Source organism: Coffea arabica, chromosome 6e (genome assembly GCF_036785885.1).
Source record: "Coffea arabica cultivar ET-39 chromosome 6e, Coffea Arabica ET-39 HiFi, whole genome shotgun sequence".
In the NCBI taxonomy this organism is placed as follows: domain Eukaryota; kingdom Viridiplantae; phylum Streptophyta; class Magnoliopsida; order Gentianales; family Rubiaceae; genus Coffea; species Coffea arabica.
The window spans coordinates 31,142,121-31,286,299 of NC_092321.1; the positions used below are offsets into that span (position 1 = coordinate 31,142,121).

General features: G+C 37.8%; 1 pseudogene; it reads right to left on the reverse strand.

The window, feature by feature from the left end:
• Positions 1-23,306: 23,306 nt before the first annotated feature.
• On the reverse strand, positions 23,307-108,808 carry LOC140009854 (protein FAR1-RELATED SEQUENCE 5-like; annotated as a pseudogene).
• Between the last annotated feature and the right edge of the window lie 35,371 nt (positions 108,809-144,179).

Genomic DNA, 144,179 nt, shown 5'->3' on the forward strand with positions numbered 1-144,179 from the left:
AAATTGACATCCCAATCCCCATTCGTGATGAAGTTCTTGAAGGTAAGGGCTAGATTCACCATAGCTTTGAGGAATAGGGCGCCACTCCCCAACTAGTTGTTTTACCAAAAATGACAGGACCCCTCATGGACCAACCATACCATAGATAACTCCACTTCTCAGTTTATATTTAACATTCTCCTCCATATCGCCGAATCATATCGGCTCAGTTCCACTTGGCACGGGTGTAGGACCCTACAATATTTTGCTCACATAAATTCTATCCAGAGTGAAGCCCCCGTCCGAAAACTCCACCATAATTTGTAAGAGAAAGCCGTATATATGTCACTAAACCTCCTAAACCCACTTCTCCCTTCTCAATCGGATAACACAAGTAAGACCATCTAATCTAATGGAATCTCATCCCTTCACCTGATGACCCCCATAGGAAGTTCGTACAAATCTTCTCTAAACTTTTAAACACATAGGTGGGAAACACAGCAACTGAAAGTAAGTGCATTGGAATGGACGATAGAATGTGCTTAATCAAAATTATCTTCCTTCCCGGAGAGAGAAACTTTGACTTCCAGGACATGATTCTACCCAGAATAGATTGACATACTTTCCCAAAATATGATGATTTACATCTTCCAAAGTACAATGGAAAACCCAGATAGTGAAATGGAAAAAACTGTCTAGAGAATTGCGTGACTCGCTCAATCGCCCTTCTCCGAGCTGAAGGTAACGATGGGTGTACCAAGTAGCCACTTTGTTGTGAATTCACCAGTTATCCCGAAGACTCTTGATACGCATTGAGCACCTGCATAATATTCTTTAACGCAGTAATAGAACCATTAGCAAAGATCAGCACATCATCCACAAATGCTAGATACGTTACAACAGGATAGTCCGTTAGGACTTTAAATCCCAAAAAACCCAATTGCAATGCCATATTATTTAACCCTCGCGAAAGCACCTCTGTCCCAATAACAAATAACACTGGGGATAACGGATCTCCTTGACGTAGGCCCCTACTAGATTTGAAGAAACCATACAACGCCCCATTAATTATAACCAAGAACCAAACATTAGATAATAGTCTCCATACCGTGTCTACGAATTGCTCTCCAAACTCAAACTTTCGCAACCTGTTAATAACATGCAACCATGACATCTGATCATACGCCTTAACCATATCTAGTTTTAAAGGTACATTCCCCCCTTGACTTCTTTACAATATCTTACACCATCTCCTGGGTTAAAAAGTAATTATCTGTTATGTTCCGTCCCTTGACAAACCCCGTCTGTTGAGGAGAGATAATTCTTGACAAAATAGAGGCCACTCGCTCCACTAGTATTCTGGATAGTAGTTTATTAAAAAAATTATAGAGGTTAATCGGCCTGAATTTAGAGAAATCCTGGGGATTCGGAACTTTAGGTATCAACACAAGAGAAGTAGAAGTAATAAACCTAGACAGCTCACTCTCACAGAAAAAACTCACTACCGCCCTATGTACATCATGAGCAAAGAAAGAACTTACCCGTAAAACCATCAGGGCCAGCAGCACTCTTCCCGTCCATTACAAATACCACTCGCCGAACTTCCTCCATGTTAGGTACACCTTCTAAGCATCTATTATCCTCCCCTATGATCATCGACGGAATTAGGTGCAGCAGCACATCCAGGCTAGAATTCGTAGGCCCCGAAAGGTCAGAAAAATACTCAATTGCCTAATTTGCTATAGCATCATCCTTCTCCACCCAAACCCCATTTGAATTTTTAACTCTGTGTATTGCTTCTTGTACTCTTCTCTACTTAACTACTGCATAGAAATACCTGAAATTCCGATCCCCACTACAAATCCACTTCACTCTAGCTTTCTGACACCAGAATTGTTCTTCGATTGCCAATGCCCTACGTAGCTCCGCTTGAGCCATATGAAGTTTGGCTTGAGCCTTCTCGGAGTCATCATTCTCCACGCCTTCCTCAGCCCTCAATACCCCAGCCTTAGCCTCCCGAATAGCATTAAAAACATTCCCAAAGGTCTGCTTGTTCCACTGTTGAATTGCCCTTCTGGTCGCCAACAGCTTAGAGCACAAAGCCCGTAAGGGAGAACCATGTGTTTATATGTTCCAAGCCCTTCTAATTACTTCGAATAAATCTGGTTTGGATGTCCATACATTCAAGAACCTGAATGGTCTTGGTTTGTTATCCAATCTCGAAACAAAAGAATTATCAACGGAGCATGATCAGACGGATGTCTCGCTAAGTGAACTACACAGATTGCCGAAGTTGTGACAGCCCCACCTTCCCCTAGGGCGAACCAAAGGGGTTAGCGGATTGCCTGCCCAACTCTCACCAGGACTACGAAACTTATCACACTCAGAATACATATTTGCATCGATATAATAGCGTTCGAACACTGTAACGGTGCGAAAATTGGAAAATGAAAACGAAGCAACGGATGAATAGTATCGGCCACGTCACTATCCGGCCGGAATCTGGCCGGATTGCCGGCCGGATTCCAGGCCGGATAGGGGCCAGTAACCCAAAAACAAAGAGGTCAAGAACCCCTGTCAATCAGGCCGGTAATCCGGCCAAGAACTGGCCGGATTTTCTCTGGCCGGATTCTGGCCAGAGGCCAAAACCTCAAATTTTTTCCATTTCCCCTACATATCCGGCCTCATATCCGGTCAGACCTTGGCTGGATTCTTGGCTGGATTTGGTGAACAGTGACTTCGCCAAAACTTTTCTTTCCTCGCTCGATTCCCGTACTCGCACAAGTCCATACTAAACACAAGTAACATGAATCCACCAATATACCAAGTACGTACCAAAGCAATATATAACATATACGAGTAAGGAAACACTTTTATATATCCCTGAATTCCAAGTTTTACAACTCAAAAGGGATCATAGAATCCAAATACACTTAGGGTTTTTCATAATCGAGGAGCTATACAAACAAAAGAATGCCTAACTAGCTCAACTCGTCTCAAAACATTGTTCCAAAAGTTGTTCCTATAAGGAAAACAAAAGTAACGCGGGTGAGCTTACGCTCGTGAGGTACCACGAAGACACACAAGTATAAACATACTTCACTATAATTAACCAAGGCACATAAGAAAGTAAACCAATATGAAAGGATACAATTGGCTCTCAAGAGCCACTTTCCACTTGCCGCACTTGATTTCATATTCGTTGACACTCCGACAACCTTTGAAGAAAGGGTCAAGACCGTAGATCCCACTTTACACCACATTCCTTCCACCAAACATTCCCCTTGCCGGGTCCGAACACCTCACAGTAATAGAGGGGCGATACTCGAGTATACCACAGGGTCGAGGGAACAACTTTCCACTCGACTAACAGTAACCCCACAGTTGGTTATCGAATCGCCCAGGCCCTTGCCGGCTCGACTCGAATAACAACCAATGGGGTATGAGCTCAGATATCACAGTTAAGTCGTTGGTCATAGTCCCAAACGACGCTAAATCATGCACAAATACAGTTTCATAGATAAACAGTAACAGTCGTACAGATACGAGAACGAGAGCGATGAAGTACACTCTCGTCCCAGTCAGGTCAACCAAGTTCACATAACAAGGACAAACAATCATTTAAGCAATAAACCATATAAGGGTACACTCACCGAGTCAAATAAGCAAGTTCACAAGTTTGCTTTAGACATAGGCCCCGGATCACCGGCACGACCTATAATAAGCAAGAAACCACCATTGAGACTCGAACACAAGTCAAACTACTATAATGAGTTACTAGTGTAATATAACTAAAAGTAAAATGGAATGACAGTGGGTGTTAGGTATGAACAACCTCAAAACCTCTTCAATTCTACCCAAAAATCACTCCCAACTCAAGATTACTAAATCTCCCTAACATTGGACAGCATTTCCCCTTTAATTTCACATGTCCAACCTATCATTCATCACCAATGTTCACACAAAACGATCATGAGAGCAAACACAGTTGATAGGCTAGTCAATACACCTTACTAGGGTCACAATACCCTTATTTCAACCAATTACAAACTTATGAGCAAACCATAGAAAAGCCCCAAATATATAAAACCCTAAAACTGAAAATTTCCGCTAAAAGCTGAAATTTGCGCAACAAACCACCATTGACATATAGAGGCCCTATATTACTCAATTTAAGGCTATCATTCCATGGCTAACTATAATATACTATATAAAATAGAAAAATCCTCAATAAATAGGAAAATTGGGCAACTCAATCATAATTCATGAAATAATCCACAAGATGACATACTTCACCACTAGAATCCCTTAATTGATCATTGTTATCATCAAAGAGGAGATGTCATGACAACTCACCTTATCAACTACAAGAAGCAGTGATTCTTCTTCACAAATGGCTCCACCAAGGATCTTAAACTAGCTTATCAACTTACTTTTGTGGAGAAATTTGGAATTTGAATGGTAGGTTTGCAAGATTGGAGCAAGAAATGAAGAACAAAAGTTGGGAGCTCTTCTCTCTTTCTCTCTATGATGCACGGCTAAGATGAGAAAAATGGAGATGATTTTGTGGGTCAAAATTGATTTAGGAAAGGTAATATAACTCTAGTCAAAGTCCAATATCTAATGGGAGAGCGACAAGTGGCAATTCTTGTATTTATCTCATCCTACTACTTACCAAGGGTTACTTATCTAGATAACCTCCAATTAGCTCAATACCATGTAATATAATCTCTATATACAAAGCTTCTCCAAATTACCCACATTTACCGCACTTATCGCACTAGTGGGTCTCACATCCACAGTACACCACCAGCGCCACAGAAAATAACTTATTTTGGAAAACTGATTTAAAAATCATATTTTCCCATAAAAAGCCCTAGAAAATTTATATAGTAGAGAAAATATAGAAAATGTATGCAAAAGAATAAAATAAATGGCAAAAAAAATAATAAAATTTTCGGGATCTCACACTCTCTCCCCTTAAAGAATTTCGTCCTCGAAATTTCTCACTTAAATTATTGAATAGCTCAGGGTACTTCTTTTGCATCTCCTCCTCCATCTCCCAGGTCGTCTCCTCTATTCCATGATTTTTCCATAGGATTTTCACCAATGAAATTTGTTTATTCCTCAGCTCTTTAACCTTTCGATCCAATAAACGTACAGGCTTCTCCTCATAGGTAAGGGCTTCATCTACCTCAATCTCTTCCGGTTGCACAATGTGTGTTGGGTCAGGATAATACTTTTTAAGCATCGACACATGAAAAACGTCATAAATTCGGGATAAACTTGGCGGCAACTCAAGTCGGTACGCTACTTTCCCAACTCGTTGGAGGATCGTATAAGGTCCTACGAATCGTGGTTATAGTTTCTTTCCTCTACCCGCAGTGACACTTCGTAGGGGTGTGATCTTAAGAAAAACACGATCCCCAACTTCAAATTCTAAATATTTTCTTCGGTTGTCCGCGTAGCTTTTTTGGCGACTTTGAGCTGTTTGGAGTTTTTGACGGATTTACTTAACCTTTTCTTGGGCATCCTCCATCCAAGGAATGGTTGTAGAGTCCAAAACCTTCTTTTCTCCTACCTCATCCCAGTATATCGGTGATCGGCACTTCCGTCCATAAAGAGCCTCATACGGCGCCATTTGAATCGATGAATGGTAACTGTTGTTGTAGGCGAATTCCACTAAAGTCATATGTTGGCCCCAACTACCCCCGAAGTCTAAATACAAGTCCTTAACATATTTTCAAGGGTTTGAATCATTCGCTCCGACTGTCCATCCGTCTGAGGGTGATAAGTGGTACTTAGGTTCAGTTTAGTTCCCAAGGTCTCCTGAAACTTTTGCCAAAATCTCGACGCAAAACGAGGATCTCGGTCGAAAATTATACTCACTGGGACCCCATGTAACCTTACTATCTCCTCCATATACAATCGAGCTAACTTGTCCATGGAATACTTCATATTCACAGGCAGGAAATGAGCCGATTTGGTTAACCGATCAACGATCATCCAAACGGCATCATGTCCCTTTTGTGTCCTTGGCAATCCGGAGACAAAATCAATCGTAATATTTTTCCATTTCCATTCCGGTATCTCAAGAGGTTGCAGTAAACGGGAAGGTTTCTGATATTCTGCCTTAACCTGTTGGCAAACGAGGCAAGTCTGTACATATTGAGCTATCTCCCTCTTCATCTTATCCCACCAGTACAACCGTCGTAAGTCCTGATACATCTTAGTACTACCAGGATGGATTGTGTATTTCGATCGATGGGCTTCATCCAGAATCTCCCTCCTCAAATTCTCATCCTCAGGCACTATTACTCTGCTTCTAAATCTCAAAATTTCTTCAGGACTTAAATTGAAATCAGGAATTTCTCCTTTCTCCACCTTTTTCACCCACTTCTGCACCATTGGATCCTCAGTTTGGGCTTCTTTGATTCGAGTGAATAGCGTGGATGTCACACGGATATTCCCAAAGGTTATCTTTTTAAGTTCCAACCTGGGATCCCACTCACCAACGGCTCCCAACATTTCCCACTCCTTAACCATTATCCCAGCTATCTGGGCCTTCCGACTTAGGGCATCAACTACAACCTTAGCCTTACCCGGGTGGTAGTTGATTGTACAGTCATAGTCTTCTAAGAATTCCATCCACCGGCGTTGCCTCACATTCAAATCCTTTTGAGAAAAGAGGTACTTAAAACTCTTATGATCGGAATAAACCTCAAAAGTTACCCCATACAGATAGTGTCTCTACTTTTTCAGAGCAAAGACAACTGCGACTAGTTCCAAGTCATAGGTGGGATAGTTTTTCTCGTGGGTCTTCAGTTTCCTAGAGGCAAAGGCTATCACATTCTGATTTTGCATCAACACACACCCCAAACCTTCCCTTGAGGCATCAGTATAAACAGAGAAATTGTTCTTACCATTAGGCAAGGCCAGAATAGGAGCTATGGTTAATCTTCGCTTCAATTCCTGGAAACTATCCTCACACTCAGCGTTCCACAGAAATCGACCACTCTTTTTTGACAAATCCTGGTAAGTTTCGAGAAATCTTTAATAAACCGACGATAGTAGCCTGCCAACCCTAAGAAGTTTCGCACTTCGGTCGGACTTTCAGGTCTCTTCCACTCGGTCACTGCCTCTACCTTTGCCGGGTCTACAGCAATTCCTTCTTTCGAGATCACATGCCCCAAGAAAGAAATCTTTTCTAGCCAAAACTCACACTTACTAAATTTGGCATATAATTGGTGATCTCTTAGGGTTTGCAAGACTAACTTCAGGTGTTGCACATGCTCCTCCCGAGTTTTCGAGTAGACCAAAATGTCATCGATAAACACAACGACAAATCGGTCCAAATAGGGCTTGAAAACTCGATGCATCAAGTCCATAAAGGCGGCAGGAGCATTAGTCAAACCAAAGGGCATAACAGCAAATTCAAAATGCCCTTACCTAGAATTAAAGGCAGTTTTAGGCACATCTTCCTTTCGGATTAACAATTGGTAGTACCCCTGTCGGAGATCTAGCTTGGAAAAGACCACTGCACCTTGCAACTGGTCAAACAACTCATCAATGTGGGGTAGTGGATATTTATTCTTAATGGTCATGTTATTCAATCCCCGGTAGTCTATATACAACCTCAAGGTCCCGTCCTTCTTTTTGACAAAGAGTACGGGTGCCCCCCAAGGAGATCCACTCTCACGGATAAACCCTCACTCCAACAGGTCTTGTAACTGTAATTTCAACTCCTTGAGTTCAGCAGGTGCCATTCGATATGGGGTCTTAGAGATAGGTGACGTCCCCGGTAATAGGTTAATCTCAAATGCTATATCTCTTTCCGGAGGTAAATCTACTAATTCGTCAGGAAACACATCCGGATATTCAGCCATTACTGGCACATCTTCTATCTTCAACTTATCGGTGGGAGTGTTAATAAGGAAAGCTAGGAACCCTTGTGCCCCTTTACTTAGTAGTTTCCTAACTCGAATACTTGAAATCAACGCGGAGGAGGCTAAACTACCCCTCATATCTAACCTTAAGGTCGCCTCCCCCGGTATACGAAACTCCACTACTTTCCTTTTACAGTCAAGTTGGGCATCATGCCTAACTAACCAGTTCATGCCCAATATCACATCATATCTCTTAATAGCCAAACTTATCAAATTCCCCAATAAATTTCTCTCTCCTACCCAGATTTCACAGTTTGCATACATTTTACTAGCAATCAAACACTGGTTCCCCGTAGGAGTACTCACTTCCAATTCATAGGGCAGGTGAATAGGGGTTATATCAATTCCACACATGAATTCAGGGTTAACAAAGGAATGGGTGGCACCGGAGTCTATCAAAATCCTAACTAGACGGTGGAAGACAGGAATCGTACCTTCCACCAACTCCGCAGAGTCTGGGACCGGACGTTGCTCGAGTGAGTACACCCGAGAAGGCACCTTCGATTTTGTCCCTTCCGCCCTCGACTGCCCCGAATTAGCCTTCGACGATTGTGTAGTTCCTCTCGCCTCTCGAAGTTAGAGAGGACAGTTGGCTATCTGATGCTCCACACTCCCACAGCGTAAGCATTTTCTCTCCTTTCTCCAACAATTTTCCTCCGTGTGGTTGGACTTGCGACAGAATCCACACGGCCCACGAGATACAGTAGCGGAACTCTCCTGTGAGGCACTCTTCTGTTGGCCTCGTCCAGTTTGACCACCTCTTGGTGGAGTCCCTCTTGTCGTTCCTGGTAGCCTTCCTCCTCCGGCTCCCCTTCCAAACTTGGGAGGGGTACTCCTATCTCCCTGGGTAGAGCTACTTCTGGGGAATCCCCGTTTCCTCACTTGAAGCCTTGCGTTCTCAGCTCGCAAAGTTTTATCCACTACGTCACTGAAAGTGTTAATCTGGGTCACGGCTAAATCTTTTTGGATTTCCACATTTAACCCTTGAATAAATCGTCGCACCCTTCTTTGTTCAGTCATAATGAGTTCAGGGGCAAATTTGGCTAAGCGGGTAAACTGGCTCTCGTATTCAGCCACAGATTGGGTTCCTTGACGAAGTCGAATAAACTCGTCCTCCTTCTTTTCCTGGATCAAAGGCGGAAATACTTTGCGTTGAACTCCCTCATGAAGTTCACCCATGTTCTCGGCGTTTGTTCTCTTTCCCACTTGGTTCGAATCACACTCCACCAAGAACGGGCGGCCCCTTGTAATTGAAAGACGACAAAAGTAACCTGTTTCTCCTCTAAGTAGTGTAAGGCTGCAAAGATATCCACCATTTTCTCTAACCATCTCTCATCTACATCTGGATCGGGCCCTCCTAGAAATTTCGGTGGGGAGAACTTTTCGAACCTTTCGAGGGCTCGATCCTCACTCTCTACATGATCCCCAGGGTTTCCCACTGGCGGATTAGGGTTGTGGCCCTGGTGTTGCACCACGTGGGCCAGCAAGTCAGTCATTTGCTGCATAGTAGCAGCTATTTGGACATTGAGATCAATCTTAGGTTCAGGGTTTGGTCCAGACGAGATTTCTCCAGTGCCCCTTTCTGACGTAGGTTGCCTACTCATGCGTCCACGGTCTCGTCCACTACGAGTGCCCTCCATGGTTTTAGGTCAATCTAGGGTCGAGACACACATAAAAGTTAAAAAGGCATATGGGCATAAGCATAGAAACATGAACAAATAACCAAAAATAACACCACACAAGACATGTATACACATAGAACATTTATACATAGAACACATAACTGTTTCAAATAGTCATACAGAGGCAGTCAGTCAAGTACATACAAAAGTAAACCCATGAAACAAAAAGGGGTCATCCAAAAGACAATATAGAAAGTTAGGCCAAAAACAGCTAACTAAGAGCTTTTCCTAACTATTCCCCGCATGGGATCAAAAGTTAGTTCAAAAGATTTCTAGCCTAGTTCCCTACTGAGCCCATAGACTCTCCCCCTTGGCTAGAACTAGGGGTACTCCCCTCTCCAGAAGTTCCATCCTCAGAAGCCTCCACTTGCACATTGGCGCCAATCACCCCTTGGATTAGCGTCTCACACTCATTAATAATACCGTCGGAACGGTCCCTAACCACCCTGATCACGTTTGTATGATGATTATTAACCCCTTGCAACTGCTCTCTAAGAGCATTCGTTCGCTCCTGCTCCAGGGCTATGTCCTCTCGAAGCTCCCCAATCCTATCCGCTTGCATCCTCATGATGCCTCTTAGCCTGAGTATCTCAGTGTGATCCCTGGCGGCGGCACGTCTAAGCCTCCTTCGCTCGCCTAGCACTGCCACGACCACATGGTCGACGTAAGAGTGGTTCCGACAACGGTTACAACGACGGGCCCGACTGGCTGTATACCAAATCCGGATCGGACCTCCCGGTCTTTCTTGACAAACGATCACACGAGGGCGTCTCTGAGATGGTTCACCCCCGCCCTCTCTACTTGCTCCAGCCATAGCCTACAAGAATAGCAAAAGTGTTCATGTCTTAGACAATGTAATCACACTTAACGGCACTTTAACACATTCCTCACAGGTCCTAAGGAACGACATTCAAACTTGCCTAAGGTATTTCTAACCTAGACTCTGATACCAACTGTGACAGCCCCACCTTTCCCTAGGGCAAACCAAAGGGGTTAGCGGACTGCCTGCCCAACTCTCGTCAGGACTACGAAACTTATCACACTCAGAATACATATTCGCATCGATATAATAGCGTTCGAAAACTGTAACGGTCGCGAAAATCGGAAAATGAAAACGAAGTCGCGGATGAATAGTGTCGGCCACGTCACTATCCGGCCGGAATCTGGACGGATTGCCAGCAGGATTCCAGGCCGGATAGGGGCCAGTAGCCCAAAAACAAAGGGGTCAAGAACTCCTGTCAATCCGGCCGGTAATCTGGCCAAGAACTGGCCGGATTTCTCTGGCCGGATTCTGGCCAGAGGCCAAAACCTCAAATTTTTTTCATTTTCCCTGCATATCCGACCAGACCTTGGCGGGATTCTTGGCCGGATTTGGTGAACAGTGACTTTACCAAAACTTTTCTTTCATCGCTCGATTCCCGTACTCGCACAAGTCCATACTAAACACAAGTAACATGAATCCACCAATATAGCAAGTACGTACCAAAGCAATATATAACATATACGAGTAAGGAAACACTTTTATACATCCCTGAATTCCAAGTTTTACAACTCAAAAGGGATCATAGAATCCAAATACAATTAGGATTTTTCATAATCGAGGAGCTATACAAACAAATGAATGCCTAACTAGCTCAACTCGCCTCAAAACATTGTTCTAAAAGTTGTTCCTGGAAGGAAAACAAAAGTAACGTGGGTGAACTTACGCTCGTGAGGTACCACGAAGACACACAAGTATAAACATACTTCACTATAATTAACCAAGGAACATAAGAAAGTAAACCAATATGAAAGGATACAATTGGCTCTTAAGAGCCACTTTCCACTTGCCGCACTTGATCTCATATTCGTTGATACTCCGTCAACCTTTGAAGAAAGGGTCAAGACCGTAGATCCCACTTTACACCACATTCCTTCCACCAAACATTCCCCTTGCCGGGCCGGAACACCTCACAGTAATAGAGGGGCGATACTCGAGTATACCACAGGGTCGAGGGAACAACATTCCACTCGACTAACAGTAACCCCATAGTTGGTTATCAAATCGCCCAGGCCCTTGCCGGCTCGACTCGAATAACAACCAATGGGGTATGAGCTCAGATATCACAGTTAAGTCATTGGTCATAGTCCCAAACGACGCTAAATCATACACAAATACAGTTTCACAGATAAATAGTAACAGTCCTACAGATAAGAGAACGAGAGCGATGAAGTACACTCTCGTCCCAGTCAGGTCAACCAAGTTCACATAACAAGGACCAACAATCATTTAAGCAATAAACCATATAAGGGTACACTCACCGAGTCAAATAAGCAAGTTCACAAGTTGGCTTCAGACATAGGCCCCGGATCACCGGCACGACCTATAATAAGCAAGAAACCACCATTGAGACTCGAACACAAGTCAAACTACTATAATGAGTTACTAGTGTAATATAACTAAAAGTAAAATGGAGTGACAGTGGGTGTTAGGAATGAACAACCTCAAAACCTCTTCAATTCTACCCAAAAATCACTCCCAACTCAAGATTACTAAATCTCCCTAACATTGGACAGCATTTCCCCTTTAATTTCACATGTCCAACCTATCATTCATCACCAATGTTTACACAAAACGATCATGAGAGCAAACACAGTTGATAGGCTAGTCAATACACCTTACTAGGGTCACAATACTCTTAAATTTCAACCAATTACAAACTTATGAGGAAACCGTAGAAAAGCCCCAAATATATAAAACGCTAAAACTGAAATTTTCCGCTAAAAGCTGAAATTTTCGCAACAAACCACCATTGACATATAGAGGCCCTATATTACTCAATATAAGGCTATCATTCCATGGCTAACTATAATATACTATATAAAACAGAAAAATCCTCAATAAATAGGAAAATTGGACAACTCAACCATAATTCATTAAATAATCCACAAGATGACGTGCTTCACCACTAGAATCCCTTAATTGATCATTATTATCATCAAAGAGGAGATGTCATGAAAACTCACCTTATCAACTTCAAGAAGCAAGGTAGTTAGTGATTCTTCTTCACAAATGGCTCCACCAAGGACCTTAAACTAGCTTATCAACTTACTTTTGTGGAGGAATTTGGAATTTGAATGGTAGGTTTGCAAGATTGGAGCAAGAAATGAAGAACAAAAGTTGGAAGCTCTTCTCTCTTTTCTCTCTATGATGCACGGCTAAGAGGAGAAAAATGGAGATGATTTTGTGGGTTAAAATTGATTTAGGAAAGGTAATATAACTCTAGTCAAAGTCCAACATCTAATGGGAGAGCGACAAGTGGCAATTTTTGTGTTTATCTCATCCTACTACTTACCAAGGGTTACTTATCTAGATAACCTCCAATTAGCTCATAATACCATGTAATATAATCTCTATATACAAAACTCCTCCAAATTACCCACATTTACCCCACTTATCGCACTAGTGGGTCCCACATCCACAGTACAGCACCAGCGCCACAGAAAATAACTTATTTTGGAAAATTGATTTAAAAATCATATTTTCCCATAAAAATCCCTAGAAAATTTATATAGTAAAGAAAATATAGAAAATGTATGCAAAAGAATAAAATAAATGCCGAAAAAAATAATAAAATTTTCGGGATCTCACAGAAGTGAAGTCCAAACATTCTTCATTAATTAATAATCTGTCCAACCTCTTCCAAATTCTAGCTCTTCCTCCCCAGTTGTTGCAGCATGTAAAACTCGAACTCGAGAAACCAACATCAAACACCTCAGCCTCATCCATAAAAGACAAAAACTCCACTCCTTTCGACACAGAAAAGGGTCGCCCGTCTCATTTTTCATGAGGGGCCACTGTGATGTTAAAGTCTCCCCCAATACACTATGGATGGGAACTAGGTTTATCCACCTATAAATTCTGCAATAATTCTGGATGCCCCTCCATTGAGCATTTAGCATTGAACAAAAGAAAATATCATAGGACCCCGTAACCACGGGTGTTGGACAGACAACAAAATATGTTGACTAGAATTACCCACTACCAAAAACACAAATGGACAACTATAAAATATCCAATGATCCTTCGACAAGTTAACAACTATGAAATCAAATGACAACTGCAAGTGAATGTAATTGACTCGAGACATATCAAGTTTTGGCTCAGATATAGGTACGAACTTAACATCATGCAAATGTACTAATTTAATCAGTCTTCTCAAATTGGGTGCTTTAGACACCCTTCTATTCCACAGAATTGCATTAATCATGAAGCAATACCTGGAATGAGTTATTGATAGAAGTTGCAGACCGAAACTGTTTGTCAGATGGAAATCGAGCACGTACACCCTTTCCTCTTACTAACTTGAATCCCTTCTTTGTTTCACCAGGTTGATCAATGTTTAGCGCCAGCAGCTGATAGTCCAAATTTGCCTCTTGCACAGTCACCGTCCTTGGTGACAAGTTACCGGCAACTTGAGGCAATTCAACCTCTCTTCTCACCGTTATCATCACTATCCTCCTGACCTATCATCTCTTCTCTGGATCGTTGCACCCCCATGTTCGCTGCGCCTCCAATCAACTCACTTTCAACAAGCATACGTTATTGCTGGCTACCTGTCGCAACTCCTCTTCAAGTTGGGAAGCCTCCTCAGGTCGTATTTCGATCCGATCCGCTGCTGCCTTCCCGTCTGTATTCTGCTGTTCTTGAGAAGCCGAAGCAATAGCCTCGATGGTCTCTACCACCGGTTCCATGGCTGATGGCTTTCCATCACTTCTGTATTCGGACTCAACCTGATGCGAATTCTTCCACGTTGGTGAAGTTCATCCTTACGATTCCCACGATCTTGATGGAGAATTTTCCAGGCTTGGTTGGCGGAATTCCTTTCGACCCAATCTAATTCTCTAAGTTGCGAACACTCTTGATACAATCTCAACCCGTGACCTAACGAAGTAGCGAACCAAGAAATTTGGTAGAACGGCGCCACAAACAAGTGGGTTTCTTGTTTGATAAGCCAATTGAACTCTCTTAAGAGATTTCTAAGATGTTCAAGGGGTGCTTGCAAGAAGCCAAGAGAATACTCCCAATTTTATTAACAATCAAAATCTGATTATTGTTGTTAGTTTGAAGCTTATTTATAGCTTCTAACAACTCAAATCCTAATGCGACTAGAAACTAGGAATGATCTCAAATCCTAATGGGCCTAGAAACTTGGGCTCATGGTCAGCCCTCACATTGGCCCATTATGGCCTAGTGGACTAAGGGAATGTGACAAAAAATAATAGCTAAAAATTTAAGACAAACTAACGACTAAAAATGGCAAGGACTAAAACACTTAAGTCACTTGTTTTATTCTATTAATTGAAAACAAAACTTGCTAAACTTGTCACTCGTGATCTTGGATTCCTCTTGTGACTGACATGCTTTGTTTCACATGTCTTGATCCTCTAGTTAGAGTAAAGTCACGTACTCCGATCCACCTTCAAACATCGAACTACCTTCCTTAACTTCTTGTATCGCGTGTACCAAGATATTCAATTGCTCCTTCATTCGTTTGGCACGAGCTCTAGTGATTGGTTTGGATGGTATCATCACGTCCTTGGTAGTTGCTTGGATGACCACATCAATCCCCTCCTCTTGAGAAGGATTTGCCTTAAAATCAAGTGTGTCACCTACATCAAACGGGCTCAAGTCAGATACGTTAAACGTAGCACTAACACCATACTCACTAGGTAGGTCTAGTTTATAGGCGTTGTCATTGATGCGTTCAAGGACTTGGAATGGTCCATCGCCACGGGGTGAGAGCTTGCTGCGCCGTTGGATGGGGAATCGTTCTTTGAGCAAGTGTAGCCAAACCCAATCACCTGGTTCGAACACGAGGTTGCGTCTACCTTTGTTGGCTTGTTGAACAATCTGAGCCATGCGCTTCTCGATGTTCAAGTGAACTTTCTCATGCAACCTTTTCACAAAATCAGCCTTTTGTTGCCCATTAAGCTTAGCTCTTTCACTCAAAGGTAATGGGGTCAAATCCAAAGGCGGCAATGGGTTAAATCCATAAACAATTTCAAATGGAGAGTATTGAGTGGTGGAATGTACAACCCTATTATATGCAAACTCTACACGTGGTAGACACTTCTCCCAATTTTTCAAGTTAGATTTGATGATAGTGCGTAAAAGAGTAGAAAGAGTGCGATTGACAACCTCGATTTGTCCACCGATTTGTGGATGACTAGTAGTTGAAAACAGTAATTTAGTGCCCAACTTAGACCACAAAGTCTTCCAAAAATAAGAGAAAAATTTGGCATCTCTATTTGATACTATGGTTCTAGGGATACCATGCAACTTAACAATTTCTCTGAAAAATAAATCTGCTACATGAGATGCATCATTCTTCTTATGGCAAGCAATAAAGTGTGCCATTTTAGAAAACCAGTCAACAACCACATAAATAGAGTCATGCCCTTTTTTAGACCTAGGTAAGCCAAGAACGAAATCCATTGAAAGATCTACCCAGGGTGCATCAGGAATTGGTAAAGGCAAGTATAAATTTTGAGGTTGTACCTTAGACTTTGCCTTCTTGCATACTATGCATCGACTCACAACCCTCTCCACATCACGCCGCATCCGTGGCCAGTGGAAATGCTCCTGCAAGATAGATAAAGTCTTAGCAATTCTGAAATGTCCCATTAAACAATCTCCATGTGCTTCTTTTACCAGTAAAAGTCGAATGGAACAGTCAGGTATACAAAGGCGATTTAGGTAGAATAGATAACCATCAAAAATTGAGTAATTTTCTTGAGTAGCTCGAGAGCAACTCTGGAACGTTTCACCAAAGTCTGTATCGCTTGCATACATATCTTTGAGCAACTCAAATCCGAGTAACTTAGCATCAAGAGTAGTGAGTAGAGAATACCTGCGAGATAGTGCATCGGCCACTATATTACTCTTACCACTTTTATACTTGATAACGAATGGGAATGTCTCAATGAAGGCAACCCATCGCGCATGCCTCTTGTTAAGATTGTGTTGTGCCTTTAAGTACTTGAGAGACTCATGATCGGTGTGAACCATGAACTCTTTAGGTCTCAAGTAGTGCTGCCATACCCGTAGTGCTCAAACTAATGCATATAATTCCTTGTTGTAGGTCGAGCAGTTCAATGCTGCCCCGTTGAGTTTCTCACTGAATTATGCAACGGGCCTACCCTCCTGCATCAACACAGCTCCAACTCCTATCCCTGAAGCATCACATTCAATTACAAAAGTTTTAGCAAAGTCAGGTAAAGTTAAAACGGGTGCATGTGTTAACTTATCCTTTAGTACTTGGAAGGCTTGCTCTTGTTCCTCCCCCCAGGTGAACTTCTCATTTTTCTTGATAAGCGCAGTGAGTAGGGCTGCCAGGGTGCTAAAATCCTTCACAAATCGCCTGTAGAAGCCTGCATGTCCATGGAAGCTACGCACGTCCCCAATGGACTTGGGGGTCGACTACTCTTGGATAACCTGTACCTTAGACTCGTCCACTTGTATCCCCTGTGAACTAATCACAAACCCTAAAAACACAAGACGGTCAGTACAAAAATTGCACTTCTTGAGATTAGCGTATAGCTTCTCCCTTTGAAGTACATCCAAAACAGTTTTTAAATGCTCAAGATGCTCTTCCATGCTACGGCTATAGATAAGGATATCGTCAAAATAAACTACTACAAATTTCCCTAAGAATGGTCTCAAGACATGGTGCATAAGCCTCATAAATGTGCTAGGTGCATTGATTAATCCGAAAGGTATTACTAACCATTCATACAAGCCATACTTAGTTTTGAAAGCAGTTTTTCACTCATCACCTTCCTTAATTTGGATTTGATGATACCCACTTTTTAAATCAATTTTGGTAAAAATGACTGCACCATGTAATTCGTCAAGCATATCATCTAACCTAGGCATAGGGTGACGATACTTTACCATAATCGCGTTCACAACTCGGTAGTCGGTACACATGCGCCATGCTCCATCCTTCTTAGGTACTAGAATCACCGGCACCGCGCAAGGACTCAAACTCTCTCTCGCCCATCCCTTGTCTAGCAACTCATCCACTTGTCGTTGTAGCTCCTTTGTTTCCTCAGGGTTGCTCTTGTAGGATAGATGGTTAGGTATGGTTGCTCCAGGCACAAAGTCGATTTGGTGTTCAATCCCACGAAGAGGCGGCAAACCACTTGGAATATCCTCGGAGAAAATGTCCTTGTAATCCTACAAAATCGGAGCAACAATAGATGGAAAGTTAGGAAATGGATCATCATCGGACAGCGCTACTTCGTTGCATATAAGTACAAGAAGCGGTTGTCGTTCACTCAAAACTCGCTTCTCTTGTTTGGCTTTTACTAGCATCAAGTGCTTTCCCTCATTTTTCCCCTCTTTTCTTTTTCTTTCCTTACTAGCCGAATGTGTAGTTGCCTTTTTCTTTTCATTTTTCTCAGCTTTAAGTTCATTCTTCTTTCTCGTATTTTCTAGTTCGAATTCCCTTTGAAGACCTTCTTGGTCCGCTCGAACTTGCTTAGGAGATAAGGGAGCAAGAGTGATCTTGTGGTCCTTGTACATGAATGAGTATTTGTTGCTCACTCCTTCGAAGTTCACTCGCCTATCATATTGTCATGGTCGCCCAAGAATGATGTGACTTGCATGCATGGGTACAACATCACATAGAATCTCGTCTTTGTAGCGACCAATCTTGAAGGATACCAGGACTTGCTTGGCTACTCGAACCTCCCCACTGTTATTAAGCCATTGAATTTTGTAGGGTCGGGGGTGCTCCATAGTTGGCAATCCGAACTTCTCCACCATCGTAGCACTAGCAACATTTGTGCAACTGTCGCCATCGATAACAAGGCTGCACAACTTTTCCTTGACTAGGTAGCGTGTATAGAAGATGTTCTCACGTTGTATATCATTCTCTTGAGGTCATGCGGTGAAGACTTGTCGTGCAACAAGACCAAACCCCACTTCACCCTCAAGCGCACGTTCTTCCCCCTCATCTGATTCATCTTCATCTTTGACTAATGGTGGCATATCGATGTATTCGGCTTCATCATCTATCACAATTTCCCCATTAGGCAGGACTAGCATGATCCGTTGGTTCGGCAATGCTTGGCAATGTGCCCCCACCCTTGACATTTGAAGCATCGATTATCTCTTCCTCTCATTTGGGCTTGGTTGGTCACCAATTTTCCTTTGTTGTCCCCCTTAGATGGTTCGACCTTTGCCTTGGAAGGAAAATCAGATTTGATTTGTTTGAAGCCTTCTCGGTCCTCGCTCCTTCGCTTATTCCTGGAGTAAATTGTCTCGAGTTTGAGGTAGAGTAGGAGTAACCAGTCCGTGTGTTACCTCTCCTCTTGAGACGGTGCTCCACATTTTCAGCCTTCACCACCAACTCATGTAGCTCCAAATAATGCTCCAACTCGACCTTCTCGGCAATTTCAGGTCGAAGTCCATTTAAGAATCTCGCCATGGTCGCTTCCTTGTCTTCTTGAATATCGGCCCTAAGCAGGCCCTAAGCATGAGGATCTCCATTCCTTGTGATACTCATCGACACTCCTAGTGTCTTGCGTAAGAGTTTGTAACCGTTGGTACAAATCTCTATAGTAATGGCTCGGCACAAATTGGGTCCTCATCATCCCCTTCAACTCGGTCCAAGACCCAATCTCCGATAGTCTACTCCTTCATCGAGATGTGGTAAGTTGATCCCACCATACTACCGCGTACTCACTAAATTCGATCACAACCAACTTCACCTTTTGTTCATCCGTATAATCTTGACAAGCAAAAATCATCTCGACCTTGGACTCCCATGCCAAATATGTTTCCGGATCTGACCGTCCTTTAAATTCTGGAATTTTCATTTTAATTCCCTTAAAGATGTCGGAGGACTTATTTGGTCCCCTTGACTTGGATTTGGAACGCTTGAAGGGTTCCTCCTCTTCATCATTGGAACTCGCAGACTCCTCCGCGTATCGCCGCCTATGAGTGGTTTTGGAAGGATTAGGAGTGCCTTGGGAGTTACTAGCTGCCAACTTCTCATGAATAGGGTCTAAAGCATCAGCAAACATTTGTCCTCATATTCCTTTGAATCTTGTTTCCAACATATCAGCAAGCATTTTGATATCAACGGTTTGAGGCATTCCTTCAATTTCACGTGACATGCTTTCTTTCACTTGCAAAACAATGTTAGTGAAATAAAATATTCTTCACTTCACTCCCTTACGTGTTTACTCTCGCACTCGTGTTTCACTCAAAGTTTCTTCTAATATTCCTCACCAATATGTTCTCGAGGCCCTGCTTGCTTCCCTTGAAGAAATTAGAAGAATTCCCTCAAAAGCCAACCAACTTCGCACAAGAGCCCACTCAATTGTAGCTTGATCAGATTTGGAGCGAAATAAAATGAGGCTAGAAAATAGAACAAATAAGGCTGGAAATTGCTGGAAAAGTGATGAAGTGAACGACTCAAGAAGCACTAGTTGTTTACCACAAAATTGAACAATTGACCGACACTTAAAATCTGGAAATGTGAGACACGAAACCTGGTCCTTAGGACGAGCTTTTATGGCTGAAATTTCTGGAAAATTTAGGCTAACAACTAACTCAAAGAAACTATAGAGGCTAAACTCAAGAACAATCGCCTAAAGAGCTTGTCGCCTACCCGTTTTTATTGTTGCAATTTGGAAATGGTGATCAGCGGACTAATCTGGTGTTAACCCCCTTTTCCTATCCCAATAAGGATTTGTAAGCTGTCAAAAATGAAATTGCAAAGAAACTTGGACAGCTTGTCCAATTCGGATCAAACTAGTCAATCCTACTTGGACTTGGCTTAGGTTGAAGGCTGTTTTGTGGTTTCAGCTGTTTGGGTGTTTTGGTTTCACCCAATGCTCAATTCTGGAGTTTTACAAGACAATTTTGTGGCTGATGGTTCCTCTTTTTTTTCTTTTTTTTTTGTAATCAGCCAAGAACTTGAAAAAAAAGACTAGGGTTTGCGGCTGGAATTTCTTTTGGCAGCTTTGTTTTGTTCAAGATTTGGTTCCCAAACCCCAATAAACTTCAAGATTTGTTCAAGAATTCAAGGAGTTAATTTCCAGATTTCAAGAACACAATTTGAAAGATGTTTTCACACCCAACAGTCCAAGATCCCACGGGTTTTGGTTCAAGACAGATTTTAGGGTTCCAAGGTTTCAAGAATCTCAACCAAAGCTTCAAGAATTTCAAGATTGTTGTGTAAACAATCAAGAATTCCAAGAAACTCAAGTTTTGATCTAAATTTCCAAGAATTTAATGAGGTTAGCTGCTATCTTCTTCCCCTTCATTTTTTTTTGAATGCAACAACAAGAACAAGTTGACGGCTAGACACACTACAACAAAAATGGCCTTTCCTGACATGCCTATAAGGACACTTGCTGGTTTGTGTCATTATAACACTCCTATCATGACACTTATTATCAACTCAATAATATATACTTTAATTTTTTTTATTTTATCAGATATAAAAATAATAATGTGCCTTTAGACTACCTAACATGACACTTGAGAAGATGTGAGATGTACCAAAAAAAAAAGACACCAAACGGCATCGTTTGATTTTGGCGGAAGATTCATTTGCTGTAAAATACTCAAAATTTTCATTTTGCCAGCCAAAACACTTCCTCAAAATTTTTATTTTTTGGCTCCGCCATTTCCAGCCCCCCTCCCCCTCTTTCTGTCTCTCTGTTGTCAGATTCTGATGTAGTTGGTGGGAAAAATGGGTAGCAGCCAAGCAGCAGTTTCATTCTTGACCAACATAGTGATGGTTTCCTTTGAAAGTGTAGATGTTGAAGGGGATCCGCTACCAGTCGCTGAACTTAAGGCCAATAAAGCCTTCGTCTTGTTAATAGGAGAAAACAATGAGTTGGTGAAATCAACTGTATCCAGAGAAGAAGCGAAACGCAGAGGAATCAATAAAGGATTCTTTGGGAGTCTTGAGAAGATGGCAAGCCAAATAATCTCACTTGTGGTAATTGAACTTTCTCCTTTCTAGATTCCTATCTCGTGCTTGTGTGTCCGTCAAATTATGCCGGTACCATTTCATCTATTTGATCGATACAAACTGGATTTGGTTTCAATTCTTTTGTGTTTGCTTAATTGCTTTTAGCTAATGATGTGTGGTGGGTATACGGTGGACTGTAGGAGTTTTGTGCATTAGTGCTTGATTCAGCAGACAATCTTTACTAGAGTGCTTTTCGTGAGATGAAAAATCTGGTACTAGATTCATGTGACTATTTTGTTATGGATTTGTTGTCCATAACCTGTTCGATAAAATGTCAAATAGATGAATAGGAACGATTAGGCATTCATTTTCTGTCTATCCAAATTTGCTTCATACTTGTGTGCATAATTTGGCACAGAAACTCATATTACAAGATAAGAGGTGAATCTACTTGAAAGGAAAAGTGAAGCGAAAAGTGGAAGATAAGTGTGTGACTTTAAATAGGATTGGTGCAGTTTTGAAATGCATATCTCACAAGGTTTCTATCAGGTCAGATGGGTTCTTACAGTTTGGCTACAGATACTAGTCTGATTGTAAGAGTTCTACAAATCTATAGCTGCTACACTATTCACTTTTAGCTTGTAAGTTTTCATCCAGCAAATGTGACAGGAAACACTGATGTCTCTTTCTTTATTCTAATCTTTTTATACGTGAGAGACAACAAATGTTTTATTACCTCGAAATGTCATAAAAAAGTTTTCCGATTAATGCATTTAGTCCAGCTAAATGCAGTACTATCAATGTCTAATAATCTTTAAGTCTGATTTGTAATTTCAGAAAATAAACAAGCGAAACAAGTAGGCTCGAAAGAAGAAGAACATGAACCACACAACCGGGAAGAAACCATTTGCTATGCTTCGAAGCAAAATGGTACTAATATATTTGTGCTATGACTTTCAGAATTTTATGTTGAACTATCACTTGTATATGCTGGACTAAACAAAATTATATAACTACTTCTAGACAAAGGAGTTGGGGTGCTCTACTACAAGAGTTGAAATGTTTGATAAATTTTATAGCCATGCTGATGGGACTCCATCGAGTAGTGTGGTGGTTGAGAATTTGATAAGTGAACGAAGAGCATTTGTATGTTACTTAAGTCATACTGAAACTGATAATAACTACATTTTGCTTTTCTTTTAAAGTAAAATGAAAAAAAGCAAGCTAAACTTCCATCAGAAACTGACGACTCAGTTGGCTGAAATGACATATTTGCTTAAGTCATTGGACAAGACAAACCTGGCCACGTCCGGTTGCAAAAGATGACCCCAAAAGAGAAATCTGCGGAGTCCAAACTCATTACTGCAAGGGAGAAGACACCTGCTAGATTGACAACGGATATGCTTCGTGGACAGGCTCTTAAAAGCCTGGAACATACGGATTCCTTAAAGTTGCAGCAGGGCAATGAAGATAACCATAAGTTGGAGGATTGGTCCCAGAGCAATTCATTTTGTGTTCCTGCTCCTGCAAAAAAGGAGAGAAAAGAAGTAAATGGCTCTAAAAAATTAGATTTGCATTTATTTCTTATTCTTCTGCGCCTGATTATGGGATTGTATCTTGCAGGATTCCCTGGAGTTGGAGGATGACATTAGCTTAAGATGTGCATCTGAACCTTTGCATGAAAGGAGAGAAAATCAAGAAACATCTGCTACAAATAAAAGTTAATCTTCTGCTGAAAAACTGGCACCAGTGAGCGCTGGAGCTTTGCCTGAAATAAGGACATCTCCAGAACTTATATCTGGTAAAAGAAGTGACTTGGAAATTGGCAATGCTATGGATGTTGGTAAAGAAAAAACTGGTGTCACCATACCTAATTCAATTGCATCTGGAACAACTTCCCAGCTAGTTACACCTTCATCACCCTTGGGATCAGAGAACCCAAAGCAAGGAATTCAGGAAGTTACAACATTCCAGAGTTCTTCCTCGTTAGTTACTGAAATTTCGGGCCCAAAAGCATTCCCTTGGACCAAGCAAAAAGCAGAAATTCCCTCGGACAACTCTTACTGCAAGTTCTTATAGACTTAATGTTGATTCTCTCATTTAGTTTCTTTTGTTTATTAGATGGCAATGCTTTTCATGTTAGTTTGCAATTCTTTTGAACCCTTTTACTTGGTTACTTTTGTTGTTGAAGGATATTTGAACATTGACTTTTGTTTTTAAATTACTACATGCATTCTGTTCTTTGGGATAATTTTACAAGTCCTTTGGGTATTTGATTGACGGAATGTACAGCAGGGAGCACAACCAGGTTTCTTCTTTATTTTAAAAAAAAGAAAAAAATACTCCTAGCAGTTAAAAGTGTCAGCATAGCTCAACAGCATCGACAATATCTTGACACATTCGATTGTCAAGAAAAAAGATTTTTGTTGGCAGATGGGATGCTATAATAGCATAGTTTTCTTGACACATTTGAATGCTACGAGCCTATCTCCACATTGGAAGGGACAACACTCATCCGAGGTGTGAGGAAAAGTAAAGTGTCAGCTTAAATTATCTATACTGACACTTGTAAATGCCGTTAAAGGTCATTTTTGTTGTAGTGACACTTCTAACGACCAAACAGATTTCTGTTTTGTTTTTTTTTGACTCAGATTTCAACTTAACCACGAGAACAACAATATAACAAATTGCTGGAAGAAAAAAAAAACCACAAACAAGAAAGAAACAATTCAGATAGATTGTATCACTTGACCAACGAAAGACATGACGGCAAGACCAACAAGAAACCCTAACGACTCAAGATATATATATATTTTTGGACTAGACACAGAACACAAAAGATAACACACAAATATTTTTTTTTGTCGGATGAACAGTACCCACAGATGAACAGTACATGAATAGTGATGGTGAATAGTAATCGGTGAACAATACCCATTTTTTTTGGCTAGATTAGAACCAAATAAGAACAAGACACAAACATGACTAGGAATAAAAAAATATGACACGAAAAGGCTGGAATTAAGAGGATATAACCTGGAAAACCATCAACTAGCTCTGATGCCAACTGATGCGAACTGATGCGAATTCCTCCACATTGGTGAAGTTCATCCTTGCGATTCCCACGATCTTGATGGAGAATTTTCTAGGCTTGGTTGGCGGAATTCCTTTCGACCCAATCTAATCCTCTAAGTTGAGAACACTCTTGAATCTCAACCCGCGACCTAACGAATTAGCGAACCAAGGAATTTGGTAGAACGGTGCCACAAACAAGTGGGTTTCTTGTTTGATAAGCCAATTGAACTCTCTTAGGAGATTTCTAAGATGTTCAAGGGGTGCTAGCAAGAAGCCAAGAGAATACTCTCAATTTCATTAACAGTCAAAATCTGATTATTGTTGTTGGTTTGAAGCTTATTTATAGCTTCTTACAACTCAAATCCTAATACGACTAGAAACTAGGAATGATCTCAAATCCTAATGGGCCTAGAAACTAGGGCTGATGGTCAGCCCTTACATTGGCCCATTATGGCCGAATGGACTAAGGGAATGTGACCGAAAATAATAGCTAAAAATTTAAGACAAACTAACGACTAAAAATGGCAAGGACTAAAATAATTAAGTCATTTGTTTTATTCTACTAATTGAAAACAAAACTTGCTAAACTTGTCACTTGTGATCCTGGATTCCTCTTGTGACTTGACATGCTTTGTTTCACGGGTCTTAATCCTCTAGTTGGAGTAAAGTCACGTAGTCTGAGCCACCTTCAAACATCGAACTACCTTCCTTTGCTTCTTATATCGCGCATACCAAGATATTCAATTGCTCCTTCATTCGTTTGGCACGAGCTCTAGTGATTGGTCTGGATGGTATCACCACGTCCTTGGTAGTTGCTTGGATGACCACATCACAACCTCTTGTTCCTCCCCCTCCATAATCATTCCCTTACCCTTATTTATTTCCCCCTCCTCATCTATCCTGTCAATCATTGGTTGGATATTTGGCACTTGGTTCATCCCGACTCCACTATTTTTTTTCGTAGCTAGTTCCTTTCCAACTTTCCTCACCTCCGCATACGTTTTGTTCATCGCCCCTGTAACAATTTGTGATTCATGCTGCACCCTCCAATCCCTTCTATTATTATGCAAAGAAGCTAGCTCCGATGAATTCTTTCTACACTCCTCCATAGCATGTCCCAACCTCCAACAGGTAGAACAATAGGACAGCAGCGCTTCAGGCACGATTTTTTGCCAAAAGCCTGATCTCCTTCCATTGCCACCCACATCCTGGTGCAGATTGGCTTCCACAACTCCACTTCCACACACATCCGAACTACACTCGGGCGCATTCCAGCAGCCATTGCCGAATCTAGGAATAATGATTTCCCAACTGGAGAAATAATAGAGAACAACGTCTGTTTGTCGAAATAATAAATTGGCAGATCTAGTAACGAAACCCAAACTAGAACCAGGGAGGACTCGTTGTGTACGTGAAAATCCCTAGTCCAACGAAAGACACGCATTGGAAATTTCCCCAATTGCCAAATTCCTCGTGTCCAAATTCTGTTGAAGTCCACCTTCGACGAACACCTCAACAAACACATGACGGTAATGTAACAACCCAATAGAAATTTGGTCTCTTAGATTCAATGTATTGAAAAATTTCTGAATTTCCTCAAATGGTGGCCGTCTTTGAGAAAATATTTCCACTAAAGCCAATCATATGGAGCTGCCAATTTATCCGCATCTTGTTTAGAAAAGACTACCACAACTTCTCCTTTGTATGTTGCCACCGGCCCAATTTGAATACGTGAAGTAGCAGGTTGCGAAAATAGTTGGGAGAATGATTTCCTCGCTGATGGAGACCCTCCTTGTCCCTCAGCCGAAGGCTGAAGGGTAGCCATGAATTGAGATACTCACCCTAGAGGTTGTCGGCAGCTTGAGAGAACACTCACCAGGAAACCCTAAAACCTGTTAGATCAGGCCGTACCAAATATGCTTTTACACATTACCATTAATTTTGACTACCGCCAAAACTATATTGTCACTATCAAGATTAACATACTCTTGGTATGTTATGCTTGCTTTATCTTGTTTTATTTTTTTCTTAATAAAAAAGTTATTAACAAATCTGTCATTAAATACAATCATTGAAATTCAACAAATTTATCTTACCTCTACTTCTATTTTTTCTTTGCTAATGTGCCATTTAGTGCTATTGTAAATGTTCAAGCATGTTATCATGTACTTCTAATTAACAAATCGGTGTATGTTTCATCACATTCAATTATTAAAGAACATGTTAGACATTTCTTTTATTTTTTTACTTTTATTGTAAATTAAAATAGGTAAAACCAGAAGTTACAATAAGTCAAGACATTTAACATATATTTAGAAGATATTATAGTAATCCAAAAGTTACAACACCACCTTACATCTGAATTAATATCCCTACCCTCGACCAAAATCCCAATAACTATCAACATCAAACCCCAACAACATCTAAAAAATCAAATCGAAATCACTGACCACTCCAATACTAAGAATCCTTCTTGTTTTATATAATATCTCCACTTCCTCATACTTCTTATAGCATCCAAAAGAATAATGCTTTATACTGTGTGTTCATTTATTTTCTACAAATGCCTTTATGGCCGAAGAAAACTCTATTGCCATCAAATATATTGTTGTAATCTTTACATAGAACACTCTTTATTGCTCCAAGTGTGTTGAATCGTAATGATTTTTTAATACATTAGTCATTAAATATTCAAGTTTCAATCAAGTAGCGCCAATTATAAATCTCTACGTTTGTCATACCATATTCTTTCTGTAATAAAATAATTTGCTTAACTATCAAGACTCATATTAGTTCCTATTTAGATGTGTTGAAAAAACATAAAATCTTTACTGATAATCAAATCTAATCTATTAACTGGCTAACATGGTAGTTATTATGTAAGGCACCATCAAGGAATTTAACCAAACATGCTAATATGCTTTATTTGGCTAGATTTTTTTATTAGTATAAGCCTTCATAGTTATAATATTGTATTTGGCTCAGTAATTGGTCTCCAAAGTTTCTCTATTTTTATTGGTTTTTTTTTATATTGTTGATTGAGTGTTTAAAGATTTTACATCAAAAGAAAAGAATAAAATTTAAAAATTAACCCAAAATTTCTCTCTATCCACTGGAACAACTATATGCATCAAGATACACATAATTTAGTTTCATAATCTAATAGTCTCTTTTAACAATTTTGACTTTTATTAATTCCTTTCAAAGAGGTAAGATCTGGATTGAACATGATCCATATAAAAGAAAACAAAGAAGGAAGAGACAGAGGATGAAATGATACCTCACGTTCTATTTTTCTTCTTTTCTTCTGCTTTTGTATAGTGTTTGTTACCTTTTTCTTTATTTGGATAGACAGCGTGTGAGGACCCGAATTTTTATTTTACTTATTTTATTTTATTTTACTGTCTTATTTAATTACTTATTTATTCGTTTACTCCAACTAATTCATTTTATCCATTTTAATTTCATTTGCATGGGACAATGTCTCATTTTATATTTTAAAACGTTTCGCTAGTAAATTTAATTTTTCTGCAGCTTGTTTAGTAAGAAATAGCGAATACACATTTTTCGAGACAAAATTCGGTCCGAAAGTACAATGATCTTGGAGAATTAAGGATGATCAATAGTAGACTAAGAAAAGTTAATTGAGGGATTAGAGATGAGTGAGTTAAATTAAACTCAATTAGGAGCACAAATGGCCTCCTATTCATTTGTTGACTTTTGGGGTACTAAATCACCTTTATGTCATTTCTTTCCTTCACCCCATCACTTCACCACCTAACCACACAATCCCTTTCTTCTCCTTCCCTCTTGGCCGACTCTCCCTCCACCATTTCTCAACAAAATTGCAGCTCCATTCTCTTCCATTTTTGCTCCAAAAAGACACTCCAAACTTGCTTCTTTTCTTGGTTCATCACACAAGCTTGAAGGGTGACTTGAAGGAGGAAGGAACTTTGATGGTTTAAGAGTTTATACACTAGTGGTTAATCTTCATTCTTGGAAGCAAGGTAAAACTCCTAAAGCTCTCATCTTTTCCTCTCAAATCACAGTAGTTAGTTAGTTCTATCTAGTTAGTTTTGGGTTGTTGATGGGTTCACAAGAACCATGACACTAGGTAGAGGACTTGAGGTGGTTTCATAGGTAGAGGTCTTGAGGATTATTATGTGTTTACTTGCTTGTTTGATGCTTGTTTTGATGGATTATGGCTTTGTTTTAGCTAGAAAGTTGAAAAGAAAAGTTGAAGATTGGAGGATGCTTGTTGTCCGAAAATTTGCTGATTGAATCCCTCATGTTAATTTTGAATTTTGATGTTATTTTGGTGCTATAATGCTTGATATATGTTGGTGTTTATGTGTGTTAAATATCTCCCAAAAAGCTTTAGAATTGGTTGAGTTCAAGTAGGGGAAGTGAGGTTGCAAATCTGGAAAATTTTCTGATCAGGAGACCTAGCCAGTGCTAACGTTTTGGCCCATGACTTTTTGTTTGGGAGTTGAAATCAAGTGCCATTTGTGGCATTTGAAACTAGACTCCGAGGGCTTTCCAACGGTATAAAATTTCCCTACTAATTCATTTTGAGTGAGCCGTACCAAACTGGCAAAGTGGACTGATTTGCTTCACCTGTTTAAACGAGAAAATTACATAGCTGCATCTTGTGACGCAATTTCGTCCCTCTTGTGAAAAGAATTTGAACACGATTTCTTCTGATGATTTATATAATTTTGAATTTAGTTTTCAACGCCATAAACCGTTTCCAATTTGGACTTGTGTAACGTTAGTTATGGCCTGAGTTTGAAACTGCGCTGAAGCTTTATGACTGAAAATCTGCGGAACAGGTTGCAAAAATCAGTTTTCTTAAAACCGTTGTATCTTGGTTTTGGAAATTCCAAATTGAGTTCTGCTTGTTGTGCTTGGAACTTGACTTGAAGTTCATTCTGTGTTATAAATTTCAGAGGCTAATTCAATTCCTATGAATTTTGCCGCATTTTCAAACTTTACTGAAAATCAAGACTGTTTCTGCCCTGTTTTAATAAAATAGCAAGTTTGACTGATTTCGGATTCTAATCTAGGAAAAGTGTCTTCTAGAGAGTTTTAGTACATTGAATCTAGTTTCTAATGGTATAAAGTTTCTAAATTTTGGACTTACCAAACTCGAGATATTATTTTTTCAAGTGGTGTCACACAAAGCTGGAATTTTCTGGTTTCAAACAAAATGTTCCTTTTAAGAACTTCCAGCTTTCTTTTGTGATTGATTGTCCGTTTCAAACTTGATTTCATGGATGATACAAGTTCTCTTGTGACTTTAAACCTTCATTTTTGGATCTCGATTTTCGATGGATTAAAACTCTTTTGAGGCGTTGTCCTAAGTTCTAAGCAAATGCATTTTCTTCCTTGAATGCTAAGTGGCCTAGGGTATCCATGAGTGATGGTTGGTTAATATTTTTTCAGGTGCTCAAGAGGATTTCGAAAGGAATTCCGGTGTGGACAACTAAAGGACTTAATTGCTTGCTTGCTTGCTTTTAGAAATTGGTGAGTGTCAAGTGCATGACTTATTACATAATACTGGGATCACTTCTTGTTGATTATGTGGATTAAACTAGTCGAGGCGAGTGTGTATTTTATCTCACTCATCCTCTCTTGCTTGACTTGATAATTGACTTGCTCGTACTTGACAATTATATTTGGTGCTCGTGCTTGACTTGATGTCGATTTAAGAGCAATCTCATTGACTTGTACTTGAACTTGTAGGGACGCCCAAAACCCAATGGCTAGCCATTCAACTCAAGCCAGCAAGGGCTTGGTGGAGGAGTTTGGTGAACCTTGGGATCATATACTTTACTTGCCTCGATATATTTGAGTAATGTCAAAACTTTTGACATTCGGGCCCGGTAGGAGGTGTAACGGTGGACGAAAATTGGTGAAAAGTGGGGTTCTACGGACTTGTTACTTGCTCGGTTGACTGAGTGTCAACACTGGAAAATTATGGATCAAGATTATCGATGAAGCAGTGTGGATTTAGCTCCTGAGAGCTCCCGTATCCTTCATTGATTGTGTTTTTAATTCCATTCGTGATTTTACATGAATATTATGGCTGCCTTTTTATTTATATGTTATTATTGCTAGATGTACCTGCTTGCTGCCTGCTTTTCTTGGCCTCATCGAGCGTTAGCTCATCCCTTTAAGTTTGTTTTTCTTAACAGGCTTTGGAGGTGGAAATTGGAGGTTCTAAGCTAGCGACTTTTGGTGGAAACTAGTATACTTTTTGTATGTTATTGGAGATTCTTAAAGTGTAAATTTTGTTATTTTTGGATCTGGTGGATTGTAATTGTAATTGCTAGCCTTAGAAGTTGTGGCTTGTATATTCGAAGTACTCTTAATTAAGTTGATGGTTGACTTGTGGTTCTTTATTAAGCTTGAATGAGTGCATGAGTCCTGACAAGAGTTAGGCAGGCGTTCCGCTGATACCCTAGGGTTCGCCCTAGGGAGAGATGGGGGCGTCATAGTTGGTATCAGAGCCTAGGTTTGAATTTGTCTGGACAATTAGGAGTTTTGATCTTGTGAAAGTATATGTGATAGTATAAAGTAATAGGACCTAGTTTATTAAGTGTACCTGGATCTGTCTCAGTTTCTAATTGTAATTGTAAGTCATGGAAGGAAATGGTGGGAATGGATCGTCTCTGAGACGCCTTCCAGTGATTCGTTATTGAGAGAGGCTTAGGGCCCTTTTTGGCAGTGGAATCTAGCTTGTCGAGTTAGACCCTCATGCAATTGTTAGAAGACTTACTTATACTCTAACTATGTGGTGCTATCGGTAATCAATGATTGGAGACAATTATCTAATGTGAATAGGATAGCTCAAGAGGATAATCGAGAATTGAGGGTAACTGTGGACGCACAGACCATTAGAATTCATGAGTTGGAGACGAATGTACTCGAAGAGCAAAATAGAGCAGAGGCTCTTCGTGAGCAGCTTCAGGAGGTTAAGCGCCGACTTGTTAGGGTAGTGCATGAAATAAGGGGCCGGACGGAAGGAATGATGGCTGAGTGTATGACCTTGGTTGAACAAATGGTTGATAGCAAAATACTCGATAAGGGACAGGAAAGCTCAACCCGTCGTGCTGAAGACGAGGTTGAACCTACTGAAGTAGTCGACATTTTTGGCTCTACCAACCACTAAGCTAGTAGTTTTCTATTTTGGTAGTTTTGTCAAGGATAGTTGAGGTCTACTAGCTCGGTTCACTTATATTAGTGATCTCCTGATCTTTTGACTTTTGCTAAGGACTTAGAAAGGGTGATCCTCGCCTTGAGGCCTTTTGTATTTTGTTGCATGTACCCGTATATTTTGAAACACTTGAATACCTATATCCTGTACTTCATCTTCTTGACTTGTTTTGTGAACTTTTGATTTGTAGCATGATTTCTAGTTTATGTAAAGAATTACGCTTTTATTTTAAGTGTTTTTGCAACTTGCATATGTTTTAAATTTCTATATTTATTTTCTCTCTTTTAATTATATGTTTATATTCTTACTAAATGGATCGATGAGGACGTGGACGGGGTCGTGGGTGTAGGTTTCGGCAACCCGCACTTCTGAGAGAGATAAGGGATCAGTGATTGATCTATACCAAACCCTACGATTAAGGGGAATGACCAAGTGGCTTCGGCCCTTAACCGCATAATTGATGTTCTTGAACCTCTATCTAGGGTTTTAATTAATTCCGAGACAACCTATTCGTTCGTGGACTTTAACTTCATAAATGGTATAGATGAAAAGTGTGATTTCTTACCCTTTTGATTTGGAAGTTAAGACTCCTACAAGGAACCAGTGCCTAATTATTAATAAGGTTTATAGAAATTGTGAGATTTGGGTTGGTGAGAGGAAATTTTTGACAGATTTAATGAGCCTAACAATTAAGGGTTATGATGTGACCACTAAGAACACATACCATTTGCCTCTCATAGATGAATTATTTGATCAGTTGCTAGTGGGTCGAGGTATTTTCAAGTTAGATTTGAGGTAAGGCTATTACCAGTTGAGGATTCTAGAAGCGGATGTGCCTAGGACCGCATTTAATTTGAAATATGGGCACCTTGAATTTGCAGTTATGCCTTTTGGGTTACCAAATGCACCAGTAGCATTTGTGGACTTGATGCATCGGATTTTTAAGCCGTGTCTGGACCAATTTGTGATAGTATTTATAGAAGACATATTGGTATACTCTAAGTCTCGAGAAGATCATGAAAGACATCTGAGGATAATTTTGCAAACCGTGAGAGAGAGCACCAACTTTTACTAAGTTCAATAAATGCGAGTTTTGGTTGGAAGAAATGTTTGACTGAGGCACCTGTATTAGCATTATCGAGCGGCAGATATGGGTTCTATTCTTATATACGAATTTTGACAGAATTAGGATAGACGTCTTGACAGAGGATGATACCAGGCACAAGTGAGACTAAGAAGTTATAATTTCTTCTTCAACGAATTTTTAAATGAGTGTATTGTGACAGCCCCACCTCTCCCTAAGGCGGACCAGAGGGTTCGGCGGACCGCCTGCCCAACTCTCGCCGGGACTCAGTCGTTCACTACAGTCCCCAATTAAAATACAATATAAAATCTCAAATATTACATTCAAATTCCACTAATTCAATTGCACTTCAAACTAAAGCCTCAAGATATACAAGAAATACTAGTTTCCGAATAAGACAAAGTCCTCGAGTCCTGTGGAGGGGAATAAAATAGTTTTGGGGTGAGTTAGAAGCTCAGCGACTAACCAGTAAAATCCAGAAATCAAATAAGCTTTCCAATCGTTCATTTCAATGATGTCATGCTTCAGTAGTCAAATATACGTTTATTGCTCTCGTGAGCCAGTGAAATCATTGTACCCGAACACCCAACGCTCAAATTGATCACTTAACGTTTAACAGTAAGAGGGAGCCCGTTGGTGCTCCAGATGAACATGAACAGTAAGACATGGTGGAGACGTTGGTGTTCAGCACAAGACTCCCCAAGAACTCATTGAAGCCAAATCATGTCATGAAGGCACATGCAAGCATGCATGATATGCAATCGAGTAAATAATGCAAGAAACGGTTCATAAATAGCTTTCGAAATAGTTTGAGGTCACTCACCTCCGTGGCTCAAAAACCATCCATCATATATCATTACCTTGCCCGAGTCCAAGCCCTAAATCACAAACTCAAAGCAATCATACATTCTCAAAGTTCGGACAGCATTTCCCCATAAATGCTTCATTTCCAACCTACAATATATTACCAATCACACATACGGTTAATAAGCAATAAAATATATCCAATTAGGCCACAATATCCCTCAATCAAAGCTAATTAGAAGCTTAAGAGCCACCATTAGAAAAACCCCCAATTAAACCCTAGAAACCGGAATTCATTCCCTCAAGTGTAAATTTCGCAATGATCGCAATTAACGTATAAAAGTTCCGTTTAACACCTTTCGGTACAATATCCATAACTGAAGCTACCCTTATCGGATTGGAATTTAATTTATACCATTTCGAAGCTAAGACAAGGACCTACAACTTTCATGAAGACCACTGAATCCAGTTCTCACCCTAACTAGGTCAAATTTACCAAAACAACTCCAGATTTTCCAGTTCGAAACTCACTGTGAAATTTAACTAGCAGTCCTGATTCATTCACTCATATCTCAGCACACACAACTCCAATTCAGGTAATTCCAAATCCATTTCAAATCTAAGATACAAGTCTATAATTCTTAAGAAGACATCATCAACCAATTCGGTAATATTCCTGATCAAACTAACCACTTACAGAGGCTGATTTTCATTTTCGGACAGAAACAGGGCAGCAGGGGTATTTCGGTCTTTTCACAGGCTACGTTGCTCCGATTGAGCTGAAATTTTGCAGGAAACTATAAAACATCATTCGTTACAACTTTCATGTTTTGTGATAAGGCTAGTTCGGCCTCTAACAAGGTGAAATAGAACCGGACAGAAGCAGGGCAGGTTATCATCCAAGCTGGAATTCATGTATGCAAGTACTAATCCTCCACAAAACAACATCTAAAACAACTAAAAACCACTAATAAGCAATGAATTGAAGTAAAGAGGATGTTATTGGCAAAATACCTTAAAACCACAAGAAAGGTAGGAGCTTAATCTTTCCTCCTCCAAAACAACTCCACCAACACCTTTAACCTTCCCTAATGATCACTTGTATGGTGTAGTTTGTGATTTGGTTGGTTGAAACTCAAGATTTGGACAAGAATTGAAGTAACAAGATGAAGGTTTTTCCTCTCTTTTCTCTCTACATGTCTCAGCCAAGAAGGGTAAAGAAATGAGAAAATGTTGGTCAAAATTGGAGTTTAGGAAAGTTAAATAAAAGTTAGGCAAGTCAACTTCCAATCGGATCGCGACACTTGGTCCTTCTTAAGTTTATTCTTATCCCTTTGTCTCTCCAAGATTAACCATCTACGTAACCTCTAATTATCTCTTAGCACCTTGTAAAATAATATCACTTAATACGAAATTCCAACAAGTTGTCAACAATATATCGCATTTACCGTACTAGCGGGTCCCACGTCCATAGTACACTTCAAACTTAACGTGGATTAACTTGTATCAAGAAAATGATTTGAAAACTATATTCCCTTATAAAAATGTATAGGAAATTAATATATTGAAAAAAGGCATAAAATTATAGACAAGGAAACAAAATAATGTCTAGAAAATATATAAAAATTTTCGGGTTCTCAAACTCATTCTTTCGGGGCGTCACAAACTCCCTTCCTTAAAAGAATGTCGTCCTCGACATTCCATCTTGTACTAATCAAGTCAAGACATCCCGCAAGAGTCACTTAAGCATTCCAAGCAAGCACTAAGAGTCAAACCACACCTACTTGTCCGCTTTTCAGTCCTACAAGAAATCACTTATATTTCAAACCAAACCCACAGTCCGGCATCCTAAACTCTAAGCCTAGGATACACTACAGAGATCTGAAACTTAAGCTCTGATACCATCTGTGACAGCCCCACCTCCCCCTAAGGCGGACCAGAGGGTTCGGCGGACCGCCTGCCCAGCTCTCGCCGGGACTCAGTCGTTCACTACAGTCCCCAATTAAAATACAATATAAAATCTCAAATATTACATTCAAATTCCACTAATTCAATTGCACTTCAAACTAAAGACTCAAGATATACAAGAAATACTAATTTCCGAATAAGACAAAGTCCTCGAGTCCTGTGGAGGGGAATAAAATAGTTTTGGGGTGAGATAGAAGCTCAGCGAGTAACCAATAAAATCCAGAAATCAAATAAGCTTTGCAATCGTTCATTTCAATGATATCATGCTTCAGTAGTCAAATATACGTTTATTGCTCTCGTGAGCCAGTGAAATCATTGTACCCGAACACCCAACGCTCAAATTGATCACATAACGTTTAACAGTAAGAGGGAGCCCGTTGGTGCTCCAGATGAACATGAACAGTAAGACGTGGTGGAGACATTGGTGTTCAGCACAAGACTCCCCAAGAGCTCATTGAAGCCAAATCATGTCATGAAGGCACATGCAAGCACGCATGATATGCAATCGAGTAAATAATGCAAGAAACGGTTCATAAATAGTTTGAGATCACTCACCTCCGTGGTTCAGAAACCATCCATCATATATCATTACCTTGCCCGAGTCCAAGCCCTAAATCACAAACTCAAAGCAATCATACATTCTCAAAGTTCGGACAGTATTTCCTCATAAATGCTTCATTTCCAACCTACAATATATTACCAATCACATATACGGTTAATAAGCAATAAAATATATCCAATTAGGCCACAATATCCCTCAATCAAAGCTAATTAGAAGCTTAAGAGCCACCATTAGAAAAACCCCCAATTAAACCCTAGAAACCGGAATTCATTCCCTCAAGTGTAAATTTCGCAACGATCGCAATTAACGTATAAAAGTTCCGTTTAACACCTTTTGGTACAATATTCATAACTGAAGCTACCCTTATCAGATTGGAATACAATTTATACCATTTCGAAGCTAAGACAAGGACCTACAACTTTCATGAAGACCACTCAGTCCAGTTCTCACCCTAACTAGGTCAAATTTACCAAAATAACTCCAGATTTTCCAGTTCGAAACTCACTGTGAAATTCAACTAGCAGTCCTGATTCATTCACTCATATCTCAGCACACACAACTCCAATTCAGGTAATTCCAAAGCCATTTCAAAGCTAAGATACAAGGCTATAATTCTTAAGAAGACATTATCAACCAATTCGGTAATATTCCTGATCAAACTAACCACTTACAGAGGCTGATTTTCATTTTCGGATAGAAACAGGGCAGCAGGGGTATTTTGGTCTTTTCACAGGTTAAGTTGCTCCCATTGAGCTGAAATTTTGCAGGAAACTATAAAACATCATTCGTTACAACTTTCATGTTTTGTGATAAGGCTAGTTCGGCCTCTAACAAGGTGAAATAGAACCGGGCAGAAGCAGGGCAGGTTATCATCCAAGCTGGAATTCATGTATTCAAGTGCTAATCCTCCACAAAACAACATCTAAAACAACTAAAAACCACTAATAAGCAATGAATTGAAGTAAAGAGGATGTTCTTGGCAAAATACCTTAAAACCACAAGAAAGGTAGGAGCTTAATCTTTCCTCCTCCAAAACAACTCCACCAACACCTTTAACCTTCCCTAATGATCACTTGTATGGTGTAGTTTGTGATTTGGTTGGTTGAAACTCAAGATTTGGACAAGAATTGAAGTAACAAGATGAAGGTTTTTCCTCTCTTTTCTCTCTACATGTCTCAGACAAGAGGGGTAAAGAAATGAGAAAATGTTGGTCAAAATTGGAGTTTAGGAAAGTTAAATAAAAGTTAGGCAAGTCAACTTCCAATCGGATCGCGACACTTGGCCCTTCTTAAGTTTATTCTTATCCCTTTGTCTCTCCAAGATTAACCATCTACGTAACTCTAATTATCTCTTAGCACCTTGTAAAATAATATCACTTAATACGAAACTCCAACAAGTTGTCAAAAATATATCGCATTTACCGTACTAGCGGGTCCCACGTCCATAATACACTTCAAACTTAACGTGGACTAACTTGTATCAAGAAAATGATTTGAAAACTATATTCCCTTATAAAAATGTATAGGAAATTAATATATTGAAGAAAGGCTTAAAATTATAGACAACGAAACAAAATAATGTCGAGAAAATATATAAAAATTTTCGGGTTCTCAAACTCATTCTTTCGGGACGTCACATGTATAATGAAAAATGAGTTAGGATCCGAAACTTCTACTTTGAGGAATATGATTCTATATTTTGTTATATGTGTAAGGGATGATAGTAATCTTTATGGGAGGACCCAAAAATAGGAGTAAGTACTCTGTGTTTAGATTTCTTGTTTATCCCGACAGGAAATAACTAGGATTTATGTTTTAGGTGACCTGTATGCAAAAGGATGGAAGGGTTATATGGCTATAGTTTTCAAGTGTGATTAGTTACTTATTTTGATCATATGATTTTCTTGACAGGACATCATTTGACCTTAAGGAGATTGGTGATATGACAAATTTAGGAGAGATGCATAAGGAAATAGACATCCTTCGAATGGAGGTAGAATTTCAAAATAAATTGGCTGACTATTGGGAAAGACGATGAAAATAGGAATATGCGGAGAAAATTGAGCTGCTACACAAGAACATGGAATTGGAAAAGAAATACAAAGAGATCTCAGACGAGGTGCAGGATAAGTTTGAATTGGGGCAGTCACCTAGTCAAGTAGCAACTCAAGACCTTCCTAGTAATCAAGTTAGAAGGGCTGAAGGAAGTTCTCACGATGCTGAAAGGAAGCGTAGAGCAATTAGTGAAAATGAACTCTCTATGAAGGATAAAGAGAAGGGGAAAAGAAAGAATGGACCCTTCAAGAAAAAATGCGTAGCTGCTAAGTGTGAATTTTGTAATAAAATTCATACGGGATAATGTCTTTCAAAAACTGGTGCTTGTTTCAAATGCGGCCAACTTGGACATCAAGTGAGGAACTGCTCAAGATAAATGAATTTCTTAAGGATAAAACTGCAACAATAGTTAAAGTTAGCAACTAATGATGTTTTATTTGATATAGTTGTATTTATTAGACTATGTGTAGTGAAAGATTTATTTATAAGTTGTATTTCCGTTAGAAACAGTGAACTTGATGCCTAATGTTTTGATTAGTGATATTAAGCATCTGTGGTTGTTTGGAATTAAATTCCTATCCGTGATTCAATTTTTGCACCTTGTTCTTGGATTTGGACAAAAATTCTTTATTTGTGGTTAATAATGAAGGATGACAGTTCGATTAGAGAAGATAGTATGTGGCCAGTGTACTGTGTTGATTTCAAGAACCAGCAGAGGTAGTAACCAAGTTTCATAGTTACCGTTTTTATTTTTCATTAGGTCTTTAAGCTTATATTACCCTGCACCTTTTGATATCTTTGTTAAACTTCCTTAGCATGTTAGCTTAACCTTTACGTGGTAAGATTTTTCCTCTAGGTAAGTTTGTGGTACTACTATGAGTAAGGAAAGACTATTTTAGAATTGGAGAAAATCTTGTAGTATCAAGTTTGTGCGAGCAAAGGTGAGAATTTCGAGGACAAAATTCTTTTAAGGGGGGAAGGATGTGAGGACCCGAATTTTTATTTTACTTATTTTATTGGCTTATTTAATTATTTGTTTACTCCAATTAATTCATTTTATCCATTTTAATTTCATTTGCATGGGACAATGTCTCATTTTATATTTTAAAATGTTTCGCTAGTAAATTTAATTTTTTTGCGGCTTATTTAGTAAGAAAAAGCGAATACATGTTTTTCGAGGTAAAATTCGATTCGAGAGTGCAATGATCTTGGAGAATTAAGGATGATCAATAGTAGACTAAGAAAAATTAATTGAGGGATTAGAGATGAGTGAGTTAAATTAAGCTCAATTAGGAGCACTAATGGCCTCCTATTAATTTGTTGACTTTTGGGGTACCAAATCACCTTTATGTCATTTCTTTCCGTCACCCCATCACTTCACCACCTAAACCACACAAACCCTTTCTTCTCCTTCCCTCTTGGCCGACTCTCCCTCCACCATTTCTCAACAAATTTGCAGCTCCATTCTCTTCCATTTTTGCTCCAAGAAGACACTCCAAACTTACTTTTTTTCTTGGTTCATCACACAAGCTTGAAGGGTGACTTGAAGAAGGAAGGAACTTTGGTGGTTTAAGAACTTATACACTAGTGGTTGGTCTTCAATCTTGGAAGCAAGGTAAAACTCCTAAAGCTCTCATCTTTTCCTTTCAAATCATAGTAGTTAGTTAGTTCTATCTAGTTAGTTTTGGGTTGTTGATGGGTTCACAAGAACCTTGACACTAGGTAGAGGACTTGAGGTGGCTTCATAGGTAGAGGCCTTGAGGATTATTGTGTGTTTACTTGCTTGTTTGATGCTTGTTTTGATCGATTATGACTTAGTTTTAGTTAGGAAGTTGAAAAGAAAACTTGAATATTGGAGGATGCTTGCTGTCCGAAAATTTGCTAATTGAATCCCTCATGTTAATTTCGAATTTTGGTGCTATAATTCTTGATATACGTTGGTGTTTATGTGTGTTAAATATCTCCCAAAAAACTTTACAATTGGTTGAGTTAAAGTTGGGGAAGTGAGGTTGCAAATCTGGAAAATTTTTTGATCAGGAGACCCAACCAGTGCTAACGTTTTGGCCCATAACCTTTTGTCTGGGAGTTGAAATCAAGTTCCATTTGTGGCATTTGAAACTGGACTCCGATGGCTTTCCAACGGTATAAAATTCCCCTACTAATTCGTTTTGAGTGAGCTGTAGCGAACCGGCAAAGTGGATTGATTTGCTTCACCTGTTTACCCAAGAAAATTACATTGCTGCATCTTGTGGCTCAATTTTGTCCCTCTTGTGAACAGAATTTGAACACAATTTCTTCTGATGATTTATAGAATTTTGAATCTAGTTTTCAACGCCATAAACCATTCCCAATTTGGACTTCTGTAACGTTAGTTATGGCTTGATTTCGAAACTATGCTGAAGCTTTATGACTGAAAATCTACGGAATAGGTTGCGAAAACCAGTTTTCTTAAAACTGTTGTATCTTAGTTTTGGAAAATCCGAATTCAGTTCCACTTGTTGCGTTTGAAACTTGACTTGAAGTTCTTTGTGTGTATAAATTTCCCAAGATAATTGAATTTCTGTGAATTTTGCCGCATTTTCAAACTTTACTGAAAATCAAGATTGTTTCTGCCCTGTTTTAATAAAACAGCAAGTTTGAGCTAAAATTTGACTGATTTCGGATTCTAATCTGGGAAAAGTGTCTGCTAGAGAGTTTTAGTACATTGAATCTAGTTTCTAACGGTATAAAGTTTCCAAATTTTGGACTTACCAAACTCGAGATATTTTTTTTTCAAGTGGTGTCGCACAAAGCTGGAATTTTCTGGTTTCAAACAAAATGTTCCTTTTAAGAACTTCTAGCTTTCTTTTGTGATTGATTGTCCATTTCAAACTTGATTTCATGGATGATACAAGTTCTCTTGTGACTTTAAACCTTCATTTTTGGATCTCGATTTTCGATGGATTAAAACTCTTTTGAGGCATTGTCCTAAGTTCTAAGCAAATACATTTTCTTCCTTGAATGCTAAGTGGCCTAGGGTATCCGTGTGTGATGGTTGGTTAATATTTCTTCATGTGTTCAAGAGGATTTCGAAAGGAATCCCGGTGCGGACAACTAAAGGACTTAATTGCTTGCTTGCTTTTGGAAATTTGTGAGTGTTAAGTGCATGACTTATTGCATAATACTAGGATCACTTCTTGTTGATTATGTGAATTAAACTAGTCGAGGCGAGTGTGTACTTTATCTCACTCGTCCTCTCTTGCTTGACTTGATAATTGACTTGCTCGTACTTGATAATTATATATGGTGCTTGTGCTTGACTTAATGTTGATTTGAGAGCAATCTCATCGACTTGTATTTGAACTTGTGGGGACGCCCAAAATCCAATGGCTAGCCATTCAACTCAAACCAGCAAGGGCTTAGTTGAGGAGTTTGGTGAACCTTGGACTCATATACTTTACTTGCCTCGATATACTCGAGTAATATCAAAACTTTTGATGTTCGGGCCTGGTAGGGAGTGTAACGGTGGACGAAAATTGATGAAAAGTGGGGTTCTACGGATTTGTTACTTGCTCGGTTGACGGAGTGTCAACACTAGAAAATTATGGATCAAGATTATCGATGAAGCAGTGCGGATTTAGCTCCTGAGAGCTCCTGTATCCTTCATTGATTGTGTTTTTAATTCCTTTCGTGATTTTACATGAATATTATGGCTGCCTTTGTATTTATATGTTATTATTGCTAGATGTACCTGCTTGCTGCTTGCCTTTCTTGGCCTCACTGAGCGTTAGCTCATCCTTTTAAGTTTGTTTTCCTTAACAGGCTTTGGAGGTGGAAATTGGAGGTTCTAAACTAGCGACTTTTGGTGGAAGCTAGTATATTTTTTTGTATGTTATTGGAGATTTTTAAATTATAAATTATATTATTTTTGGGTATGGTGGAATGTAATTGTAATTGCTAGCCTTAGAAGTTGTGACTTGTATATTCGAAGTACTCTTAATTAAGTTGATGGTTGACTTGTGGTTCTTTATTAAGCTTGAATGAGTGCGTGTGTGACAGCCCCACCTCCCCCTAAGGCGAACCAGAGGGTTCGGCGGGCCGCCTGTCCAGCTCTCGCCGGGACTCAGTCGTTCACTACATTCCTCAAACAGATTACAAGATAAAACTCAAATATTACAATATAAATCTCCAATATACATCAAATTCTCCAAAAATTACATGTCATAAGCGAAGCGGAAACAATTCCCAACTATACATAAAATGATTCCAAATCCAAACTGTACAAGATATAGGCCATGCAGACACATGAATAAGCACAACAAGTCCTTCCTTCGCTTTGAGCCCTGTGGAGGGGAATAAAATATTTTTGGGGTGAGCTAGAAGCTCAGCGAGTAACCAGTAAAATCAGTAATCAAATCGGTTTAACAATAGTTCATTTCAATGATGTCATAAATCAAATGATAAGGCCAGAAACAATTACAACATTTACAAAACATTAAATATGGAGTATCAATAATTCAAGAAACATGTACAATGGAAAGCGATAGTAACATTCATGAAAAGGATACGTTCGTTCTCCTGCCATTTCCTTGTTTTTTTTTTCATTTGAAATTGCATTTTTTTCATTCAACCTTTCCCGGACATCGTCCAGGCTCCACCAACCTCCACCAACCTACAAAGGTAATACTCGAGTATACTAAACGTTCACCCAGGTCCCTAATCGCCCGACCGAGTCCGCTTCTGGCTCGAGACGACCGGTAACAAGGGGCAATGGCCAGTTCAGCCCAAAAGGCTTACATTCATGCGCAAGTAGCATTTAATCATTAAGCATGAAAATTTCACATTTATTTAGGTCGAGTGCGATAAAGTACACACTCGCCCAGAAAACTCGTTTTAACAATCATTGAAAGCACTTAACACATTATCAATCCATAATAACAAGCCAATAAGTCAAGGAAATATATCAAACAAGGAACACTCTCATATAAGCACGCATGATATGCAAGAAAACAGTTCAAAAATAACTTTGGAAACAGTTCAAAAGTAAATAATGCAGGAAACGGTTTATAAATAACTTTAGAAATAGTTTGAGGTCACTCACCTCCATGGCTCAGGAATCATCCATCATATAACATTGCCTTGCTCAAATCCAAGTCTTAGATCACAAGCTCAATGCAAACAAATCCCTTCAAAGTTCGGACAGCACTTCCCCTGAATTTGCTAACTTTTCCAGCCATCATGGCTTCATTATTTCCTCATTCCAACCCAAAGGTACACACACAACAACAAGTTCATCCAATAGCCATTCAGCAAGCTCCAAGTAGTACTAGTACAAGTCAAGCTAGGGAAAAGTCCGGAAATGAAAGTTAAGCTCAAAACCAGAAAAACAGTTTTGACGTCATTTTGCGGTAATGGTACCAAAGGCGCTACGATTGTCGGATAAAGGTGCAAGATACACCGTTTCGAAGCTAAAAGACAGGGCTACAACATTACAGAAGGTCACTCAACCCAGTTTCGAGTTTAACCAGGTCAAAAATGCAAGATACTATACCAGAATCACAAAAATAGATTCACAGAACGCATTCTAGCGGAAACATCATAAATCAAGTTATCCAAGTCCAAATCCAGAAATTCCAAAACCAGCTGAAAGCTAAGAAACAGGGCTACATTTTATCAGAAGACCTCAACAACCAATTTGGAAGCAATTCCAGCCAAAACAACCAATTACAGGCGCAATTCTTACATTCGGGTAAAACCAGAACAGCAATAGTAATTTCGACTTTTCTCCTTCTACGCTACTCCGATTGACCTGAAATTTTGTAGGAACCTCTAAAATGTCATTACCTACAACTTTAATGTTTTAAGACAAGGCCAATTCGGCCTCTAACTAGGAGCTATAAATTCGGGCAGAATGTATTCATCATAACCCTAACTTTCCAAAATTTCTTCCAAAACAGAAATTGGTTGCAATTAACCACCAAATACACCTTCTAGCTTCATTCTATATCATTTCCAATCATCATAGATAGCCACACCATCACAATCATATGAAATCAGAAAAATTCATGAACAAAAGAAAAATCCATCAATCTCACCCATAGATCATGAAATCATCCATAAAATGACATGCTCTACCATTAGAAATCCTTAATTGATCATTATTAGCATGAGAGGGAAGAGATTTAACACCTCACCTTTGCAACTCCAAGAAACAAGACAACTAGAGCTTGTTCTTCACAAATGGCTCCACTCAACACCTTAAACTAACTTAGCAACTCACTTTTGTGGAGAAATTTGGAATTTAATCGGTTGAATCACAAGATTGAGCAAGAAATTGAAGTAGACAAGAAAGGCTTCTCTTGTATTTTTGCTCCAAGAGGTTCGGCCAAGACAAGTTTAAAATGGAGAGAAATTGGTCAATTTTTGAGGTTTAGTAAAGGTGATGGAAATTAGTCAAAGTCCAACTTTGAATAAGAAGGTGACACATGTCACCTTTTGGTTTTAAAACTTATCTTTTTGTCTCTCCAATACAAATATCTTAACACCTTGTAAAATAATATCACTTAATACAAAATCCCAACAAGTTGTCAAAAATATAATGCATTTACCGCACTTGCGGGTCCCACGTTCAAAATACGCTCTTAATTTCTCAAAAACTAACCGATACTAGAAAAATCATTTTAAAACTATCTTTGCTCATAAACTTTATCTGGGGAATTTTTCTAATAAAGAAAATGTAGAAAAGGCGGGCGATTAAATAAAATAAACCCTAGAAAATTAGAAAATTTCCGGGTTCTCACACTCGTTCTTTCGGGGCATCACAGCGTGAGTCCTGACGAGAGTTGGACAAGCGTTCCGCTGATACCCTAGGGTTCGCCCTAGGGAGATGTGGTGGCGTCACACAGTGGGTCAAAAGAAAAGGGAAGAGAAAATGAAGAGAAAAGAAGTTATCTAGCCGACATAAAGTTAGACAAACTAAATTCTAGAAACTAGACAAACATCAAATCAATGAATTAGACAAAAGTTTACTTATTTATTTTGTTGTAAATTAAAATAGATAAATCTAGAGGTTATAGTAAGTCAAAATATTTATTACAAAGTGACGAGTCAACATATTAATATATCCAAAAGATACTGTAGTAATTCAAAAGTAATAATGCAATATCATATCCTATTTAACACCTTTACCCCTTCCCAATATCAATCCCAACAATATCAATAAAATCCAATCAAATTCACTCATCATTTCAATACTTAGAATGTTCCTTCAAAAAACTAGGAAAACCTTCACTTTTTTCTTTAAAAGGAGTTGCTTCAATATTTTTAGTCACTCAACATGGATCATCCAAATTTGATGGTAATTATAGAACTTAAAAGTCCAACATTCCTTCAAATAATAGACAAAAGGTTTTTTGTTCTTCATCTATTATGTCTCCCAACAAAAGGAAATACTAAGCAAACTATTTTTCATCTAATGTTCTAATAAAGTAAAATTCTTCATCATCTTTAATTGTAGCTAAATAAATTACATAAACCAATAAATCTTAACCATGCTCTTTTAGAAAAATAAAGGTGAAATAAACCTTCACTTTTGCTTTAGCATAATATATCTCCACTTTCTTATATTTCTTATAGCATTTAAAAGAATAATATCTTGCACCATGTTTCACGTGTTTTGTAAAAATACCTTTGTGTCAAAAAAAAAATTCAATTACCATCGAATACATTGCTACATTTGTTTTATGCAAAACACCTTTTTCTACTCGATGTCGGTTGAATCATACTGATTTTTCAACACATTAGTTATCAAATATGCAAATTTTAATTAAATAATGTCAATCATAAATCTCCACCTGTTTCAAACCATTTTCTTCTTCTAATGAAAATAATTTATTTAATCGTCAAGGCTCACAGCAGTTGGTACGAATCCAGTTGCCTACCTTTGCATTGTCAAGGGTACCGTGCTAAGCGTTCAATCAAATTATTTGAAAAGACCTTTTAAATGTGCATAATGTGACGACCCCACCTCTCCTAAGGGTATACTCTAAGGTATCAGCGGGTCGCCTGCCTAACTCTTGTCGGGACTCGTTAACAAACCACAAAATCAAACTAAATATCCAATCTTGCCACAAAATATGCTAAATACTGTGAGGACTCATGTTTTTATTCCTAAAATAATTATTTTTATAATTATTTACCCTAGTATTAGTTAATTATAGTATCGTTACATGAATTTCTTTTAAATTTTGCCTTATCGCGCGCGAATCGGAAGTTCGTGTATTTCGCTCCAAAATGACTAAGTGGAGATTTGAGAAACTTATACTAGACTACTAAGAGTGAATAATTATAGTGTTAAAGGAATTACATTGGAGATTTAGTGCACAAGTGTAACAAACAAGAGAGAAAACGGTGGTGCGATACTCGCGCGTGACACTATTCCTAGTTGACTTTTGCACAAATTTTGGCCACAAATTCCTTAAGCTTCCAAAGGAAGCTTCACAACACAAAACACTCTCTCTCCTCACTCCATAGTTTGGCCGAAAACAGCAAGGGAAAGAAGAGAAAAGCTCCACTCCATCTCACTTCATCATGCTTCCATTTCCTTCACAAATCACCACCCAACTCACATATCACTTGGAGATTAACTTGAGCTTGGAGGAAGGCTTCATCTTGGGGAATTTCTTGGAAGTTTAGTGGTGAAAAATTCTGGTTTCTACAAGAGTTAGAGGTAAACCCATCAACTCTTCTAATCTCTCCATTTAATACAACATTTATGGTTGGTTGTGCAAGGGTTTGAAACCCTAAGCTTGAAATAGGTAGAGGACTTGAGAAAATCTATTTTATCTTGTTTTAACACTAGGCTAGAGGACTTGGTGATGCATTTAGGTAGCTGGCTTGAGGTGTAATTAGTTGATTGTGGTTGTTTATGTGTTATTTGAGGTGAATACGGTTAGAAAGTGAAGGAAAAATCGAAGGAAGTTGGTGCATGAAGATGGCCCAATCTGCCCTGTTGTTATCTTGCATGCATTTCGAATTTTTGTTGGCTGTTTGCCTGTGAAATTGGTTGATATATGTTGTATATTGTGTGTAGAAAGTGTCTACCAAAAATTATTTGATTTGGTTGAGCAAAACTTGAATTTTTGAAATTTGAAGAAATCTGGAAATGGGTTCTGGCTGTCCGAACAGTAACTATTTGATCGAACATATCTCTTTGTACAAAAGTCAAAATCGAGTGTCGTTTGTGGCATTTGAAACTAGACACTTGTAGATTTCTAAAGGTATAAAAATAACTTTCTAGTTCGAACTGAGTGAATCGTAGTGATTCATCAAAGTTTACTGTCCTGTTCTGACTGTATATCTGAGAGAAAGGTAGAAGCTGCATCTTGTGGCTCTATTTTCTCTCACTTGTGAACTAATTTTGAAAATGAATTGTTCTGACTAAATGTAGATTTTTGAATCTAGTTTCCAATGCCACCAACCATTCTCAATTTCAAGTTGTATTGACTGAGATATGGTTCAATTTCCAAACTGTGACAAAGCCGAATGGTTAGGTTTGATTTGGGACGTTTTGTGTCAAACATTTTGGTGTCAATTACCTACCAATTGCTTATTACATGTTCATAGGACCTTGGTTTCAAAAATGAACCGAATTGGGACTGATTTCATGGTGCAAAATGTTTGAAAATGGAAAGAAAAAGCAAGAGGACAGATTTACTTTGAGAATTTCCTAAATTTTGGTAGTTTTGTTAACTGTCTTCCCAAGTGATTTTTTGTGTGAAATTTGACATAGAAGTAGTACTCATATGGAAGTTTAAGTGTACCAAATTTGGTGTTATTCTAAGACCGTTTCGATACCCAAATGATGTCCCGAAGTTTGCTTTTCAAATCTGGAAAATTCTTGATCAGTGTTCAAATTTCAGCCGACTTTAAGCTACAATATCTTTAAGCTCAAAACTCTAAATTTAGTTCCGTTTGTCCTTTTTGAAATTTTGTTTAGAATTCATATTGTGTTACAAATTTCAAAGGCTAGTTCACGTTCTGTGAATTTTGCCGAATTTTCAAAGATTGCCGAAAAACATGACTGGAACTGCCTTGCTTGCTTAGATCAGCAATTTTGAGCTAAAAATTGAGCCTTCCGTTTAGAATCTTGGAAAAGTATCTTCTAGGAACTTTTTGTGCTTTGAACCTAGTTTCCAACGGTGTAAATTTTTCCATTTTTGGATAAGCCAAACTCAAGATTCGATTTTCCAAAGATTGTCGTGCAAAGCTGAAATTTTCCGATTTCTTATGAAAATGAGTTTTTGAGAACTCGTTATTCTTTCTTGATATTGATTGATCATTTTAAACTCGATTTCATGAAGGAAATCAGTTTCTCTTGCATTATTAAACCCTTACTTTTGAATCTCGATTTTCGAGATATTGAGGCTTTTCGAGACATTGTTTTAATTTGAAAACGAACGTACATTCTTTCTTGTCTGATGAGGAGCTTGTAAATATTTATGGGTAATTGTTAATTGTTATGTTTCCAAGTGCTCAAGCGGATCTTGAAGAGAATCCCGGAGCTGACCATTAAAGATCTTTTGCACCTACTCCCGTATTGTGATTTGGTGAGTGTCAAGTGCATGACTTATTGCAATTATATGAATTGCTTCTTATGGATTGAATAATTGATAATTGTTGAGTCGAGTGTGTACGTTATCGTACTCGTTCTCTTTTAACTGATTGTATAACTGAATTACTTATGACTGAATTATAATTGATTGACTGGATGTCGTTTGGAGTGAATCTCCTCGACCTATAATTGAACTGGGGGACACCCAAATCTCAATTGGCCGACCTTGCAACTCGATCCAGCAAGGGCTTGGTGTGAGGACTCAAAAAATTTACTTATTTTAAATTCCTATTACTGGTTTATTTAAATATTTAATTGTCCGTTTACTCTGAATATTTTATTTCAACCTTTTTAGACCCAATTACATGGAATTATGACTTACTTATATTTTTAAAATGACTTGTGACGACCCCACTTCTCCCAAGGGCGAACCCAAGGGTATCGGCGGGCCGCCTGCCTAGCTCGCGCCAGGACTCAAAACTTAAAGCAATAAAACTAGATAAAACGAAAGAGCACTATATACAATATATCTACAATCCCAAAAGTTACATTTACATCCTCAAAAGTCTCGAGTCAAACCACTCTAATACACTATAACCACAACCAGCAGAAGATAGACCCTAAGAAGGGTCCTTATACAAACCACCAAAACAAAAACAAACATGCTAACTGTTCAACTATTACAAGCCAATCTAACTATACTAGTATACGAACCAAAAGTCCCCGCGTCGGCCCCTGCTAAGGAAAACAAATGGAACGGGGTAAACTAAATGCTTAGTAAGTAAACAGGGGCAAAAGCGTAAATTCACGTAGCAACAGTTACACAGTAAGAGTAAAGCAAAAGCAGAAAAGTAACATCACATAATAAGGATACAGGTGGCTCCAAAGCCAATTCATGTGCCATGTATGACCTCCTGCCGACACTCTGTCGACCACACATAATGGTCCGTAGAACTTCACTTGTACACCCACCGACACCTTATCACCCTCACTGGCCAGTCACCTCACAAACTTGCCCGGGCGAACGAAATCACAAACTTGAGCTTGAGTCACAAGCTCGGGTCACAAACTTGGTCACCTTCTCGGTGAACCGGATTCACAAAATTGGTTCATAACATGAACCTACAAACTTGGTGACCTCAGACTAAGTTGGACTGACTTCGACCAAGCCCTAACCGGCTCGAATAGTCCATACAGGTCTTAGATCGGGCCCACGAACTCACAAACTTTGCAAACTTCACAAACTTTACTCGAAAGTCGCCCCGAGCCACAAGCTCAAGGGTTTTGGTTCCAAAAGGTTCATATACATGTGCCAAGTACAATTAAACATTCAAATTAGGGTTTGGGTCGAGTGCGATAAAGTACACCCTCGCCTAAGTACCCTTTTCACATATCTCAAACACATAGCAAAGAAATCACACCAAACTGGCCTGAATACTTACTCAAAACGGAAATAGCAAAAGTACGAAGTCGGATCGAAACGAACAGCTAGTAGTGGACCCCACCAGATCCGCCCAGCTCACCACCGTCTGAAATAGGAGATTGTGTCACATAATATCGCAAACGGCTACTATCGTGCCTAAAACAAGCAAAACGGCAAAAACGACACGCGCGCACGTAAATATGACGGACGGAAACGGAAACGGCCGTTAGCGGAAACGGCAGATTTGACACTCGTTTCTATTTTAATCATAAGTTGAGCTATGAATATCGGATTAAGGCGTATGAGATGCCATATCGAAGCTTAAAGGATGAACAACAATTGTTATGAAGACATCCAGAACTGAAACTGGAGGCTTCAGCCCCAAATGAACCAAACACAATCACATACGAAATCTGGCCAATGCACAAATGGTCAGTTTTGAGTGCAAACTGTTTTCTATGCTACACATGGGCAAAAGAGCTGAAAATTGGCAGTTAGATAGTTCATTCCAAATGGAACAACTTTCATGAAGGTCGGCAATCCAAATTTGGAACGGAAATTGGTCATCAGGACCAAAACAGATCTGACCAGAAAATGGTCATTTTCACGGGCAGGCCTTATTTGCTCGGCTATATCTCAGGTTCTATAAATCCGATTCATGAAATTCCAAGGGCGTTAGAAAGCTCTGATATAGAGCTATAAGTTTGGTGTTTTGGTCGCAAGCCCAAACAGCTTGTAACCTAGTCAAACGTGAAGCCAAAGTTCCTGTCGTAAACTGTCCGGATATAAGAACAGAACAGAATTTGACGGTCAAAACAGGTCTGAGTATTTCGTTTATAACTCAGGTTATACCACTCCGTTAATCCTGAAGATTTACAGGGATATCCAGGACTTACGGAGCTACAACAATGTAGAAGGCCTCTCAATCCAAATCCTAGCACAACTAAGTCAAAATGCAGAAAACCAACCCAGAACCGTAATTACAGGTTCCCAAATCACACAAAACTGTAATCAGTCCAAGTCAGTCTATACAGGTCCAAAAGCATTGATTCCAAAGGAATATGAAAGCTAAGACATCAAGTTACATTTCATCAGAAGACACCAACAACAAAATCCAAACCAATTCCAGTCAAAACAGACAATTACTATCGCAGTTCGGACATTCTGTTCACCAAAAACAGCAACAGTAAAAACGGCATTACTCACTCTATACTACTCCAAATGCCCTGAAATTTTGCAGGCACTACAAACTCATCAATACCTACAACTTTAATGTTTTGAGAAAAGTCCAATTCGGCCTCTATCTATGACCTAAAATTTCGGACAGATTAGGGGTTCATGAACCCTAACTTTTCACATTTCATTCCAAATCCAAAATTGATTGCATTTATCATCAATTCACACCTACTAGAGTCAAAGCCCCTTATTACCAACCATCAAAAACAACCACACCATCAAGATCATATGAAACCAGAAAATTCATCATAAAATTAAAAACTTCACCAAATCAAGCCAAACCAAGAAATAAATCATATAATCCATCACTTTAGCCACTTCTAAGCCAAACATAAGCATCATTAGATGTAGTAGGGTGTTCAAGCATCACTTACCAAGAAATCAAGAGAGATAGGGCTTGTGGACACCTTAGCTCTTCAAATCAACTTCACTAATACACTTATTAGCACTAGAAGAAAGGTTTTTATGGAGTGAAATCTAGTCTAAGCTCTTGTTTGTGGAAGATTGAGTGAGATGGAAGCTTGAAATTTGATGAACTTTCTTCCTTCTTGCAAGAGAGAGGGCCGGCCAACACAAGGTAAGAAAATGGTGAATTTTGTGAATTTTTGGAGATATTAACTAATTTTGGTCAAAAGTCAAAAATGTGAATAGTAAACCATAAAGTCCAACCAATCATATTGTGACACTTGTCACACCATAAATGTATTCCTATCCTTTCTTTTCTCTCTCACATCAATCAAATCTCACTCTCTACTTATCTCTTAACACCCGATAAATTTTGCACCGTATCCGAAACTTAACCTTATTGGCCGAATTTTCCAAACTTTTCGCACTCGTGGGTCCCACGTCCGAAATCCGTTCTTATTTTCTCAAAATATAACCGATACTAGAACAATCATCTAAAAACTATATTTACTCATAAAAATTATCTGGGGAACTTTTCTAATAAGAAAATGTGGAAAAGCGGCGATAAATAATCTCCACTGAAACTTTCTCATATTGCAACACTAGAGGTTTGCTAATCATTCAAACTTACTAACCTATGTCAAAGCACACACTAGAATACCGAATATAAATTATAGCTTGAACCTTATAATCATAATACGTAAACTAGGATTTTCCAACTTAACCGAATTAGGGTTTCCTTCCTAGCCATAAAACCCTATTTTTTCCAAACCAAATATCAAATAACCCTAATATCGACTTACGATCGGACTGGGGCCTCACATGACTCATCTCAAAATTTAATTTTTGAAAGCTCGTTAAGTGAGAATAGTGAATACGCGTTTGGAGACAATAAACGATTTGAGGATATAGTGAGTTTGGAGAGTGAAGACTCGTACATTAGTCTCAAAATAGTTATTTTTATGTTTAAGTACTCAAGTATTAGTTAGTAATACTATCGTTACAAGAATTCCTTAGAAATTTCGCTCTATCGCGCACAAATCGGAAGTGCTCGTTTTCGCACGCGCGATTAATCAAGGGACTTTAGACCTTTATTTTTAGACTATTTAGAGTGAATAATAATAGTATGGATGGAAGTGCATTAGAGGTTTAGTGCACAAGTGAAACAAACTCGAGAGGAAACGAGCACGAAACGCGCGCGAACGCGCACTATTCCTAGTTGAATTTTGGAGCACTTTTTGGCCACACACTTAAGCTTCTCAAGGAAGCTTCATGATCAGCCAAACACACTCTCTCTCTTTGTTCTTGTTGGCTGGCCACCCCAAGGAAGAAACAAGACCAAAAGCTCTTCATTTTCTTGCTTCATTTCTTGTCCAAATCACTCCAAAATTTTACTACGCCTTGCAAACCACTTGGAGATCAACTCAAGTTAGGAAAGGAGCTTCATTTGCACGGTTTTCTTGAGCTTCAAAGGACCAAAAATTTCTGCTTTAGTCATCTAAGGAGGTAACAAATGATCAACCTCTTGAATCTTGGCTTATATAAGTTATATTGCACTTGTAAGCTTGTAGATGCATGTGGGTAGCTCTATATTGTTGGAAATCTTGTGAGTGGGCTCTATGAAATCCCACAATGGACTTGATGAGCTGGTTTGATGATATTGGGTGTTATTTATGTTAGATTAGTGCTTAATCTAGTGGATATAAGTTGTATTGTGGAAGAAAACTCAAAGGGAGTGAAATGAGAAAAAGGGACGGTTCTAACCCTGTTTTGCCGTACCCCTTTAGTGCAATTTTTGGGGTCCAATTGACTTGATTTTGATGTAAATGTGTAATATAGGTTGTGTAGAAAGTTTTCTCAAAAAATTACATGATTTGGTTGGGTAAAAGTTGAGATTTCAAAATTTCACCAAAACTGGAAAACGTGATCAGAGTCTCTCTGGCAGTGATTTTGTATCGACCATAACTTTTTGCTCCAACATCAAAATCGAGTGCCGTTTGTGGAATTAGAAACTAGACATTTCCAGTTTTCCATTGGTATAAAATGCATCCCCTGATTCCACCTGAGTGAACCGTACCAATCGTTTGAAGATGCCTGTCCTGTTTCACGGATTTACTGGAGTGCATGTTATGAGCTGCAACTTGATGCTCGAATATGAGCTGGTTGTGGACAGAATTTTAAAACGATTCCTTCTTTGAAATTGTATCTTTATGAATGTAGTTTTTAACACCAACAACCACGCTTAATTCCAAGTTGAATGGAGTGAGTTATGGCCGAATTTCAAACCTGCCTTGTTGCTTGAAAACCCTAAATTTGGGCTAGTCAATGGCTAATCTTGATTGGGAGTTGTTATTTCGAAACTCTTGGTGTTAATCACCTATCAAACACATTTTTTGATGTCTCTTAGACATTGTCTTCATAAATGGACCATGTTTGAAAAGATTTCATTGGCCAAATGATTGAGAAAAGAAAAACGAAAGTGCAAGGCAGATTTGCCTTAGGAAATCGTGGAACTTTAGCGACTTTGTTACCCAACTTTCCGTACAAATTTTTACATGAAAATTGACAGAGGAATAGACCTCATATGGTAGGGTAATACTATCAAATTTGATGCCCTTCCAGGTCCATTTCGATGCTCAACCAAAGTCTTAAAGTTCCCATTTTAAATCTGGAAAACCCTTGTTTGGTGAGGAAATTTCAGTAACTTTGAGCCACTATATCATGGTTCTCGAAACTCTAATTCTTGTTTTGCTTGTTGTGTTTTAAACTTTGATTGTAACTCTAATTGAGTTCCAAATTTCAGAGGCTAGTTCGCATTGTGTGAATTTTGCCAAATTTCCAAACTTTGCCGAAAATCAACCCAAATCTGTCTTGGTATTCCAAAACAGCATCTTGGACCCAAAATTTGAATGTCTTCCATTTGGAATCAAAAGTACCTTCTAGGAACTTTTAGTACTTTGGAAGTAGTTTCCAACGGTACCAAGTTTTCCAATTTTGGACTTACCAAGTGTGAGTTACAATTTTTCAAAGATTGTGTGTCGAATCTGAAATTTTCAAACTTAAAGGAAATTGAGTTTTTAGAACTCTCCATTTTTCCTTCGATACCACTTGACCGTTTTACACTCGATTTCAAAGATAAAAATCAGATTTCTCTTGTGTTTTAAAACCCCACTTTTGAGCCTCGATTTACAAGTAATTAAGCCTCATTTTCGTGATATCTTCTTAGATTGTACACTAGTACAATCTTCTTCGATAATTAGGGGTCTTAAGCGATAATGTGTAATAGTTATTATCATTTGCTCAGGCACTCAAGAGGACCTTCAAGAGGATCCCATGGTGGACGCCTGAACCCTCAAGCGTACTTTACTTCTTGAGTTACTTGGTGAGTGTCAAGTGCATGAATAGTTGAAATTATGGGAACGTGATACATGTTCAATTGTTATTATCGATTGGAAATTTTGAAAATGGAGTCGAATATGTACTTTACCGCACTCGTTCTCATTTGAAATGAATAACTCATGAATGACTTGTTTGAAATGAAATGAATGATTGAATGCTTGAATGACATGAAATAGTATGCTATGGCTGCATACGTCGTGGAGTGAATCTCCTCGACTCACAAATGATACATGGGGGACGCCCAAACTCATAAGCCGACCTTGGGACTTGAACCCTCATGGGCTTGGTCGGGAATCTCGGTGAGCCATGAGAATAACATGATAAACTTGATCTATTGGAGAGATCTTGCTTGGCCTACTCGTGCAGTAGTACCTTTATCGTCGTTCGGACCCGGTGAGGGGTTGTAAGGTGGAAGGACATGTGAAGTAAAGTGGAGTCTACAGATTGGAAATATCGACCCGGCTGACGGAGAGTCACCACGGGAAGGTATACGATGGAGATCTGGCAAAGCAAGTGGAACTTAACTCCTGAGAGCTACCATATCCTTGAATTGTTTCTATTTATATTTCACTTGAATTGTTAGTTACTCGATTATTATCGTTTTTCTTGTGAATTGAGATTGTTATTTGGACAACGTGCTTGCATGCGTGTTTCGTGGCCTCACGAGCGATCGCTCACCCCATAGATTTGTTTTCCTTAACAGGAATAGACGCGGAGTGAGACTCGAAGAAACCTTTTTGTTGTACTTTTGTGTTAAGGTTCCAAATGTAATTGACTAGATATTGTGGCTGTTGTATATTTTGGGAATTTATGTATCTTTTGGGAACCAATGTAAGAATTGGATGATTGATGTATTTTTGGAACTAGTGGTGTAAGTTTTAATGTTATTTATGGAGGCGACTTATCTTTCTTACTTTGTCTTGCCGTGATAGCTAGTATTATAATAAGCTTGAACGGGAGTTGTACCGAGTCTTGGCGAGAGTTGGACAGGCGTCCCGCGGATACCCTTTGGTTCGCCTTAGGGAGAAGTGGCGGCGTCACACTTGGTCGAGAAGTTTGGTGAACCATGAGATGATTGTAAGCTTGATCTATTAAGAGATCTCGCTTGGCCTACTCGAGTAGTAGTGCCTTTTATAGAAGTGCAGGCCCGGGACAAGGGGTTGAAATGGTGAACGGGAATTATGAAGAAAGTGGAGTTCTATGGATTTAATGCCGACCCGATTGACGGAGTGTCATCGCGGAGAGGTATTTGATCGAGCCTTGGCAAAGCAAGTGGAACCTAACTCCTGAGAGCTCATGTTTCCTCATTGAATGTGTTTAATTAAAAATTGTGAATTGCTTGAATGTTACAGGTTTATTTCTCGCTTAAATGCTATGTTTACTTGAACTATGTGTTTGCATGTTTTCTTGGCCTCACTGAGCGTTAGTTCATCCCATTAGATTTATTTTCCTTAGCAGGGGCTGAGATGGAAAGAGTTATGGAGAAGCCGACTTGAGGCACTTTTGATTAGGATTTTGAATGTATTTGATAAAATATCTTTTGGAAGTTGTATATTTTGGAAAAGTGGTTGTATTTTGAAACTTGTGATGTGAGATTGAATATTCATGTATGAAAATGACATCTTGTCTTTATTTCGACTTTCGTTATTAGTCGTTATCCTTTAAATTTGAACTGAAATTGTACTGAGTCCTGGCGAGAGTTGGGCAGGCGTCCCGCCGATACTCTTTGGTTTGCCTTAGGGAGAAGTGGGGGCGTCACAGTTGGTATCAGACCACTAGGTTAGAGATCTATATGGGAGATATTAGAGACTTTACTCTGAAAATTAGGAATAAGATAACTTAGTTATACCTTAAGTGATATTCGAGCGGGTTAGTGACTTTAAATTTCTAACCTGGAAATTGTGGTTGTTTTGCAGGGATGGAGAATGGTAATGGAGGACATGCCGCTAATGGTAATGGTCATGCTAATGGCCACGTGGAGCCTCTTAGGCCTATTTACTGTTGAGCCCTTGGTGGAGGAGTCGTGTGCGTTACTCGCCTTTTACTAGATTTCCTCCATGTCCCTGTGTGACGTCCCCACTTCTCCCAAGGGCGAACCCAAGGGTATCCACGGAACGCCTGCCCAACTCTCACCAGGACTCGGTACGATTCCCGTTCAAGCTTAATACAATAATAACTATTAATACCATACGACGTAAGAAAAGAAGTCACTTCCATACATAGATATTCAATCTTACATTACAAGTTTCAAAATACATCCACTTTCCCAAAATAGACAACTTCCATAAGACGTCTAATCAAGTACATTCCCAAAATTCTAGTCAAAAGAGCCATCAAATAGGCTTCTCCAAAATTCCTTCCATTTTAGTTCCTGTTAAGAAAAATAAATCTAACGGGGTGAGCGGATGCTCGTGAGCCCAAGAAAAAAAAAATAAAACATGCACATGCGAACACATAGTTCAAGTAACAAGTAACAATAACATATGTACAAGAATTAAAGCCAGAAAGTTCAAGTAATTCACAATTTATAATATAACACACTTGTTAAGGATACGGGAGCTCTCAGGAGCTAATTTCCACTTGCTTCGCCAAGGCTCGATCCGATACCCCCTCGTGATGACACTCCGTCATCCGGGTAGGTATTAAGTCCGTAGAAACTTCACTTACTACTTCCTTCATCCACCATTCCACCCTCTCGGATCTGTAACCAAACACGCACGAAAAGGGCGATACTACACGAGTATGCCGAACAAGATCTCAAAAGATCAAGTTTTGTCTTTAAGAACACGCACGAAAAGGGCGATATTCCACGAGTATGCCGAACAAGATTTCAAAAGATCAAGTTTTGTTTTGTAATATTGTCATGGTTCATCAAACTTCTCGACCAAGCCTATGCCGGCTCGAGTCGAAAGATAGGCCAATGAGATTCGGGCATTCCCTACGAGTACACGTATAATAGTCAACGAGATTCACTCCGATCGACATACAAGTCATGTTCACGTATAATACACGTATAAGTCAAATAAAGGAGAATGAGTGCGATGAAGTACACACTCGCCTCATCAAGTTATGCTCACGTATACAAGTAAAATCAATCAAGTAAACACAATGAATCATGCACTTGACACTCATCGATTCAAAATAAGTAAGCAAACAAAGCTTTAAGTGTCCACACTTAGATTCCCTTCGAAATCTCCTTAAGTTCCTGAACAATTAACAAGTATTTCTCACTCACAATCACATATTAATCAAGAAAGAAGGTACACTCATTTAGACTAGTCAATACCTCAAACAAAGAACCTTAGCCACTCAAAATAAAGGTTCAAAAGTGAGGTTTTATTAATACAAGAAAAACTGATTTCCTCCATGAAATCGAGTTTAAAACGATCAATCATTATCAAAGGATAGAGAAAAGTTTTCAAAAACTCATTTCTCATCAAGTTGGAAAATTTCAGTTTTTGCACGTCAAATTTAGAAAAATCAGAACTTGCACTTAGTAGGTCCAAAATTGAAAAAATTTATACCGTTAGAATCTTGGTTCAAAGTACTAAAAATTCCTGGAAGACACTTTTCAAAGATTCTAAACGGAAGACAATCATTTTTCAGCTCAAAGTAGCTGATCTTGTAAACAAGACAGTTATGATCATGTTTTTCGACAAATTTTGGAAATTCGGTAAAATTGACAAAAAGTGAACTAGCCTCTGAAATTCGTAACACAATAGGAATTCCAATCAAGGTTTCAAACACAATAAATGGAACTAGATTCGGAGTTTTGAGCATCAAGATATAGCAGCTAAAATTTGGCCAAAATTGAAGACTGTTTTGTGAATTTTCCAGATTTGAAAACAAAATTTGGGACTTCAGTTGGGTATCGAAATGGTATTAGAATAACACCAAATTTGGTACACACAATCTTCCATCTGAGAACTACTCCTCTATCAAATTTCACGTAAAAATTCATACGAGAAGGTAGTTTACAAAACTACCAAAGTTCAAGAAATTTCCAAGACAAATCTGTCTTCTTGCTTTCTTTTCCTTTTCAAACATTTTGCACCACAAAGTCAGTCCCATTTTGGTTCATTTGTGAAACCAAGGTCCAAGAAACATTTCATAAGTAGTTCATAGTTGGTTGATGTGACGACCCCACCTTCCCCTAGAGCGTACCCCAGGGTTTAGCGGACCACGTGCCCAATTCTCGTCAGGACTCATTCACTCATAGCTCAAGAAAAATAACGTACATCCATAGAAAATAAATAAATAACACATCCACTTCAACTTAATATATACCTTGATGTTCAAATCCAGCTACAAGGTTTATACACGCCCAAAACGTTAAAGTATTACAACCCAAGTAAAATCAACCCTAGTCGGGTGTTAGCGCAAGTACAAAAGCAAAATAAAAAAACTAGACTACGCTAGACTGTACAAGTCTCACGCCTCGGTCGTATCCCCTGTAAGGAAAACAAATGGAGTGGAATGAGCTAAAAGCCCAATGAGGTTCCAAATAGCAAGTCAACCATTATTTAAAAGTACAAGTATCAACGTATCAAAAAATAGCGAGCATAACAAGTTCATAAAAATGAACAATAACACTTCAAGTAGCAAATCTCAAAATGAACGAGTGTAGAGTGCTTTTGTTTTTCAAAAGAAACAATAAGCCAATAAGCAATAATCATTTCCAAGTATAAGGATACGGATGGCTCTCAGGAGCCAAGTTCCCATTGCTTCACCAGAGTTTGATCAAATATTAGTTGACACTCCGTCAACTTTCAAGTAAGTAACCAATCCAGTAGAGCACCACTTAAACTACTCTCCGTCCACCATCCAAACCCCCTACTGGGCCCAAAATCCTCAATAAGCACTGGTGGTAATACTCGAGTATACCGATTAGTCGAGGAGATAACACTCCACTTGACATCACTAACTACCCATGGTTCGTTATCTGATCGACTAAGCTCTTGTCGGCTCGACTCGATTAACTAGCCAGTGGGGTTTGGGTTCCCAAGATTTTGATGAGATAGCATCTCCAATCGACTGAATGAAGATAAAAGTACGGAGACGGGAATGAGAGGTACCTCCCACTCGGATTGAGTGTGGTACATACTGCCGCTCAGTACTTACAAGTCACACACAAATATATCAAGTCAATTGCAATAATAACGAGTACACATCACATTAGGGCAAGTACGATAAAGTACACCCTTGCCCGATCATACCAATCACATATCATTCAATCACATTGGTCAAGTATGGAAAACAAGTGTCCAGTTCAATCAGGTATTTGGAAGCACTCACCAAAGGTCTAGTGCCTCTCAAAAGTCACGTTCAGGGCCAACTCCTTGGTTGGAGTCCAAATCTGCGATAAAATATCATTTACGAATGTAAAACTCTCTAGAGTTCGAAACATAGGAGTTTCGCTTCAAGAAAATCAAGTAAATGTAACTCGTTTAAATAGTATTCAAGATACTTATCAAATCTCGAAAAATTTATGCTCGCTCGTTTAGTTTCGGTAAGGAAGCGGTTAAAACTTTAGAACTCCCATTGGAGTCGAAAGAACGAGGAAAACGTATTTCTAGTAGTCGTTAGTTCATTTCCCAAGGGTAAAAGTTCGGCCAAGTTCTAACTTATATACCTCAATAAAAGAAGATGCGATAGCCTAGATGTTTCAAGTGGCATTCACTCTCAAGCCTTACTCGAGTCGCAAGTATATCTACCTAGCCCTCGAGCGTAAATTTGGGCAGCACGCCCCTTGTATTTACCTATTTTCCAGCCATTTATGGCTTCATTCTTTTCCTCAATCAGTCCCAAAGTAACACACAAAATAATCTCATTTCAATAGCCGTTCAATAGGCTCAAAGTCATACAAGTACAACTCAAGCTAGGAAAATGTCCGGAAATGAAGTTTAAGGCATAAAACAAAAGACAGATTTGCCGTCGCTTAGCGTAACGGGCACAACCGCAGATACACTTATCAGATTGGGGTACAAAGGCCTACAACTTTGATGAAGACCACTCAGTCCAGTTTGTAGTGTATCTAAGTCAAAAATGTCAAATTACAAAACCAGAATCTCACATTCGGGCTAGTTAACCGCACTATGCGTAAATGACAATAACTCAGGCTACCGAAATCTGATTAAGGCGTTTTTAGGGGCGTTGGAAATCTAAGACATAGCACTACAACTTCTATGTTTTAGCCAAAGGCTAGTTTAGTACGGATCAGGGTGAACAAACGTGGTCAGATTGGTGAAATGTCGAAACTGGCCACAGAGCTCTACCTATGGCAGTCAGGGGTATTTTTGTCTTTTCACATTCTATAGTGTTCGGTGTGAGAACCCATAAAAACCCTAATCTTTTCCGAGGGTTTTATTTCCTTTAATGGCATGTTTTCTGCGTTTTCTGGCTTAGGAAATTTTCCTGATGAATTTTTATGAGTAATTATAGTTTTTAGATGATTTTTCTAGCATTGGGTAGTTTTTGAAAAATTAAGAATATATATTGGACGTGGGACCCACTAGTGCGAAAAGTTTGGAAAAATTCGGCCAATTAGGTTAAATTCCGGATACTGTGTAAAATTTATCGGGTGTTAAGAGATAAGTAGAGTGTGTGAAATGATTGATGTGAGAGAGAAAAGAAAGGATAGGAATGCATTAATGAGGTGCCAAGTGTCATGGTATCATTGGATAGGATTTAAGAGTTACTATTCCAATTTTTGACTTTTTTTGACCAATTGGTTAAATATCTAAAAATTTCACAAAAAAATCACCATTTTCTTTCACCTTGTGGCCGGCCCTCTCTAGCTCAAGAAGGAAGAAAACTTCTTCAATCTTCAAGCTTTCCACTAGCTCAAATCATCCAAATCAATCACACAAACTAGTTTCCACTCCATACAATCTCTCCATTAGGTGTTAGTGGTTAGTTTGGTGAAGTTTTTGGAGAAGCTAAGGTGCTAAGTTGGGTCTTTCCTTGGGTTTGCATGGTAAGTGACTAAGGAACCTTTCCTTTGATCTTGATAATGTTCAATTAGTGATTGGTGGTGGTTGAATAAGTGATTTTATGGATGATTTCATGATTTTGGTTGAATAAGTTTTATATTTATATTTAATTAGGTTGAATTATATTCCAAAGTACTTGTGAAATGTTTCTTGCATTATGTACTCGATTGCATCTCATGCGTGCTTGCATGTGAATTCATGACATGATTTGGCTTCAATGAGTTCTGGGAAAGTCTTGTGCTGGACACCAACGTCTCCACCATTTTCGTGAGTTCGTGATTTTGGTTGAAAATTTTGGCTACTCTCGGCCTAGTATTTGGATTCTGACGTGTCCAGCACTGTTCATCTTCGGCTTCGAATTTCGTTTTTTTTATTTTATTTTGTGATTTTGACTTCTTTGCGCGCAATGGTATGTTCCGGAACGTAATAGATCGACGTAAACTGATCCGTTAGTCCTGGCGAGAGCTGGGCAGGCAGTCCGCTAACCCCTTTGGTTCGCCTTAGGGGAAAGTGGGGCTATCACAAGTGGTATCAGAGCCACTTCGCGTGGTCTCTGCGCGGAGTGAGACTGGGCCAAGTGGTGTTGTGGTCCTAATTTCATGAATATGTCTAAGTGCTCGTTTGAGCGTAAGTTATGAACCGGGCATGTGATAAGTGTACGAATCATTATCATGGGACTCGAGGAAGCTAGGTCTGTATGTCGGGTAGGAATCTTTAATAAGGATGGTTTACTCTTGGGACCGGCCGGCTCGAGATGTGAATTATCTTAGACGAGATTCTTGCGCCCGGATACGAAAGATATGAAGGCCTAGGTTAGAAAGGATTTGGTGAACTAGAAAGGCGATTCTATGGAATTTCGTGTGGTTTGTTCGGGTGGTTAAGCGTGATCGACCTTGATTAAGATATAAAAATTTGGACGAAGCCCTAGAAGGGGAAAAGCTTTTCGTGAGTTCTTTTGCACTTGTGACCTAGTTGTTCATAGTACTTTTTGAGGACCCTATTGTTTCATGCAATGACTTCGTATGTACTTGACTGACTGTTCCGTATGATTGCTTAACCTGGTTATGTGATCTATGTATACGTGTTATGTGTTTAAATGCTCTTCGCAGTAAATGTTTGAGTTGCTTATTCTTGTTTCATTGTTCCTGTCTGGTGCTACGGAAAGGAGGGTTAGGTGCCCTTTAACAGTATATTGATTTGATGACCTAGATTGACTTAGATTGATGGAAGGCATTCGGAGTGGTCGAGGCCGTGGACGCAGAATTAGACAACCTACACCGGTTAGGGGTACGGGGGAAACCTCTACTGGACCCAATCTGGAACCGCAAGTAAACCCTAATGTGCAAATAGCTGCTGCTATGCAGCAAATGACAGACCTGCTAGCACAAGTAGTGCAGCAACAAGCCCAGAACCCAAACCCTAACCCTGAAAACCCTGGTAACCATATCGAGAGCGAAGACAGAGCTCTCGAACGATTTCAAAAGTTCGCTCCGCCAAAGTTTGTTGGGGGACCCGACCCAGACGTTGCCGAAAGATGGCTTGAAAAGATGGTGGATATATTTGCAGCCCTACACTACTCTGACGAACGGCAGGTGACTTTTGCCGTGTTCCAGCTTGAGGGGGCAGCCCGTTCCTGGTGGAACGTAATTCGGCAGAAGTGGGAACGAGAACAGACACCTAGGACTTGGGTGAACTTCATCAGAGAGGTCAATGCGAAGTTTTTCCCTCCTCTAGTTCAGGAGAGGAAGGAAGACGAGTTCATTCGACTCCGCCAAGGGGCTCAAACTGTGGCGGAATATGAGAGCCAATTCACCCACCTATCCAAATTCGCGCCCGAACTCATCATGACCGAGCAACGAAGAATACGGCGATTTGTCCAGGGGCTGAACGTAGAAATCCAGAAGGACCTCGCGGCAGCCCAAATTAACGCCTTCAGCGAAGCAGTGGAGAAGGCACAACGAGTAGAGAATGCTAGGCTCCAGGTGAAAACCTTTCAGGCCAAAAAGAGAGGATTTTCTGGAAGTAGTTCGGGGCAGGAGGATGAAAGTACCCCTCCCAAGTTTGGACGAGGAACGGGAGGAGTAAGGATGCCGGGAGTGTCACAAGAGAGCCCGTCAAGAGGAGGCTCGGTTTCTGTAGCACGCGGACCCTGCGGGTATTGCGGAAAATTAAACCACTCGGAGGACAATTGCTGGAGGAAAGGAGGAAAATGCTTGCTCTGTGGGAGTGCCGAACATCAAATTGCTAACTGTCCAGCTCGCCTGCGTGAGCGGCAAGGGACTCTGCCACCAACTACTACCAACCCTGCCCAGCCGAAGGGGGACAAGGATGGATCGAAAGTGTCCTCTCGGGTGTACTCCTTAGAACAACGTCAAGTCTTTGATCCATTAGAGGACGTGGAAGGTAATGATTTACTGAACCTGGCCAGTGAAGGGGTACAGATCTATTAGCTAAGTATAATGCTCAATTTAATCCCGGCGTAGTCAATGATAAGGAATTTCGAGGACGAAATTCTTTTAAGGGGGAGAGAGTGTGAGAACCCATAAAAACCCTAATCTTTTCCGAGGGTTTTATTTCCTTTAATGGCATATTTTCTGCGTTTTCTGGCTTAGTAAATTTTCCTGATGAATTTTTATGAGTAATTATAGTTTTTAGATGATTTTTCTAGCATTGGGTAGTTTTTGAAAAATTAAGAATATATATTGGACGTGGGACCCACTAGTGCGAAAAGTTTGGAAAAATTCGGCCAATTAGGTTAAATTCCGGATACTGTGTAAAATTTATCGGGTGTTAAGAGATAAGTAGAGTGTGTGAAATGATTGATGTGAGAGAGAAAAGAAAGGATAGGAATACATTAATGAGGTGCCAAGTGTCATGGTATCATTGGATAGGATTTAAGAGTTACTATTCCAATTTTTGACTTTTTTTGACCAAAAGGTTAAATATCTTAAAAATTGCTCAAAATTCACTCATTTTTACTCCTCCATGGCCGGCTCTCTTAAGCTCAAGAAGGAAGAGGATTTCTTCAATTTTCAAGCTCTCAACTAGCACAAATCATCCAAACCACTTACCTAAATTAGTTTCTACTCCATATTATCCTTCCATTAGGTGCTAGTAAGTTGATTAGTGAAGTTTTCTTGGAGAGCTAAGGTGTCCTACAACTCCCTCTCTCTTGTTTACTTGGTAAGTAGTGATTGACTATCCTCTTACACCTAATGATGTTGAATTTATGCCTAATGGTGGCTATTGTGTTAGAAATTGTGGTTTATTTCTTGGTTTGGATTTTGTTGTTGGTGTCTTCTGATGAAATGTAGCTTGATATCTTAGCTATCATATGGCTTTGGAATCAATGCATTTGGACTTGTATAGATTGAATTGGACTGATTACAGTTTTGTGTGATTTGGGAACCTGCAATTACGGTTCTGGGTTGGTTTTCTGCATTTTTGACCTAGTTGTGCTAGGATTTGGACTGAGTGGCCTTCTACATTGTTGTAGCCCTGTCTCTTAGCTTCGCGATGGTGGGTCTTACACCCTCATCCGATAATTGTAGTGAAATTGGTGCCATTACCGCATTAGGAGGCCAAAACTGTTTTTGTTGTTGGGTCAAATGAGTTACATTTCCTGATTTTCTGGTTTGCTATAATGCTTGTATATGTTTGCAAAACCCTATTGGGGTTGTGATTGGCATTGTTTTGTGACTCGTTATCGAGTCTCATTGCATTTTTTTACGTGTTCTAGGGCGTGACGGTGGTTCACGACATTCTCCTGACGGAAGTGCATGAAATAGCACTGAATTGATTAGTGAGTATACTACTCACTTAAATGTTACAATGTGGCTTTGGTATATGTGAATTTGATGCCTTGACGGCTAATATGGCTATTGAAAATGATTGAGGTGAGGGTGTACTTGACCGCCCTCACCCCCTTGTGATTCCATTCAGGATTGTTTACCGTTTTACTGAAATACTGCACTTGCTATATGAGATATTGAATTCCATTCATGGAAAACTGATTTGGTGTCGTTTGGACGAATGTCCAATGGCCTTACTGTATTACTGAGCTCAACCCCGTAGGTAGTCAATTGGATCGAGCCGGCGAGGGCTTGGTCGTGAATATTGACGTGCCACGGGGACTGTACTGGGGAATCTTGTAGTAATGTGACTCTTGGTTCCGGTATACTCGAGTATTACCAAAATGACTGATTGGAGTGCGGGCCCGGTTGGGGTATGTTCGGTGGAAGGAATGGAGTGAAGTGAGGTCTACGGTCGGGTATTCTTAAACATTGACGGAGGGTCAATGAGATTGGATCAAGAATGTAAGCGTGGAAATGGGCTCTTGAGAGCCATCCGTATCCTTTTACCGACTTGTTTTAATTCTTAATTGTGTACTCGAAATGAAAGATTATGCTTATATGATCCTTGTGCTTATGTGGTAGTAACTCACTGGGCTTAAGCTCATTCCGTTCCATTTGTTTTCCTTACAGGAAAATGACTATTTTGGGAAAGGTTGTGCTAGTTGGTTGCCAAGTTGAGCATGTAAATGTATTTTTGAATAGCTCCTTGCGAGTGAAAACCCTAAGTGTTTTGTTTCCCACCAATGGTTGGTTTGTAATTGGCTATTTGCACATGTATGGACTAGTTGGATATTTTGGTATGCCGTTTGACTTGTAAACGTTGTATTTCAATGTACATATGTTTGGATGATGTTTGGTTGAATTTCGGATCAACTCGTATTTCAAACGGCAAAAGAAAATTTTGGCTACTCTCGGCCTAGTATCTGGATTCTGACGTGTCCAGCACTGTTCATCTTCGGCTTCGAATTTCATTTTTTTTATTTTATTTTGTGATTTTGACTTCTTTGCGCGCAATGGTATGTTCCGGAACGTAATAGATCGACGTAAACTGATCCGTTAGTCCTGGCGAGAGCTGGGCAGGCAGTCCGCTAACCCTTTTGGTTCGCCTTAGGGGAAAGTGGGGCTGTTACATTCGGATTGAGCTGAACTTTTACATGCAGATATAAAACATCATTCTCTACAACTTTCATGTTTTGTGATAAGCCTAATTCGACCTCTATCATGGTCAAATAGAACCAGGAAGAACAGGGTATCTTCAAAACCGAAAACTGGAATTCATGCAGTCCAATGCTAATTTTCTTATTTCTGGCTTGATTCACTACCTCAACTTCCTATACAAACCCACAAAAGTGATATATAAACCATCATTAACCCTTATTAGCATCTTACAACATCACAATCACCATTTCTACTCAATTGCTATAAGTTTTTACAAGAGTTCAAGGCTGCTTTACCTTCCAACGGTTGGTTCACAAGGTTGCACTTCAAGAACCAAGTTCCTTAACTTTCTTTTGCTCTAACTCCCAAACTTGTTGGATGAGTTGCCCACAACCAGAATTTTTCTTGTTCTTCCTCTTATGTTCTCTCGATTTTTTCTTCCTTCTTTTCTCCCAATAGCTGGCCGAATGTTCCTTGTTTTTGTTTGGCTTTGGTCTTTGTGAGGCCCCAGTTCGTTCTACGTTGAGATATTCATTATTTGGGCGGTAACGTTTGGTTTGGGAGTATTTCGAAAACCCTAAGTTCCGGTTAAGATTGAAAACCCGTTTTTCTACATTTTCTTTATTAGAAAATTCCCCAGATAATTTTTTTTTTTAGTAAATAGAGGTTTTTGATGATTTTTCTAGTATTAGTTAGTTTTTGAGAATTAAGAACGTATATCGGATGTGGGACCCACTAGTACGAAAAATTCGGAAAAATTCGGCCAATAAGGTTAAGTTTCGGATACTGTGTAAAATTTATCGGGTGTTAAGAGATAAGTAGAGTGTGTGAAGTGATTGATGTGAGAGAGAAAAGAAAGATAAGAAGGCATTAATGGAGGTGACAAGTGTCACTTTCCTATTGGTTGGACTTTAAGAATTACTATTTACTTTCTTGACTTTTTTGACCAAAGGATTAAATATCAAAAAAATGCCCAAAATTCACCATTTTTCTCTTCCTTGTGGCCGGCTCTCTCCTTGCAAAGAAGAAGGAAATTCCACCAACTTTCAAGCTTCCATAAGCTTCAATCTTCTATAAACAAAAGCTTAGACTAGATTTCACTCCATAAAATCCTATCTTCTAGTGCTAGTAAGGGTTGTAATGAAGTTTGTTTGAAGAGCTAAGTGTCCAACACCTCTCTACATCTCTTGTTCTTAGGTAAGTGATGTTTTACTACTTCCTTATACTTAATGATGGTTATTTTGTGCTTAATGGTGGCATAAGTGTTAGAATATATGATTTATTTCTTGATTTGAAGAGTTTTGGTGAAGTTTTCCATTTTATGATGAATTTTCTGGTTTAATATGAATGGGATGTTGTGGTCTTGTATGATGAATGGTAATGGTTTCAAATGACTCTTGTAGGTGTGAATTGTTGATAAATGCAATCAATTTTGAATTTGGAAGAATTTCTGGAAAATTAGGGTTCTTGGTTGAACATTCTGTCCGAAATTTTAGGTCATAGCTAGAGGCCGAATTGGACTTTGCTCAAAATATGAAAGTTGTAGGTATTGATGAGGTTGAAGTGCCTGCAAAAGTTCAGGGCATTTGGAGTAGTATAGAGTGAGTTATGACGTTTTTACTGTTGCTGTTTTTGGTGAACAGAATGTCCGAACTGCGATAGTAATTATCTGTTTTGACTGGAATTGGTTTGGATTTTGAAGTTGGTGTCTTCTGATGAAATGTAACTGGATGTCTTAGCTAACATATGCCTTTGGAATTTCGGCATTTGGACTTGTATGGACTGAGTTATATCGATTACAGTTTTCTGCATTTTGCAAACCTGTTTTGGTGAATCTGGTTTAGTATTTGGCACATTTGACCTAGTTGTGCTAGGAACTGGATTGAGTGGCCTTCTTCAATATTGTAACCCTGTTTCTTAGCTTCGAAACGGTGGGTCTTACACCCCCATCCGATAACCGTAGTGAATTTGGTGCCATTACCGCATATTAAGGTCAAATACGGTTTGTGATCCTGTTTTGCAATTCTGGTATAGTGTCTTGCATTTTTGACCTTGTTACATTCAAAATTGGACAAAGTTTCCTTCTTCAACATTGTAGCCCCTTAAGTCCCGGATATCCCTGTAAATTTTCAGGTTAAACGGATTAGTATATCCTGAGCTACAAACGAAATACTCAGACCTGTTTTGACCGTCAAATTCTGTTACGTTTTTGGACAGTTTATGACTGGAACTTTGGCTTCACATTTGACTGGGTTACAAGCTGTTTGGGCTTGCGACCAAAACACCAAACTTATAGCCTTATATCAGAGCTTTCTAATGCCCTTGGAATTTCATGAATCGGATTTATAAAACCTGAGATATAGCCGAGCAAATAAGGCCTGGCCGTGAAGATGACCATTTTCTGGTCAGATCTGTTTTGGTCTTGATGACCAATTTCCGTTCCGAATTTGGATTGCCGACCTTCATGAAAGTTGTTCCATTTGGAATGAACTATCTAACTGCCAATTTTCAGCTCTTTTGACCATGTGTAGCATAGAAAACAGTTCGCACTCAAAACTGACCATTTGTGCATTGGCCAGATTTCGTAAGTGATTGTGTTTGGTCATTTGGGACTGAAGCCTCCAGTTTCAGTTCTGGATGTCTTCATAACAGTTGTTGTTCATCCTTTAAGCTTCGATTTGGCATCTCATACGCCTTAATCCGATATTCGATATTCGTAGCTCAACTTATGGGTAAACTAGAAATGAGTATCAAATCTGCCGTTTCCGTTTCCGTCCGTCATATTTACGTGCGCGCGTGTCGTTTTGCCGTTTTGCTTGTTTTGGGCATGTTAGTGGCCGTTTGTGATAAAATCTTCTATTTCAGACAGCGGTGAGCTAGGCGGAGCCGGTGGGGCCCACTACTAGCGAACGCGCGAAGCGATTTTGCTTTCGTACTACTTTTGGTATTTTGAGTAAGTATTCAGGCCAGTTTGATGTGTTTTCTTGGCTATGTGTTTGAGATATGTGAAAAGGGTACTTAGGCGAGGGTGTACTTTATCGCACTCGACCTAAACCCTAATTTGAATGTATAATTGTACTTGGCATATGTATATGAACCTTTTGGAACCAAAACCCTTGAGCTTGTGGCTCGGGGCGACTTTCGAGTAAAGTTTGTGAAGTTTGCAAAGTTTGTGAGTTCGTGGGCCCGATCTAAGACCTGTTTGGACTATTCGAGCCGGTTAGGGCTTGGTCGAAGTCAGTCCAACCTAGTCTGAGGTCACCAAGTTTGTAGGTTCATGTTATGAACCAATTTTGTGAATTCGGTTCACCGAGAAGGTGACCAAGTTTGTGACCCGAGCTTGTGACTCAAGCTCAAGTTTGTGATTTCGTTCGCCCGGGCAAGTTTGTGAGGTGACTGGCCAGTGAGGGTGATAAGGCGTCGGTGGGTGTACAAGTGAAGTTCTACGGACCATTGAGTGTGGTCGACGGAGTGTCGGCAGGAGATCACGCATGGCATATGAATTGGCTTTGGAGCCACCTGTATCCTTATTATGTGATGTTACTTTTCTGCTTTTGCTTTACTCTTACTGTGTAACTGTTGCTACGTGAATTTATGCTTTCGGCCCTGTTTACTTACTAAGCATTTAGCTTACCCCATTCCTTTTGTTTTCCTTAGCAGGGGCCGACGCGGGGATTTTGGCTTACACTAGTGTAGTTAAGTTTGTTTGTAATAGTTGAACAGTTAGGATGGTTGTTTTTGTTTTAGTGGTTTGTATAAGGACCCTTCTTAGGGTCTATCTTCTGCTGGTTGTGGTTGTAGTATATTAGAGTGGTTTGACTCGAGACTTTTGAAGATGTAAATATAACTTTTGGGATTGTATATATTGTATATAGTGCTCTTTCGAGTTATCTCGTTTGATTGCTTTAAGTTTTGAGTCCTGGCGCGAGCTAGGCAGGCGGCCCGGCGATACCCTTGGGTTCGCCCTTGGGAGAAGTGGGGTCGTCACAGTTGGTATCAGAGCGCCTAGGTTAGCGGACTTGGGCAAGTGGGACATACGCGATAGACACTAGGCATATTTGACCATCTTAAGTTGAATGATATCTTTTAAGCTGAAATGCCGGTTGACTGACGATTTAATGTTTTGTAGGTATGTATCCGGGCGGTTCGAGTGATGCGGGACCTAGTGGTGTGGGACCGAGACCTCCGAGTAGGAGGGGCCCAGAGGATCGAGCGCTGCGTAAGCGGGCGATCCGTTATAGGCAGAGGCTGGGAGAGCCTTACACTTTGTACTCCCCTTTCAGCCAGGTGTCGTGCCGACCCTGCGCGTGTTGGTATACGTATGGCTATCCCGACGAGGTAGTCATAGCATTGGACGACGAGCGTTATTACCTCGACAGGACGGTCGACTCTTTGAGAGCGCAGCTGGAGGAGGCCAGAGAGGTTGGCCAGGGGCGGGCGTCACGCATTAGGCACTTGGAGCGGAGTCTCCGAGAGGAGAGGGAGAGGACGGATGCTTTGCACCGTCAGCTCCAGGACACACACCAGCACCTCTTCGCTATGAAGAGGCAGCTGAGGGACAGGGCTCGGAGTATGTCTGTTGACTGCGAGCTCTTACTAGATTTAGCCGCAGAGGCACTGCCACGGGCCACCGGTCCAGAGGGGATGGATGAGGTGGATACGTTAGGTTCCGTTGGGAACCTGGGTCCTAGGGGAGATGCATAGGGCCGCTTTTGTAATTTTGACTGTTAGGCGGGTTACTTTTGGTAGAACTAGTTCGGCTAATTCCTTTTATAACGTGGCCGACTAACTCGATTTTTGGAGCCGGAGCGCTCGTGTATATTGGGTTTTGTACCGACTGGAGGTCGGGTAATGTGTAAATCTTTTGGTGTGACTTTGTAAATACGTGTATATATTTGAATAGAATGTTGAACTTATCTTTTGTGTGCCTTTTGTGCGTAAATTTTATGACTCTTCTTTTGCTCATGGTCTGGATGATAAGCATACATATTATTCCGAATTATAGACTTGTACACTAGATGGCCTCCGGTACTCGAGGTGGAGGTAGAGGGTGTGGACGAGGCCCTGAAATGGAACATGAACAAGAGCCAGACCAAGTAGCTACAGCCATCCAGCGAATGGCTGACTTGATGGAGCGTATGATTGACCAACAGGCTCAGGGCCATGGGAATGCTGTTGGAAACCTTGGACATAATCCGGGACATAATCATGAGGGCGAGGACCGTGCCTTAGAACGGTTCCAAAAGTTTGCACCTCCTAAGTTCATAGGAGGACCTAATCCTGATTTAGCAGAAACCTGGATGGACCGTATGCTCGATATATTTGCCGCGCTTAGGTATTCGGAAGAGCGGCAGATATCTTTTGCTGTGTTCCAGTTTGAAGGAGCCGCTCGAGCCTGGTGGAACGTGATTAAAACTAAATGGGAGCGCGAACAAACCCCCTGGACCTGGATCAATTTTACTCGAGAATTTAATGAGAAGTATTTGCCGCCCATCGTGCAAGAGAAACGGGAAGATGATTTCATCCGCCTGCGTCAAGGTGCATCTAGCGTGGCGGAGTACGAAACCCAGTTCACTAAACTTTCTCGCTTTGCCCCAGAGCTGGTGTTAACGGAGCAGAAACGAATCCGTCGATTCGTTCAAGGTTTAAATGTGGAAATCCAGGAATCGCTAGCAGCTGCTCAGTTGAACACGTTTAGCCAAGCGCTAGAAAAAGCACAGCGGATTGAGACTGCGAGGGGACAGGTTAAAGCCTTCCATGATCGGAAAAGGAGGCAACCTAGCTCGAATGATTCCATGGTCGGACAAAGCTCGCTAAACGAGCCACCTGCCAAGATAAATAAAGGTACGGATGGTCCACGACCTGCAGGGACCCCGAATAACCTTGTGCGGGGTCGGGTAGTGCAAGAGGGGCCGAGGAGTGTCCAGCGTGGAGGGGCAAGTACAGCCGCCAAGTCAACCTGTGGTTTCTGTGGGGGCAATCACATCGATGAAAATTGCTGGAAGAATAGTTCGGTACGCAAATGCTTCAAATGTGGTAGCACCGAACACCTGATTGCCCAGTGCCCTAAGATGAAAAAGGAAGGATTTAAGCCACCGACTGAAGGGACCACAGCTAAGCCGTCAAATGCAGGGGACAATCGACCTAAAGGGCCAGCAAGAGTGTATGCAATGGGTCAACAGGAGGCGATTGACCCTTCGGCAGGTTTTGAAAGTACGCTTTGACCAACGAATTAATTTCGAGGACGAAATTGTCCTAAGTGGGGGAGATTGTGAGGCCCCAGTTCGTTCTACGTTGAGATATTCATTATTTGGGCGGTAACGTTTGGTTTGGGAGTATTTCGAAAACCCTAAGTTCCGGTTAAGATTGAAAACCCGTTTTTCTACATTTTCTTTATTAGAAAATTCCCCAGATAATTTTTTTTTTTAGTAAATAGAGGTTTTTGATGATTTTTCTAGTATTAGTTAGTTTTTGAGAATTAAGAACGTATATCGGATGTGGGACCCACTAGTACGAAAAGTTCGGAAAAATTCGGCCAATAAGGTTAAGTTTCGGATACTGTGTAAAATTTATCGGGTGTTAAGAGATAAGTAGAGTGTGTGAAGTGATTGATGTGAGAGAGAAAAGAAAGATAAGAAGGCATTAATGGAGGTGACAAGTGTCACTTTCCTATTGGTTGGACTTTAAGAATTACTATTTACTTTCTTGACTTTTTTGACCAAAGGATTAAATATCAAAAAAATGCCCAAAATTCACCATTTTTCTCTTCCTTGTGGCCGGCTCTCTCCTTGCAAAGAAGAAGGAAATTCCACCAACTTTCAAGCTTCCATAAGCTTCAATCTTCTATAAACAAAAGCTTAGACTAGATTTCACTCCATAAAATCCTATCTTCTAGTGCTAGTAAGGGTTGTAATGAAGTTTGTTTGAAGAGCTAAGTGTCCAACACCTCTCTACATCTCTTGTTCTTAGGTAAGTGATGTTTTACTACTTCCTTATACTTAATGATGGTTATTTTGTGCTTAATGGTGGCATAAGTGTTAGAATATATGATTTATTTCTTGATTTGAAGAGTTTTGGTGAAGTTTTCCATTTTATGATGAATTTTCTGGTTTAATATGAATGGGATGTTGTGGTCTTGTATGATGAATGGTAATGGTTTCAAATGACTCTTGTAGGTGTGAATTGTTGATAAATGCAATCAATTTTGAATTTGGAAGAATTTCTGGAAAATTAGGGTTCTTGGTTGAACATTCTGTCCGAAATTTTAGGTCATAGCTAGAGGCCGAATTGGACTTTGCTCAAAATATGAAAGTTGTAGGTATTGATGAGGTTGAAGTGCCTGCAAAAGTTCAGGGCATTTGGAGTAGTATAGAGTGAGTTATGACGTTTTTACTGTTGCTATTTTTGGTGAACAGAATGTCCGAACTGCGATAGTAATTGTCTGTTTTGACTGGAATTGGTTTGGATTTTGAAGTTTGTGTCTTCTGATGAAATGTAACTGGATGTCTTAGCTAACATATGCCTTTGGAATTTCGGCATTTGGACTTGTATGGACTGAGTTATATCGATTACAGTTTTCTGCATTTTGCAAACCTGTTTTGGTGAATCTGGTTTAGTATTTGGCACATTTGACCTAGTTGTGCTAGGAACTGGATTGAGTGGCCTTCTTCAATATTGTAACCCTGTTTCTTAGCTTCGAAACGGTGGGTCTTACACCCCCATCCGATAACCGTAGTGAATTTGGTGCCATTACCGCATATTAAGGTCAAATACGGTTTGTGATCCTGTTTTGCAATTCTGGTATAGTGTCTTGCATTTTTGACCTTGTTACATTCAAAATTGGACAAAGTTTCCTTCTTCAACATTGTAGCCCCTTAAGTCCCGGATATCCCTGTAAATTTTCAGGTTAAACGGATTAGTATATCCTGAGCTACAAACGAAATACTCAGACCTGTTTTGACCGTCAAATTCTGTTACGTTTTTGGACAGTTTATGACTGGAACTTTGGCTTCACATTTGACTGGGTTACAAGCTGTTTGGGCTTGCGACCAAAACACCAAACTTATAGCCTTATATCAGAGCTTTCTAATGCCCTTGGAATTTCATGAATCGGATTTATAAAACCTGAGATATAGCCGAGCAAATAAGGCCTGGCCGTGAAGATGACCATTTTCTGGTCAGATCTGTTTTGGTCTTGATGACCAATTTCCGTTCCGAATTTGGATTGCCGACCTTCATGAAAGTTGTTCCATTTGGAATGAACTATCTAACTGCCAATTTTCAGCTCTTTTGACCATGTGTAGCATAGAAAACAGTTCGCACTCAAAACTGACCATTTGTGCATTGGCCAGATTTCGTAAGTGATTGTGTTTGGTCATTTGGGACTGAAGCCTCCAGTTTCAGTTCTGGATGTCTTCATAACAGTTGTTGTTCATCCTTTAAGCTTCGATTTGGCATCTCATACGCCTTAATCCGATATTCGATATTCGTAGCTCAACTTATGGGTAAACTAGAAATGAGTATCAAATCTGCCGTTTCCGTTTCCGTCCGTCATATTTACGTGCGCGCGTGTCGTTTTGCCGTTTTGCTTGTTTTGGGCATGTTAGTGGCCGTTTGTGATAAAATCTTCTATTTCAGACAGCGGTGAGCTAGGCGGAGCCGGTGGGGCCCACTACTAGCGAACGCGCGAAGCGATTTTGCTTTCGTACTACTTTTGGTATTTTGAGTAAGTATTCAGGCCAGTTTGATGTGTTTTCTTGGCTATGTGTTTGAGATATGTGAAAAGGGTACTTAGGCGAGGGTGTACTTTATCGCACTCGACCTAAACCCTAATTTGAATGTATAATTGTACTTGGCATATGTATATGAACCTTTTGGAACCAAAACCCTTGAGCTTGTGGCTCGGGGCGACTTTCGAGTAAAGTTTGTGAAGTTTGCAAAGTTTGTGAGTTCGTGGGCCCGATCTAAGACCTGTTTGGACTATTCGAGCCGGTTAGGGCTTGGTCGAAGTCAGTCCAACCTAGTCTGAGGTCACCAAGTTTGTAGGTTCATGTTATGAACCAATTTTGTGAATTTGGTTCACCGAGAAGGTGACCAAGTTTGTGACCCGAGCTTGTGACTCAAGCTCAAGTTTGTGATTTCGTTCGCCCGGGCAAGTTTGTGAGGTGACTGGCCAGTGAGGGTGATAAGGCGTCGGTGGGTGTACAAGTGAAGTTCTACGGACCATTGAGTGTGGTCGACGGAGTGTCGGCAGGAGATCACGCATGGCATATGAATTGGCTTTGGAGCCACCTGTATCCTTATTATGTGATGTTACTTTTCTGCTTTTGCTTTACTCTTACTGTGTAACTGTTGCTACGTGAATTTATGCTTTCGGCCCTGTTTACTTACTAAGCATTTAGCTTACCCCATTCCTTTTGTTTTCCTTAGCAGGGGCCGACGCGGGGATTTTGGCTTACACTAGTGTAGTTAAGTTTGTTTGTAATAGTTGAACAGTTAGGATGGTTGTTTTTGTTTTAGTGGTTTGTATAAGGACCCTTCTTAGGGTCTATCTTCTGCTGGTTGTGGTTGTAGTATATTAGAGTGGTTTGACTCGAGACTTTTGAAGATGTAAATATAACTTTTGGGATTGTATATATTGTATATAGTGCTCTTTCGAGCTATCTCGTTTGATTGCTTTAAGTTTTGAGTCCTGGCGCGAGCTAGGCAGGCGGCCCGGCGATACCCTTGGGTTCGCCCTTGGGAGAAGTGGGGTCGTCACAGTTGGTATCAGAGCGCCTAGGTTAGCGGACTTGGGCAAGTGGGACATACGCGATAGACACTAGGCATATTTGACCATCTTAAGTTGAATGATATCTTTTAAGCTGAAATGCCGGTTGACTGACGATTTAATGTTTTATAGGTATGTATCCGGGCGGTTCGAGTGATGCGGGACCTAGTGGTGTGGGACCGAGACCTCCGAGTAGGAGGGGCCCAGAGGATCGAGCGCTGCGTAAGCGGGCGATCCGTTATAGGCAGAGGCTGGGAGAGCCTTACACTTTGTACTCCCCTTTCAGCCAGGTGTCGTGCCGACCCTGCGCGTGTTGGTATACGTATGGCTATCCCGACGAGGTAGTCATAGCATTGGACGACGAGCGTTATTACCTCGACAGGACGGTCGACTCTTTGAGAGCGCAGCTGGAGGAGGCCAGAGAGGTTGGCCAGGGGCGGGCGTCACGCATTAGGCACTTGGAGCGGAGTCTCCGAGAGGAGAGGGAGAGGACGGATGCTTTGCACCGTCAGCTCCAGGACACACACCAGCACCTCTTCGCTATGAAGAGGCAGCTGAGGGACAGGGCTCGGAGTATGTCTGTTGACTGCGAGCTCTTACTAGATTTAGCCGCAGAGGCACTGCCACGGGCCACCGGTCCAGAGGGGATGGATGAGGTGGATACGTTAGGTTCCGTTGGGAACCTGGGTCCTAGGGGAGACGCATAGGGCCGCTTTTGTACTTTTGACTGTTAGGCGGGTTACTTTTGGTAGAACTAGTTCGGCTAATTCCTTTTGTTACGTGGCCGACTAACTCGATTTTTGGAGCCGGAGCGCTCGTGTATATTGGGTTTTGTACCGACTGGAGGTCGGGTAATGTGTAAATCTTTTGGTGTGACTTTGTAAATACGTGTATATATTTGAATAGAATGTTGAACTTATCTTTTGTGTGCCTTTTGTGCGTAAATTTTATGACTCTTCTTTTGCTCATGGTCTGGATGATAAGCATACGTATTATTCCGAATTATAGACTTGTACACTAGATGGCCTCCGTTACTCGAGGTGGAGGTAGAGGGTGTGGACGAGGCCCTGAAATGGAACATGAACAAGAGCCAGACCAAGTAGCTATAGCCATCCAGCGAATGGCTGACTTGATGGAGCGTATGATTGACCAACAGGCTCAGGGCCATGGGAATGCTGTTGGAAACCTTGGACATAATCCGGGACATAATCATGAGGGCGAGGACCGTGCCTTAGAACGGTTCCAAAAGTTTGCACCTCCTAAGTTCATAAGAGGACCTAATCCTGATTTAGCAGAAACCTGGATGGACCGTATGCTCGATATATTTGCCGCGCTTAGGTATTCGGAAGAGCGGCAGATATCTTTTGCTGTGTTCCAGTTTGAAGGAGCCGCTCGAGCCTGGTGGAACGTGATTAAAACTAAATGGGAGCGCGAACAAACCCCCTGGACCTGGATCAATTTTACTCGAGAATTTAATGAGAAGTATTTGCCGCCCATCGTGCAAGAGAAACGGGAAGATGATTTCATCCGCCTGCGTCAAGGTGCATCTAGCGTGGCGGAGTACGAAACCCAGTTCACTAAACTTTCTCGCTTTGCCCCAGAGCTGGTGTTAACGGAGCAGAAACGAATCCGTCGATTCGTTCAAGGTTTAAATGTGGAAATCCAGGAATCGCTAGCAGCTGCTCAGTTGAACACGTTTAGCCAAGCGCTAGAAAAAGCACAGCGGATTGAGACTGCGAGGGGACAGGTTAAAGCCTTCCATGATCGGAAAAGGAGGCAACCTAGCTCGAATGATTCCATGGTCGGACAAAGCTCGCTAAACGAGCCACCTGCCAAGATAAATAAAGGTACGGATGGTCCACGACCTGCAGGGACCCCGAATAACCTTGTGCGGGGTCGGGTAGTGCAAGAGGGGCCGAGGAGTGTCCAGCGTGGAGGGGCAAGTACAGCCGCCAAGTCAACCTGTGGTTTCTGTGGGGGCAATCACATCGATGAAAATTGCTGGAAGAATAGTTCGGTACGCAAATGCTTCAAATGTGGTAGCACCGAACACCTGATTGCCCAGTGCCCTAAGATGAAAAAGGAAGGATTTAAGCCACCGACTGAAGGGACCACAGCTAAGCCGTCAAATGCAGGGGACAATCGACCTAAAGGGCCAGCAAGAGTGTATGCAATGGGTCAACAGGAGGCGATTGACCCTTCGGCAGGTTTTGAAAGTACGCTTTGACCAACGAATTAATTTCGAGGACGAAATTGTCCTAAGTGGGGGAGATTGTGAGGCCCCAGTTCGTTCTACGTTGAGATATTCATTATTTGGGCGGTAACGTTTGGTTTGGGAGTATTTCGAAAACCCTAAGTTCCGGTTAAGATTGAAAACCCGTTTTTCTACATTTTCTTTATTAGAAAATTCCCCAGATAATTTTTTTTTTTAGTAAATAGAGGTTTTTGATGATTTTTCTAGTATTAGTTAGTTTTTGAGAATTAAGAACGTATATCGGATGTGGGACCCACTAGTACGAAAAGTTCGGAAAAATTCGGCCAATAAGGTTAAGTTTCGGATACTGTGTAAAATTTATCGGGTGTTAAGAGATAAGTAGAGTGTGTGAAGTGATTGATGTGAGAGAGAAAAGAAAGATAAGAAGGCATTAATGGAGGTGACAAGTGTCACTTTCCTATTGGTTGGACTTTAAGAATTACTATTTACTTTCTTGACTTTTTTGACCAAAGGATTAAATATCAAAAAAATGCCCAAAATTCACCATTTTTCTCTTCCTTGTGGCCGGCTCTCTCCTTGCAAAGAAGAAGGAAATTCCACCAACTTTCAAGCTTCCATAAGCTTCAATCTTCTATAAACAAAAGCTTAGACTAGATTTCACTCCATAAAATCCTATCTTCTAGTGCTAGTAAGGGTTGTAATGAAGTTTGTTTGAAGAGCTAAGTGTCCAACACCTCTCTACATCTCTTGTTCTTAGGTAAGTGATGTTTTACTACTTCCTTATACTTAATGATGGTTATTTTGTGTTTAATGGTGGCATAAGTGTTAGAATATATGATTTATTTCTTGATTTGAAGAGTTTTGGTGAAGTTTTCCATTTTATGATGAATTTTCTGGTTTAATATGAATGGGATGTTGTGGTCTTGTATGATGAATGGTAATGGTTTCAAATGACTCTTGTAGGTGTGAATTGTTGATAAATGCAATCAATTTTGAATTTGGAAGAATTTCTGGAAAATTAGGGTTCTTGGTTGAACATTCTGTCCGAAATTTTAGGTCATAGCTAGAGGCCGAATTGGACTTTGCTCAAAATATGAAAGTTGTAGGTATTGATGAGGTTGAAGTGCCTGCAAAAGTTCAGGGCATTTGGAGTAGTATAGAGTGAGTTATGACGTTTTTACTGTTGCTATTTTTGGTGAACAGAATGTCCGAACTGCGATAGTAATTGTCTGTTTTGACTGGAATTGGTTTGGATTTTGAAGTTTGTGTCTTCTGATGAAATGTAACTGGATGTCTTAGCTAACATATGCCTTTGGAATTTCGGCATTTGGACTTGTATGGACTGAGTTATATCGATTACAGTTTTCTGCATTTTGCAAACCTGTTTTGGTGAATCTGGTTTAGTATTTGGCACATTTGACCTAGTTGTGCTAGGAACTGGATTGAGTGGCCTTCTTCAATATTGTAACCCTGTTTCTTAGCTTCGAAACGGTGGGTCTTACACCCCCATCCGATAACCGTAGTGAATTTGGTGCCATTACCGCATATTAAGGTCAAATACGGTTTGTGATCCTGTTTTGCAATTCTGGTATAGTGTCTTGCATTTTTGACCTTGTTACATTCAAAATTGGACAAAGTTTCCTTCTTCAACATTGTAGCCCCTTAAGTCCCGGATATCCCTGTAAATTTTCAGGTTAAACGGATTAGTATATCCTGAGCTACAAACGAAATACTCAGACCTGTTTTGACCGTCAAATTCTGTTACGTTTTTGGACAGTTTATGACTGGAACTTTGGCTTCACATTTGACTGGGTTACAAGCTGTTTGGGCTTGCGACCAAAACACCAAACTTATAGCCTTATATCAGAGCTTTCTAATGCCCTTGGAATTTCATGAATCGGATTTATAAAACCTGAGATATAGCCGAGCAAATAAGGCCTGGCCGTGAAGATGACCATTTTCTGGTCAGATCTGTTTTGGTCTTGATGACCAATTTCCGTTCCGAATTTGGATTGCCGACCTTCATGAAAGTTGTTCCATTTGGAATGAACTATCTAACTGCCAATTTTCAGCTCTTTTGACCATGTGTAGCATAGAAAACAGTTCGCACTCAAAACTGACCATTTGTGCATTGGCCAGATTTCGTAAGTGATTGTGTTTGGTCATTTGGGACTGAAGCCTCCAGTTTCAGTTCTGGATGTCTTCATAACAGTTGTTGTTCATCCTTTAAGCTTCGATTTGGCATCTCATACGCCTTAATCCGATATTCGATATTCGTAGCTCAACTTATGGGTAAACTAGAAATGAGTATCAAATCTGCCGTTTCCGTTTCCGTCCGTCATATTTACGTGCGCGCGTGTCGTTTTGCCGTTTTGCTTGTTTTGGGCATGTTAGTGGCCGTTTGTGATAAAATCTTCTATTTCAGACAGCGGTGAGCTAGGCGGAGCCGGTGGGGCCCACTACTAGCGAACGCGCGAAGCGATTTTGCTTTCGTACTACTTTTGGTATTTTGAGTAAGTATTCAGGCCAGTTTGATGTGTTTTCTTGGCTATGTGTTTGAGATATGTGAAAAGGGTACTTAGGCGAGGGTGTACTTTATCGCACTCGACCTAAACCCTAATTTGAATGTATAATTGTACTTGGCATATGTATATGAACCTTTTGGAACCAAAACCCTTGAGCTTGTGGCTCGGGGCGACTTTCGAGTAAAGTTTGTGAAGTTTGCAAAGTTTGTGAGTTCGTGGGCCCGATCTAAGACCTGTTTGGACTATTCGAGCCGGTTAGGGCTTGGTCGAAGTCAGTCCAACCTAGTCTGAGGTCACCAAGTTTGTAGGTTCATGTTATGAACCAATTTTGTGAATCCGGTTCACCGAGAAGGTGACCAAGTTTGTGACCCGAGCTTGTGACTCAAGCTCAAGTTTGTGATTTCGTTCGCCCGGGCAAGTTTGTGAGGTGACTGGCCAGTGAGGGTGATAAGGCGTCGGTGGGTGTACAAGTGAAGTTCTACGGACCATTGAGTGTGGTCGACGGAGTGTCGGCAGGAGATCACGCATGGCATATGAATTGGCTTTGGAGCCACCTGTATCCTTATTATGTGATGTTACTTTTCTGCTTTTGCTTTACTCTTACTGTGTAACTGTTGCTACGTGAATTTATGCTTTCGGCCCTGTTTACTTACTAAGCATTTAGCTTACCCCATTCCTTTTGTTTTCCTTAGCAGGGGCCGACGCGGGGATTTTGGCTTACACTAGTGTAGTTAAGTTTGTTTGTAATAGTTGAACAGTTAGGATGGTTGTTTTTGTTTTAGTGGTTTGTATAAGGACCCTTCTTAGGGTCTATCTTCTGCTGGTTGTGGTTGTAGTATATTAGAGTGGTTTGACTCGAGACTTTTGAAGATGTAAATATAACTTTTGGGATTGTATATATTGTATATAGTGCTCTTTCGAGCTATCTCGTTTGATTGCTTTAAGTTTTGAGTCCTGGCGCGAGCTAGGCAGGCGGCCCGCAGATACCCTTGGATTCGCCCTTGGGAGAAGTGGGGTCGTCACAGTCTTGCTAAGTTAACTTAATACTAAGTCACTTGGTCAAAGTCCACTACCTTTTTTATTAGCCAATCAAAATTGAGCTTAGGAATCTCATGGAACCTTTAGGAAGTCTTGCAACTTGTGATTAACCAAAAGTCACACTATGGCCCAATTAAATTCACAATCCTACCAATTTACTCCACAATTTACATTCTTGATATATTTCAAAAACCTAATTACACCTCAATTACTCCACTAATCACCCAATCACTATAATTACCTATAATAAAATATGCATTATCATACATAAACTCAATTACATAATAACCTTTTAGTCACAAGTAAAACTAGGCTTTTGATTGAAATTTAAAGTGTCCAATAAAAAAATAATGTTTTTAAACAAAACAAAAGAAATAAATCAAAATTTTTAAAAGAACGAGGAAAAAACATTGTCCTAAAATTCGGGGTATTACAGTTGACATCAAAATTTTCAAAGCAAAGTATCTCACAAACAACCAAATCAGTTGGCCAGCAAAAAGTTGGGTTTTCCAGCTCTACTGCAGTTTACAAATTGCACCATATCTCACTCAATACAACTTGGAATTGAGAATGGTCGGTGGCGTTGAAAACTAGATTCAAAAGGATACATTTTATCAGAACAAGTCCTTTTGAAAATCAGTTCATAGGTAGTTTGAATTAAGGTGACAAGTTGCAGCTTCCCATTGCTATACGAACAGAACAGCAGAACAGAACAGACAACTTTGGTGAACCACTACGGATCACTCAGTTCGAACTAGATGGTGAATTTTATACCGTCGGAAAGCTACAACTGTCTAGTTTCAAATGCTGCAAATGGCACTCGATTTCAACTTTTGTACATAGACATATGTTCAATTAAAGAGACATTGTTCATCAGCCCAGAACACGTTTTCCAGGTTTCTATAAATTTCAAAAATTCAACTTTTGCTCAACCAATTCAAATGATTTTTGGTAGAAACTTTCTACACATAATATATAACATATATCTATCAGTTTCACAATCATTTGATCCCCCAAAATTTGAAATACTAGTACGGTAAAAATAGGACAGATTTGTCTAGCATTCCTGCGAAATTTTTCCTTCGATTCCTCTCTTCCTTTCAAATCTTAACACTCATCTACACACTAACACACATATTATCATCATATCAGCCCATACAACCAAGGTGGGAATTCATAGAGCCCCCTTCAACCAATCCAATCCAAGTAACAACAACAATAATGAAGCTACAAGCTTCAAAACCAAAAATAAACCCACTAAAGCCAAGAATAAAAGATTGGATGGTGTTGGATGATTACCTCCTAACCTTGAGAGAAACCAGATTTTTTTGCACCACTAAAGCTCCAAGAAACCCCAAGGATGATGTCTTTCTTCTAGCTTAAGTGAATCTCCAAGTAATTTATGAATTGGATGCAAAGTTTGAGATGAAATGGAGGAATATTTGAAGTAAAAATGGAGTGAGCTTCTTCCCTTCTTTTTTCTTGTTGTTCAGTCGGCACTAATGGAGTGAGGAGAAGGGTTTTGATGTTATGTGAAGCTTCCTTGAGAAGCTTAAGGTTTTGGGCAAAATTCTAACAAAGTCAACTCGTAATAGTGCTTCGCGCGTGCGTTTCGTATCCAATTTCTCTCGGGTTTGTTTCAATTGTGCACTAAACCTCTATTGTAACTCCTTTAATACTATAATTATTCACTCTTAGTAGTCTAGTATTAGTTTTTTAAATCTCCACTTAGCCGTTCCGGCTCGATTTACCCGAACTTCCAATTCGCGCGCGTTAAAGCGAAATTGAAAAGAAATTCTTATAACCATAATATAATTAACTAATACTAAGGTAAATAATTATAAAAATAACTATTTTTAAAAATAAAACATGAGTCCTCAAATCTCCAAGATCATTGCACTCTTAGATCGAATATTGTCTCGAAAACGTGTATTCGCTATTTCTTACTAAACGAGCCTCCGAAAAATAAATTTTGCTAACGAAACATTTTAAAAACGTAAGTGAGACATGTTTGGTGTAAATGGGTTTAAAGTGGTTGAAATAAATTATTTGAAGAAAACGGATGAATAAATATTTAAATAAACCAGTAATATACGATAAAAATAAGAAATTTTTTTTCGAGTCCTCAAATCCTCCCCTCCTTAAAAAGAATTTTGTCCTCGAAATTCATACTTAGGATAATATCATACCCCTTAATAGTCATGCTTATCAGATCAATCAATAACTTACACTCTCCAACCCATATCTCACAATTTCTATTCACCCAATTAGCAGTCAAACTTTGATTCTATCTCATGAATCTAGGGTTTTGCAAAAGAGTATGTCATACTAGGGTCACTTAGAACCTTAGATAAACAATGAAAAGTAAGAATTATACCTTCAATGACCTTAGCGGGATCGAAAACCTGTTGATAGCCTAATGTATAAATCCTAGCCGGCGCTTTCGGTCGACTGCCTCCAGCACTAGATTGTTTAGATACTGACTTGTCTGGCCGTTGGGCACTACCTCCTTCCTTCGGTATACTCGGATAGTTCACGATCTGATGTTCAGTGCTGCCACAATACAAACACTTTCCCGATTTCTTCCAGCACTCATTCTCTGTATGGTTAGGCTTATGACAATAACCACAAATAACTTGAGGAGCTACAGCCTGACCACTTGGAGGTGCCTCCTCTTGATTGAGTCCTTTTTGGTGTACTAGATGTCTCTACTCCTCCCATTCCTTTTTCCTTTTTAGAAGATGGGGCACCCTTATCTACTTGTTCAGGAGGATGAATAGGGATGCCCCTTTTCTTGGCATGAAAATCCTTAATTTGCAGCCTTGCACTTTCGACTCTCTGCGCCTTCTCTAGGGTTTCGGTGAAAGTAGAGATTTGGGCTACTGCTAACCCCTCTTGAATCTCCAAGTTAAGTCCCTGTACAAATCGCCTTATCCTTCTCCTTTCAGTGGCTACCAATTCTGGGGCATATCTAGAAAGTTTAGTGAATTTTCCCTTATACTTAGCCATGCTAGACGTGTGAGAACCCGTAAATTGCATTTTCTAGGTTTTCGCATTTTTCATGACTTGTTTTCTGCACTTTCTGTATCCGGAACATTTTCTAGATAATTTTTATGAGTAAATATAGTTTTTAGATGATTTTTCTAGTATCGAATAGATTTTGAGAAATTAAGAGCGTATACCGGACGTGGGACCCACTAGTGTGAGAAGTTCGGAAAAATTCGGCCAATTAGGTTAAGTTTCGGATACTGGTTGAAATTTATCGGGTGTTAAGAGATAAGTAGAGGTTGAGATGTGATTGATGTGAGAGGGACTTAAAGGATAGAGATGTTTTAAAGGAAGTGACAAGTGTCACCTTAAGAGTGGTTGTAACTTATGACAACTATTCACCTTTTTGACTTATTTGACCAATTGATTAAATATCTCAAAAATTACCACAAAAATCACCATTTCTTACCTCCATTGTGGCCGGCCACCTTGAGCAAGGAAGAAAGAAAAACTCTTCAAAGTTTGGCATCCATCTAGTGCAAATCATCCAAAGCAATCACTTAGACTTGTTTCTACTCCATAAAATCTCTTCTTTAGGTGTTAGTAAGTGGTTTGGTGAAGTGTTTTGGGAAGCTAAGGTGACAAACAACTCTTCCTCTCTTGTTTATTAGGTGAGTGGTGATTGAACTTTCTCCTTCACTTAATGAAGCTTAATTAGTGCCTAGTGGTAGTTAAAGTGATGAATTTTGTGGTTTACTTCTTGGTTTTGGATGAATTGATGAAGTTTCAATTTATTGATGAATTTTCTGGTTTAATATGAATGTGATGTTGTGGCTATCCTTGATGATGGGAACTGATGTTTAATGACTCTAAGAGGTGGAAAAAGTGGAAGATTGCAATTAATTTCTGTTTTGGAAGAAATCTGGAAAATTAGGGTTCTTGGTTCTTCATTCTGTCCGAAATTTTTGGTCCTAGATAGAGGCCGAATTGGCCTTAACTCAAAACATGAAAGTTGTAGGGAATGACATTTTAGAGGTGCCTACAACATTTCAGGTCAATCGGAGTAGTGTAGAGTGAGAAAAGTCGAAATTACTATTGCTGTTCTGGTTTACCCGAAATTGGGATTTGCGACTGTAATTGGTTGTTTTGGCTGGAATTGCTTCCGAATTGGTTGTTGAGGCCTTCTGATGAAATTTATCCCTATTTATTAGCTTTCAACTGGTTTTGGAATTTCTGGATTTGGACTTGTAGAGCCTGAGTTATGATGTTTCCGCTAGAATGCGTTTTGGTGAATCTGTTTTACGTTGTTGATGAAGTATCTTGCATTTTTGACCTGTTTTCACTCAAAACTGGGTTGAGTGGCCTTCTCTGATGTTGTAGCCCTGTCTTTTAGCTTCGAAATGGTGGGTCTTTCACCCTCATCCGATAATCGTAGTGCATTTGGTGCTATTACCGCAAAGTAAAGTCAAAACCTGTTTTTTTCAGGGCCAAAGTTAATTGCATGTCCGAAATTTCTGGTTTTCTTTAATGTTTGTATATGTTTATGGAACCCTATTGGGGTCATACTTGGCATTGGTTTATGACTCGTTATCGAGTCTCCTTGTACTTGTTTGCATGTTTTAGGGCTTGCTTTCATTCCGGTCATTTCCTAGCTAACTTTTGTACTTGTACTACTTTGAGCCTCGTGAACGGCTTTTGGGAAATGAGATGACTTTTGTGTGAGATGTTGGGACTGATTTGAGGAAATAATGAAGCCTTAATGGCTGGAAAAGTAAGAAATTTAGGGGAAGTTCTGCCCGATTTTCTAGGCCGTTTGGTTCTTTTAAGTTGGATTTGCCTTTTGGTAGAAATGAAAGGGCTTTTGGGTTGTTGAACCTAGGTCTTCATGTTATCTTTTTATTCCCAAAAATCATGTTTTGTACCCTTGCATTTGTAATTATTTGGCGAGGCATACGACTAGTAGTCGAGCCTCATGTGCATTTTGTTTACTCGATTATGGATGTGAAACCTTCAATTGGTTTATTTTGATTATTTTAGGGTTTCTTGGCTATTAAGGCCAATCTGAAGTAAAAACTTTTGAAGTTGAATCGGTGAGTGTATCACTCCCCTCCATTGCTGTTTAACTTGATTTCTGCTCTGCAATCTGTTTATTTGTTCGAGACGAGGGTGTACTTTATCACACTCGTTCTCTTGTCTGTTTATATGCCAATTTACTATGCAAAATTTGAATCTGTTATCTGTGTCTGCATCTGTTCGGATTTCTATGACCTATGAGCTCAATCCTGTGGCTAAGTTATTCGAGTCGGGCCAGCAAGGGCTTGGACGATTAGATAACGAACCACGGTAGTCTGTTCAGGGATTTTGGGTATTGAGACCCTTGATTCCGGGTATACTCGAGTATTACCATTTATGTTCGAATACGGTGAGCGGGCCCGGTAAAGGGGTGTTTGGTGGACGGAATTCGGTGCGAAGTGAGGTCTACGGACGCGTTGGTTCTATATACGTTGACGGAGAGTCAACCGGCTTGGATCAAGTATTGCGCTGGAAATTTGGCTCCTGAGAGCCACCCGTATCCTTCTGATTTGAATCATTAGTTACTTTACTTTACATCTGGCATGTGTATCTGATTTGTTAAATGTGAAATGCCATGATTTTCTGCTATATGTTTGGTACCTCATTGAGCGCAAGCTCACCCCTTTCTGTTCCTTTTTGTTTTCCTTACAGGAAAATAAATACTTTTGGACTGGATTTGACAAATGGTTGCCGAATTGAGGTAGTTAGACATATCTTTTGTATAGCTCATTGATTTAAACCCTAAATATACTTTTGGGTCCGTTTCTCTTTTGGATTTGGCAAACCGTACATGTATCCACTTTTGAATCACTTTGGTATGCCCTTTGGGTTGTATATGCTAACTTTTGAGATGTAAATATTTGCTTGACGTTTGGTTGGGTTTTGCCATGTCGGTTCCTATTCATGGCCGACTCCGATTTCGTTTTGTTTTATTCTGGGATTTTGACTTGTCTATGCGCGTTGTACGGTCCGGAACGTATTCGATCGCTCTAATCTTAACCGTTAGTCCTGGCGAGAGCTGGGCAGGCGGTCCACCGAACCCTTTGGTTCGCCTTAGGGTGAGGTGGGGCTGTCACAGTTGGTATCAGAGCCTACTTCGCGTGGTCTCTGCGCGGAGTGAGCCTGGACTAAGTGGTGGATAGGTATGAAGGATTAAGTCCTCGTTTGAGCCTAAGCTCTGAATTGTGAATGTTATAGGCTTTAAATTTTCTTGTGGTATGTGAGGACCATAGATAGGTACGTCTGGTAGGAATTTCGATTTTTGATGATTTACTCTTGGGACTGGCCAGCTCGAGAGGTTAATTGTCTTATTTCGGATTCTTGTGCCTGAGTACTCCAGAGTTGAGGCGGTGTTCGTAGGTGAGAGTTGCATTTTGGGAACATGAATGGGCTTTGTTTGACTGGAATGAGTACAAGAGGTTATTGGATATATAGTTTGCATAGTAAGTGACGTGAGGGATCGGACGGGGTTATTTTAATTGGGTCTGGGACTATATCGCCTTTACTCTTGATTTGCTTTGATACCGCTATGACATAGCAGTGGTTTGAGTATTGTGCATAGGATTATCTGTCTATTTTGGCATGTATTGGTGTATTTGATTAACCGTTTTCTTGATACATGATGTGTTATATGTGTATATGTCATTGGTGTAATTGGTGTGCTAGAATATAATTACTTTTGTCACTTTACTGTATTTATGCGTTGAATTACCTTGGGGAAAGGGGAAAAAAAATGGGAGGAAAAAAAAAAAATATATATATATATATATATATGAGGAAGAGGTAGTCGTGGACGTGGTCATGGCCGTGGAACTAAGCGAGGCCAAGAATCAAGAGAAGAAAAGGGAAACAATAGCTGGACAAGGACCGAGAGTGCCACTTGTACTTAGGAATGTATTATGACCCATTGTTTTGCCCGACAGGCTAGCATCCGAGTTCCAGCGCTTCCGTAAGATGACACCTTGGGTTGATCCGTATCAGGAAATTTCGGTTCTCCGAGATGAAATAGAGGTTCAAAGGAGGCTGACCGAGTACTGGGAAGGGCGATGGAAGCAAGAATATTCAGAGAAACTTGAGCTCTTACACCAAAACATGGAGTTAAAGAGGAAATACGAAGAGATTTCCAAGGAGACCGTAGCAATGGCACAAGGTAATACTTCTAGGGGGACTCCAGAGGAAGCTCAAAGGACGGGAATTGCAAGGCCACAACTGAAGATCTTTCATGCAAAGAAAAAGGGTAAAGCTGGTAGATCAATTGCTAAGAAGGGCCGTGGAGCGGGTGGTGTGACAATTTGTGGTTATTGTAGAAAATCCAATCATATTGAAGTGGATTGTTGGAAAAAGGGAAGGAGATGTCTGCGCTGTGGGAGCGCCGAGCATCGAATTGCTCATTGCACGATTAAAGCGCGTGAAAAGAAAGGAACCCAACAACCAATCAAGACCGACCCTGGACCGTCAAGTGGAGAAGGGACTGGAATAAAGAACCTCGTTTCTTCTGACTCTGAAGACGGAGAAGGTACAGGCCAATGGTTACTTTAAATTTTGAAGAGAAAATTTCGAGGGCGAAATTTCTTTAAGGGGGAGAGAGTGTGAGAACCCGTAAATTGCATTTTCTAGGTTTTCGCATTTTTCAAGACTTGTTTTCTGCACTTTCTGTATCCGGAACATTTTCTAGATAATTTTTATGAGTAAATATAGTTTTTAGATGATTTTTCTAGTATCGAATAGATTTTGAGAAATTAAGAGCGTATACCGGACGTGGGACCCACTAGTGTGAGAAGTTCGGAAAAATTCGGCCAATTAGGTTAAGTTTCGGATACTGGTTGAAATTTATCGAGCTTATTGTATCCTCGAATCGATTATTGACTCCAATCGCGTATTCACTATTTTCACTTAACGAGCTTCCAAAAATTAAATTTTGAAACAAGTCATTTTAAAAATATAACTAAGCTATAAATCCATATAATTAGGTCTAAAAAGGTTAGAAAATAATATTCAGGGCAATTGACCAAATAAATAATTAAATGAGCTTGAATTATGAGTTTAAAATAAATGAATTTTGTGAGTCTTCACATGACTCTTGTATTACTTTCTCAAATCTCCAATAAATTTGTATCAGCGCGTCTTTCGGAAAATTATCGACGCGCAAGTGGTATACCCTTACTTAGAACTCATTCACCTTTAATTTCTCAATTAACTTTTCTTTATCTACTATTGATCATTCTTAATTCTCCAATATTAATACACTCCCGATTCAAGTATAGCCTTGAAAAACGTGTACTCGTTATTCCGAACTAAACGAATTTTTGAAAATTGAATTTTCCAACAAAACGCTTTAAAATATAAAAGAGGCGTTGTTCCATATAAATGGATCTGTAAATGGTCGAAATAAATAATTCGGAGAAAATGAGTAAATAAATATTTAAGTAAACTTGTAATATTCGATAAATAAGAAAATTTTCGGGTCCTCACAAATGTTACTTTTCAATTAGCGGATAGGTCCATAAAGCATTCGGTTAGTATAATGGAAAACGTCATCATTAAGGTGAAATTATTCTTTATACCGGTTAACTTTATTGTACTTGATATGAAAGAAGACATGCATTTGCCTATTATTTTAGGCAAAACTTTCTTAGCCATCGCCGAAACTTTAATTGATATTTAAGAAGGTAAATTGACCTTTAGCGTTAATGATGAAAAGTTAAAGTTTAATCTTAATGAAAGTAAGGATCTTGATTTATTGCATGGAAAAACATATAAGCCAAAAGAGATTAATGTTAAACAGGAGTTGTGTAAAGAAGGTTATCATATTGAAACTCTTGATTCTCATACTTATACATGCCTAATACGAAGAATAAAGGAAAAGAGATCCTTAATCCTAAAGTTCAAGTGGATAAAGACAAGAAATCAAGTAGAGTTTAGGATTGTTTAAAATGTTTCTCAAGAAATCGTCATAGATATTGTGATCATGTTAATTCTTCTTTGTTTGATGATGAGAATGATTTGAAAATAGGGCAAACTCAAAATACGGCGAATAGAAAGAGAGGTTTTAGCCCTTGGGAAGGAACTAGTTCCTTTTCACCTCCAAAGTGAATTTCAAGAAAAAACACTTTTGATTCAAGCCAACGTGTGACGCCCCCACTTCTCCCTAAGGCGAACAAAAGGGTATCCGCGGGACGCCTGTCCAACTCTCACCAGGACTCAAGCAATTTCCGTCCAAGCTTAATACAATACTAGACGTTACGATTAAATATCATAAATACAATCAGTGCGTAAGCATTCAAGCTTATCAATATTCAACATCTGCCCAATCATTACATCGGGACCTCGAAATACATCAATATTCAAAATATACATCAATCACAAGTCTAGCCCCAAAGTGCAACGGAAACCCTAAAACAAGAGTACGCCAAGAGGGGTTTCTCCAACATTTCTCCAAGTCCAATCCTGTTAAGGAAAACAAATCTACAGGGTGAGCAAAATGCTCATGAGGCCAAGAACACACATGCAAGCACGTTGTTCAGGTAACAAGCCCAAATAACAGTTCAAGTGATAAATTACAAGTAATTCATAAAGACAACGAAATGTAAACAGAAACAATTCAAGGATATGGTAGCTCTCAAGAGCTAAGTTCCACTTGCTTTGCCAGTTCATTCGTATATCTTCCCGCGATGACTCTTCGTCAACCGGGTTGATATTTCCAAACCGTAGATCACCACTTACTTCTCATCCGTCCACCCTACACCGCTTCGGGCCCGCACGACATTTATAAGGCTATACTCCACGAGTATGCCAAGCAAGATCTCTCAAATAGATCAAGCTTATCATGTGATTCTCATGGTTCCCCAAGATTCCCGACCAAGCCCATGCCGGCTCGAGTCCAAAGGTCGGCCTGAGTTTGGGCGTCCCCCATGTATCATGTAAGTGTTAAGGAGATTCACTCCAACGACATATGCAGCCATAGCACACCATGTCATGTAATAAAGCATTCGACAGGTCTAAGCAGGTATTTCAAGTCATGTAAACCAGGTAAATCATGTTAAGCATGAGTCATTTGTTTCAAATGAGAATGAGTGCGATAAAGTACACACCCAACTCCATTTTTTTTTCAAAACCAAGGAGGCTAAGCATGTAATTCGACAAGCCAAGCATGAATCAAGTCAATAGAATTCAAGTAGACACACACTTGACACTCACCAAGTTATGCGAGCAAGTAGATTCAACCGAGAGTTCAAACTTCCACCGTAGGATCCTCTTAAAGGTTCTCGTGCGTGCCTGAACAACGAATAGTAGACCATTACTACAGGTCCCCAAGTGGTGAGAAAGATTGAACACGAGTAGGGTTTGAAAATATTTTGGGAATTTCGTTTGAGTTTGTCTTTGAAGTTGGATTCACAAAAGGGTACAAGACTCGAGTAAAATCAGATTATTATTCTTGAAATCATTGGATGGAAGCAAGTACGAGTAAAAAGATTGCAAAACGAACGATCGAAATCGGAAGGAGGCGGGCCACGTCACAATCCGACCGGAACCTGGCCGGATATCTGGCCGGATTCTTGGCCGGGTTGGAGGCAGTGGCTAGCCTCCTTTTTTTTTTTTCAAATCCCATCACCAATCCGGCCAGAAACTGGCCGGATTCTGGTAGAATAGTTCCCACGCGGATTTCTTTTGAAAGTTCCAAAGTTTTCGATTTTTGGTGCAATCTTTCCTAGAAGTATTTTCTACAAGTCAAAAATTGGTAAATTTGGTACCGTTGGAAACGTCTTCCAAAGTACTAAAATTTCCTAGAAGACACCTTTCCATGAATCTAAGTGGAAGGCACTCAAAGTTGGTAACTTGAGTTACCAAGGTAGTTTTAAGTTGGTTTTTGGCCAACTTTGGAAATTCGGCAAAATTCACTCGATTTGAACTAGCCTTTGAAATTTTAAACTCTATTAGAGTTGCAATCCAAGAGTATAACAAAACAAGCAGAATGATAAATAGAGTTTTGAGCACTGAGATATGGTGACCCAAAGTTACCAAAATTTCCTTGATAAACAAGGTTTTTTCAGTTTAAATCATGAACTTTGGAAGTTTGATTGAACATTGAAACGGCTTTGGAATAGCACCAAATTTGGTATGTACATACTACCATATGAGGGTTACTCCTATACCAAATTTCATGAATAAATATACACGGGAAGTTGGTGAACTAAATCACCAAAGTTTCCAAGGCAATTTGCCTTGTAAGTTCCGTTTTGCCGTTTTCAAAACGTTTAACCTAGAGGTTACCTCAACCATGGTCCATTTACATAGAAAAGGTCTAAGGGCATCCCAAAACAACATTTGTGGGTGATTAACACCAAGAAATTCAATTAGCAAGTCTACACCAAGCCTTGCATCAATTCTGTCCAAAAGTAAGGGTTTTCAAGAGCAGGGCAGGTTCCATATTTTGATCACAACTCACTCAATTTAACTCCGAATTGAGCATGGTTTATTGCGTTAGAAAATAAATCCATAGAGCTATAATTTCACAGAAGAAATCATTTTAAAATTCAGCACACAACTAGCTCGAATTCGAGCCTCAAGTCGCAGCTTTAGCATTTCATTCCAGGAAAACAGAGAAACAGAACAGCCAACTTTAAATGGTTGGTTCGGCTCACACACATGGAACCAGAAAGTGCATTTTATACCATTGGAAATATGGGAATGTCTAGTTTCAAATGCCGCTGAAGGCACTCAATTTCGATGTCGGAGCACAGAGTTATGGACGAAACAAGAAAGCTAGTCTGAGCATTACGGGAACAGTTTCCAGGTTTACTAGCTTCACGAAAATAATTCCTTTGACCAACCAAACCTCAATATTTTTCCATGAAATTTTGTACACTATCCATACAATATATAAACATCATATACAAGTCATTAAACCCTCAAAATTTCACAAAAAGGGGCACGATCAAAACAGGGGCAGAATTGGAACTTTTTCTCTCATGCATTCCTTGAAGCTTATACTAGCTATGCACTATTAATCTACCATTTTGAGCACTAAACCAACATTAAATCCATCATAAAGCACCACATCAGCCATCAACCCAAGAGTGGGAGTTCATAGAGCCCACATTCAAAATTTTCCAACAATAACAAGCCACCCACATGAATATCTAAACTCCTAAGTGTAAAACAACCTCCATAGGCCAAGATTAGAGTGTTGGATCATTACCTACTTTGGTGGGTGTACAAGAGCAGAATTTCGGTCCCTTAAAGCTCCAAGAAAACTGTGGAAAGTGAGTTCCTTTGATAGCTAGATGAACTCTCCAAGTAACAAGCTAAGTGTGGTGAAAATTTGATGTGAAATGGTGCAAGTTTGGTGAGGGAAATGAAGAAGAAAATGGAAGAACTTGGGTGTTGTTCTTTGCTCCCCTTTGGCCGGCTGCTCTAGTGAGGAAGAGAGAGAGAGTTGATTCAATTTTAGCTTCCAAGAGAAGCTTCATTTGTGTGGTGTAAAATGGAGCAAAAGTCAACTCTCAATAGTGCGCGTAGGGTGCATTTGGGCTCGATTTCTCTCGCATTTGTTTCACTAGTGCACTAAACCTCTAATGCACTTATATTCATGTAAATATTATTCACTCTTATTCGTCCTAAAATAAGGGTCTAAAGTCCCTCAATTAAAATCGCGCGTGTGAAAACGCGTACCACCAATTTAAGCGCGATAACGTGAAACCTCCAAGAAATCCTTATAACGATAATACTAATAACTATCACTTGAGTATTTAATCGCTAAATATCTAATTTAGGTTCATTGTATAAGTCTTTAATATTCCAAGCCTATTGTACTCTCAATCGGGTAAAATTTCCAAGCACTATTCACTGTTCTCACTAAACGCGCTCCCAAAAATTAATTTTTGGAACAAGTCACTTTAAAAATATAATGAAACTATATTTCCACGTAATTAGGTTCAATAGGTCTAGAAAATAATACTCGAAATAAATGAACAAGTAAATAATTAAATAAGCTCAAAATAGGGTTTTAATAGGAGTTTTACGAGTCCTCACATGAGTCGAGTATTAACTCCTCAAATCTCCAATAAATTTGTATCCATGCGTCTTTTGGAAAACTATCCACGCGTGAGTAGTATATGCTCATTCAGAACTTATTCACCTTTAATTCTCGATTAACTTTTCTTAATCTGCTATTGTCCGTTCTTAATTTCCCCAGGATAATCATACTCTCGAATATAATATCACCTTGAAACACTCGTGTTCATTATTTCTCACCTAAACAATCCTCCGAAAATTGAAGTTGTTAACGGGACGTTTTAAAAGTATAATGAAGACATTATTCCATACGAATGGATTTAAAATGGTCGTAATAAATTATTTGGGGAAAACAAGTGGATAAATACTTAATTAAACCATTAATATTCGATAAAAATAAGAAATTTTTCGGGTCCTCACACAACGACTATGAACAAAAGCGCTAATTGGGAAGCAACCCAATGTTTGAAGTCATTTCTTTTGTTTTAGTGTGCTTTCATGTTTATTAGATGTATTAAGTTGTGTTTGTTTTGTTTCTTTTGTAGGTTTCAAAAGTTAAGGCAAAGTCACATTTTGAAGGTTGGCGAGGAACAAGAAAAATGAAGAATTCAACCCCTCATTTTGTATTTTAGATTCGTTATTTTTAGATATTTTTGATTCGTTATGAAAGGTTAGATTGCATGTTTAGATCATTTGAAACTTGTTTGAGACTTTACACTTCATGAAAAATTGATCAAATTCATATTTCTGCAGAAGTTAGAATCGAATGGAATAGTGAAAAAGTGCAATTTTCTGCAATTTAATTGCAAAAACGCAAAGATCTGCGAGATGATCTACGAGACTACCTCGTGGATCCATGCTTCCTCACGGATCCTAAAGGGTTCTTCCTTAAAAAAAATTCAACTTTTTGTTCCTCCTTTCTTCTTTTCCTTTCTTGACTACATACTCCAAGTTTGTGGCTTTTGAATCATTTGAATGTTAACTAGTTAGTTTGCCATTTTTACATTATAGATTTCCATTACTAATGGTTTTCAAATGAAACTTTTGCAAACTTTGACTTCCACTTATGAAGGGAATGGTTGCAATTCAAGAAAGATGAAGTTATAGAAGATTGCAAGCAAGAGGTCCATTCACTATAGAGGGAGTATTTCTTCTACTCTTGCTACTCCTTTTCACATATTGAGGATAATGTGCACTTTAAGTGTAGGGGGGAGATTTATTACTTTCTTAATTGTGGTACTTTGATAGAAAAATTGTTACAAATGGTTAAAATTTTTCAAAATTTTGTCAATTTTCAAAGAAGTTTCATAACTATTAGTAGTCAAATTTTCCCTTTGAAGTGAAATTGATGTGTCTTGAGAATTTCATTTCTTATATGACTTAGAAATAGCTATTATATGATAAGAATTTTTGCTATAAAGGAAGTATATCTTGTAAAATGGATGTAATTACATCTTGAATTTTGCATGTTTGATAAGTTTCCTATCTTGATTGAATTTCACAATTTGAGTGATGAATATGGTCAATAATTGCATCACTTTTTCTATGATCATTCTATATGAAGGAAGTTGCTAAAAAAAGAGAAAAAGTGAGAAAAAGAAAAATAAAGAAATAAATGTCTACTCCAATGATTCTTGAATCTTAGTAATCGGGACTCTTCATCTACAAATGTCGAATTTCACGTAAAACAGTTCTTGAATTATGAGTATGCAAAGTGACTCTAGTTAGTGATAAAGTTGAATAACCGGAGGTCTTCATCTACCAATGTCGATCTTCGCATCAAAAACATCTTCACTGCTTGAAACAACTATTTGTGGTGTATTGAATAAATCTCTCTTTTGAATAATAAAGATGATCATGAAAATTGTAAACCTTGACTTGACCATATGAATTGCTTAAAAGTGAAATTGAGTTGAGCGGAGTAAATGAGTTGAACAAGTCTTAATTCTTGATATAATTATCTCTCCTTTACTTGGTATGATGTGTATTTATGGTAAAATAAATGGTTATATAATGGTGGTTTACTTTGTTATTAAGAAAATGAATTTGAAAGATCCATGAGCACAAAGGGATGTATTTGAACTATAATGATGGTTTGTAATTCTTAATTGCTTGAGGACAACCAATAGCTCAAGTGTGGGGGAGTTTGATTAGTCTTTATTTTATCTATTTTTAGTTAGGATTTAAGTTAAGTTTTTGGTGTGTTTTGAGTGAAAATGGAAGATTTGAATTTCTTTATAAGTTACTTTTCATACAAGTAGTGGTTTTTAACCAAAACATGCAAAAGTTTGGGTTAATATGCAAATTTGTGTTGTTTTGAAGGCTCTAGTAACATATGAGGAGATTCAAAGCAAAAAGACTTTGATAGTTTTGACACATCATGGTATTTTGGCTATTTCTTGAGTTTCAAGTATTGGATTGAGGTGATTCTTTATTCATTTTGAAGCAAATGCATAGTTCTAAAATTCATATGCAAACATCAAAATCTAGTTCATTGAGCTTCCTAGTCGAAAAACCAAAATACAGTGGAGCAAATTTTCTGTCAAAAGTTGAAACAGAGCATTTACCAGGCAGGGGTATTTTGGTCATTCATTAGCTTACACAAATCCAAATGAGATGATTTTTGATGCATTAGAAAGCTAATTCAAAGAGCTACAACTTTCATGTTTTGTACAAGAGCTAATTCAAATCCATCATAAAAAATATTACAGTTGAAATTGGACAAAAAACAGAGCAAAGTTGATTTTTAACCTGAAAGTGCAAAACTGAAGAGAAAGAAGAATCACAAGGTCATCCACAAGGCACTGCCTCGGGGATCCACCTCATAGATCTCTGAATCACAGTTGTAAGCTGTAGAGCAACTTGCATTTTGTTCACACTAACCTTTTGACCAATTCCTTTGCAAGGAAAACGGTTGGAACCAGCTAAAATTGAGTTGAAGAAATAGAAAACAATTTTGTCCCTATCTTATGAAAACAACTTCTCATCCAAAACATCTATAAATGCCCCTTGAATCTCATTCATTTGAGCAATAAAATTTTAGAAGAGAAACACCTTATAAGATAGAGTAGATGTAGTGATAGAAGTAGTTTTAATTCTACTTTCATATTGTAAGGTTCAAAGTTAGTCTAAAAGTTTTGAGAGAAAAGTGAAAACATTCTTGTATCAAGCTTATTTGAGAGATCAACTTGTGAAGGAATTCAAGGATTCAAGTTTCAAGACATTGAATAAAAATTCTTCTTCCTAAACTTTGTCTCTTGTTCTTATTAGCCATGCCTTGTTATAAGTTTGTTTCATGCTTAGATGTTCTTAACATGATGTCTATCTAAGCTTTTTCATGTCCTAGAGTGAAGATGAATTTGTTATAGTTTTAATTTGAAATAGTTAGGGGATGATTATGTTTTTCATGATTTGTTAGTTTGAGAACTTGTGCTTATATTTTATAGTTGTTTGGCTACCAACTATGAATAATTTTTTTGTATAGCAATGAAAGTTGTCTTCTAAGAAATCTAAGTTCTGTGAATTGCTGGACATTACTTGTGACTTGATTATGGTGAGGCGAATGTGTCTTTATTCGCGCTCGACCTCCATGAACTTGAGTTAATCGATCCTGCATCCAGATTTGCATGTTTATGTGCATGGTTGTAGACTAGCTACATTTCTCTTGTAGTGGTTGAACTGTAGACTGACTGCATTTCTCTTGTAGCGGTTGAATAGTGGACCGGCTACATCCCTCTTATAGCGGTTGAATTGTAGACCAACTACATTTCTCTTGTAGTGGTTGGACTGGGCCTTGAACCTTATCCGAGACGTCGCATAAGGGGAATCTAGGGTTACTCATGCATATGCGTGAATGTAAGTCAGTAAGGGCTGAATTGACTACTCGTTGGACCTCTTGCTTTAGACCAGCCTCAAAGCGCTCGGGTAAGTTGGGAAATCTTGGGTAAAGGACAAAGTTCTTAACCTATTTATTCCTGACTGGAATTCATCACCTGAATACTGATATTACTGAATACGGAGCGTTAAGTGACAACTAACATCTCCAATCATTACTGTATGAGAGTTGAATAACAGCCAACGACTCCATTCCTGATTACTGAATACTTGGGGTTATAAGCCAGATCCTGAATTACTGAATATTTGGGATTATAAGTCCAACCTAGGGTTAGTTGGTCGAATCGAACCAGCAAGGGCTTGGTCGAGGAGATCGATGAATCTCGGGTACTTCTTGGGTGTTCAGGCCTTGTAAGCGGTATGTTTGGTGGATGGAAATTGGTATAAAGTGGAGATCTATGGACGTTATACTTTCGTGGTTGACGAGAGTCAACAGACCTTGATCAAGCTACAATGGAACTTGCTCCTGAGAGCAACCTATATCCTTTACCATGAATATGTTCTTTACTGTACACTTTTGTATGATCTATTTCGCTACTTGCTTAACTAGATACTGGGTCATGATCTGTTTGAGTGTGACTTGTTCTTGATATCCGGTGTATGGTATCTAGCCTATTGTTTTACCTGCTTGGTTACTTGGAACCTCACTGGGCTTTTAGGTCATTCCGTTCAATTTGTTTTCCTTACAGGGATGAGAACATGAGAGGTTGAATTGAGAAAGGTCTCGATTTCTTCTAAGTTGTTAGTTGCTTGAGCAAGTACTTCATAGATGTGTAGCCGACTTGTTTTGGTTTGATTTTTGCAAGTTTGACTCTTTGGCTGTATTATAGATTATGTGGACATTGGAGGTCCACGAGTGTATCAATATTGAAGGTTGTAATTGATACCGCTTGTATTATTGAGATTATTATTTGTAAATTTTCATGATACGTGACTAAGTCCTGGCGAGAGTTAGGCAGGCGGTCTGCCAAACCCTTGGGTACCCTAGGAGGATGGTGGGGGTGTTACAGATTCACTAACTTATTATTAGCACTTCCAATCACACACTTCCTCTTACTTAATACTCGCTCTTATCCACCAAATTTAGTACACACACCTCACCAAGTGATCACACTACCAAAATGCGCAAAAACTCTAATTTGCTCTAACTATAAAAGTAAAAGCAAAACTCTCGATTCTATTTTATATTACAACTATTGAGGGAATAAAATTAGTAATAAAAGGAATTATAAATTAACTTATTCAAAATAACAGGGAATTATAACAAAATATAAACAAATTTTCAAGTCGTTACACTCTCTCCTCCTTAAGAGAATTTCGACCTCGAAATTCATATATTTATTCGTAAATAGCTCAGGGTATTTTTCTTGCATGTCCGTCTCTAGCTCTCAAGTATCACCATTAGCCAAAATTTTAGCCAGACAATGGAAAATATGAATCGTACCTTCTACCACTTTAGATGTGTTAGGCACTTGCTAATGGTCTAAGGCATACACTCTAGCAGCTCCATGCCTCTTTTGAAAAATAGACGATATAGGTATAAGCAAAATAAAGTAGCTATAAAGCTCGATAAAAGCATTTTCAAATCATAAAATGAAAACAATAGAACACATTGAAAATAAAACACTCTCCTTATATACATATCATAACTGTAGACACCAAATTTTTGGTGTAATTTCTTTTACTTTTTATTCTCATTTGTCGTGGTTGCTTTTAGTTTTTTTAGTTTCTAGTTTCTATTTTAATTTTTAAGTTTTAACGTAGAAAAATCATGGAAAAAGAGAAAAAAAGGAAAATTGTTCACAAAAATACGTTCAAATTTAATTTTTTGGCATTTTGGTTTATTTTTGTTAATTTATTTTGAAAAAAAAAAAAAGAAAAGAAAAAAAAATGATGAGAAATGATGAAAAATGAAAGAAAAGATCGAAAATGGTAATTTTGTTATTTTTAGTTTGTTTATTTCGATGTGTTTGTAATTAAAATTGTGGTTTTTATTATTATTTAGTTTTACTATTATTTTTGTTAAATAATTAAAAGAAACAAAAAAAAACAAAGAAACAAAAAAAAAAAAAAAAAAAAAGAATAAAAAAATCACAATTCCATTTCTGCCGGATGATCTTCTCCTCTTAAAGACTCCACCTCTCTCAACTGCGAACCATTCCCTATCCACTATCACACCTAAAAAACAACAACAACACTTCACTTCCATTTTCCTGCCTTGGTATCATCGACGAGAGTGAGAAAGAGGGAGCCGGAGCTTCTTGATTCTTTTCTTTCGGTCCGTAAACTAGAGAGGGAAGAGAGAGACTTGCGATTTAGCCTGTCTTCCATCCGTGAGCTGGAGAAGAGCTTGAGACCAGATTTCCCTCATCCAGCCGCAAGCCAGAGCAAGGGAGAGAGGGAGAGAGCTAGCGGTCTGCATTTTTCTGGACTGCCGAGGGGAGGAAAATAATTTCTGCTGCTAATCGTGTGTGTGTACTCCAAGCTGAGGTAATTTCTGGAATTAAATTGACTAGTTAAGGGTAGGAGGTGTTGACTATGGGCTTGCATGTGGTGGTTGTGTGGTTAGATGTTAGATTAAGTCACAGAAAAATCTGATGTTGAAGGAACTGTGGTTGCCGAGAGCTTAAGCTGGAAATTTGCAACTTTATTTGACCAACTTATGATAATCTGAGTTAGTTATGTGCTTAGCTAGCTGGAAACTAAATGATTATGCTATACGCGAGGGTAATCAGTTCGGATTAAACAAGAAAAGAAAATGAAACAGAAAACTGGTTGCATGCATGTCAACCGAGAGAATTGGATGAAATTCTGGTTAGATGTTTTTTTTTATGACATCCGAAATTGGTTTTGGATTAAATCTGATGGGTAGCTGTTTGTTTGATCATGCATGTAGCTGAATACGGGTTGCATGTTGGTTTTAAGCGTGACTAATAATTTGTGGCTGAAGGGAATTTTGATATATAAAAAAAATGTGAGTTGGACCTAAAGTGAGGAACCGAGAGCTTGCATGTTGTTTTGCAGCTTGTGATTCTAGTATAACAGAAATTTATGTTGGTAAGGCATAAAAATCGTTAGCTTTATGTGTCAAGTGAAGGTTAGTTGCAGCAATTATTTCTACGTTTTGAGTTCCTTCCTATGTCTTTGCTTGTTCGATTGTCAAAATTTTGTTTGTTTAGTTCTAAGTTCGGATGTTATATCAAGAAAACTTGGTTAAGGTATGTGATTGGATCTGAATTTGGTGTTGGAAGTTGGAACAAAATTGCAGCAACAAGATTGGAGCTGTTTGTTTTATTGCCGCAATGATCATTTGATTGGTTACTAAGGTTCCTGTTATGTGCAAGTTTCAGTTTTGTTTGTTAATTGGTGTATCCTGAGTATGTTTGCCACGGGCCTTTTCTCTTGCATCTTTGCTGCAGTTTTTCATAACTAGTTGTCCTTTTGAATGTGCTAAAAATGTTACGGTTCCTCCTTGTTTCACAGTTTGAACTTTGATGAATCTGGTTTCATCATTGTCTCATGGCCAAATAGGAGGAAAGTTGCAGGTGCATGCCTTTTGGTTTGTGTTTTAAATTCAGTATTCAACCTCATTAGAATGATTAGATTTGGCGTTTAAATTACTTGGCTTCTAACGAAGTGGATAACGCTGATTTTTCTGTGCTTGGTCAAGAAACCAAGGAAATTGCAGCAGTTTTATATCCAGTGCTGCACGCTTTCTCTACCTGAATTTTGTGCTTCAAATCCTAAAGTTTTGTGTTGCAAAGTGAGATGATTAGGTGGTTGTCTTGTTGCTTTAGTTCATATTGAATTTGAGTGTGTTTAGGAGCTGTGGAAAGCTTTGCGGATAAGAATTGCCGAAAAACTTTGCTGCACTTTCCTTTTCTCTGTCGATCAAAAATCAGATTTGTCATCTTAATCCTGCAAACAAAATTTCATGTTTTGATTTGGGTCAATAATTTCTGGTTTGGTGAACTTGTTTGTATGATGAAATGGATGTATTTGCTGCTAAAAATTGCTGAAGTTTTGGAAACAAAAGGGCAGCAGCATGCGTTGGTTCTTGATTTGCAGAAGCTTGTTTTGTAGCTTTGAATGAAAACCTGCATGAAACTTTTCCAACAAGTGCATTATTTAGACATGTTCAGCCATGTTTTGATTGGAATTTGTTTCAAAGCCGTGGCATAAATTTGGTTTGCTGAGATTACGTGAAGTTGCAGCAGCTTTCTTTCTTCAAATGTTTGCATATGTTCCCGATTTCTGCACTCTTTTCCCTCTGAACCTTATGCTGAATGTAGGAGTTTAAGGTTAAAGCTGAGAAAAACATTTGATGATCTTGCTTCTTTGATCTAAGTTTTAGTTTGTTAAGCCATTAGCTGAGTCGGTTTGGCAAACAATGGGTTTTGTGCATTTTTCTGGTATGAAACATGCCTGGTTTGGAGATGCAAGAGTTGCGGCAGAAATTGCAGAAGAGCTTCTACGTTGTTTGCATGAGTCGGCATGAATAACTTCAAAAATTGCACTTTGATCCCCTAAGTTCCCCTTTGCTGCACTATGACCCAATTATGCTTTAATTTCTTGCAATTGAGTCCTAAAGTATTTGCAATCTGAACCATGACTTGACTTTTTCATCATTCTTGAACCTTTAAAGTTCTTAAATGTTCTAATTGGGCTCACATGATTGATTAATGTTTGCAATTGGATCCCTTTTACATGATAATTCGCTTCGGTATGTTTTTACGTGAATTGTGGACAAATTTCAATGGATAATTCCCAATGTCATGAAAGCTTAATAATCTTGGAAGAATTCATAGTCTTGGTTTCATTTGATTCAGTTTTTCTTAGATAATTTTGTTATTTAATCATAATAAATAATTTCTGTGATAGTTTTTCTCTTTTTGTGATTTTTGCATTTGATTGTGATGGATTCCATCGTAAGCATTTCAATTTAGCACTCCACTTTAGATTCTTGAGACCTTTTATTTAAGACCGAGTTTTGCTTGCACGTGCATGATCTATTCCATAGTTAATTTTCGTTTCATGCTTAATTTCCACTTTTGTGTTTAATGGTTGTTTCATGTGATTATTTGATAATTAAAGTGGTACCTTGACCTTTTTATTATTTTGGAGGGTAATTTAATAATTTCACTTCATTAGAGCATCGACTCAAGGGAGGTACATTCTATCCCTTATTTGCACTTCATTTGACCCTACGTGCTCCTACGTGTTATGTGAATATGCATGTCTATTTCGTTTTCCTTGCTTTTCCTTAATTCCTTGCATTTATTTCATTTATTTTTACTTTTATTTAAGTTGTTCTTTATGGGGTATGTGTACACCTCTTGGCTTGTAATAGATAGGGCGTAGCAAGTAATTTGGTCCATTTTCTCTTTCCCCTTTGTTTTAGCTAGCAAATGTAATAGTTAGGGCTTTAATCGTCTTATTTGTCTTGCATGCTTAGTTGCTATGTGTTAATTTGCTTTGTTAGGTCCTTGCATCTAGTCGAGCATGCTAAGTGTTATGTGCTATATGTTTATGAGTGTTTTGGCATGTCTACTCGCTTTTCATAACCTGAATGAGTGTGATGGATGAATGTACGTCACCACACTAGTCCAACGCTAGTTGTGGTTCATCTTTTTCACTAATCTAATGATAGTAGGATGTCATAGAAAGGACTAGTCCAATGCTAGACCCAATAGGTTTTTTTTTTTTTTTTTTTTTTTTTTTCCTTTTTCATTAAGTGCATGATCACCACATATCACGCATTTTTCTTTAGTTTATCATTTGGCATGTTCCTCAAACCCCTTCCCCTTCACATTAGGACTTGCATCTCATGCTAGTTAGGGTTCATTTGCGTGAAAACCCCCTTGGGTAAGGGAAACGAGCGAGTGTGGCTTCGAAATAGCCTTAGCACGCTAGTTTTTCCTTCTAATCAAAGGGAAAATTAAAATCACAAAAACTAGAGGTCATTCCCGCACCCGACCTGATGCATTCCTCTAAGTTCATGCATTTTCATATCATTTTCTCACTATTTTCCTCACTAATTATATATTTTAAATCCACATGTCATATTCACACACTTATTCACTTTCTTTACTTTTCACTTCACACATTGCACCTATTTTACTTATATATTTACTATTTTCATTCACTTGCACACGAGCATTTATATTTCATTCATTTGCACACAAACACTTTCAAATTGCACACATGCACTTTTTTCTACACTTTGCACACTTACACTCTCATTTGAGTCCTCATTTGCATCATTCATGATTTTCTATGAGGACTTTCCTTATTGGCCGTCACGACTCGTGTGAATGGGACCAAAAGCCTCATAAGAAACATTTCTTAGACTTAGGATTGCATTTCTCATTCATTAGTCAAATCCAATTTGCAATACATACTTTGGGTAGAAAATATAGGAAAATAAGGGTTAAATCACGCAACTAGCCTTGGTTAGGTCGAAGGGGTGCCTTGGATTTTTATCCTTGCCTTCCCCTTCGTCAAATGTGACTCCCGAACCTTTTTCTTTGTTTTACGTGGACTAGGAGTCGTTTAAAAAGGGTTTTCTTACTTTTTTCTTTAAAAAATTCATTTTTTGGGTGACTTGGTACACCCTAACTCTATACCAAGTGGCGACTCCATTTTTCATATAAAAACCCTTTTTGAATTATTTTTCTTGGGTCAAATCGTCGCATTTTCAAAAGTCCCATTTAGACCCATTTTTGTTTTTATCAACAAAATTCATTTTTCCCAAATCAATAAAATTCAACAAAAAAACAATTATTTTATTTTTTCCAAAAAAAAGTGGGGCGCGACAATAACAAATCACATACCCTATGGGACATTAACCCCAGGTATTGCTCAAGCACTACACTTAATCAAAACTCAAAAAAGTACAACCAGGTATGTACACTTTAATAATAAGGGTCCCAAATCTCACTAATATCTTCAATATATCCAAAGTTCAGACTATTTGCATCCCCCGTGCCTTGGTTTTCGCCATCCAGACTTATCCCAATATTACTCGGGATATCGATTTATCATAAAGGTATCACTCTTTGGTACTCGGGTACAAGAATCCGAAAATATGATAATTCACCCCTCGAGCTATCCAGTCCCAAGAAGAAATCAACCACATTTGAGATTCCTACCCGACATACATATCTAATTTTCCCCAAGTATCGAGATAACGATTTTATGCCTACCGCATTCATGATTCACAACTTACGCTCAAGAAGAGCATCTAATCCTTTACACTTTTCACGTAATTGGGACCATAACACCACTTGGTCCAGGTCACCCCACGCAGAGATCACGCGAAATGGATCTGATACCACCTATGACGACCCCACAACCCCCTACAGTGTACCCCAGGGTTTAGCGAACCACCTGCCCAGGAAAATTGTCTTAAATTGTTTTCTTTTTCTTTATCATACCTTGCCTCAATAGCCCTATCATATTGAGTCACAAATTTACTCATAGGTATGCTAGAATTCAGATAGTCTTTGAAAAACTTATTCATACTTTCACTTCTTTGGGTAGTTGACATACCTAGACAAAACAATAGCAATTATACAAAAGTAAATAATTATATAATTAAAAATTTTAATTATCACTATCCTAAGATTTAAAGTTTTAGTGAAATGTTATTTTTTTAACCAAAGAAAAAATAAGGTACATTCCTACGTAAAAACTAGCACGCACAAAAGCAAGAACCCGTCTTTCACGAATTGAATATACCATGTGTTATTTTGCAACTTGTACTTCTCAATTAACTCAGTCCAAGCCATTTCAAACTCTTCTAGAGTGAAAGTATCATGAATGCATTTTGAGAAATGATACTTGAAATCACTGTTTTGGTGATAAATATGACTAAGTGTCACTCGAAATTTTTTCTCAATATACCACATACAAAAATGATGTGTACTATGCGGTAAAACTCTAGCAACAGCATTTGTTATCACAGTGTCTTGGTCTGTAACGATAGTTTTAAGAGGGCACCCAAACATTGCTTCTAACCAAGTTTGCAACAACCAAACAAATGATTCTTCGGTTTCATCCCAAAGTAGAGCACCCCAAACAAAATTGACTAGTAATGATGATTAACTCCAGTTAATGGAACAAAAGGCATCTTATATTTATTTGTCTGGTATGTCGGGTCAAATGTAACCACGTCACCAAAGTGTTTATATGATGACTTAGCATCAGCCCAAAATAAATTAGCAAGGCGACCCTCTATATCTACTTGAATGCATAAAAGAAGCTAGGATTCTCAGACTGTCGCTTCTGAAATATTGCAACATTAACTGTGCATCTCCTTTTTTCTAGTTCCTTTTGCCTCTTTGTGCTCAAATAGTTACAAACATCTTGATCAGTGAAATTCAAGTTTCCAATTCCCCCAACTTGAGTAGCCAAAACTGAGACAATTTTGCTTGGGCGAACACTAGATTGATCTAGCATATCAATCAAATCCTTTTGGGCCTTACTTTTTTTTTCTTTTTGAACGTAAGAATTTTTTACTATAAGGAAAGGCAAGTTCATGATTATGTTCTAAAACAAGTCTAGCAATAATCCACTTACCCTCTGCCTTTTGGGATACATACACCAATGCTTTACATCCTTATCTTGTTTTATCCCGTGGCATATCAGTTTGAGAATCCTTTTTGGAGTGAAATCCTTCTTTGGAACAAATGAATTCTTGTCCAATTATCAATTTATCGCTCCTTGACTTCGTGATACGATTCCTTCGCACACTAAAACCTTTATTATGTGCATAGTCAGAGTAACACTTAAAGGCATCACCCAATGATTCAAATTCCATTCCAACATATAAATTCACCTCTTTTACATGTTCAATCTGTTCCTTAGTAGAATCTTCAAGCATAGATCCATGCGCAGCGTCAGGTCAAATTGATCTTGTTCCATAGGACATTCACTACCAAGTTCACATTCCACATTTTGATTGGTTTGTTCGTCTTTGTCTCTTTCATGAGAAAAATCTATCATTTCAATCGAATCTGCATTTTAGAATTGTCCAAATAAGATCAAATAAAAATGAAGCCAACATAATCAAAATATATAGATGCCAAAAAATGTATATTTGAAAACATCATCTGCTAAAAATGAGTCAATTATGTCAGTCTAGATATTATTCATAGTAAATTTGTTTCGCAAAAGTGTAACTTATGGCCTAGACTCAAACAAAATAGAAAACTAAGATTAATGATTTCAACCAAAAAAAAAAACTTTTCCTATCTTATGGAACCAGAAAATGCATGGTAAGTGATGCATTGTTTCCGAAGTCACCTAAACCGATCGAATAAGACAAGGCAAAAACTATATTAACAATAACCAAATTGACTAATTTTCAAGTTATCTCCAAAATTAAATGATTAGAATGGATTTGGCGAATGGTAATAGGCTCCAGTGAAAATTCATCCATAAAATTTGGGATTTTGTTTTAGATAAAATAATCTACAAAACCGTAAGGATCCTACCTCTACTCAACTATGTTGCTACTGAATAGTATTTTATCAAAGGTACTAATTGTTTTTTGGAAATATGTAGCCACAATACCAAACTAGAGGCACAAGCTTCACTAGGGGGAGGGATAGGTTGGGTGATACGGAGGGACTGAGTGTAAGCGAGAGGTTTCAGGTTCGAGTCCTCCAACTTACACTAAATATATATATATATATATATATATAAAAACACAAGCTTCACTAAATTCAATAAACACGAGAATAAAAACAACCACTCTTGAAATATTCAAAATAGATTTAATAAGGATTTCTAGGATTTCCACTCACATAGTTGAATAGACCTACACTAAAATTTTGCAATATAAAGAGGAACTTAGTTACTTTTCCTTATTTTTTGACATATTTATTTCATCTTTCTTTTATACTACAAAATCCATTCTTGAACAAATATTGAATTGGGGTTTACACTTTGTAAAAATTGAGTTAAAGTGGGTATATGAAAGACATCATACGTATAAAAGAGAGAGAGAAAGATTAAAGAAGTCTAACTTGTCATCCCAATTTTGAGCTGATCAATGGAGGAACTTGGTTGTAAATCCAGAATATAACAGAAAGAGAAGGAAGAGGCGAATTACTAGTGATAATGAATGCCGTGGAATTTGCTATATGGCTCCATATCCTATTAGTTAAACGAGATATTACCATTAAAATATTTTATATTTGGTAATTGGTAATGGTTATAGGTTATAATAGATTTCCAATCTTCATTAACGAGGTGGCGCAATATGGTGAGTTGTCAATGTAAAGTAGATATACACTGACGGTGTAGGAAAGATTTACTCTAAAACTTTTCTTTTGAGTTTTGTCAATTTCAAGTATTGTTTTGATGATTTTAACATACATGTATATGTATACATATATATATGTAGCTATTTATTTGTTGTCATGAAGATTAGGGAGATTCATGTTTGGCTAGGAAAACGTGTCATCTTAGAGTAAATTATGTAGATGATAAAGACTTGATCGGGGTGAAGTATAAAAAAATGAAAAATGAATTAAATTTAATCTTTTGTAAATTGTGAACCTATGACTGAAAATATTGGAAGAAGAAAAAAGAGGGACCGCTGCTCAAGCTTCAAGCTTCAGCAACACAAGGGAAGAAAAAGGGTCTGCTGATCCTCTTCTCACCATTAGGTCGCCGACCAGCCTTTGGCCAACCAAATGGAAGCAAGTAGTGGCTGCTCTCCGCTACGGTGGTTGCTGCTCTTGAAATGGAAGAGGCCGGCTGTTGAAAAATAATGGAGGAGGGGTGAGGATGATGATGATGATATTGGTGATGAGTCTTGGGGTTTAGGTTTTTGGAGTTTAGGATTTTTGCCAAAAAAAAAACTTGTGAAATTAGGAGGAAGAAGAAGACCGTTGAGTTGGTTGGGTCAAGAAATTGGGTCGGATAATGTGGACCGGGCAGGGTGGTTGGAAGTGGATTCGGGTCAGTTTTGGAGAAAATGGAACTGGGTCAAATGATAGTTGGGTTATTTATGGGTGTTGTTCAGTTGGATATTGGGTTGAGATTAATTTGGTGTTGGGCTAAGGCTAGAAGACAACAAAAGAAATTTTTGGGCCAAACAACCTTGGGCTGATATTAACCATGGCAGGTGAAAAATAAGAAATACATGTATAATTGGGCTAGAAGTAAAGTATGGGTCTGAGAAACTTTCAATTAACAAATTCCATATATAAGACTAGTCCATCTTACGTGGGTTATCATGATGATTATTAAACATCAAAGCCCAACTGAATTTGGTTTTGGACTACAAGTTAAGTTATTAAGGTTTATGGTTTATTAATTAAGTCCAAGATACTTTAATAGAAGTCTAAGACATATTAACCTAGTATTATTAGATAAATTTATGAAGAGTAAAATAAGTCTTAGGTATTTAAGTACACGTTTATTATAATTTTAAATAATAATAATAAATAAAAATATAAATAAAAATATAAATAAAAGTAAAATGAAATAAAATAAAAGTATAAATGAAAATGAAATAGAGGAAAAATCGTTCAAAACGTTTCTCACATTTTGTAAGATGACTTTTTTCATCCCTTACTTTTAAAAGTGTAATTTTACGTCTCTTATAAATTCACATTGGTCAAATTTGATCTTATCTAGATTTCCAACTAGTTTTTTGTCGAAATCCAACCATGTGCTTTGCATGTGATCATTTTTTAGGGATAAAATTATCAAATCAAATTTACATAATTCGATCCATAGTCCCTTACATTTTACAAAATGAATTGTTTTGTTCCTCATATTTCACAAAATGAATTGCTTTGTCCCTTACATTTCATAAAATGAATTTTTTCATCCCTCATATTTCACAAAATAAATTTTTTTATCTTTCATTGACCATGTGTACGAATATTTTTTTTTAAACCCATGTACATACTTATTTGATAAATTTTCTATAGACTTTTGAACCATTTTCTATAAAATAAAATAAAATAATAATAATAATAATAATAATAATAATAATAATTATTATTATTATTATGATAATGATAAATTTGAAATAAGTATGATTACGAATAATTATTTAGGGGGGCTGATATAAGGAAAAAATTTTCTAAATTAGGAAACTTTCTAAAATAAGAGGAACTTTCCAAATTAGTTAACTTTCCCAAAATAGAAACTTTCGCATTAGAAAACTTTTCTCATACTTTATATAGTTGTCTAGACATAAATTTTAGAGTTTATCATAATCTTATTTATATATATATATATATATGTGTGTGAACTATCAACTAATTAGAACACTGGTGTATTTGATAGGTATGAAACAAGTTTAAGAAATTCTAAGGTAGTCCCACTTGAGCAGTAGATCAAAGGTAAGTGATGTTTACCCCTCTGAATTTTCAAGTATTAAATGTGAAATTTTTCTTAAAGGCAAGTTCTATTTTATTATATGCAAATGGATCATGTAATCTATTTGAAATATTTTGATATACAATACATTACAATATAAGTGGCATGTTTTATGAAATGAAAGAAATATGCATGTGACATATGAAATGAATTTAAGATAAGAAAAACTCTTAATAGTCATGAAATAGATGGTAGGGGCTATAACCCTGGTATGTTATGTTATGTTGGTGTTGGGAGTCGGTATAGAGTCTGGTCGATTGACTTATGTTATGTGATCAACCGGTAATCTAGAAACCTCTTAGTCGCCTCCTAGTGGGGTTTAACCGCTAGACTTAGAAGTCAGATATTGCATGTACTTGTTATGAGTTAATATAAAATGTTTACGTTCTTAGTACTTCTTTTGTAGGATTATCAATGTTGTGAACTGCAAGTTGCCATTACCACTCATTATTATTATACGTTACCAGCTGAATGTTATCTTGAATAATCATGCATGTAAAGTGTGTGAAAATGTTTTAATATACGTAATGCTATAATTACATGGTCCAATAGATGAGTAGTTGCTGCCTATTGAGTGAATATTACTCAATCCACTTTTACTACTTTCGTAGATTTTGAAGATTATGAGTTAGTCTATGTCGAAAACCCCGAAGATGATTTCTACAAGATCCTTTGTAGACAGTAGTTAGTAGTATCGTAATACTTGGTTATTCAATAATTAGTTGATGCTTGTATAGGTTATTTTTACTAGATGTGGAGCATATGGACTTTTTAGCTAATTATAGGATGTTTCTAATTTGAATTTGTACCACACTATACTAGGCTTCAGTAATGCTATTTTATTTTAGTTAATTTTTCTAGTTTTACGATGCCTTGTATTTTGAGAGCTAGACTTGAGGGATACAACGGATGTTTCGTGACTAGCACGTGCAGGTTGGGGCATGATAGTTTAATTGATTCAATATAATTTAATCTTTCATTGGGCATCCCATGTAAAATGCTGTTATATCCTCACACAATGTAACTTTAGGATTGTATTCGGCTTGGACAACAGTTAAATTTAAACAACACCTGTTTCATATATGTATATAAAGTTAAATTTTTGTGAGAGACCTTGAAACTTTAAAAAGAATTATTTTTCACTTCTGTCATAGGAAAGTGTTACCTAGGAGTTGGTGTGACATTTGTGGAGTTGTGGCATTCAATGTTGTCTTCTGTTTTAACGACCAATCAAATATGGCAATCACATCAAGTTCATATAACTTGTAATTTTAAGTTACATGTTTTGCCATCAATACCAAATAAATGAACTTAATCTTGTATGGAATAATTTCTATATACAATAAACTGGTAAGATTGCTTATAGGAGTTAAAATGGATTCCATTACAGAAATAAAGTGCTTCATAATTTTGTGTTTATTGAAGCTCTCATTGCAACTTTTGAAAGAAATTATAACTATTGAAAACTTTTATTGCAGTAAATTGAATTAAAAGAAAATTATAAGGCAATCTTGACAACCAGTAATGAACTTAAACTCTTGAATAAAGTAGGAAAAATATTAGGGCAATTCATAGATGGAACCAAAAATTTTACTTTGAAGGGGCAACTTTAACATATCCAAAACTTGGTATAAAACATAGAATATTTCCTAGTTGAGCAAGAGCAAAAGTTTAAATTTATAAAGGATTTTTTTGAAAATATTCAAAAATTTCAAGGAAGAAATACCTAACATTTTATATTTTCTTAGTTCCGTGAATTGCACAACTGACTCTCAATATGAGATTTTAAAAGTTATAAATCTATATGAAAATCTAAAGTATTACTTTATAATACGTAAGATTCTAGAGTCCATCTGGGTGTCTAATATTAGGATGTAAACAATGCCTAAACTGCAAAAGATAAGGCAATATAATAATTGTTTTAAATATAAAAGGAAACAATGTTAAGTATGAAAGAAATAAATATGTATGTTAATTATCTAATTTTAAAATGCAAAGCAATTAACTCTGTTATTTTCTTTTAAAAAATGGGTATGAATGCATCAATAATTTTTCAACACTTAACTTTCATATTTCAAACTTCATTTTCGTGACGCCCCCACTTTTCTCTAAGGCGAACTAAAGGGTATCCGCGGAACGCCTGCCCAACTCTCGCCAGGACTCGGTACAAATCCCGTTCAAGCTTAAAACAGTACTAGACATCACAACCAGATAAATAAAGTCGAATAGTGCGGAAGCGTTCAAACTTAACGATGTTTAACAATTATCCAATCCTTACATCGGATTTCCAAAGGTTACATCGAATATCCAAACCATACATTAGGTTCCCCAAAAGTACAACCAATAAGAGGTCCAGTCCAAATATACATTAGAAACCCTCAACCAAAGGTACATCAAAAGGGGGTTTCCTCAAGTTCACTCCATGCCAATCCTGTTAAGGAAAACAAATTTACAGGGTGAGCAAAACGCTCGTGAGGCCAAGAACACACATGCAAGCACATAGTTCAAGTAACACTCCCAAATTAATCAATTTAAAACAATAACCATTCAATAAAGATCACTTCACTGAAAAGTAACCAGAAATAATTCAAGGATATGGGAGCTCTCAAGAGCTATTTTCCACTTGCACGATCACGAACCTCCATGCGTTGACACTCCGTCAACCGGGTAGGTTTAATCCGTAGACACATCACTTACACTTCCCCTTCTCAACCTTACATACCACACCGAGCCCGCAATACATTTATGAGGCGATACTTCAGTGAGTATGCCAAGCAAGACCTCTCAGTAGGTCGAGCTTATGAAATCTCATGGTTCACTGAGGAGCTCGACCAAGCCCATGCTGGCTCGAGTCCAAGGCTAGCCAATAAGAGAGTTTGGGCATCCCCCACTTTTACACTTTTGTATCGAGGAGGTTCACTCCAACGACTTATGCAATCACAGCATAAATAATCACTTAAACACTTCACATATATTCACTTAACAAGTTACTTAAACAAGTAAGCACTTCACTTCACGAACTTAAGTTCACTTCGTTTAAATGAGGACGAGTGCGATAAAGTACACACTCGATTCAAAGGTTTCAAAATATCAATTTATATAACACTTATCACTTTGCAGAGATATCACATAATACACACACTTGACACTCACTGTGAGTCAATAGCAAAAGTGTCACTTGGAGGTTCAAACTTCCACCGTGGGATCCTCTTGAAGGTCCTCATGTGCGCCTGAGCAAATAATAGTGAATTATCATTCACACATCCCAATTATCAAGGAAGATTGTGCACTAGTACAATCTAGGGAAATTTCATGAAAATGAACCTCAATTACTCGTAAATCGAGGTTCAAGTGGAGTTTCTTAAAGTACAATAGCAATCGAGTTTTTTTTTTAAAATTGGAAATCAAGCAAAAACGTTCAAGTACTATCGAAGGAATAAGGAATACTTGAAAAACTCCATTTCCTTGAAATTCGGAAAATAATTTTGGGACTAATTTGGGCGGGATGGGCGGGATTTGCTTGGATTTGAAATGGAATCGAGTCATATGGGTTTGGGCCCAACCTTACCCATATGTGTTTTGGGACTAATTTGGGCGGGATCACTTTGGGATGGGTTTAGATTGATCCCGCCCAATACCCAAATCCATTTTCTACATTTTTTTTCCTTTAATTCATTTTTTATTTTTTTATATAATTTTAATATTTTTGATTTATTAAATTTCTTTTAGTTTTATTAAATAAACATGCAAGTGCTTTATACTCAGGATTCTCACCAAAAATTGGATTAACAAATAAAGGAAAAGATAGATATACAGCCATATTCCAACATATATCAAGATGGCTAAGGTCCTTAGAATGTTGAATATTTATCCTCATCATCGTCCAAGGTTGATAAGTCTAAACTGACTGAAATGCTGGAAATTCTTGTGGATAATGACTAGTAAGACTACTAGATTATATTCGCTGGTATGACTATAAAAATTGTTAAATATAATTTTTGAATCTAAGACTCCGTTTGGATTGGCTATTTTTTCAAAAAATAAGTTTTTCAAATACAATGTTACAGTAATATACAATAACTTAAGAAACATCCCATCCATATTAGTATATCAAATATTTCAAAAACATTTTATAGTAAAAATTTTTTATATGCACTGCTACAATAAAATATATCAAAAACACCCCTAAAAAATAGCTAATCCAAACTGAGCCCTTGCTATTTGAGCCCAATGGGTACCCAAGTATTTTCCACCCTTTCCCATTCATTAATGGGTACAGTTGGGATGTGTCCCAACTTAAACCCAATACCAAATTATAATACCCATCCCGCCCAAAGTCCCTTTGGGCATGGGTAGCCCATTGGGACTTGGGACAAATTGCCAGCTCTAGGAAAAATTCAGTTTCGATACGATATTTTGAAAAATCGTATCTCACATTTCACATGTCAAAAATTGAAAAACTTGGTACCGTTGGAAACCTCTCCCAAAGTACTAAAAGTTCCTAGAATACACTTTTCTAAGATTCCAAACGGAGAGTATTCAAAAATTGGCTCAAAGTTGCTGTTTTAAACATGAGGACAGCTTTCGGGGTTGGTTTTTGGCCAACTTTGAAAATTCGGAAAAATTCACCCAATTTGAACTAGCCTTTGGAATTTGGAATTCAATTAGAGTTGCAAACAAGGTTTAAAATAAAACAAGCGGAATGAGAATTGAAGTTTCGAGCACCAAGATATGGTAGCTCAAAGTTACCCAAATTTCCTTGTTAAACAAGGGTTTTCCAACACCAAGTCATGAACTTTGGAAATTTATTTGAACCATGAAACGGCCTCGGAATAACACCAAAATTAGTAGTATAATACTACCATATAAGGGTTGTTCCTCTACCAAATTTCATGGAGAAATAAGCACAGAAAGTAGGTTAACAAAACCGTTGAAATTCCAAGAAATTCTAAGGCTAAGCTGCCTTTGAACTTCCGTTTTGCCGTTTCCAAACATTTGGTCAAGGAACATCTCAAACATGGTTCATTCCAGTAGGAAATGTCCAAAATATGTTCAAGGTACATTCGATAGATGATTTACAATAAGAAGCTTTGGATAACAAGTCCCAAACCGTAGTTAGTTTCAAATCTGTCCAAAACGCTGTTTTTGTTCACAAAGTCAGTTTTGAATTTCGATCATAAATCACTCAATTCAACTCGGAATTGAGTGTGGTTGGTGGCGTTAGAAAATAGACTCATAAGGTTATATTTTCTCAGATGAAACTATTTTCAAAATCTGTCCATAAACAGCTCATTCGTGAGCATCAATTTGCAACTCGTGTGCTGCCTTCCAGGAAGCAACGAAACAGGACAGTGGATTTAAAACAAATGGTTTGGATCACTCAAATGGAACCAGAACGTGAATTTTATATTGTTAGAAAGATGGGAATGTCTAGTTTCCAGTGCCACAAACGGCACTCGATTCCGACATCGGAGTAAAAAGATATAGCCGAAACAAATACACTGCCTGTGTGAATAGGGGATAAATTTCCAGATTGCTAAGCTGTCGTAAATCCAACATTTGGGTGACCAAATCAAGTTATTTTTCAATGAAACTTTTTACACAACCAATATAACATGTAAAAAACATAATCAAGCCATTAGAACCTCAAAATTTTGCACAAAAGTGGTCGGACAAGGCAGGGGTAAAATGGTCACTTTTGCTCCAAGCACCTCCTTTGATTTTCTACCAACAATTCAACATTAATCCACTAATATAAGCACTAAACCACCATTAATTTCATCATCAATCATCAAATCAGTCCTTCCATCAAAGTGGGAGTTCATAGAACCCACTCACCCATTTTACAACAATTTAAAGCTACCCATGAGAATCCAAAAGCTCATGAGTGTAATCTAACTTCCATAAATCAAGAATTAAGAGGTTGATCGTCCATTACCTCTCTTGATATGCAAGACAGAAATTTCGGCTCTCCTTAGCTCCAGAACAACCCGTGGATTGCAGCTCCTTTTCTTAGCTAGATGAAATCTCCAAATGTTAAACTAAGTGTGGGTGAAATTTGAAGTGAATTGGAGGAAGTTTGATGAAGATTTGATAAAGGAATTTGAAGAACTCTTGAGCTGTTTTTCTTCCTCTTGTTCAGCTGTTAGGAGAGAGAAGAGAGAGGGAAAAATCTGATGGAACTTGCTTCTTGAAGATAACTTAATGGTTAAGTATTAGGTGCACAAAGTCAACCGCAAATAGTGCGCGTACGCGCGCGTTTTGTGCTCGATTCCTCTTAAATTTGTTACACTAGTGCACTAAACCTATAATGCACTTACATTCATATTATCATTATTCACTCTTAGTAGTCCCAAAGTAAATGTCTAAGGTCCTTCAATTAATTGCGCGCGTAAAAACGCGTATTTCCAAATTAAGCGCGATAACGCGAAATTTCTAAGAAATTCTCATAACGATAATATTACTAACTAATATTTGACCACTTAAACACAAAATATCTAGTTTAGGACTAATGTACATGTCTCCAATTTTTCCCAACTTATTGTATCATTGATTCAATTATTTACTCCAATCGCGTATTCACTATTTTCACTTAACGAGTCTTCAGAAATTAAATTTTGAAACGAGTCACTTTAAAAATATAACTAAGCCATAGATCCCTTTAATTAGGTCTAAAAATGTTAGAAAATTATATTTGGGGCAATTGGCCAAATAAATAATTAAATGAGCTAGAATTTGGAGTTTTAAATAGGTAAATTTTTGTGAGTCTTTACATGAGTCAAGTATTAATTCCTCAATTAATCTTTCTTAATCTATTATTGATCATTCTTAATTCTCCAATATTAATATACTCCCGATTCAAGTATAGCCCCAAAAAACGTGTACTCGTTATTCCAATCTAAACGAATTTTTCGAAAAATTGAATTTTCCAACAAGACGCTTTAAAATATAAAAGAGGCGTTATTCCATATAAATGGATTTTTTTTTAAATGATCGAAATAAATAATTCGGAGAAAATGAGTAAATAAATATTTAAGTAAACTTGTAATATTCGATAAATAAGAAAATTTTCGGGTCCTCACATCCTCCCCTCCTTAAAAAGAATTTCGTCCCCGAAATTCACACATAGGACAATATCATTCTCGTAATGGTTAAGTCTACCAGATCAATCACTAACTTATGTTTTCTAACCCATGTTGCACAATTTCTATTCATTCAACTAGCAATCAAACCTTGATTTTCCTCAGTAGATATTTTAATTCCCAGATCATAGGGCAACATAATCGGCCTTATGTCTACCTCACATAAGTAACGTCTTCACTCTTAATACTACTATTACCGCCACTAATTCCAAATCATGAGTTGGCTACTTTTTCTCGTGATTTATTAATTTTCTAGAGACATACACAATCGCCTCACCATGTATCGTTAGTATATATTCTAATCCATCCTTTAAAGCATCTGGATAAATCACTAAACTACCTTCTCCGCTCGATAGGACTAACACAAGTGCATCGGTTAAACACTTTTCACTTTTAAAATTCTTCCTCACTTTTAAAATTCCAAATAACTTGCCAAGTCTTGCACTCTTAGAAAATTCCTTAATCAAACCAAAGGAAAGGTTCGACTACCACCAAGAACTCCAAATTTCGGTAGGATTTTCTAGTCGTTTCCTCTTAAACAACTTTCACTGTAGTTGAGTCAACAACAATTCCTTCCTTAGATATTGTATAACCTAGAAAGGCTATTTTCTTCCAATCGAACTCACATTTATCGGGCTTAACGAAAATTGGCGTTCTCTCAGGGTTGGTAAAACTATTTTCAGGTGTCTTTCGTGATCTTCTCAAACCTTAGAGTATACCGATTTATCATCAACAAATGTCACCACCGATTCATCCAAATACGGTTTAACTCCGATGCATTAGGCCCATAAATGGTACTAGTGTATCAGTCAACTCGAAGGTTGTACCGACAATTCAAAGTGTCCATGTCTTAAATTGAAAGCGATGATAACCACATCAGTTTCTAGGATCCTCAACTGGTAATAGCTCTGCTTTAAATTCAACTTGAATAATATCACGGCTCCTTGCCATTGGTCAAAATTCCCGCTTATGTAAGGCTATGGAGTATTTGTGCTTCGTAGTCACATCGTTCAAGTTTCGATAATCTATATATATAGCCTCCAGCTTCCATTCCACATGTGATATCCGGTCCTTTAATCGTTAGACTCATTAAATCTATCAAATATTTCCTTTCACTAACCTAATTTCCATAATCTTAATATATCAATTTGGCAACCAAATATTGGATCCCAACTTCAACCCTAAGTTCACCACTTTTTTTTTTCATTATCGATCCCTGGTCATCTCTAAGATCTCGGGGTTGGCTACGCTCTCAAGTACCATTTCGATCACGTCTACTGCCGTCCATGTCTTATTACCAATCTAAAGGTGTGACAAAGTGTAAATATACATATAAGCCATGAAATCGATTAAAAGCAAGAGAAATTTTCATATCTTATACAAGATCATAATAGTACATCAAGTTGGAATAGGTTTACAAATCATTTTAAAAGGAAAAAGGGAAACAACAAGATCGTAACAAAACGTGCCAAATGGTCAAGATACAAAACAACAAAAGTCTTTTCCCCTTTTCACAAGATTAAATATCTAAAAGTGCTAGTCTAGTCTAGGGTAAACTACAACCCCTATCCCTCGAGTGTAGTCAAAACATCCTCACTCGTAAAACTTCCACTACTAGAACCCCCCCTTCATAACCATTAGTACTATTTACTCCCATCTGGCACTTGATTGCTTGGTAGCGGACCTAACTGGCTGTTGAGTATTTCCTCTTTTTGTTAGGGTTACCAGGGCAATTCCAAAACTTATGCTTGGCACTACCACACTTAAAATATTTTCCTTGCTTTCTCCAGCACCCGGTTTCAGTGTGGTTAATCTTGCCACAGTATCCACAAGTTACATGAGAAGTGACGGCCTGACTAGCTTGAGAATTTCCTTTGTATTTCTTCTCCAGTTCTACGTTCTGGCGTAGCAACTCAGTTTTCTCTGCATATTCTTGTTTCCACCGTCCTTCCCAATACTCAGCTAATTTTCTTTGAAATTCTACCTCATTTCGAAGAAGGTTCATCTCTTTACGCATTTCTCCCAAATTTGTCATCTTACTGGTTGGTTCAAGTCAAATGCTAGCCTGCCAGGCAAATCAAAGAATCGAAATGAGTAGCCATTCATAGGGAAGGCTCGAGCCATATTACTCTTGCATTCTTTTGTTTATAGATTGCTCCGAATTATAAATCTTAACTATTCTCCGCTTAACACGGGCGAGCTCTTAAGTCTCCACAAGATTACTATCGTTACTTACAAACACAACCAGATACGGAGACCTTATTCCTTAGTATAAAATTCCATGTCTTAGTTCACTCTCCAATACTTATCTACAAAGTTGTCCGAGAAGAAATCATAACCTCTTGCTCTCACTAGTGCCTTATTGTATCCTTTTAAATCAATCTTACTATTTCGAAATTAGGTTCTCCATGAAACTTAGATAGGCGAACTTCAAGAATCATTCCATTTTCACACCTCACTTAATTCTTAGGTTGGCTTATTGATCTAGAGCTTGGGTGCTCAACCAACCATGCTAGGACATCAATCGTATGGTCAATAGCAGTAACTACGTGATTATTTTCCTTCATTTCTAGGGTTTCGGTTCAGTCCAATAGTCGTTCCCTAATCATCCCCTTGAGCTTGGGGTTGCTTAACCCCGCGCTCTCGATCCACTTTCACTTCTTTAGTCACTCATAAATTTAACATACACAAAGGCACGTCATAAAATGAGTGCACATAAACGAAATTTGAAAAGTGACACTTTAGTCATGCCAAACAAATACAAGAATAAAAGTGCAGACACCGAAATAATCGCAATTGTGTGCAACCCAATCATAGATTTGAAATCATAGAGTAATAAAATCAAGTGTCTCATGAGTAACATTCAATTGTTTCACAAGGTAGTAAACACAGTCAAGCAAAACACGAAATGCAATGGCCTTTGAGCAAGCATCACCCCGACCACTTTGATAAAACCATTAAAGTAGACTAAGTTACTAGCTTAGTGATTGGTGGAGCTAAAAGTCTCTACTACCCCGTAGGATCATTTTCATTTCCAGCACTAGGAGTTTTAGATGTCATGTCCCTTATCGAATATCTTGTCATTCTCCACTTGTTCAACCAAGATAACACACCCAACCATCGACTTATCCATCCTGTCTTTAATTTCGGACACTACCTTAACAAGTCGGGTCTTAGCTTTTTAAAGCTTCTCACAAGGAGCCTTTGTCTTCCTCGCTCCTTAAGTATCTCAATCTCCACTTCAAGAATTCTAGTAGTCTAGGCATCCGCAATTGCCCTCAATTCTCGATTATCCCCTCGAATCACCCTAATTTCCTCGAATATCCACTTTTAATGATCGACCACTATTAACACCCCATTATTTGGGTGCGAGCAAGTCCCTTGAAAATCACATCAAACCCTAGTTCTGTGAATTTGGACTATCTCTCCAATGCTCCCTTAGGTCTTCCTCGATAATGGACCACCGTAATGCATTCCCGAAATAATTTAATATTACCCTTGCCTTCCATAGCATACACTTATAAATAAAAACTCATGTAGGTCCAGATATACTCGATAACCAGATTCGATCACTTCATACTATCCCACATGTATCACACAAGAACAGGATTCCTTGTCATCCACTAATTCAAACCTAGGTTCAAATTTTCATTCCCACAACCAGTCACTTAACTTTCAATCCAATTCCACAGTCCAGCATCCTAAACGTTTAAGTTTAGGATACACTACAGAGATCTGAAACCTAGGTCCTGATACCAACTGTGACGCCCCCACTTCTCCCTAAGGCGAACCAAAGGATATCCGCGAAATGCCTGCCCAACTCTCGCCAGGATTCGGTACAAATCCCGTTCAAGCTTAAAACAGTACTAGACATCACAACCAGATAAATAAAGTCGAATAGTGCGGAAGTGTTCAAACTTAACGATGTTTAACAATTATCCAATCCTTACATCGGATTTCCAAAGGTTACATCGAATATCCAAACCATACATTAGGTTCCCCAAAAGTACAGCCAATAAGAGGTCCAGCCCAAAATACATTAGAAACCCTCAACCAAAGGTACATCAAAAGGGGGTTTCCTCAAGTTTACTTCATGCCAATCCTGTTAAGGAAAATAAATCTACAGGGTGAGCAAAACGCTCGTGAGGCCAAGAACACACATGCAAGCACGTAGTTCAAGTAACACTCCCAAATTAATCAATTTAAAACAATAACCATTAAATAAAGATCACTTCACTGAAAAGTAACCAGAAACAATTCAAGGATATGAGAGCTCTCAGGAGCTATTTTCCACTTGCACGATCACGAACCTCCACGCGTTGACACTCCGTCAACCGGGTAGGTTTAATCCGTAGACACATCACTTACACTTCCCCTTCTCAACCTTACATACCACACCGGGCCCGCAATACATTTATGAGACGATACTTCAGCGCGTATGCCAAGCAAGACCTCTCAGTAGGTCGAGCTTATGAAATCTCATGGTTCACTGAGGAGCTCGACCAAACCCATGCTGGCTCGAGTCCAAGGCTAGCCAATAAGAGAGTTTGGGCGTCCCCCACTTTTACACTTTTGTATCGAGGAGGTTCACTCCAACGACTTATGCAATTACAGCATAAATAATCACTTAAATATTTCACATATATTCACTTAACAAGTTACTTAAACAAGTAAGCACTTTACTTCACGAACTCAAATTCACTTCATTTAAATGAGGACGAGTGCGATAAAGTACACACTCGACTCAAAGGTTTCAAAATATCAATTTATATAACACTTATCACTTTGCAGATATATCACATAATACATACACTTGACACTCAGTGTGAGTCAATAGCAAAAATGTCACTTGGAGGTTCAAACTTCCACCGTGAGATCCTCTTGAAGGTTCTCGTGTGCGCCTGAGCAAATAATAGTGAATTATCATTCACACATCCCAATTATCAAGGAAGATTGTGCACTAGTACAATCTAGGAAAATTTCATTAAAATGAATCTCAATTACTCGTAAATCGAGGTTCAAGTGGAGTTTCTTAAAGTACAATAACAATCGAGTCTTTTTTTTTTAACTTGGAAATCAAGCATAAATGTTCAAGTACTATCGAAGGAAGAAGGAATACATTAAAAACTCCATTTCCTTGAAATTCAGAAAATTTCAGTTTCGATATAATATTTTGAGAAATCGTATCTCACATTCCACATGTCGAAAATTGGAAAACTTGGTACCGTTGGAAACCTCTCCCAAAGTACTAAAAGTTCCTAGAATACACTTTTCTATGATTCCAAACGGAGAGTATTCAAAAATTGGCTCAAAGTTGCTATTTTGAACATGAGGACAGCTTTCGGGGTTGGTTTTTGGCCAACTTTAAAAATTTGGCAAAATTCACCTAATTTGAACTAGCCTTTGGAATTTGGAACTCAATTAGAGTTACAAACAAGGTTTAAAATAAAACAAGCAGAATGAGAATTGAAGTTTCGAGCACCAAGATATGGTAGCTCAAAGTTACCCAAATTTCCTTGTTAAACAAGGGTTTTCCAACACCAAGTCATGAACTTTGGAAATTTATTTGAACCATGAAACGGCCTCGGAATAACACCAAAATTAGTAGTATAATACTACCATATAAGGGTTGTTCCTCTACAAAATTTCATGGAGAAATAAGCACAGAAAGTAAGTTAACAAAACCGTTGAAATTCCAAGAAATTCTAAGGCTAAGCTGCCTTTGAACTTCCGTTTTGCCGTTTCCAAACATTTGGTCAAGGAACATCTCAAACATGGTTCATTCCAGTAGGAAATGTCCAAAATATGTTCAAGGTACATTCGATAGATGATTTACAATAAGAAACTTTGGATAACAAGTCCCAAACCGTAGTTAGTTTCAAATCTGTCCAAAATGCTATTTTTGTTCACAAAGTCAGTTTTGAATTTTGATCATAAATCACTCAATTCAACTCGGAATTGTGTGTGGCTAGTGGCGTTAGAAAATAGACTCATAAGGTTATATTTTCTCAGAAGAAACCATTTTCAAAATCTGTCCATAAATAGCTCATTCGTGAGCATCAATTTGCAACTCGTGTGCTGCCTTCCAGGAAGCAACGAAACAGGACAGTGGATTTCAAACGAATAGTTTGGTTCACTCAAATGGAACCAGAACATAAATTTTATACCGTTAGAAATCTGGGAATGTCTAGTTTCCAGTGCCACAAACGGCACTCAATTCCGATATCGGAGTAAAAAGATATAGCCGAAACAAATACACTGCCTGGGTGAATAGGGGATAAATTTCCAGATTGCTAAGTTGTCGTAAATCCAACATTTGGGTGACCAAATCAAGTTATTTTTCAATGAAACTTTTTACACAACCAATATAACATGTAAACAACATAATTACTCTTGAAGATAGCTTAATGGTTAAGTATTAGGTGCACAAAGTCAACCGGAAATAGTGCGCGTACGCGCACGTTTTGTGCTCGATTCCTCTTAAATTTGTTACACTGGTGCACTAAACCTATAATGCACTTACATTCATATCATCATTATTCACTCTTAGTAGTCCCAAAGTAAACGTCTAAGGTCCTTCAATTAATTACGCGCGTAAAAACGCGTATTTCCAATTTAAGCGTGATAACGCGAAATTTTTAAGAAATTCTCATAACGATAATATTACTAACTAATATTTGACCACTTAAACACAAAATACCTAGTTTAGGACTAATGTACATGTCTCCAATTTTTCCAAACTTATTGTATTCTCGATTCAATTATTTACTCCAATCGCGTATTCACCATTTTCACTTAACGAGTCTTCAGAAATTAAATTTTGAAACGAGTCACTTTAAAAATATAACTAAGCCATAGATCCATTTAATTAGGTCTAAAAAGGTTAGAAAATAATATTTGGGGCAATTGGCCAAATAAATAATTAAATGAGCTAGAATTTGGAGTTTAAAATAGGTAAATTTTTGTGAGTCTTTACATGAGTCAAGTATTTATTCCTCAATTAACCTTTCTTAATCTACTATTGATCATGCTTAATTCTCCAATATTAATATACTCCCGATTCAAGTATAGCCCCAAAAAACGCGTACTCGTTATTCCAATCTAAACGAATTTTTCGAAAAATTGAATTTTCCAACAAGACGTTTTAAAATATAAAAGAGGCGTTGTTCCATATAAATAGATTTTTTTTTAAATGATCGAAATAAATAATTCGGAGAAAATGAGTAAATAAATATTTAAGTAAACTTGTAATATTCGATAAATAAGAAAATTTTCGGGTCCTCACAATTTTTATCAAACGATACGTTTGAATATAATCAAGTATGTGAGGATTAGTTTCAGTATTTAGATCTATCATTGTAAAAGAGTAATAATCCTTATTTATGATTTAGCTAGTAATAATCCTTATATATATGATATATATGTATATTTGTATGTATGCATGTATGCATGCATGTACGTATGTATGTATATGTATGTGTGTATTTTATTTTTTTTAATTTTTTACCCTGCCACCTCTCCCCATATCGTTAGCACCCCAGCTATTGGGTATATATATGTATATGTCTGTATGCATGAATTAAAAATCTCCCTTCTTCTTTTTTTGTTTGTTTCCTATATATATATATATATATATATATATATATAAGGAGTTGTTGTTTGACTGTTAGATAATTTTCATCTGACCTTTTTGAGGGGCAAGTTAGGCAATAGTGTATGAGTGTACAAGTCATTAACAATATGGTACTAGCATTGTATGTGCATTGGTGTGTGCACTACCCACTCTACCCTTAGTGGGTTGATGTTTACACTGCCGATGTGTAGCTATTCAGCTGTTGTTTCAGTTTTGCGCTTCTAAGTAGCCGTTACCATTGATTTGTAGTTGCTACAAATCGTCATGCAAGTCGTCGAGTTTTTGCAAGGAGATCTAGGGTTACATTGAATAATTGAAGCATAATAACACGCACATGAATGGATTGAGAAGAACATTAACTCAATCCTTTATAGTGGAAGTGTAACTGCTGGCTTTTTCTATTCTAAATTTTTCATAAAATGAATTCAACAGATATAAAGAGTTGGATCATTAGTGAGCAATTATGGCTACTTTACTACAATAGTAATGGATGGAAGATGAGGGACCTGTTGGAAAGCATGTCGGAAACTGAAAGTTTTTTTCTAAATCATTTGTTGAGCAATTTTTTTTAGCAAACTGCAATGAATGACGTTAACACACAGTACGGTTGCATGAGTTGCTTAAGCTCTATATTACCAAGGTGGTCCCTAAAGAGGTAATGTTTTTTGCACTGTGTTTTTCAGGTAAATACTATCTGTGTATATATCGAATTTTTGAATGAAACAGTGGCAATATTATGCAGTTTAAAAGTGGTAATTATATTTGTAACTGTATTTTTGAATTTTCATATTTGCCAGCAACTGAGGTACAACTGTGAGGCAAGGGATTTGTCCAGTAGCAGCTTTCTGATCGAGGCACTTCCTAAAACAATTGTTCTGTTGTAAAACTAATAAACTACTATAGTATGAATAGAGATATTAGAGAAAGAAGTAAAGAAAGGGAGAATGATATTCTTATATTCCAACCAATACTAAAAGTCCTACCAAAGGATGTCAATGTACCTCGATATATAGGTACTACAAGATTAAAGGTACATCAATCCTATTAAACACCCACTATTACAAAAATATGAAGAAACTTATGAAACGGTTTCTCCACTGCATGAATAGAATTATGGATTGTAACTTCTATACATAATGTACCCATAAATCATAAATTAATTCTCTTGGGAATACAAAGAGGCATCCATACTTTTAGTTGTTTCATAACATGTTCCAATTAATGAATGTATTATTGGTGTGTTAGGGCCGTTATTTATATTTAACCTTTGGTGAAAACTATCACCTATGAAATTCCAAGATCTATATGGCGATTATTGAGAAATAATTAACACAAAATTGCGGAAGTGTACCTTGATTCATGTTGACAAACTGGTACTTGAATTCCTAGAGATTTTGGGGTGGCCTTTCAGGTCAACACGTATTTACCGATCCTTGAGAGAGCCCTTTAGTATCTCTCTGGTATCTTTCCTGACGATGGTATATCAGGAAAGGGTTGTATATTGTGGTACTAGAAAATACAATAAAAAGATACGTATGACATGGGGACCATAACCCTATTTATAAGTAACATTCTTGTTACCTTTTGGAGCCCTATTTCAGCCCATCATAGAAATGGGAGTCCTTAAGTTTCTACACATTAAAGACCCACATCCTATTAGATACATTAAGTCCAAACCATATTTGATCACTTTAATTGGACTTAACCTTATTTGACAGTTTGCAACCCATAATTATTCACATATAAGTCCAATGTTGGATTAAGGATCCAACAATCTCCCACTTGGACTATATGTGTAACTTTATAATTACGTTTTACAATTAATCGTATGAGTTCAACTTTGCTGTCATTATCACAATGTATCTGTAACCAATTCGATTCATCAATTACACCAATATAGGATCAAAGCGGTCTTTATTACAATTTCGTAACTCGATCCATCAATAGTCACATATATCGATGCAATTGAATGACATGAATCATGATGTGGATGTGTAGTATGAAAATTTCATGTAATGTGATCAAAACATGCTTATTTTCAACTGGTCCACCTTAAAATTTTATGAGATCAAACCATACCAAAGTCAGAGTGTAAATAAATTCAAACTTTATTTATGCATAAAATAGCCTTAGATCATTAATAATCGAAACGTATCATAAGAGCATTTAAAATATCAAACTCCCACTAAAACTATACATCATTTATCAATATGACACCCATACGAGCAGTATGCTCATGAAACATTTTGGGTGGTAATCCCTTAGTAAGCGGATCCGCAACCATGGAGTTTGTCCCGATATGCTCTATCGATAACTGTCCACTCTGTACTCTTTCTTTAACAGACAGGATGTGAGAACCCAAAAATTTTCTTATTTATCGAATATTACAAATTTACTTAAATATTTATTTACTCATTTTCTCCGAATTATTTATTTCGACCATTTAAAATCTATTTATATGGAACAAAGCCTCTTTTATATTTCTAAAGCGTTTTGTTGCAAAATTCACTTTTCGAAAATTCGTTTAGTTCGGAACAACGAGTACAAGTTTTTCGAGGCTATACTTGAATCGGGAGTGTATTAATATTAGAGAGTTAAGAATGATCAATGGTAGATTAAGAAAGGTTAATTGAGAAATTAATACTCGACTCATGTGAGGACTCACAAATTTTCTTATTTAATTTCCTATTTCTATCCTATTTAATTATTTACTTGGCCATTTGCTCCGATTATTATTTTCTAAGCTCATGAGACCTAATTAGAGGGATCTATAGCTTAGTTATATTTTTAAAGTAACTCGTTTCAAAATTTAATTTTTGAAGGTTCGTTAAGTGAAAATAGTGTATACGCGATTGGAGTAAATGATTGAATCGAGAATACAATAAATTTGAAAAATTGGAGACGTGTACATTAGTCTCAAAATAGGTATTTTTATGTTTAAGTGCTCAATTATTAGTTAGTAATATTATCGTTATAACAATTTCTTAGAGATTTCGCTTCATCGCGCACAAATTAGAAGTACGCGTTTTTACTCGCGCGATTAATTGAAGGACCTTAGACTTTATTTTGGGACTACTAGGAGTGAATAATGATTATATGAATATAAGTACATTAGAGGTTTAGTGCACTAGTGTAACAAACTCAAGAGGAACCGAGTACAAAACGCGCGCGTACGCGCACTATTTGCTGTTGACTTTTGTGCACCCAATACTTAACTATTAAGCTTCCTTTAAGAAGCAAGTTACATCAGATTTTTGCCCTCTCTCTCCTCTCTCCATCAGCTGAGCAACAAAGAAGAGAAAACAACTCCAAGCTCTTCAATTTTCTTCTCCTTTCCTTCACCAAATCTTCTTTATTTCACATCAAAATTTAACCACACTTCATTAAACACTTGGTGATCATTTTAAGCTACAAAAGGGGGTTGCTTTCCACGGTTTTCTTGGACTAAGGAGGGACCGAAAATTTCTGTATTGATCATCTAGCAAAGTAAGTGACGATCAACCTTGATAATCTTGATTTATAGAAGTTCTATTGCACATCTAAGCTTATGCATGCATATGGGTAGCTTGTTTATGTTGGAAAAATTGTTGTGTGGGCTCTATGAACTCCCACTTGGATTGGATGGACTGATTTGATGAATGATGATACTATTAATGTTGGTTTAGTACTTAAATTAGTGGAATAATGTTGGGTTGTCGGTACAAACTCAAGGAAGGTGCAATGAACAAAAGTGACCATTTTACCCCTGCCATGTTCGTGCACTTTGGTGCGAAATTTTGAGGTTCTAATGACTTTTTTATGATGTATACATGTTATATGAATGGTGTAAAAAGTTTCAATGAAAAATAACATGATTTGGTTGGTCAATTGTGGTGATTTCAAAAGTTTAACAAAACTGGAAAATTTTCCCGGATTGCCCAGGCAGTCTTTTTCTTTCGGCCATAACTTGTTATTCCAATGTCGAAATCGAGTGTCGTTTGCGGTACTGGAAACTAGACATCCTTGGATTTCCAACGGTATAAAATACACATTCTGATTCCACCTGAACAGCCCGTGCCAATCATTTAAACATGACTATCCTGTTTCTCGTTTACACTGGAACCCTGTTTTGAACAACGAGTTGATACTAAAAAATGAGCTAGTAGTGGACAGATTTTGGAAACGATTTCTTCTATGAAATTGTAGCCTTAAGAGTCTAGGTTTCAACGCTGCCAGCCACACTTAATTTCGAGTTGAATTGTGTAAATTATGACCAGATTTCGAAACCGACTCTGTAGGCGAAAACCCTCATTTTGGACAGATTGTAACCAATATTGATTTGGGCCTTGCTATTTGAAAGTTTTGGTGTAAATCACCTACCAAACATATCTTGGATGATTATTAGACCTTTTCTATACCAATGAACCATGTTTGAAGAATTTTCCTTGCCAAATGCTTGAAAACGGAAAAATGGAAGTCCAAGGCAGATTTGCCTTGAAATTTCTTGGGACTTTAGCGGTTTTATTAACCGACTTCCCATGCGTATTTTTCTATGAAATTTTACAGAGGAATAGCCCTTATATGGTAGTGTAATACTATTAATTTTTGTGCCATTTTGAGTCCGTTTTGATATTCAAACAAAGTCCCAAAGTTTGTAACTTAAATCTGGAAATTACCCAACCGTTTCAATTTTTCAGCAACTTTGAGCTACTATAACTTGGTGCTCAAAACTCCGATTCTTGTTCCACTTATTTTGTTTTAAACTTTGAATGCAACTCTAATTGAGTTTCAAATTTGAAAGGCTAGTTCAAATTCTGTGAATTTCACCGAATTTCCAAAGTTGGCAAAAAACCAACCTCGAAACTGTCTAGCAAGCTTTAAACAGCGACTTTGAGCCAATTTTTGAATACCTTCCGTTTGGAATCATAGCAAAGTGTATTCTAGGAACTTTTAGTACTTTGGAAGAAGTTTTCAACGGTACCAAGTTTTCCAATTTTTAACTTGTAAAGAGTGAGATACGATTTTTCAAAGATTTCGTATCAAAACTGAAATTTTCAGAACTTAAGGAAATGGAGTTTTTTGAATTCTCCTTTTTCCCTCGATATCACTTGAACGTTTTATGCTTGATTTCGAAGATGAAAACTCGATTTCTCTTGTACTTTAAAACTCCACTTTTGAGCCTTAATTCGCAAGTAATTTAGGCTCATTTTAGTGAAATTTTCTAGGATTGTACAAGCGTACGATCTTCCTTGATAATTGGGGTTTATAAGTGATTGCTCACTATTAATTACTCAGGCTCGCACGAGGACCTTCAAAAGGATCCTACGGTAGACGCTTGAATTTCAAGTAACATTTCTCCTTGGTTGACTTGGTGAGTGTCAAGTGTGTGAAAACATGTTAATCGCTTTTGATAATAGAACATTTTGAAAACGCTGAGTTGAGGGTGTACTTTATCGCACTTATTCTCATTTAAGTGAAGTGTACTTGAATTTCGTGATATGAAATACTTGAAGTGACTTGTTAAGTGAATTTAAGTGAAATGTTTAAGTAATTATTTATGCTATGGCTGCATAAGTTGATCGGAGTGAATCTCCTCGACTCAAGTGGTAAGTGGGGGACGCCCAAATCTCACTGGCTAACCTTGGACTCGAGCCGGCATGGGCTTGGTCGGACTCCTTGGCGAACCATGAGAAAACAAAAGATTGATCTATTAAGAGATCTTACTTGGCATACTCGAGTAGTATCGCTTCAAACAAACGACAAGCGGATCCGATACAAGGGTATGTAAGGTGAAAGGGGACATGATAAGTGAAGTTCTACGGACTAAACCTACCTGATTGACGGAGTGTCAACTCGTGGAGGTTCGTGATCGTGCAAGTGGAAAATAGCTTCTGAGAGCTCCTATATCGTTGAATTATTTTTGTTTATTTTTCTCGCTCGAATTATTATTTATTGCAATATTATTGTTCTACTTGTCAAATTGGGATTGTTACTTGAACAACGTGACTGTATTTGTGTTCTTGGCCTCACGAGTATTTTGCTCACCCTATAGATTTGTTTTCCTTAACAGGGAAGGATCTGGAGTGAATCTCAGAGAAATCCCTTTTGAATGTACTTTTGTATTAGGGTTTTTCAATGTACTGGGTTAAACTCTTGATTATTGTATATTTTGGAATTTGATGTAACCTTTGAGAACTTGATGTAAGGATTGGATACTTGACGTATTTTGGAACTCGTGATGTAAGTTTGAATGTTATTTATGGGAGTGGCCTCCCTTTCTTACATATATCATCGTGATGACTGGTATTTCATTAAGTTTGAACGGGAATTGTCCTGAGTCCTGACGAGAGTTGGGCAGGCGTCCCGCGGATACCCTTTGGTTCGCCTTAGGGAGAAGTGGGGGCGTCACACAGGAACTTGATATCTATATGTTTAGATTTCGTCGAGCTCCTATTATTATTGGAATATAGAACTGTTAAATTGTTGTCACAAAATAATTTGAGTGGTCTTTCAATGCTATCCACTACACGTAATCCTGTGACAAAATTTCGCAGCCAAATTCTTTGGTTGGATGCCTCATAACAAGCTATAAACTCTGCAGCCATAGTAGAAGATGCTATGAGGGACTGTTTAGCACTCTTCCAAGATATAGCACCTCCAGCCAACAAGTACACATAGCCTGACGTTGACTTCATAGTATCTTGGCATCCAACATAATCGGAATCAGTATACCCAACGATTTCTAACTCATCTGATTTTCGATACGTAAGTATATAATCTTTTGTTTTCTGTAAATACCGTAAGACCCGTTTGGTTACTTTTCAATGATCTAATCCAAAATTACTCAAATATCTACCCAACATCCCAGTAATGTACGCAATATCCGAACGCGTACATATTTGAGCATACATTAGACTTCCTACTGCTGATGCATAAGGAATCTTTTGCATCTCTTTTTCCTCAAAAGCATTCTTGGGACATTGCTCAAGATTAAATTTATCTCCTTTAACCACGGGAGTGTCACCTGATTTACAATTTTGCATACCATACCTTTTGAGAATCTTTTCGATATAGCCCTTTTGTGATAGTTCTAAAATACCCTGAGATCGATCTCGGTGTATTTGTATACCTAGCACAAAAGATGCATCACCAAGATCTTTCATCTCAAAATTCTTAATAAAAAATTTCTTAGTTTCATGCAATAGACCAATATCGTTGCTGGCAAACAAAATGTCATCAACGTACAACACCAGAAAAATATATTGCTCCCACAGAACTTATGGTATATGCAATCATCTACTAAATTCATCTCAAAATCAAATGAGATGATCACTTGATAAAATTTGAAATACCATTGTCAAGATACTTGTTTGAACCCATAGATGAAATTTTTAAGTTTGCAAACTATATTTTTTGGATCTCCTGATACAAAATTTTCTGGTTGCACCATATAAATTGTCTCATCAATATTACCATTGAGAAACGCCGTCTTTACATCCATCTGATGTAACTCAAGATCGAAATACACCATTAATACCATGATAATTCTAAAAAAGTCTTTTGAAGAGACCTGAGAGAAGGTTTCTTTATAGTCGATACCTTCTTTTTGTATAAATCTCTTAGCCACAAGACGAGTTTTGTATCTTTCCACATTGCCTTTCGAATTCTTTTTGATTTTAAATATTCATTTACAATCAATGGATTTCACACCTTATAGCAATAGGACAAGATCCTAAACATCATTGTCCTTCATGGATTTAATCTCCTCATTCATGGCATCGATTCACTTTTGAGAATTTGAACTTTCCATGGCTTGACGGAAGTTGATTGGATCATCTTCCATCAATCCAATGTCATCCTCATGTTCTTGAAGAAAAACAATGTAATCATCTAACACTGCACTTCTCCTTTCTCTGGTGAATCTTCTTAATGGCACTGGTTCTTGGAGAGGGAGAGTTTGAACTTCTATAATAGTTTATTTTTTGACATTGTCTTGATTCGTCATGTCATGATATTGTTCAGGAATAGGATCCTGAACAAGATCAATGACACCTGTGGGAATATTAATATATTTCTCTTTAAAGACAATGTCTCTTACTGTATTTCCTCCCCCAAACTCGACATCCTCAAAGAACCGGGCATTTCCTGTCTCAAAAATTGATTTAGTTATGGGATCATAAAACTTGTAACCTCTAGATCTTTCAGAATATCCAATAAAATAACAACTAACTGTTTTTGAGTTCAGTTTCTTTTCATTTGGCCTGTAAGGCCTTGCCTCAATCGGACACTTCCAAACATGCATATGCTTTAAACTAGTCTTTTTTTCTGTCCAAAACTCATAAGGGGTTTTGATAGTTTCTTTAGTTGGAACTCTATTAAGGATATATGCTGCAATATTAAGTGATTCACCCCAGAGTGACTCTGGTAAGGTAGAATGACATATCATACTCCTTACCATATCTTTAAGTGTTCTATTTCGTCTTTCAATTACACCATTCATAGTGGGTGAACCCGGCACAGTGTACTGTGGGACGATACCGTATTCCTCTAGGCATTTAGCAAATGGTCCTGGACGTTGTTCACCTGAACCATCATATCTACCATAGTACTCACCACCACGGTCAGATCTGACGCTTTTAATTCTTTTATTGAGTTGATTCTCAACTTCAACTTTAAAATTTTTGAACACGTCCAGTGACTGTGACTTTTCTGAAATGAGATATATGTAGTCATATCTTGAAAAATCGTCTATGAACGTTATAAAATATTGTTGATCATTCCAAACAGATGTAGGAAATGGTCCACAAATATTTGTATGTATAAGTTCTAAGATGTCTGAGGACCTATTGACTTCAAATCTCCTTTTATTAGTTTGTTTCCCCTTTATACAGTTAATACAATCATTAAAATCTGTAAAATTCAAGGGGTCAAGAATTTCATTTGACACAAATCTTTCCATTCTCCGTTTGGAGATATGTCCATTTTCTTGTGCCATAATGCAGCTGAATTCTCATTGGTTAATTTTCTCTTTACTCCTCTAGTACTCAAATGCAGAGATTCATTAAATGAGTCAATCGTATCAATTAAATATAGATTATCGTAATGAATTAAAGAACCAGAACCAATCAATTTTGAATCATAAACAATTCAATTTTTTCATTTCCAAATGAACAAAAATAACCAAATTTGTCCAAAGCAGAAATAGAAATTAAATTCCGTCTAAAAGACGGTACAACAAATGTCTCATAGAGATCCAAATAAAATTCAATTTTTAACAATAATCTAAAAACTCCAATTGCCTCAACTTGAACTGTTTTGCCATCGCCCACATAGATATATCTTTCATTATCATTAGACTTTCGGCAATTCAGGCAACCCTGCATAGACACACTGATATGAGTTGTTGCACCAGAATCTAACCACCATGTGTGTCTAGGTACCGAAGTTAAATTAATCTCATAACAAACCAAATTAAGAAGCATACATTTCTTAGCACGCCAAGCGTGATAGTTGGTGCAATGCTTCTTTTGATGCCTTTCAGCTCCACAGAAGAAACAACTAGTCTTTTTCTGATCATCTGATTTCTTTTATTGTTTCTTTTATGGCGCTGCACCTGTAGCTTCTTTTTTCTTTTTTCTCTTAAGTCCCTAGCTTTTATTATTTGTGGTTGACACCAGATGGGCACTTTCTGTCTGCTCTTGTTTCAACCTTTCCTTTTCCTCTACACAATGTGAGATGAGTTCATTTAGAGACCAAGTCTCCTTTTGACAGTTATAACTCACCTTAAACTGGCTAAACTGTGTAGGAAGAGATATTAAAATCAAATGCACTAGTTACTCTTCAGAGAGTTTCAACTTAAGTGTATTTAATTTCGAAACAAGATGAGATATCTCCATGATGTACTCTCTGATATTGCCTTTACCACTATATTTCATTGAAACTAGGCGTGTCAAGAGCGTACTAACTTCAGTCTTTTCGTTCTTGACAAACCCTTTTTCAATATCTTGAAGGAACTCTTTAGCGGTTACAGTCGTTTCTGACATTGTTCTCCTGAATACTTCTGGAACGGCTTTTTTAATGATCATCAGACACAAGCGATTTGATCTCTCCCACTTCTCATTATTTCTTTTTTCATCAGAAGTACTCTGATCTGTAAGAGGTGGGGGAAAATCATCCCTTAACGTAAGGTCGAGATCCATTACTCCAAGTACTATCAAGAGATTTTCTTTCCAGGACTTGAAGTTTGTGCCATTCAACATAGGAATATTATTGATGTTGGAAGTGATATTTGTAAGATCATTCGCAACTGAACACAAAATATAATATAATTAAAACAATCTCACATAAATCAAAACAATAATAAATTCAAATAATGGTAGTCCCATCTCAAGATACCGATATTCCATTAATATTTTGTCTTTGGACAAAAATATTAACTTCTAAGTAATATCTTGGTGTAGTAATAAATACTGATAATAATAACATGTCGAAAAATAAATTTTTCTTTGGACCAATTTATAAATCACATGTAAAATCCAAATAATTATCATGTATTTATTACCACAAGTGTACATGTAATTTTATTAAATATTGACATTCCTTTGGGCCGATAAATATTCATAAAATCACAAGTACTCAACTAGTTATATTTTAAAATAAATTAATTTCCATAATAGAGGTCACTTTAGTGGCATATTATTTCAATTGATTTATTTCAAAATATATATAATCATACCAATATTCAAATTTAAAATTATCCAAAATAAATAAAAATTTTAATCAAAGTCAACTTTGGTCAACTTTGGTCAAAACATGGTCAAATCAATTAAATTGAATCATGACTTATTGGACCAAAGGTCCATATCCATAATTTGACCCAAAATTATCATTTAAGCCCAAAACTTTTCTTAAAATCTATAAGTACTTTATAAAATTATATATTTAATGGGCCACACATATGGATTTTATAGGGCTTAAATGTCCTATTTAACTTTATTAGGGTTAACTTAAATTAAAGAAACCCTAATTTAGTTAACATATAAATATATGTAAATTCTCTTATACAAGGAAGCAAGCCAAAATAAAATACCAATTACGGTAAAACATGGCAAGTTGTGTACCCAAGATTTTAGACATAAACCATGTAATTTTAAAAATAAAGTCAACAACATAATTGGATCCTTAAAGATCTCTAAAAATAAAGAGAAAATAAATTGGGGCAGTGACTAGATTTCCAGTTCCTTGTTTGAGAATTCCCCAGCATGCATCAAAACAGATTCTTAATAAATAGTGCATAAATCCGGAACTCAAATATAAGTCCTTTTAAAGCCAAGCGGAAGTGTAAATTCACGTCTGAATTTGGGCAAAAGTTCCTAACCAGACAAGACTACCGTGCATAATTTATAGAAAACATATGAATGTTGACAGGAACTTTACCAAGCATGAATACGACAGCTACTGCATCATATGAATATGATAGGAACTTTACCAAGCATTGTTCACCGCATGAATGACGTGGAAAGCGACTTTACCAAGTATGAACAATTAAATTACACTAAAGTCGCAATTGAAGATTGTCAACTGCGGTACAATTAAAATAAAAATAATTCTAGTTAAAAAAAAAATTTAATAACCACAAATTATTTCCTAATAATCAACCATATGGGTTCTGATACCACTTGTTAGGGCGGTTATTTATATTTAACCTTTGGTGAAAACTATCACCTATGAAATCCCAAGATCTTTATGGCGATTATTGAGAAATAATTAACACAAAATTGCGGAAGCGTACCTTGATTCATGTTGACAAACTAGTGCTTGAATCCCTAGAGATTTTGGGGTGGCTTTCCAGGTCAACACGTATTTACCGACCCTTGAGAGAGCTCTTTAGTATCTCTCTGGTATCTTTCCTGACGATGGGATATCACGAAAGGGCTATATATTGTGGTACTAGAAAATACAACAAAAAGATACGTATAACATGGGGACCATAACCCTATTTATAAGTAACATTGTTGTTACCTTTTGGAACCCTATTTCAGCCCATCAAAGAAATAGGAGCCCTTAAGTTTCTACACATTAAAGGCCCACATCCTATTAGATACATTAAGTCCAAACCATATTTGATCACTTTAATTGGACTTAACCTTATTTGACAGTTTGCAACCCATAATTATTCACATATAAGTCCAATGTTGGATTAAGGATCCAACATGGTGTTCATGCATTGCTGTACTAGAATCACAATTGTGCTTTCTACAATTGTGTTCTGCATCTATTTTCTACAATTTAGACTTGCTAATTAGCCTTATATTGTCCTTTTCAACTTTTCTGCAAGCCTATATGTCAGTTAAATTGCAGTAGTTATGGTAGGGGAATTATAAATAGGCACTAATTAACAAAATCACACCAAACATTCTTAAATATCTAAGCATATGATAGTTTTATGGCTAGGGGCTCCTATTTGTTGATTACTTCAGGAGAAACAATTTACAATCTAAAATATTTCAATTTTAGAATAAAGGATTTACAATTAGTTGTTTGATTTTCTTTCTAACCATTACAGTTACAAGGACTAAAGTGATTCAATTTTTTTTTTATAAATGTTTTCACAGTAAATTTTGTAATAATTCCTACCAACCTATGATATGTGATTAAATGACCATTTGGTTACTTTTCTCCACTTAAACAAATTAGTGTATTTGATTCTATTTGTCCATTTAAAAATCAATATATTTTTTCATTTTCTTACAGTTATTTATAGTATTTTTTACCTTTTTAATCTCATGATACTTAATAAATTATAACAGCAGGTACTCACTCCTGTACATTGCGTAGGCTTCTCCCCTAGTACATTATATAAAAAGACGTTTGTGTCAAACTCATTCTTTGACTTTCTTTGCCAAATCTAGGGTTGATTTAGAAATTAAAAATATGGGTAAGATTCGTTTCAGAGTTGGGTACAAGTTATACATGCATGGAAGTTGGATATAATTACCTTTTTATCCTAAATTGAGTTCAAGCAGTCTTTTGTTATTATGGAATCAAGGTATATATTTGAGAGTTGAGTGGGTCTTTAAATTTCCATCCCCTCACCTCCATTTTCCAGTACTTATAATTATTATGTTAATAAGAGATCTTTATTCTTCCCTATCTATTACTTTCTATTCTTTTAATACTGGAACTTTCTTCTTTTTTCTTAAATTTCTGTCCTCTCTATTCAATTGCCATATTAAAGCTTTTCTTTTTAGCTTTTGATAATGCTGTATTAAATGTTTTTCCTTTCAAGTCTGCCTCCTACATTTTTAATTTTTCTTAATTTTAGGGTTATTATCACTTTATCCCCTTAAACTATACTACTATTATCAGTTTACCCCATAAGGTTATCTTTTAGTCATTTTACCCCCACAAGTAATTCAATTCAACATGTTAAAAAATTTTAGACAAAAATACCCCTTTATTTTATAGCATTACTATATTGTTATTATTATTTTATTCGTTTGGATTATAGTGATACAATCACTTTAGTTCCTAATATTATTTTCTAGACATTTTACCTCATCATTAATCTAACTAGTGTGGTAAAAAAATTTTAAATATATTTACCCTTTTTTATATATAATTAAAAATAAAAAAGTTGGAATGGTTATTCTTCTTTTTTTTTCACTTTAAGAGATCGAAAAACATAAAAATAAAAGAGTTTTCTCAAATTTCTTTTTTCACACTTATTAATACTAGGAAAAGAAAAAGAGATAGGAAAGAAGGAGTCAAAAAATTAGATTTTGCAAAAAAAAGAAAATAACGGAAAGTCTAACATTATCGTATTAGTTTAAGGTTGTCGGAATTAGAATTGAAATTTGGTGGTAAACAAAAAAGTGAAATGATTTTAAAATAATAAAAGTATTTAATTCTTTCTTATTTGTAATTTTTAAAAAAAGAATTGAACTCTCTCTCTCGCTCCCCTCCCTCTCCCCCTCCCCTCTCCATCTTTCTATTTTTTTTTCAATATTAATAAGATTGCCAAGAAGAAAGAAATTATTACTTTGACTTTTTTTCTTGATACTAAAAAGGAGAAAAGTCACTCTAAATTTTTTATTATTTTTATTATGCAAAGAGGAGGGTATTTTCTTCTAAAGTTTTTTAACTTGCTAAGTTGGTTTGATGGTAGGATAAATTGCCTAAAAAATAACTCAAAACGGTAAATTGATAATGAGACTATATTTTATGGGGGTAGAGTGATAATAATTTTAAGGGTTAAACATGTCTTTTCACTTTAATTAATAAATTCCGTTAAATTTGACCTTTAGTTTTGGGGGTAAAGTGATTAAAAGATAATGTTAAGGGGGAAATTGATAGTAGCACCAAACGTTAAGGGGGTAAAGTGATAATAACCCTTAATTTTATTAGTCGCCCAAATATTCTATTGTTCCAAAGTTATGAAAATTTTCCTTTATTGATTTTTGTTATCCATTTGAAGTTTTCTCTGTTTTTCTGTGATTAATAAATTTAGTATTAGATTGATGTTAACTACCTTCAGTTTCTTAGTGTACCTTGTTAAATTTTAATAACTTTAATCGCGACTTTTTTTTTTGTTAAATAGTTTGAAGAGTTCCTTTAAGATTGTTGTTACGAAAATCTTGTGGTAAAGGTATGTAAATTTAGTAATTTACTTTATGTTTCTAAATTTATCTTTCTTTCATGACTAATTAATTGATAGTAGTGCCGTAATTTGGTATGTTAGTCATTGAAGATTTATGCTAAACATAGTTTATGTTAAATTTAAGTTGGTTGTTCTCTCTCTCTCTCTCTCTCTCTCTCTCTCTATATATATATATATATATATATACATATATATATGATTGTTCCTTTTACCGTGGCTTGAAGTTGAAAACATTTTGTTATTGGTTTATTTAGGATTGTTTTCACTATTTAGTGTAGTATATGTGAATTCACTCAATAGATTGAGTGATGTATCTCTATTTTATTTATAGATTTAGTATAGGCGCTTTATTTTGCCAATTTAGTTGCATCTGAAAGGAAGTAAAAGTTTTGAATCCTATTATTGGTTGACATGCGTTGTATGGGTACGTGTCCCATAACTTATTTCTAGGACTAAGACTAGAAGTTGATTCTTTGTTTAATAATATATTTTGGATTTATTGAATTAATTTTTTTGTAGGTTGACTAGGCAAGTCATTTCCAGCCGTTAACAAGGCAACAAGCTGTAGTTTTTGACTATTATCGACTATAATTTTTTTTGGGTGACAATTGCCAACTATTGTCAAAAGTTTTGTATTTGTTTATTAAATTATTAATTTAAGAGTGTAGTGAGTTTCTCTTAAACCAAAAAATAGGCAATTTATGAAATGTTTTGATTAGAGTGAGACTTTAGATCCCAAATGAATGGATCCTAAGGAAGCTATCATTTACCTTTTCTCTAATGAATGAATAGACTATTAATATAGTCGTGCTGCCTTATTTTGTTGGCAGCCAGGCTTTATTTTTTAACACTGAATTCTAGAGCCATGTTTTCAAATATAGCTACCATGTAGGCTATCTATAGTTTAGCTATAGTTTAATAGCAAATTTCTATATATAAGATACGGTTGTTATATATTTCAAAAAAAAGTTATGGTTGTTACAATGTCATTTTTTAAAGATATTCTGATATTGGTTTTGAAATTTTTATTATACAGATTAATACTTGATAAATTAATAATCTATATTAAATAATAATTTTTCCTCGTGCCAACTTGGATTAACGAGTTAAATCAATAATTTTGATAAAATAATAAGATAATATTTTTTTGAAAACCTTTTACAATCCTTTGGTCCCATTCATATCATGAATTAATAATTTACTGAAATTACATATCATATCTTCCTAAAATATGAGTCTATTGTTATGTATCACTTTTTTTTTTTTAATGTTGGGCTACTTTTTTCTTTCTTGGATCCCAAGTCCAAATAGATAAATTTGTTTATAATTCTGAGACTTTAACCTGATTTTATTAATAGAATAATTCATATTTTTATAAAAATAAAATAAAACTTTAATTATTTCTTTGAATTACAAGTGCACTCAATTAATTCATATATCATTAATTTATCAATTAATTAATACCTCTTTAAATTAATGGAATTTGTATGGTTCTAAGGTTATTAATTTATAGAGATTTTACTATATAATGCTTTCATTTCTTTCGACAAGTGTTAGATTGAAAACTTGTTCGTGCCTCTAGAAGTAGCACTTGATTTGTTTTGCTTTTCAAACTAATCTGATTTGTCATTTGCGAGTTTCGAACTTTCTTTGAAAATATTATGATCCCCAATAAATCTTAAATTTTTTGTTAGCATGAGCATGTCTAGGTGTCCTTTATTTCAATCCCTAAGGACGACTTTATATGCAGTTTAAGAAGTCAAAAGCTCAAAAGAGATTGGTATACTCTATTCTTTTTTCAGATTGACATTTGACAACAAAGAGATCAGTATTTATTATATGTTGAATTTCAATGCATTTTTAAGTATATACTTATAAATTCTTTTTAACGGGGTGTGATTTAAGAAATGAGAAGAAAGGAAGAGAGATTTGAAATCAAAACCTCTAAAAAGGCTCTCAATATTAACTACTAGATTAAAAGCTCCTCAACATTTCAATACATTTTCTTGAATTATCCGTTTCATAAAAAACCTTCATTTTTTCCCTAAACCTTAAACAACATCCACAGATGCATTTCCATGAACTCTGAGATAAGCTCATTAGCTTGCGTGGTTGAAAATTCAGATCCAGATTCATCCTCTCAAGTTTCCAATCCTTCTATTGTTAATTGTCTAGTTCACGTAGAGTAAACATACATAGTAGTTTCAAGAGACCATATAAGTCCCATACCCATGAAGAGAGCATTTAAGCTGAAAATTTAGCTTGGATGCTGTTAGGATCAAGCGCTTACCATTGCACCAAAAGGTATAGCTATTAGCGAAGACGCAACTTTATTTCCTTAACCACAATGGCAGCGCAAAACACTATACCACGCTCGGCCAGCATGAGGGGCTGCACCCCTGGGTGCCACGGGCTGGGCGGTTAGTCCCTTTGAGCC